The sequence below is a fragment of the Cajanus cajan genome, chromosome 10, assembly GCF_000230855.2.
Source record: "Cajanus cajan strain Asha chromosome 10, NIPB_CcT2T_4, whole genome shotgun sequence".
Lineage (NCBI taxonomy): Eukaryota > Viridiplantae > Streptophyta > Magnoliopsida > Fabales > Fabaceae > Cajanus > Cajanus cajan.
In genome coordinates, this window is record NC_138526.1 from 46184484 (window position 1) to 46328662 (window position 144179).

Sequence of the window (144179 nt, forward strand, 5' to 3'; positions counted from 1 at the left end):
ATACAACATTTTTGAATTTTGTGTATACATCAATATGTGAGGGTTAACAGTACAATTGTTAGAACAAGAGTTGTTCCCTCCCAATCTCACCTTATATATACTATTGTAAGGAAAATAGACACTTTGTACTTCTACATATTTATTTTTGAAAATTTTTAAAGGAAGATGATTATAAAGTATGTTTGTTTTTAAAGATATACTACAAGAAATGTTATTATATTAATATATAAAAAATATTATTATAAGTACAAAATATATAAATATAAATTTATTTCATATATAATTAAAAAAAATTAGTGTTAATTAATGAAATTTAATAACATATATTGTGTGTCATTGTAGTATATACTTATATTTTTAACAATATATCAACATATATGTATCAATATTGTAGATAAAAATAATTTTTAATAACAAATATAATGTCATTAAAAATTGTGTGTCCTTGTATATATGAATTTTTTTTTGTAGTGATAAAAATTTCTAATTAAAAAATAAAAATCAAGAAGGTTATTACTCCCATATCCTATTTATAATAAGTATATATTATTTTTTAAATCAAGGTGGGATCTTCGCTAAAACTTAAAGAGATACAACATATTTTCAAAATTCAATGATGATATTTCAAAATCATTTTAAGTTGATTATACAGTTGAAAAATTTTAGGTATTATTGGATAAATAATAAATTTTTTAAAAATAGTTTGCCTGAAACAAAGATAATAATTGTCTTTATTTGTACTTGTAGGTAAAAGACACTACTTGTCTTTCTTTAAATACATATATGTCAGTGAAGGAAGTAGACAGTTATTGAGAGACTTAAAAAATAAATAAAATACTTTTTAACCTTAGTTAATTATTATTATGCAATTTTTTAAAAGGGTTAAAAAAATTTTAAAAAAAATAATGTCTGAATATATGCTATATATATTCCTAATGTCTATAATTTTTTTCTTCAAGAAATTCTTTTAATAAAAAAATCTTTTTTAAATAAAAGAAGTAACATTCTTCTTAATAACTAAATATTAAATAAGAAACTATATTGATTTTATGGTGTTATCCATCTCTATATCACCTACTAGTTCTACTTTAAACAAAGATTGAGTTTGAATTTTCACTATATATGTTTCCATGTTATATATTAAAAAAAAATTTGTCACTTATAATAATTCTATCGACTCGAATAAAACTGCTTTTAATTAACGATAGTGCTCAATAGAAGAAAAAAAAATCCATAGGGTTCCTTTTTTGCTGCACATATCTTTTTCATACATTTCATTCCTTTGTCTATGTCCTGATACCCCTTGAAATCCCCAACCGTTAAGCATCAAGATTGGACTCACATTAGGTTGAGTATTGAGATATCTGTGTTGAATATTGTGCCATAACGTAATTAATTACCGACTTTGACAACCATAATTTGTTGACGAGGGTGGATGAGCTGAAAGCATCATATTCCCATTTCAGAGTTAGGAAACAATTAATGCATATGCTCTAACAAGTAATTAATGATGTCATTCGATCTTTCCTTTAAAATGAATGTGTCTATAAATAGATACATGGTTAAGGCCATAGAGGGGCATTACAAATTAAGCCAACAGAATTGTGCATGTCAGTTGGTTCACTTAGAAATCTTCGTAATCTATCTCCAAATATTGGCAATGGAATTGGGAAGCATATTACACTTCCTCCAAGATAAAACCATTTTAGTCACTGGTTCCACTGGCTTCCTCGCTAAAAGTCTCTCTCTTCCTTACTTTAACTGATATATACTAAGCTATATATATATATATATATATATATATATATATATATATATATATTATAGTTACGATGTGTTAATTTCTTTGTATGATTGCAGTTTTTGTGGAGAAAATATTGAGGGCTCAACCAAATGTCAAGAAACTTTATCTTCTTTTGAGAGCCAAAGATACTGAATCTGCTACTCAACGCTTACACACTGAGGTGAATGTACATTACAACTTTCTATAACATTTATCAAGTTATAAAAAATTTAAAATATATCATATCAGAACCTCTCCAATATGTTTAATGTAAAATTAAAGATTCACATGAGTTTCAACTCTCAAGTACCACAGATATGAATAATAAATGTGTTTGTACTCAGTTGACGAGTCAACACAAATAAGTTATTTTGTTATTAAACCTGATATTCACTTTTGAAGTGAATACTAAATATCATTTCCATGTTCCCCTCTCACAAACCTGATATTATTTTTCGCGGCTTTTTGAAGGAACCAGCCAAGGGTGAGTGAGACCTCAAGAAAAAATTGAAATAAATTTTTTTTTATATTTTGAATGAGAAAGTCATATATTTAATATATTACTAATATATGTGGCTTAATTGGTTTGTTGAAACTAAGAGAAAATAATTTTTTATTAATTAGTAAACCTGTAGCTTGAATTTTAGTAGTCTTAATCGCATATATCCTACTTTTTGAACAATTAGTATGTGTCTGGTATATAAACTTGATGCACACTATTGAATTTTCATTTGTACGTAGATCATAGAGAAGGACTTATTTAGATTGCTGAAGGAAAAACTTGGTACAAGATTCGATTTCTTTGTATCAGAAAAGTTGACTTTGGTGCCTGGAGACATTTCTGAAGAGGACCTGAATTTGAAAGACTCCATTCTAGGGGAAGAGATTTGCAGTCAAACAGATGTTATAGTTAATTTAGCTGCAACAACAAACTTTGTTGAAAGGTATATTCAAGGTGATATAATTTTAAAATTATATATATGTGTGTCTGTGTTCACATTTATAAATAATCATTTATTTCTCTCTAGCTAAAATGAAATTATATTTTTTCGGTTCTTCTTATGCCTATAAAATGCAGATACGATGTTGCATTGGGTATAAATACATTAGGAGTTAAGCATGTGTTGAACTTCGCCAAAAAATGCGTTAAACTAAAGGTGCTTGTCCACGTATCAACAGGTAAGTATATATATGTGCATGCCCATGATAATTAATATTACAGTAACCGATTCAAATCTCCCATTCGATCTTCAGATGTTTCTGTCATCAAAATAAAACTTTCAGTATTCTAATGCATATAGATGCATTTTTTTTTCCTCAAGGTTGTTCTATCAAGTTATATTAGGATCACGTGTACTATATCTTATACTTTTGATGAAAATAATGCTTACGAAATATACACTTATACAGGAAATCATTTTCTCCTTGATGTAGATTAATTGTAGCATCAATTTTGTGCCGACCTTGTTGACCAAGCTTGTGTTTAATTACGATTGAAACTATGCTGGATATTAATATTGTTAAAAAACCAGAACACAAAAACTAGAACAAAAAAACTGGAACAGAGAAGTAAAGTTTCTGTTTTTGGTGTTTCAAAGAAAGGAAGAAAAGTGGTCACAACATTTCATTACTCTTTTTACTCTACTTTCGAAAGTTACATTACACCAATATATGTCAAGGGGGCTTCTGATATGCAGTACATACGCTGCAGTAAATCTCCACAAAATAAGGACAAACACTCCTATTTACCTAAACATTTGACCAAGCAACAAAAAAATCCCTTGAAATAAGGATTAACACTTATCTACACCTAACCACCTCAGTAGCAACTAAGATAGAAATAAAACACATAAATATTTAATATTTTCTTAAAGTATCTAGAAAAATCTCAACTTCTAACAAATATATATAAACTCTAGTCTAGACATCCGCACTTATATGGTGAGACTATAATATGGCCACTATGTCCATGGAAAATCTTAAGTAAAATTTCTGATAATTTCTTTATTGTTATATTATAAACAGTGCACTGTATTATATATCTATATTATGTCACAGTACTCCTGATGAAAATAATGCTGATAAATATACAGAAAACCATTTCAATTCTATCCTTGATGTAGTTTATAGCGTCAAAGTTGGTGCCCACCTTGTTGGCATAGCTAGCTAGTGATCAATTACAATTGAGTGGAAACGATGCTATGTTAGTATCATAAATACACACACTTACATATCGTGAGAGATATAGCCATGTCCATGGAATATCTTGAATAAAATTTCTGATAAATTCTTTATTGCCATGACATGCAGCTTATGTATGTGGAGAGAGAGGAGGATTCATACTAGAGGATCCATATCACTATGGTGTGTCACTGAATGGAGTGCCAGGACTAGACATTGATATGGAAAAGAAAAGGGTGGATGAGAAATTGAATGAGCTTAGAGAAGACGGAGCCACAGAACATGATATTGGATTGGCCATGAAGGACTTGGGTAGTAAAAGGTATTTGTTCTGATTATCCTTTTGTATTATCCTTTTCAAGAATTGCCAAAACTTGAATACGTGTTTGGTCGTTTTTCTTGACTACTTAATAGAGCAAAGATGTATGGATGGCCAAACACATACGTTTTCACAAAGGCAATGGGAGAAATGGTAGTAGGAACCTCAAAGGGAAACATTAATGTTGTAATTGTACGTCCCACAATCATCACTAGCACTTACAAAGAACCTTTCCCTGGTTGGATCGAAGGTTTAAGGTAAATCATCAAATCTTATTCTGTCTCTTAGTTTGCTTTCCAAGAAATTATGTGATATTCAATAATGGAAACACATTACCCATATTTTTCTAATCTGATCGTGAGTTTTTTATACAGAACCATAGACAGCATAATAGTTGCTTATGGTAAAGGAAAATTAACCTCTTTCCTTGTGGATCTCAAGGCAATTTTTGATGTGGTAAGTCATAAAAAACTAACCCTTTTGTTTTCTTTTAATTGAGCATTTCCTCCTCATTCTTTTCGAAAAGTGAATACATATATATGTTAATGCTGATGAATTTGAAACAGATACCAGCTGACATGGTAGTGAATGCAATGATAGTGGCAATGGTAGCTCATGCAAAAGAACCTAGTCTTAGTGATATCATATATCATGTGGGTTCCTCTACTGTAAATTCAGTTAGGTACCTTAATCTTCGAGACTATAGCTTAAAATATTTCACAGAAAAACCTTGGATAAACAAGGATGGAAAGCCCGTGAAGGTTGGCAAAGTTACCATACTGAGCAACATGGCTAGCTTCCGCAGATATATGTACATTCGTTACCTGCTTCCCTTAAAGGTTACTTCAGATACTTAATTTCTATAATTCACATACCTTCTAAGTTCTAATTTTCATGCAATCACAAATCATGTGGATATTTCATGAGCTTAACAATTTTTGAACTCACCAATCTGCTTAATATTGTTTGCGTTTAATAGGGACTAGAGGTGGTGAATGCGGCTTCATGCCATTATTTTGAGGAAATGTGTGTTGACTTCAATAGGAAGATACGTACTGTGATGCGATTGGTTGAAATTTACAAGCCTTACTTGTTCTTCAATGGACTGTAAGTTAATTATTATATATAGCAGCAAATAAGTAAGATATTGTTTAATTACTAATATTCATTAGCTGAGAGTGCTTGTTTTGGACAGATTTGATAATAGGAATTCAGAAAAGTTATTATCGTTGGCAAGAAAAGGTGGGGCAGAGACGGAAATCTTTTACTTTGACCCCAAAATAATTGATTGGGAGGATTATTTCATGAATGTGCATATTCCTGGTATCATCAAGTATGCCGTCAAGTGATACGTAATTACGTGGTCTTATGAAGCTTGAATTTGTTGCATGTACGTGTATTTGTTATAAATTATTGAATTTCACCTCGTAGCTCTAAGTGTTTGATTTGTGGAGTGAATATTTTGTATTTTGTATTTTTATGTGCACTTTCGCCAATTTGAAGAAAAATTCAAACTCAAATTATATCTTGTTCTTCAGGATTGGTTGTATTCTCCGCTGAGGTGATTCAATTTTTTCATAAAATTAAAATTAAATACAAGCTAATCTAGCGTTGCTGTTGATATTTACCGGTCTGAATTCAAAAGAATAAAAACCATGAATAGTTACTCTTTTGCACTTGATTTCATTGTGCCATTTGGGTCTGCCCAAGAATTATGTCAAGTTATCGTTCTATCTCAGCCACTCGGGCATGAACATATGGAGACACTCAACGAGGTTAAATACTTAAATAGGCTGGTTTCTTTCTGTTTCGCTTTTCGATATCATAATCATAATAAAAATAATAATAATATGAGAGCATGTTACACAATAGCTCTAAGAGCTGTAGTAGAGTTGCTTATAAGTAACTTCCTACCACATCAGCCTCATTTTTTCTTTTTTTTTTAAGAATTAGTGTTTATATAAGCAATTTTGATAAATTTTAAGCAACTCACTTGTTCTTTTTCAGGCTGATGTGATAAGTGGGGTTACTTGTAAGCAACTCATTAGAAATGCTCTCAGGGTACTGATTAAGTTTTTCTGATTAAGTTTTTCTGTAAACAATAGGCAAAAAAAAAAAAATTACAACTAATTTAAATCCTTATACATCTCTCCCAACTCCATTGCTGATTAGCAAAGAGTATCCTAAATAAAGATTGCTATAATTAACATTCTAAAAATATCCCAAAATAAATGATGTTTTTAATTTTTAATATAATATTAATTGCTTATATTTCATATTTACTTTTTTATAAATTATTTAATCACTACAACTCAAATTAATACGTATATTAAACAAGTATTTTTAATCTATGTGTAAAAATTCTAAATTGTTATCATTGTAAAATAAATAAAGTATTTTTTTTATTCATATACATAATTCATAAAATATCTTAAAATTGAGTTAAGTTGAATCCAACAAATACTTCATAAACTTTTTTCTAGAACCCCTGAATAATTACCTTTTTTTTAACCTGAATAATTACTTAATTAGCTTTCGCTGATAATTTTTTAATGACAAAATTTCACGTCAATAAAATATAATCAAATAATTATAGAGTGCAATAAAATTAAGGATGCATAAATAATAATACATGAAAAAGCTATTTATTAAATATAAATTAAGGAAGCATTTTTTATATAAGTAATTAAGGAGGCATTTAGAACATCCAGAACGCTTATTTAAACGTAAAAAGGTTTCCTATGACGCCTATAAACCGTTTATAACTCATTTAAGTAAACTTATTAGTAAAGTTTATTAAAATACATTGCATAATTTATTGTATACTATAATGATTTTCATAATCAAATTTATAATATAATTTTTCATATTATAAAAACTTTTTAAATAAACACATAATTCAACTGTTTACCTCGAGGTAACCTTAATGGTATGTTTGGATGAAGAATTTTACAAATTCAAGGAATTTTAAATTTTTAGTATTTGAATTACTTTGATTTCAATTTCTATCATTCTTAAAATATTTTGTTTGGATGAGTCAATTCAAATTTCTTAAATTTTAAATTATTAGGTTGAATATGATAATTTGATTCTATCATAATAAAATTGATTTTAAAGATATATTCATATGTTGAGATTTTAAAATTAAATTTTATAAAATAAATATTAATCTATTTTTAAATTTTTAAAAATTTTAAAAATTAATATTAGATAATATTTAATAACTTTAAAAATATTTTTGAATATCTAATAATTAAAAGAATGAAGAGATAAGATAAAATATATAGGTGAAATAAAAAAACAAATATGAGGAATTTCAAATTCTTCCATTTTTGGGAGAATTTAAAATTCTACTATTTGAAAGAATTTCACAAATACTTAGATTTCAAATTCTTTGTAAATTCCTCATCCAAACAAAACATTTCACCTCAAGAAATTTAAAATTCTTCAAATAAATAAATTACCCTATATAAATTCATCATCCAAACACATCATAACCATTCAAAGGTAAGAATCACTTCCTTTATCTAAGAAATGACATTTCTAGTTTGTAGAGTCCAATCAATGATTCAAGAAATTTATACAATATCATGTAGGTTGTGACCGTCCTTATCCATGATATTGCTATTTATTGAAATAATTTTCTTGAAATATAAGAATCCCTTGGGTGGGTAGAAGGGGGGAGGGGACTAATTTTTGAACGTTTAGCTTTTTATAAAGTAACAAAACTATATAATTGGACTAGATGATGGTTTTTTAGTTATTCATTGAACAGGTTATGTATGTCATCAGCCACTAAAAACCATGACTGACCCCACAAAACCTCTTACATAATTACAACAATGAGATAAAACAGTATAATTTGGGTATATTGGGAGGGGTTACAATATAACATTTAAATAGGCTGAAAATCATTTGTAGAAGCTCAATAACTACTGCGGAAAAGGTTGCTGTTGTTCATCTTGCCACCAGTAACCCCAAAGCAGTCAAAGGACAAGCTTAACAAAGGGCAAGCCCACGGAAAGATTTATCATGAAGGAGGAGACGTCTCTTTTCTTTTACCAGTGACGGAAGTTGCATTGTTTTCATTGACTTGGGAATCCAAGCTACTAACACCATTAGAATCAGTAATAACAGCCTCATGACCACTTGGCCGGGTAATGCAGAGCCAACATCTCGTAGATTCACCGCTAATGCCTGGTACTAAAGGTACATGCCAATAACCTTTTTCCGATTCCTGAAACACAAATTTTCAGTTCGTACAAGAACAGAATTTAGAAACAGTTGTCAAGAAACAAAGTAGTTCTGAATTTGACAATTGAAACGTATAGCATACAAACATTTAGTATGCTAAAGTATTTACGATTTTCATGGTAGGAAACACACATTAGATGCCTAAGCATGTATAATGCTAATGCTCTTTCCAACTTGCCTGGTTGTACTCAACAATCTTTAGATATCCACCTTTTATTTCTAAATATATACATTTACCAATTTCTAAATTAATTTTGTGATGTGAAACTAATTAAGAGGAAAGAAGCCAAGAACAGCAATTCATCGAAAAGAGGTTGAAAGCCCGTGCTTGGGTATTTTGAGATTCCTATAGGTTTGGAAAGACATCATCACAATCACATTCCCACACGCATTGGTCGCTTGAGTTGAAGAAAGGGCATCCAAGGTATCTATGATTAATCCATACCCTAGTAAACAAACTGTAGGTATCTTGCTCAGATATCAGACCTAACACCAAACATTTGCAAGTACATTCCACTGTTACCACTCTGGTTATCAACAACAAATACAATGAAAACATACCATACCTAAGAAATGAAAAATCTAAAATGCAAACATAAAATATATATTTAAGCATTACTATTTTCACAAAAATGCCATTTCAGACTAATTAAGAAAAACTCATCTGTCTCTGCACTAAGTCTAGGAAACATTAAATATATTTTTAATCCCTGAACTTTTGTCAATTTTTGCTTTGAGTCCCTAAACAATTTATTTGGTTTTAGTCTCTAAAATTTTTCCCCATGAACAAGAATCTAAATGCTAGAGACCAAAATGTTAATGAGAGGAAAAGTTTAAAAACTAAGTGAAAATCGGCAAAAGGTTAGGAACTAAAACTAATAAAAGAAGTTGTTAAGAGACTAAAAGTGAAAATCGATAAATGTTCAAGAATAAAAACATATTTAATCCTTCTAGGAAATAAACACAACAGTCATCACGTAAAAACCTCAGCCTGATGCCTGAAAGACAGACTGAAATTTGTGCATAAACTTGCATGAACATTAGAGGTGGAAAACTTTAAGAATATACTCGGGCATCATGTTATCAAATCAAATGACAATACATATCCCCTGTTAATAACCAGAATATGGAAGATGAACCTAGAGGAAAGATGGTATAGACCAATTGTCTCTCATGTGCCAAATGGACCGAGATATGCACTGACAGGAATGACAAAGAAAATTGTTGAGGTGGTGGTAGGGCATAGTGGGAGTTAGTTACAAGGGTGTGCAACAAAACTGAACCATACCAACTAGATTATAAATACTGAACAGTTTTCAGAAGAAAAAAGAATTGAACCAAATCACTTTGTAAAAACAGTTCAGTTAACTGAACCACTTTTATAAAGTGATTCAGTTCAGTTTTTTAAATGAAACATAAGTATAAAGAGGATAACTGAACCAATCCATTTTATAGATAAAATCGAACCGTTCCACTTTACAAAAAAAAAATTGGTTTGGTCAGTTTCTTGAAAAATCCAAACTGGAAACAGCACTAGTTACAGAGTAGCATCCAGAAGGCATAGAGGAATGAAAATGATCAGGTCAGTTAGAGGAGAGAATGATTATTCTCTTGTTCAGCTGTAGGCTGAGGGTATAGGTGTATTCTGTAGGAGCTTTGCTCTGGAAAAATATAGGTGTACTTGTGTTTTTCATTCTTTCTTCTGTGATCCCTTTATGTTTTGAAGCTTACGCTAAATACAACAGAATCTGTTTTTGCTCTTCAATATTAGTTTTCCCAACTTCCTATTGTCTCCCTTTTCAGTCAAATACAAAAAGAACAAAAATACAAAGCTGTCACATGGAACAGAACACATTCCCAGCAGGAACAGTAGAATGGTCACTCCAAGCAAATGTCATGGATCATAATACATACAAAACATTACCTGGATAACCAAGGAGTAAGATGGTGGCATCTGAAGTTTTAGGTTTCCTTTAACGAAAGTGTAGTGAACCTGTAGATAAAGAGGAAAAAAGTTAACTTGTTACAAAAACAAGGGCATGCCACCAATATAGTATACACAGTTAAATCATGAATGTTCCATCAAGAAATGCAGAAAACAACATCATGGATGCATTAGGAGGGGTCAAGTCTCTTGGAATGCATAGAATACACAATGCATGATGGATAAAAGAATATTATTCATGTTTTTGAGGCAAACTACTTCAAGAAATGTGTTATCTGCGTTCGACACAGGCATTTTGGGATTGGTAAAATTGATCATGTTTTTGCACTAGTTGCTCCTATGTTCATTCACGGTTTTGCATACATCTTCGTAGTTTTGTTTTTCATGTACAAATGAAAATGGGCAAATGCTTTTGTCGCGGCACACCTTGTGCCTGCTTGACTTTATTAATAAAAGCTTCTTTGCTATTCAAAAATAAAGGAAGGTTCAATCAAGACAAAACAACTACACCTGCATCCAACCACCCCCCCCCCCTCCCAAAAAAAAATATCCAACAGAAATAAGTACAGTGAAATTTAATGAGCAGACACAGTCATGAAATCAGAATAAAAAACTCCTGAACTGACTTAGATTAACCAATTTCATAAATAACATAGATGCGTAAAAATGTCCAAACAGAACATGCAGAATAGTCTAATTAATTTAAAAGCTTTAAATCAAAGGAGAAAGATTCCCCATAGAAGACTCATTTTAAATTGTGAACAGGCAACAACTCAATCACAATGCTAGACTAGTGTAAGTAATCCCAGATAAATAAATAACATACCTGATGTCTTTCTTTCCACTGGTTAAAAAAGTTGCTTCCTATGAGTTCAAATATGTGATCTCGCATTTCATCATTTGTCACAAGCAAACACCTAAGCTTTACTGCAGCAAAGAGCCAATACCTGAAAAATGATGACTAGATTAACAATTTGAACATTAAAAAGATACAACTAGATACATTTTAGTCCTTAAAAAATGATTAGCTTTCCCTGAGTCTTTCTCTGTTATTCTAGATTTCTAGCCTGAGTTCACTTGAATCCTACTATTAGCTTCAGCTGTCTAATGTAGAAAATGCTACATATTATATAGATGACTCCACTAACTTGTTCCAACAGAGAAAATGTTCTATTGTCGGAGCATTTCAATGAGTAACATGTCTCTGTGTGAAATTGTACCCCTTTATACTAAGGTAAACCCATCTTTTTGCCATTATTCCCTCACGATTCATAATCAAAGGAATGGTTTTATCTTGTTATTGTTAACTTTTATCTTACAAGATTTTATGATGAGATATATAATCATTGTTATCTAGTAACTGAAATAATAACAAACTAGTATTTTAGCCTATGCATTTCACAGACTAAATGTTTATTATACATAAATAATTTATAATAAAATGTATATCATACATACAAATAAATACTATATTTTTTTATGCTAAATAAATATTATATTTGAATATATACATCATATATAAAAGTGTATAAATAGATATTTTTAAACATATTAAATTATATTTTAGATTTAAGATAAATAATTTATAATGCAGTACAAGGTTATTTTGATTATTGATAATTATTGATAATTTATTTTAAAAATATCAAAATTTAATTCATAAATAAAAAAAATTAGATAAGTTAAAGGAATCCCTAGAAACGTTCATGCACAAGATAAGTCATTCGTGTTTAATATATAAGAGTTGATAAAAAAAATATATAGATCAAATGTTAAAAATTTTGTGGCCATTTATAACCTAAATCGTCAACCAACCAACTACACCTACCAGATCAATCAACCACAACTCTGATCAGAGACTTAGGATAGTACATAGACATCTAGCCTAAGGCCAGAAAGGCAACAGGGCTAGACTAAAATTATATCTTTAACCCAACTTGGTCGATGACCCAAGAGGGTAAAAAACTCAAGTTCTAAAACTGCATGATTTAATTTAGAGTTGTAGACCTACATTGAAACAATTGCATGCACTCACAATAAAATACCAGATAATTTAATCCCAAATGAAAAAAGGGCTCAAAAGAGACTAAATTATTTTAAGAGAACCAAATAATAAATTACCATTTTTGCATGTACAGTAAAGAAACAGTCGAACAGTTCAAGAAACATATTGTCCTAAGATGAAATTGAAAAATGAAAGCAAATGCAATGCTAAATACATTTATTTGGAAATTCACCAATCATCATTGGATCCATTTGGAGTTGTATACAGTACACCATTATTCATCCACTCCTCCACCAGTCTTCTGCTGGAAGGATTTTCCATCAGCCCTCTTAGACGCTTGTTGTGCAACACAACAAGCGGCCATTTCTTCCCACTCCGATTGTAGAGTTCTTTTACAACATCATCAAGCTGCACTATTACAAAAAATCAACAATAAAAACACAATTAGCTGTATTAGCAATAAAGCTTACTTATCATAGAAGAGCAAACACTCGCATAACTTGTTTGGAATGTAAAGTTAAAAGGATTCTATAACTTAGGCATACAACCTGAGAAATGCTAAATCCACCATCAGCAAAATTTTGTTGGTAAAGCCCAACATTTGCTCCATCCACTATAGCTTCATAAGAGGCATGATTTTCAAGCCAAGCCTATAAAGATCCAAGAAAAACATCAAAACCAAGCGAATAAAACTAGACTGATAATAAGAGTAAATAGCATATGCAACAATAGTGTAAAGTTCTTACATAATTATTTCTTCACAAATTATCATGTATGATAAGTTTGTTGACTTTAACAATAACTAGCTTAAAAACCATACCTACAAATATCATGCAATACGGTGACTTCTGATTGATTGATTTTCTGGTAGTGCATAAAAATTAAACTCTACTAATAACATATCATCATTCACCACAGTTAAATTGTGTTGGAATGCATCGAGTGGAGAGATCAACCACACCTGAAATTCACTAAAATTAGCCTTGACCTCTCGTTCCATGGCCAAGCCAGCAAGAGAGCCAGCAAACTTCTCGGTCTCAGCGTCATCGATGTCAACACAAACCAACCGCTCCCCGCAACAACAACTTCCATCATCATCAACACTCGTTCTACTCACAACCCAATCCCCTTTCCCAACCCATCCCAAACCATGCCAGCCTCCCCCATTCCGCAAAACCCCCTCTCTAACCCTCCCCAAGTCCAAACCCACCTCACCAACCTCAGAGGCAGCACTGCCACGAAACCACTCCTCAATAACCGCCGCAGTGGACTCACTCACACACCTCACAGAGCTTCTAATCTTGTGCAAATACTCATACACCTTATCCGCTCTACCACACAACACGCTCACCTTCAAAAGCGCGGCGAGTTCCGCCTCCTCTAGGTTCACTCCAGCGCCATTCATGTGCTCCTCCACCTCGTAGGCCTTATCCGCGTTAAGCATTTCGCAGAAACCAAACAACGCGGGGTCGTAGGTTCGGAGCCTCGGCAATGCGTTGTTGTACTGGCTAATGCTCTTGACCAACTCGAAGGCGCGGTCGGAGTCGCCGCTGGCCGCGGCGAGGCGCGCGACGGCGGTGACGGTGGCCTCGTTCGGGGCGACGCCGAGGGAGGACATGTGGCGGAAGGCGCGGAAGCCGAAGTCGAGCGCGGTGGGCCTGAGGGCGGCGTCGGCGACGGAGTTGGAGCAGAGGTAGAGGAGTGCGTTGAAGTGGTGCTGGTTGAGGCGCGTGTTGCTGGAAACGGCGTCGTCGTAGAGGGATATAGCGCCGCGCAAGTCCTTCGCCTTGGAACACGAGTTGAGCTCGTACTGGAACTTGGCCTCCGGGTTCTGGTTCGCCTTCTTCCTCTTCTTGTTCGGGTTTGGGTGCTCCATTGAAGCGTGAGATTCAGAAGCTCGTGTTCGGATTTACGAGGTGCAGGGTTTAGTTTTTCAAAACCCTAGATGGCGCTTCTTTTCTGCGGTGGTTCGTTTTCGTTCCAAATCGATGGCAGTTACTTACTCAGTTACTCGCTTGCTTTTAGTTCGATTGGGCCACAACGGTATTTGGCCCAAATTTCTGACATGGGTTTTAGATTTGGTGAATCGGGTCTACCAGGCCAATGTGTAAAAGTGGGTCGAACGAAATTCTTATGATATGCACATTTGTTGGCCCAGTCAGATCCGTTAGAAATTTAGGAGCCTAAATTTATATAAACTTTATATAAAATAAATAGACTTAATTACACTTTTGGTCCTCCTAATTTAGTGTAGGAGTAATTTTGGTCCTCATAATTTGAATTGCTTAATTTTGGTCTATAAATTTAAATAATAGACAATTTTAGTCTCACAAATAATTTATCATCCAAAAATTAACAGACATTAATGATGTGAATTTTTAAATTTTTTTTTTTTGTCTTGGATCTGAACATGGTGTAAAACTGGATCTAAAACGGCCCGTTCTCCTTGCAGTACTTGCAGAACGGCCCGTTCTCATTTTAGAACGGGCCGTTCCAGATGCAAAAATATACACATGATGAATGGATCAAAACGAGTCGTTCTGCTTGGACGTTCCAGTTTCAAAATTAACAGACTGTGCGTGCAAGCAAAACGGTCCATTCTGTTGGAGAATGGCCCGTTCTGCTTGGGAAACGGTTCGTTCCAGTTACAACATTAACACACAACCTGAACTACAAACAGAAAAGAAATTAAATAATATATAATTAATGTTTATTTAGCATAAAATCCATATCATTAACGTCTGTTAAATTTTGGATGGTAAATTGTTTGTAGGACTAAAATAAATTTTAGATGGTAAATTTTATAATTGATAATTTATAAGTCATCAAATTAATGGAATTCAACGTTACATTTTATTGGAACTAGTATTTTAGCATGTGAAATGCAATGTTAAATATTTATTATATATAATTAAATTTTATAATAACTTATATGTATAAATAAATTTATCGTGTCTTTGAGAGTTTCTTTGTTCCTTATACATGTTATAGAGAGGTCATTACTATTGTTTATTTTGAGGGTTTTATTTTTTTTTAGCTAGAAGAACTTTATCTTCTCGATATCAGAGAGATTAGATGATTTCACAATTTACTGGTTCACAATATTGTTTCAAAACACCATTGCAATCTTTAATTCTTTTTTATTTTTATCATATCAACAATTGAATCAATGAAAGCATTGTTTCATAAATTTTTTGGCTGAATTGTGGTTAAACTATGGTCAAATCCATAGTAATTAAATTTTTATTTTAATGTTATAAAATAATTTCAGTAATAAAATAATACATGATTATAAGAAGCCAATGTACAAATAATTATAGAATAATGCAAATAATTATATATTCTATTAAATAATTGAAAAAACAATGTATACATATGTGTAATTCTTAAAGATGGTGTTTTTATTTATCTTAAAAACATTTTTGAGCAATACAAAATAAAAATAAAAAGGAACACTTAAAAAAAACATTGATTTAAACAATTTTTTTACATTGTTTTTGGATTAGTTTTGAAATAATTTGATTTTTTTTAATTGATGAAACAATCACTTGATTCATTTTTGATTAAATTAGTCGGTCTTGACTTTAAACAATAATAATTTTTATTATTTTTTTAATGGAATATTTTGTAATAAAAATAAGCATTTTCTTCTTTTTAAATAATAAATTTCATTATACTTATTACTTTTCATTTTAATTCTGAATTTTAATTTCACACAATACATTAAGTAATTGTATTTCATTATTTGAATGACTCACAATCATTTATACCTTAATTTTTTTAGCATCTCTCATAAAGACAGAAATAAATGATAATTCAAAATAAACAATAAATTAAATTAAAAAAATTAATTTAACAAATGAGGAATAATTTATTTGAAGAAAACTCCTACAAAAGGAAATTGTCTAATTAATATAAGAGGATTATAATGAATATAATTTTTTGAGGTGATCATTAACTTTTTTCCACCAGTGCATAAAAGAATGACAATAATATGTACAAACTTAAAAGTATAGTCTACCAGTATTGACATATAAGTGTGTGAATCTACTTTTAAATTTAGGAAAAATTACAATTAAAAAATAAAAAATAAAATAAATAAAAAATAAAATAAATAAATAATTGAATGTAAAATCAGTCACGGTACAAGTCACGTTGATTTTAAGATAACTGACGTACTACAGATAATTTCTATCTGTACTTATTTACCTCAGTCATTTGACAGTTGTACTTTTTGTCTGTATGTGTTTGTGCTTTAAATGTGAAGTTAAAAAAGTAAAACCTTTTCTTGTAATATAAAAATCCCTTCTAACCAAAGCCACGATCTTCATTACCGATTTGCTTCTCAAGAGAAAATTTATAATTTTCGTAAAAAAAAACATGACTCTACAGATTCTCAAAGGACTCTTGCAAGGATACATGAAATCATTGTTTGATGAGGTAGGAAAATTTCTGTTCCAAGTGATTTAATTTGTATGTCTTTGATTATTTGTTACGGATCTATTTAGGATTATCATTTCTTCTTCCTTATTTTTCTTGTATGAGAAATTGAGAATAACCTTAAAATGCCCTAGTCGATTGATTTACTTAATGCTTGTCTTACTCAGCCGGGTCGGTTGTTTAGAAGTGTAATCGCTCACAATCTATGTTTTAAGAGGGTCCAATTTAAAAAATAATATAATAGTGTTCTAATTTTATATTATATTAAAAATAAATAAAAATTATTTTTTATATGATTATAAAATCTTGTTATTTTTTATGTATTACATTCATAAAATGATAAAATATATTTTTAGTTCTTATAAAACTTTTCAAAATTTGATTTTAGTTTCTAAAAAATATTGTCATGTTTTGATCTTTCTATTTTGCAGATGCTTTTGATTTTTAAAATCATTTATATAGCGTTATATAATAGATATTTTTACTATAAAAATAAATTAAATAATAAATGTAGTATTCTTTTTAAAATTTGTTAACGCTGCTTTTTAATAAAATATGTTATTTTTAATTAAAGTTTTTTCATGCATCATTTGAAATCTAAACTTTTTTTTAAAAATTAATTAGGTTCTTAAATTAAAAAAAAATTACAATTGAATCTTTCAACTTTTTGTAAATTGATACATAAGGTTGCAATTTTATTTACTAAATATGACATAATATTTTTTATATGGTACATACACAATCATATCATATTATTATCCTATGATTCCTCATTCATATGTAACATGTTTTATGTTCTTAAAAATTATTATAATCTACTTAATCATAAAAATTATGAATAATAAATAAATTTACAAATAAAGATTAAAACCTAATATACTTGAATGATGACAAAAAAATAGTAATGTAATATGATTATCCAAACATGATGATATAAATAATATTCAATCAAATTTCATGATTAATAAATGAATATCTAATCTCAAAGACTAAATTATAAAAATATAAAATAAAAAAATTCAATTATAGTTTAGAGACTTAATTAAAATAAAAAAAAATCACACTAAATAATATATTAAAGTTTAATGAAATCATTCATATATATATATATATATATATATATTATGTTATATAATATAAAAGTTCATATTTATCATGGTGATGAAATGTTATGATCGGCATTGGTCTCAGTATTTCAAATTAAAAAAAAAAATTTATCGAAGAAACAATCATCAATATCTGGTGCAAATATTCTAGATATTTAACTATGATTTTCATTTGAGTTGTACATTAATATAGTGTTGCTGTGGTATATTCTTCTGATTTTAGAGAAATACTGTTAAGATGTTTAATCGTGCTTTATCCTATTATTCATTGTAGGGGGTAGTGAGTGATCAATTTAATGTGATTATGTCTTTGAAACGCATCGGGGAAACAGATCGTGCTGTGCAAATGATAGAAACATATTTTGCAGATGTGGAAAAGATCTTGTTTGAGCTTTCTCGTCACGTGTAATGTTGTCTTTCATGGTTTTCTATTTTCAAACTAATTGTTTATCTACTTTTTCTTACTATTATTTCTATATCTACAGTGATAATCCAACGGTTGACTTTAGTAAGTTGGCATCCCTTGCTCGAGAAATAGAGGATAAGAGTGCAAGGTAATTTGAAATGCTCATTTATTACCATGATGGATCTTAAACAATAATTCTTACTCATACTTTATTCATTTTGATACTTCTGTTATTTCTTTTTTTACCTTGCACAAAGCAATAATGCAACAAGTAAATTAGCCAATAAAGGAAGAAAATGTATTGATAAAACACAATACTTCTTTACCTTTGTTTTCTCTTTCATGTTTTTTTCCTTTTTATATGACATCATGATATTGTAAAAAAAAATTTGACCTACAGGTAATGTTGTTAACCAATGGTTTATGAAACTTGGAGTGATATATTAAATTATTATGCAAAATGGACATTGTTTTAGTGCCTCGCATGTATAGTTCACTTGGTTAAAACATTTGCTTGAAAAGTTATATATTGGTATGAGATCTGAGTAGGGATCCTCTTTTCCTTCTTGAGTCCCGTATATGGGAGGGGGATTCCTTTGGCACCATTCTAACAGGGGCATCCCTTAAGCCCTAACATGTTTAGTAGGGAAAAATAATAGGGAGAGAGAGAACACTCCTATCCAACAAATCAACCATTATTCTTCTAATGTTCTTACCCCTTTGATATTTTGTATTATTGGTCATCCCTCTATGTTGCTTCCCTGTCTCACTTTGTGTTTGCTTGGACAAAAATCATGTGATTTGTTTATATTATATTGTTTAATATGTTCATCATTGGTTGCATGATGAATATGCATGGTGTTGTAGTCATATTTAACACTGTAGACTAGTTGGTAAACATTTTTTTACACTATCATTTTAATAAACACATGATAATATCCATCACATGTTCTCGTAGACACGAGGTAATATAAAACTAATTCATTATATTTTTCAGTAATGAAAAATACAATTTTAGTGCAATGGAAATTAAAAGAGTATCTTATTATATATTTTGTGACTACTATTTTTTAAAAACCTGTTAGGTTTATTTTAAATGTTACTTGATGTAGATATTAAAAAGAAATATGTTTATCATTTTCTTTCTCTTGAATTTAATAATTATGTAAAATAATTACTTGTCATGTTCAAAATAACTAATTGAGTTGTTGTGTATTTAATTAGTTTAACATAAGAAATGATTCATTTTATTGATTATAGAATGATTTGTGTAATCTTTAAAACTTGATACTCCTTATAAGGCTTTGATAATTATAGCTTGCATGTGTTTTTCATTTAGTCTCAGTTCACGTTAAATACTACATCTTTTAATTTAGTTGTTACAATGACACTAATTTTATTGTTAAAAACTTATTATGATAATTATCTTGCATTATTTTCTATTAATTATCCATGACTTCTCTTTGGTCTTGATAACATTAAAAACATTTTCTTGACCTATGAACACTTGTATAGTTTATATCTATGATATGGATATTTATTCCATTTAATTATCCATGACTTTCCCTTTGGTCTTAATAACATTAAAAGCATTTTCTTGACCTAAGAAACCATTTGTATAGTTTAGTCTAAAACGATCTATTTGATTATGTCATTTCTTGTGTACAGTGCATGAATGAATAGGCACATAATCATTATAGTTTCAATTTTTATTTAGTTTATTTGCTCAATTTTAAACCCTTATAAAGTCAACAGACAAAAACTTAAAGACATATAATGAATGCATCATTTCAAAACATAAACCATTTGCACTAGATACATGACATTGTGTTGGGGGAAAATGTGTTTTTATCCTTGTACATATTTAGTCCAATATGATCAAGATTTCCATGTTTTTCATATGGATAAAATTGGTCTTTAAATTTAAATATATGTGAATTTACTTCTTCATTTTTAAGAAACTATCATGTTTTTTTTTAAGTTAGGACATATTAAATCAACATATTTTCAGAGGTATGATAACAAAATACATTAATATGGAAGTAGAGGACCTTGAAACATGTTTGCTCAAAAAATATAGTCATTAAAAACACATTTTTCCAAATTTTACCATGCATGTTAAATGAGTATTTTTAAGTGTTGAGGACAAACTCTCATAAAAGTTAAGCTCTTAGTTAGGTGTGTTTTCATGAATGGCTAACCCTCTTAACTAAGATTCATTTGGACTAATTAGATTTTATCTTAATTATCATAGACTTAACAAAGATAAATCTTTAAACTATTTGGTTATGAAAGCTTTAATATCATGTAAATGATGGATAATCATTAAAGTTAAAGCTAATAAATGAAGGATTGTGGATAAACTTTATATGTTATCTAACACACCCCTTTGGTTTGAGTCTTAAAATGTGAATTATATGATTAACTCATTTCTACAAAATTAGTTTGTAAGTTGAAAATTCTCTCCTTTTATACTCTTTAATTATTTTATATATGATTGATGTGGAATTTTTTCTTGTAAATATTTTACGTCCAATAGTATTAGATTTGTATATGAATAAATGAGGGGTGACTCATTTTAATGAACCAGGATAGGTAAGATTTGAGTTTTTTTCATTATATCTCCTTATATGCAACACTATTTAGTTTAATATGTGATTAAATGATGTATGACCTATTTTAATGATATAGGATAAGATAAATTATTATGTAATCATGAATCATATGATTTTTAACAAGTCTCTACATGACATGTAATCAAATATAATTATCAGCTTCTCATAAATTAAAAATTTTAAATACATGTCATGTAGTAGTTAGTTAGGATTATGGATACTTGATGGTCCTATACTACTTAATAATTTTTCTTAGGATAGACAAGACTTTAATTTTTTTTTCAATATATAAGCATAGAAAATGAAGACTTATTTTAGCATGTGTTGAAATTCAACTTTATTTAAGATATAGATTGTAACTATCCAACTTTTAACCTCTAAATCATAAAGCCTCTAATAATATTACGTCCAATGATCACAATACAAAAACGTAGAATGTAATGTGAAGACTCGTGAAATATTTTTATTTGTAGTGGGAATCTTAAATCTTGAATTTGCTTTATTTATGTACATATAAACATGCTTTAATATTCATACTCAATATGATGCAATACTTGAAAGCAACATAGATCTATGTTTTTAGGTATATATAAAGATGTTTGTAGTAGCATCTTAACTTTAAGATGAAATGCTTTGTAACTTTTATTGTTTATTTTCTTTAGAAAAAAATGTTTGTATTATAATGAAATGCTCTAACGATAACTCGAGAAGTGTCTGTGATGTCAAAGTTATATATAATATTACTTGTTTTTTATTATAGGGAGGAAAAGAAGTTTGATATTGCATCTCTTTAGCAATTGAAGTTATATTGATATTTGTAATTGATGTTAATTTGCAGCATTGGTGCAGAGCATATGAGACTTGCATGCCCTGATATCATTAAAGCCTGTGACGAAAAAAACCATCAAAGGTAAAGTTTGTTTTCATTATCCACTATATGATCTTTTATCTCCGTACAATATATTTTTGTTATCTACTACAGCATTTTTTTATAGAAGAAAACTTAATAGAACCTGAGATACAAATAAAGAAAAAATCTATATTTACTTCATGTCTCTTTCACACACACTAACACTGTTCAGAAAGAGGTAAGTAGATGAAAAGGGAAACGAAGTATGAATAATTGAAAAGAAGTTAAAAATAGATTATGTGTTTGAAATGAGAGAAGTTGGTATAATTTTGGGTGATACATACTCACTCAGTCACTGTCGAAAACTTTTCCTCTTATATGATGGAAAGTGCACGAAATTGACGGGATAATTTTTATTATAAAAAAATTATTTTTAAATAAAGTTATTTATAAAAAAATAAACATTTTTTTTATCAAACAACATTTTTTTTTCCATTCTATTCCTTATCTATTTTCCTATACTTCTGACATTTTTTTTCTTCTTTTTTTTCCTCTTTACTAAATGTGTATTTGGTTTACATGGAAGCTATCAGTTATAACTTTTACGTTTTAAACATGTTTTTTATTTTGAATCACGTTTTAGACGTGTAACTAAACATGCACTAAATACAATGTACTTTTTATATTAATAACATATATATTAATTGTTGTCTTATGTTTTATATAATTTGAAACTAATTTTTATTTGTGGATTTTGTTGTTCAGTTTTTCTCGATCTCTGCCTTGGTTAAAAAATGAGTTTAGTAATACCAGGAACAAGTTAGCTGCCTTTGTTCAGGTATATTACCTTATTTTATTTTTCTCTGATAAAGACATGTATCATTCTGTTTCGGAAAGAAGATAGTTGCATGAACTCTTAATTTTTAAATTCCTTCTAAAGTACACTTGGATAATGACTAAATGAAAGAAACAACAAAGAACATGATAATTTGTTTTTTGTTACTTGAATTTCCAAGACTCGTATTGTACAATAACATGTTTGATTACTCTAATTTATTAACAGATGGAGCGAAGGATTATTAGAATTGAGAGTTCTCAATCATCAGCCTCTAGTTCTCAGGCATCAACCTCTGGTTCCCAGTCACCAAAATAGAGTTTATATAATTTTATTCTCAATTTTCTTTCAGTTGGATGAGATTAATTATATACTTTTGAAAGTTATGTTGTTTCAAACTTTCGAGTAGTTGTTGAATCATGTGTCTCTCTTTACCTAGCTATAGATCGAATACTTTCTTGAAAAATGTGATTGTTTTGCTTGCCTATGTTGGTTTCTCCTCTTTTTATTGTTTTGTATTTTTGGTTTTTTTTCAATTTGATAACAATTCTCTCATAACTTTCTATTAATAATTCACTTGCAATTTGTCATCATCATTTTCTTTAACTATTTGAAAAAAGGAAAAAAAGTTATTTATCTTCGACAAATAAATTCTAAAAAATATTTATAATTTCTAAAGTAAATTCATGATATCATATCCTTTTGCTAATGGATAAACAGATGAAAATAACTTTCGTACGTAGAAAAGAATAATGGTTCATGGAGAATGTACTCTTTGGGCTTTAGCAAACAAAATTGGGCCCATGGGTTTTGACACAGGGGCAGTATCGTCATTTCAGAAAACTGAAAAATGAACGAAGCCATAGTGAATGGTTGATTCCACTTCCTTATCCTCTTCTTCGCGCCTTCTGTCTCAAAATCAATCCACTAGAAATGGCAGCTATTGTTGGCCACCGCGTGTTCTCCACCGCCACGCGCTTCAACTCCACTGGGAGAGAGCCGCGGTGGCGAGGGAGCGGCGCAACCTCGGTACGGTGCGCGGACGTGAGCACGGCGACGAGTGAGAATCGGCGAGTGACGGTGAGTAACAGGAACGATTCGCTAGAGATATGCCGAGTGCTGAACGGAATGTGGCAGACGAGCGGCGGATGGGGCCGAATCGACCGAGACGACGCCGTTGAGGCTATGCTCCGCTACGCCGACGCCGGCTTATCCACCTTCGACATGGCCGATCACTGTAAATTCTCTCTCTAGTCGCATTTCATTGTGTGATGATGACGTGGACTCTTCCGATTGGCTGTTATTCCTTCCTGCCCTTTTAAGAATTGGATGAATTTAGTGGCTTTCTTTTTCTTTTTTATTTTCAAACATGCACTGCTATATTCGAAATACACATTTCCCTGTGTATAAGCAAGTAAATGATATAAAATTAATAATAAAAACAGTAAGCGATATTAAAAGCATTAAATATATTTAGATATACATTGGAAAATTCTTTTTATTTTCAACAGTTAATTATCAAATTAAATGACTTTTGAAAATATTAATTTTTTATTTGAAATAATTCTTTTTATTAATTTTCCTAATAGTAGTAGTTTATAAAATATTAAATAAAAAGCAAACATTTAATATTTTTAAAATATAATTTGTTTATTAAGTAAAAGGATTGTTTAATATTTGATTTAGAATAATTTTAATAATTAATTCGCATTTAATATTTATTTATTTATTTTGCAATTGTTATTTATTTGTAAAATTGGAAAATTATTAATTATTTTCTAATAAAAATAATTATTAATTTTTTTTTATAATAATATATAGAAAATATATTAATTATTTCTTAAATTAGTATCTTAAGAATATTAAATAAAATCATTTTATGATTTTTATTAAAAATATTGAAAATAAGTCTTTATATAATTTTAATTAGTATTTTAACTTTTACAATACTCAATATATGTTTTTTTTTATGCTTAAATATGTTTTTAATCTTGTGAAAAAAACAAATTTTGATTTTGATTACACACATTTTTTTCTTTATTTTTCATTCATCATTCTAAATTTTAGAATTAAGACTAAAATTAAAATGTATTTGATTTATAAAGATTAAAAATACTAATTTTTAAATTTAAAATAAAAAATATAATTTTTTAAGTAAAATTAAAATCAAAACGGTTGGTATCATTAACATAGTTATAAATAAAGAAAATTGTGACTCATTAAACTTTTTTTATATAACTAAAATTTATTCTCATTCGCTGTATATGGTCAAAGTATACATATTAATTTATTTAGAATTAAAAATTTGTCATTAATGGATTGGATTATGATAGCTTAAAATCAGTAAATAACAACAATACTAAAAATGAAATTAAAGAAAATGCATTCACATAAAATAAAAATGATAAAAACGTATGGTGGAGAGAAACTGGATGCTGATATAAAAGATAAAGCACTGAGGACGCTGCGCTGTGAGACCGTGTCCCTATTTTTTCTTACTTGTTAGAGCGACACATAAATTTGCTGAAAGGAGCTGCCTCTGTTTTTTGTGTACCTGCTAAAGCTATTATAGGCACTTGAGCAATTCGGAAATGTCAGAGTTATTGCGTCATTCTCTAAGCAAATTCACTTTCGGTCCCAATGGAACACCAACTAGGAGACGAATAGGAACACCAAAATATAAGCACCTGAGGCCATTTCAATGTGTGCTAACACAGGATAACAGAAGCATTGTTGTGAAGAATGGCAATGATTCATTGGATATATGCCGGGTTGTGAATGGAATGTGGCAGACGAGTGGTGGGTGGGGCAAAATTGATAGGGATGATGCTGTTGATTTTATGCTCAAATATGCTGATGCTGGACTCACCACTTTTGATATGGCTGATATATGTATGCAACTTAGCTACTTTACTCTTCTAGTTGCTTTCTGTTTGAACTCATTTAGACATCTACCCCTTTCTTAGTAAGGAAATCCTTCACTACTCATAGTGCACCCTTATTCGTTAGAGGAATAGAGGAGAGAGTGATATTTGACTTGTCATGTTCAAATTTGAGTGTTTGATGTGATTATTGGATGCGGATTCTTCTCAACATGTGCTGCTTTTTACAAGTCTACACAAATGATTATGATTTTTGAGAATTGTTTTCTCATTGTTGTGTTCTTTGGGTTTGCAGATGGGCCCGCTGAAGACCTGTATGGGATTTTCATTAATCGAGTTCGTCGTGAGCGTCCTCCTGAATTACTGGAAAAGGTCAGAGGGTGAGTTGATTATTTGACTACATATTCTTTTCTTAATTATTTTTTCTACTTGAAAACTACTTTAGATGGGTATTTGTCTAATATCCATCCTACCATATACTTCTATATTGTTCGTAAAAATATAAAGTAGAAAGTATTTTCTTATCCATTGTATCATTTGGTGCAGTCTCACTAAATGGGTGCCTCCGCCAGTTAAGATGACTAGCAGCTATGTAAGAGACAGCATTAATGTTTCAAGGAAGAGAATGGATGTTGAATCCTTGGACATGCTTCAGTTCCATTGGTATTTAATCCCTCTGTATTGTGATTATTTGATCTTCTAACTATCACAGTTCAAGCAGCGCAATTTTAGTCCAAATTTTACAATTCTTGAATTTTTTTATGTAGAATTATAATTTATAACCAAATCACATTATCCATGACATAAAAACTCATCCATTTTTCTTCTAGGTCTATTACTGAAATATTGAAATGAGTATTTGGTTCCCATTATCTACCTAAACTACTACTGAAGATTATTCGAATTCTCTTAAGTTTAGGATTCTTGTGACAATTTACCTCTATTTCCAATGGATTTAGGTGGGATTATTCAAATCCAGGCTACCTGGATGCGCTAAAACACCTTACAGACTTGAAAGAAGAAGGTTAGTTTTGTTTCTGATTAACAGTTACAAATTCAATTTTTTTGCTTTGGTCATACTACATTAGTTAGCTCTGTACAGGTAAAATCAAGACTGTGGCTCTGACTAATTTTGATACGGAGAGATTACAAATTATTCTTGAAAATGAGATTCCCGTTGTGAGTAATCAGGTAATCCAAATGCTTTACTGTCTCTTTTCTCACTTCTTTTAATAATTGCTGATAGTTTGTGATTCTCATTGACGTCTTCAATGTCAGGTGCAACATTCACTTGTTGATATGCGTCCGCAACAGAGAATGGCAGAGCTTTGTCAGCTTACAGGAGTCAAACTTATAACGTCTCTCAGATAATTTTTTTTATATTTTATTTCAGCCAAATATGAGATGAAGCTTTAGTAAAAGAAAACTATAATTTCTTCCACTTAGTAGATCAGTTTGTGATGCAGGTATGGAACGGTAATGGGTGGTCTATTGTCGGAGAAGTTCCTTGACACCAACATAGCTATTCCTTTTGCTGGTCCTGCAATAAACACCCCCTCCCTCCAAAAGTACAAAAGGGTACGATTTCATGACCACCATTAGTTACTTAAAAAACATTTTGGTATCTTCATAAGTTTTTGTCCCTTCTAAATTCAATGTTGTAAAAGTATAAGAAGGACCGTAAAAGGGGAAGTTGTCAATGATAAATAACTATGAGTCACTAGGCTATATAACAATTCAAGTTGTGATTGAAGCTTTCCCTGCATGAGAACATCAGGAGAGTGGGTTTTGGATTTTTTTCCCTTGTGTTTTCACGTGTTTTCCTTTACTTTGATTCTGGTGGCAGATGGTAGATGCTTGGGGAGGATGGAGTTTGTTCCAGGGACTGCTTCGGACTCTTAAACAAGTAGCTTCGAAACATGGCGTTTCGATCGCAACTGTTGCTGTGAAGTATATACTAGATCAGGTGAATTTGATTTATTCTCTCTCCAGGAATTTGCTGTTCTTATTAATTTTAAATCGCATCTCATGTTACATTGGACGAACCCTGGTATTCATTTTGGTTCTTGTCAAACATGCAGCCTGCGGTAGCAGGATCAATGGTTGGTGTCAGACTTGGCTTGGCAGAACATATTCAAGACACCAATGCTATCTTTTCACTTGTTCTTGATGAAGATGATGTGAACAGCATAAGAGAAGCCACAGCGAAAGGAAAGGATCTGCTTAAAGTAATTGGTGATTGTGGAGATGAGTACAGGCGTGCGTGAGTCATGTTGGCTTATCCACCTGGTGAAATGCTATGCTTTAGTTTTTACATAGGACACAGGATGTAAAAAGAATTTGTATGTAATACTTTTATGGATTACTCTGCACTGGTCAAAAGATAAAATAAATGAAAAGAGGAAGTAATTTATTATATCATGAGTATATCTGTGAGCTTTATGCGAACTTTCCTCACGTATTGGCCACCTCAAAGTATATAAACTTTGGTGGATCACTGAATAAGAATTAAGCTTCGCTCTGTTTAAACTATTATGCGAATAAGGTAAGCACTGAGATCGCCAACTATGATTTGGGTCTTGAATACCGACCGTATTTTTTATGTACCACATCAATTTATATGCAATGCTTTAATGGTGAATCTCGCTTGTATGGGGTTTTAGGGTTTGAATAAATTCTTCGTTCACAAAAAAATAAAATAAAATGAAATCCACTAAAACAGAGTTAACCTGCAAACCATTCATTTATCTTGTATTGGAATTGTTCTTAACCCTTAAATGAGATGATAATCTAGAAATTTAAAATAATAAAATAAGATCTGTTAATTTGAGAAAATGATTTCTGCTTTTAGCTCTTTTATACAGTTTTAATTGTAATAATACTTCACCGTTTTCATTTTATTTTTATTTTTAATGATTTGTATGAGAAAAATTTAAAATAATAATTTCATATGCACTCTTTTATTTTATTTTATTTTCAAGTTTTAAAATATATTAAATTTCTTTTTAAGAAAAATACACACACTCACACAGATTAAGTTGAATTGGGTAGGTTATTAAAATAGGTAAAACCCGACCCGCTTAATCCCTTACATAAATAACACTGAGAGAGAGTAGGGAGAAGTGCAACTAATAACAGAGGAAGTGGTGCTTCTTTCCAAAATCGAGTATCGACCACTTCTGATTCCGGGTACGTACTCGCATTTCACTTCCTTACCCTTTATCTCTTCCCGTTTCTTTCTTCTATTTGTCTCTACATTCGTTTGTTAAAACCAAAACCTTCGAATTCTTATTTTGCTTCCCTATATCTCCTTAACTCTAATTGTTTTACCATCGACCAGTTGCTTTCTAACTCGGTGTAGTGTTCGCCTCAGCTGTGATCTGTGTTAAGACTCTAGTTACTTTCTCACTCACTTAACTCTTTCAATCATTTTTACAAACACGTTAGGAGCACATATAGTTGCTTAGGTCTAGTGCTTTAATTTAACTCGGTATTCACAGAGGCAATTTCTAGGTCATTTGCTACCTGCAACGTTATGATTTACAAAAGGAGATGATTTTTCCCCCTTTTTTTGGGTTATTCTTTTTAATCACATTATTTGATTGTTTATTTTCTTTACTCGCCGTTTATTCCTCCATTCATTTCCCCTGGAGCCATACAAAAATGCCACTGATATTATTGTAACGATGCATATAAATTAAACTCCAAAAAGATATATGCACTTCGGAAAGAAAACAGCTGCAAAGGCAATAGGAAAATCCTTGTACTTGTAGTTTTACACGTTATTTTTATTATTTTAATTTTAAGTACTGACAGTGGAAAGGGTTTTGTTACTGTTAATGAATTAGAATTCGTGCTAGGAATAACTTTTAAAATAGTTTGAGTAAAAGTCGACAGATGTAATATACATGATAATTTTTTGCATATACTATTTACTCTACTTTTATAGGGTCGGTGAGGGATGGCATCAACCGGTCCCTTGTACTGGTTCAGTGGTACAACCTTAGCTCATCACTGGCGTGGCCAACCATACCAATTATAATGTATTTATAGGAGAAGAAAATAAGAAGGAAAAAAAAAAAAAAAAAAGCTTCACCATTAGTTAAAATCAGCTTTTCCAAAAGTTAAAAATTAGTTTATGAAAAAATAAATTGAGACAACTTCTACAAGTTTTAACTTTTGGAGAAGTTTATTTCATTTTCTTCTTTTCATATAAGTGTTTATGGAAACATTTATCCAAATAGACCTGTCATATTATAATTCTCACTTTATTTTGTTTCAGCAATTGTATCCTGTGAGCTGCTCTAAAAAGAATAAGAACATACTAGACCAGCATTGTCGTGTTTTTTGCAGAAGATTACCAGGAAGCAATCATGGATGGTATGTCATCTCAGCCACACTCATACTATTTACTTTATTGTCACTTACCTTAAAATAAAAATGGAAATGTTCAAATGTGTGGAAGAGGAAAAATGATGGCAAATTTGTGTGTGGGTTTCAGTTGATTCGCAGCCAGTGATGGATGAAACAATTCTGGTTGGTGATGATTTAATGACGGGGCCTCCATCACCTGTAGTACCATCAGAAATAGCCTCCCATGTACTCCAAGGTGTTGATTTGTGTGATGGAATTCTCAGGAATCTCTTCCTCTGTAAGTTTCCTTTTTATTAACCTGATGTAATTGTTCTTTTTTTATTAATTCCTTTGATTGCATAAAATTAGAGACCAATTCATACGTGGTACATGTATCACAGAGAAGAAAGAGCGCCTAGGAACCCTATTGGTGAGTGTGCATAAAAATATAAGAAAATAAATATGCATAGGAAAGAGAATAAGAATATTTGTTTATATACTTGTTTTTTGTTAGTTTTATTGTGTGAAAATATTATTTTTAAATTTTAATAATTGAAAATGTATCATAAGATTCACCATTTTAAAAATAAGGCCTCAGAATTATTTTTATTTTCATTTGTTAGCTGTGAGTAGATGCAATGGTATGGATTAAGCAGTTGTTTTGCTTTGTTGTTTTTGTAATTAGAATTAAGTAGGAACATCAGGTCATGAAATTTTTTATGACGTCACATGTAAAAGAAGTGAATAACCACGCTGGTCTTCATAATCAACACCTTGTGGGTATGAACAGACAGGAGAATTTAAAGGATTAACTTCAACAAGGTTCAATCTACTGATAATGACAAATGATTATATTTGTTGTTCGTTTTAATGTTTTAATATTAGATGTCTGTTGCAACATTGTTGTATCTGAATATCTTATAAGCTTATTTAAAATCTTGTAGGCTTGCAAATCAATGACATCGAACCATTTTGTCAGGATGAAATTGCTTTATATAAACAATGTGCTGAAAGAAGGGTGAGACTGTTGTTTTCACACGTCTGTTACAGATTTGGTTATTTGTTCTTTCTTCCTCCATCTCATCCATTTTCCTATTACAATTCATATCTTACCTTCTTTGAATGATCTTTACGTATGTGTAATATTTACTCATTGTTATTGTTGGAAATAAAGATTTAGGAAATGCAATTCAATTTGTTAGATCAAACATCAACTTTGATATTTCATTTTTTGAAAAAAAAAATAACTGCAGGATAAGGAGATACGAAAGCGGCTTCAAGATAGTGAATTCAAATTGGGTTCATCAATGCCTCTGGATGAAGCCAAGGGGAGGGCCTCTCAGCTCGAGGCAGAAGTTACATCGCTGGAGAGGTATATTCAAATAGTCATAAGGTGGTCCATGTTGCATAAAGCAAGCTGATAATAGATCCTTGAAGAATAGTCAATCCACAAAATTTCTGGAGGGTGCCTTCTGTAGACATGATTATCTTTTTTGACTAAACATTTCTTTCTTTTATTTTGAGGAAACTTCAGTAGCATCTTGCTCTTTCAAAATGTGATGATAGAGAAGAATATTTGTTCCTACTATTTTCCATTCGGGATTCAAATGAATATTTTTAAAAAATCAAAATTCAGGACTAAAGTTTTATAAATGCCCTTGGATTGTCTTACAGTTTTCGATATTTCTACTGGCTGACATTATTTTTCTGTGTCACTTTGGCATTCACACACTTTGACAATATCTCTGTGTCTTCAATATCATGTGACACTTGGGTGAGTGAATCTGATGTTATAATTTTCAACCTCTGGACTTCTTATACACCTTCATTTCAAATGTGTAGGCACCTAATTCTTGCTAGTGGAATTGAGGGCATTGAAGGTTTCCGTCAAAGATGGAGCTTGCATGGCCGCCTCACTGATTCCAAGTAAGGTTTATCATCCATAATTGTGTTTTTGTGGAGCGTGACTTGATTTGCAATATTTTTGTGTATCTCATGCTATTCGTGAAAATCTTTGTCATATAATACATTAGTCGTCAATCACATGGACTGGTTTTATTGACTATCTTGTGTGTCTGGTCCATAGGTCCTGGAATTTCAGTTTCTAAATCTCTTTATACTAATTATTGCTATCAACGAGTATCAAGCATTATTATTGAATTATTGAATGGTTTGGACTTGCCCTTACCATAGCTATCCATGTGAACTATAGACAATAGTCTGATTTGATGTGTATACAGTTTACCTGTTTCACGTGGTGTCAGTTTCTATTAATGCCCTTCGTTTTCGACAATTAAATGTTTTATTTTAATTTGGTTTATTGCCGGTACTATGTAACTATTCTTTCCTATTTTTATTTACTTCGTGTAGTTATACTTTGTTAATGTAAATTTAATGCAGAAATAGGTTGCAGTTCTTAAAGCAAGGCATAGATAGCAGGAAAAAGTGATGATTCCATTAGGGAATCAGCTACCAAAATTTGACTCTTGAGGTGAAGTTGAATCAGCATTAGGGTCGAACCATATTATGTCTGTCCTCCCAGTTTTTTTTTTATTTTTTATCCAATGTTCAAAATCATAAAAAAGTTGCAGGTTGTAACTAGTAAACTGCATTTGAAGATAGAGAGCATCAGAGATCAAATATTGGATGTTGTAGTTGTTGCGATTGCTATTTATCTCGGAATTGGTTTTACAGCAATGCTACCTTGGGAAAAGACCCAAAAAACTTGTCAAAAGCTATTTATCCGAGAATTGGTATATACCATTATAATTTATATTTTATAAAATTGTTTCAAAGGATCCAAAGCATTTCTTTATCTAGTATTCAAAATGAAAAATCAACATAAGAGTTTCATCTATAATCTATAAATGTATATAATTATTTCAAACCACTAAATGTTGTTAAACTTTCTTTATCTTTTATTTTACTCCATTATGTTTATCTTTTTTTAAAATAAATTTATAAAGACGTAAAGTATTTATTTTCCTATAGTATAATATAAAATAAACTATATATTTTTTTTTAAAAAAAGATCAAATATTGCACAAAGCTAACTATTAAGAGAAAGAATGCTATCCAGAGGGTATTAGATTTTTGTTAGCATTTCCCTTATCAAGATTTTTTTTTTCAAGTTGGAGAATGTTTTTAATTAATAGGGAGTTGGTCTGGTTAGTGTTGGAATGATGGAAATAGTCAAGTAACTTAAAAGTTTAGTTTGTCAATCAATTTAACTCCCATACAATTATTTAAGCTTGTGTAATGTATGGGTACGCTAATTTTTTTTATATATACAATTAAGATTTATACCAAATTATATATATATATAAATACTATATCTTAATATATAAATTATATTAAAAATTTATATACATAAATATTTTTAATTTTGCAACCAGAACGGCCCGTTCCGGTTTCAGAACGGGCCGTTCTGGGTCCAGGTGTTTTCAAAAAAAATTCTCATCCACGTGGATGCCACGTATGCATTTATGTGGCGTCCACGTGGTCAAAAGTTAACACCGTTAAAGCAATTTAGACGGAAAGTCCCACATTGAAACCAATTAATTAATTTAGGACTAAATTGAAACTAATTAATTAATTTGGGACCAAATTGAGACAAAAAATTAATGAGGGACTAAATTGAAATAAAAAAATATTATAAGGGACCAAAATAGGGTTTTAACCATTATTTAAGCTTGTGTAATGTATGAATTTTTTTTATATACAATTAAGATTTATACCAAATTATATATATATATAAATACTATATCTTAATATATAAATTATATTAAAAATTTATATACATAAATATTTTTAATTATATAAATTATATTTTAGACTTATGATAAATAATTTGTATTATAATAAAAAATTAATTTTTTTATTGATAATTTATTTTAAAATATTAAATATTAATTTATAAATAATTATAATAAATAAAAATTAAATAAAATAAGAAGTTAATTTTTTTTTACAAATCTTCTCATTATAGAAAAGTTCATAAAAAATACTTTCATAAAGGTTCATATTTAATATATAGGAATATTAATAAGTAACTTTACATTACATAAATATTTTCTGGGAATATTTTGTATGCACATATCAAAATGTACAAGTAGTTTAAAATATAATTTTCATATATGGAAATAGAGATGCATTTGGATGCTTCCTCCAAATGTAACTCTATTGATTTTTTTTTCATTTTTTATTTGGTGATAATAACACGAACTTTAGTTTATTTTCCTTTTATTTTTATTTTAACAATTTCAATGAGAGAGTTTTCATAGTGGATTTTCTAACATGTTCAGAGTCTTAAAAAGACAAGTCAAGCCTTGAAATAGTTTATTTATTTTTGGATATAATGCCTTAAAATAGCTTGTATATAGTAAATAGTTTAAGTCGTGTTTTGTCCATTGTTGGGCTCAACCTCTGGCAATTCTATATTTAATTTCTTTTGGAGAAAAACCTTTCAAGAAATCCCTCGGAAAAAGAAATAAAATTATTTTGAATAGAAATTGAGCGAGCCCTTGAATTTGCCCTTTACCTTAAGTCCTTGAATGAATTTTGTATTTTTTTTTTAATTTTTTGTATTTTTTTAGTTGTAAATTATAATAGCAAAAAGAATACGCAAAATCGCTCAATACGATAGTTTCTCTATAAAAAAAACAACACAAATTACGTTGTGCGGAATGTACTTTTAAAAAAAAAAAAAAAATCCATTGCATTTTTTGTCCAACGTATCTTTGTCAATTCATAAATTTGTTTTGTTAAAATAAAGACATTTTTTCTCCTAATTTTAAATTATAAAATTTTAGTTCTACCATCACCAATTTTATCAATTTTCAATAATGATTAGAAAATACAAACAATACTTATAATATTATATAGTATTATGTAAGTTATTTCCATTAAATGACTCCTAAAACATCTCTTACTTGCAGGGACAGAAATAGGTGTAGTTGCCCTTCCTAAAAACTGAAAGATTGCTAGCATCCCACACTTTAAAGATAAAATTCACTCCTTTTAATATTTAAATTTAAATGACCAAGTTCTCTTGTTGGTAGCTTGTAGAATATCTCACCAATTGGATAGCTTGTATATCTCACCGATTGGAGGGATGAGAGCATTTTAAAGAATTAACCCTTATATAATAAATACAAATCTTTATGAGAATATTGTTAAGATTTTTTTTTAGATAAAAAGGATTTTTAGGCATAATCTTATTTAATTTAATTTTGTTATCATAATTATTTATGAATTTTAAAAAATAAAATATCAATAAATAAAAATACTATTATGTTATAATATAAATTATTTATTATAAATTTAAAATATAATTTATATTTTTAAATATCTATTTATACAAATTTTAAATATAATTTATGTATTTAAATATAATATTTATTTATATAATTTATTATAAATTTTAGTTATATAATAAATTTAGCTTATAAATTATATAGGCTAAAATATTACTTCCTCTTAATTTCTTATCTTTTTAATATATTACTTTATTTTATTTAAAAATATTTTATTTTTTTTAAATGGAAATAATTAAAATAAAATTCTATTGCAATATAAAAATTTTCTCATAAATATAAAATAATATTTGTACATTATAATTTTTAATATTATAAAATTTAATTATAATATAAGCCATATATTTAAAAGCATTTACATATTATAATTTTTAATCTCTATATAAATTAACATAAATATTTTGAAAAAGTGTGATTTGATGAACTACTATTCAATGATAATATTTTTAATAGAGTATTTTTAGGATTTTTCTTTTCATTCGTTTATCTCTTTCAGTGATTTTTTATTTTTTATTTTAAATTAAAAGTTTAAATTATAAAAATTATCAGTAATTAAAAATAATTTAAATATTTATTTATTATTAATTTATAGTTATATAAAATAAAAATTATTAATCCCATGTATATCACATATTCTACAATACTAGTAGTAATATTGTAATTGTAATATGAAAATGTATGATCTGATTAGTAGGGAGGGGCAATACTGGAAATATAAAATGATGAAACCCCAATACCTACAAACCCTACTTATATATTCTCACAATCTGCCACACTTCTGCGCCTCTCGCTCTGCACAAACCCTAACCCCAAAGCCGGAACCCTAATCGCAGCAATCTAGCGAGTGAGTTTTCCTTCTCTTGCAACCAATTTCGTTTATTTGCACGATTTGTGTTACTAACAATTGTTTGTTCTCTGATTTTGGATTCAGATATGAAGGTTGTCGCCGCTTACTTGCTGGCAGTATTGGGAGGGAACCAATCCCCTTCTTCCAAAGATATCAAACACATCCTTAGCTCAGGTCCTTCCTTACTCCTAATTTCTCTTTTCTCCCTTTTTATTTTATATCCCATACGTTATTATTATTATTATTATTTTTTAGCGTTTTTTTTGTTTTATGTGTTGATGGTTGAATCCTGTGCAATGTTGTAGTTTTCACTTTTCCACACTAGATTTCGGGACTGGGTTCGTATTAGCGCATTTTTTTTTCGTTCAATTCTAGAATGTGGGGTAAAAGTTTTAATTTTTATATTTAATATGGCTAGGAATTTGTTGGACCGATAGTTAGAAAATCGAAACCATACTATGACAAAAAGAGATGTAGTTTGTTAGTTGGTTATCTATTTAGTTTTGAAAAAATTGATCCTACATTTTCAGTTTCAATGTTACTGTTGAATGGGGCTAGGATGCGTTTGTAACCTGCCAGCTACGCATTGTTTTTCTGCTTGATCTGTCTCTGTTGCTTACCTATCTACTCATGTTTAGAGTTGTGGTTGTTGATATATGTATTTATTTAGAAAAATTAATTTAGGAGTATGTCTTTTTGTTAGTTGAGTTTATGGAATCCATGATGAAGTGACCAAAACTTTGAATTTTGTATTGTTTGGAGTGAGTAAAACTTTGAATTTTAAATTATTTGCAGTGATTGTTTTTGTTTGTGAAGTGAGTAAAACTTTGAATTGTTTGGAGTGATTGTTTTTGTTTGTGATCTATAGTTGGTGCTGAGGCTGAGGATGAGTTGATCGAGTTGCTCTTGACTGAAGTCAAGGGCAAAGACTTCAACGAGCTACTTGCTAGCGGAAGGGAAAAGTTGTCTGCGGTGCCTTCTGGTGGTGCTGCTGTTGCTGTCGCTGCCGCACCTGGTGCTGCCGCTGGTGGTGCTGCACCTGCTGCTGAAGCAAAGGAGGAGAAGAAAGAAGAGGAGAAGGAGGAGTCTGATGATGTAAGTTTCAATATTGTGGCACTGATTGTTATAGTTTAGTTGATTTGTGATTCTCAGCTGATGATTTTGTATGTCTTCTTTGTTCTGCAGGACATGGGTTTCGGTTTGTTCGACTAAAAGGTCTGAAGTTATGTGTCTTACTTTTGCAGTTCCCTTTAGTTTTTTAGCCCAATTCACAAGGTTTTGTTACTTGAGTTACATATTGTTTTAGGTTTTATGGGTTTTGCCTCGTCATTTGAGACAATGTAATGGCATTAAACTGTTTGATATAATTTAGTAATGTTTGAATTTAATTTGTTTGGTCTCTTGGCCATTATTTTCTGTTTGATTCAGTAATTTTTCATTAAAAAATAAAATATTTCGTTTATTTTGATAAAAAAAAACTGTTAAAAAGTCTAAGTGCACTTAAAATATTTTAAAAAAAGCAGAATTTTATTAAAATTCTGTTTAGTATTTTCAGTAGCTTCGAAAAAAACAAATAATAAAAGCATTTTGATAAAATCTCTAAAATTAAATCGCTGTATACATTAAAATCAATTTTTTATAAGCTTGAATGGAAGTCCCGTTAATTATATTTCATAGCTACCATGGTAGGAGTCATTTTCTTATCCGCTGCCCCCTTTTTTTTTATATACACAATTTAATCATTTAAAGTCTCTTGCGCTCTGGTGAAAGGGGGATGATGGAAGAAGTATTATCCTCTGGTGAACTGAAAATTTGTTTTTATTTAATATTTATGTTGCGTGGTTTTTAACATGCTAAATATAGGGCGGCTGTTTAAAATTACCTTCGTTTTGATCCTCTCAACGTGCGTTTAACTAATCCAAAATCGCGAATGGGAAAATATTCGGAAATCTGTTATTACCTGAAAAAATAACTATAAAATGATTTCTTATTCTTATTATAATAATGTAAAAGGATTTGATAGAGAAAAATCTTCCCTTTTTAGAACAACGAAAAAAAGAGAGTAAAAGTGTCTAGTTGGAACTGGAAACGTAAAATGTGATTGAATGAATTACTTAGTTACTTGTGAGATTGAGATAGACGAAGGGGTTGTGATTCTTGGACTAAGAAAAAAATTCTAGAAACAAAACGTGACTTAAGAAATGTGTGAATTATCCACGTTCAACTTAGATCTGATGCTTACAAAAATACACCTAAAAGAATTGGACGAAGAGACTTGTAAAGTAAAATTCTTATGCTGATTTGTTCTATTACCATGGATCATCGTCACTATTATCACTATTATAGTTATCTTATTTAATATAATTGTCATCAAATATCAATTTATCATTATCATTATTTTAACTATCATTTTCAATGAATTAATCAATAATTATTATTATTGGTGTCCTCTTCACTATAATTAGTTATTATTATTGTTATTATTATTATCATTATTACCATAACTATTAATTACATTCACCATTAATACTCTTAATATATTGGTCACCATTTTCATGCATTTCATTTACAACCTATTTTTTTTATGAGGGAGATAGAGAAGAAATAAGGGGGTAAATGAAGAAAAAGGCGAAGAGAAATAATTTTGTTGATTTAGTAGCAAAGAATTGTCAGTGAGAAATAAAAAGGTGCAAGTCCCATATCTTTTTTATTTTCACGCTGATATAAAAAAAATATCAAGAAAAACTATACGCTGATTGCATATATTTGTGATTTTTTACGGGCAGTTTCAAAACTGTCAAAATAACATTAATTGAGTTTTTTTTATATAAATATTTCTGATTGTCAAAAATGGTTACAATCATATTTTCTTAAAATTTTTTAAACATATATTAACAGTTTCAAACCTCCAAAAAATATTATTTGAATAAAAAAAATCTTATTTGTATACACAAATTCAATTTTAAAACTTTTATTTGAATAGTAATAATTCAAAATTTTTATTTGAATAATTTTTTTCTTATTAGAATAAAAAATATTATTAGATTACAAAACTTTTTTATATTATATCGAAAAATGCTTATGCACTTTATACTTATTTATGTTGATTTAGTTTTTAACCTAAAAAAATTACTCTAGAATTATTTACTTACTTTTAATTAGTTATTTATTTTATTTTAAAATATTATTTATTTAATTGTATAATTTTCTATTTAATTGATTAAAATAAAAATAGTTAATAAAAAATTATTTTAAAAAATATTTATTTTTAATTTCATTCCTTTTAACTCTACAACGAATGAAAACAGACCATTAAAACCGCAAATAGCAAGCCTTGTCTAAACACTTACTATAGGTTTTAGATACGTAAGACGTGTATAAAAAACTTTGCCTTGACAAATTTAATGAAACACTTATGCCTATATAGAGGGGGCGGGGTAATACGTATAGGTTGCAGCAATTAGAAATCCACTTCTCAGCAAAATAATTTATACCACATTTAAACATAGCAATAACAAGGAATATATATCGTATCGTACATCAGGTATAGTATCAAAAAAAAGTACACGTTAAGAAGTGATATTGCCTAACTGCATTCCTTTGGCATGCAAAGCGCATCACACTGGCAAAGCAGAACACAGAAGACAGCCTCAAGTTAAAGCTTTAGCCGTAAGTCAGAGGAAACCAGTGAAGCAAGTGTGTTAATGAAATACAATGGCCATATAATTGCCTCACTTGATAAGAAACCTGTGGAGCTAAAGGAAGAAACTTGAAATTATGCCGTTAAAATTTCTTCAGCACCAGAATAGATGACTGACACCATCAGTCATACAAGGAAAGGACCTTCAAGACTTTGGTACAGTAACATTTAGAATTTTAACATCTTGATATGGCTTATCTGTCTTGTCTGTCTTCACTTTTTCTATAGCCTACCAACATCAAAATTTTCAATTGGTTAGTCTTCTCAAATAGACATTTTGTCAAAAGAAACATAATACATTTTAGAGGAAACCTTAAAAAGAGAGAAATTCATCGAAAGATACATACATATATATATATATATATATATATGTATGTATGTATGTATATACCATAAGGAAATTGAGAAGGAATTGTTTGAAAAAGATGGTTGATCAGGTGATATGAATGAGCAAAGAAGTACTAAATGGTTAAGCAAGAGTAGAAAAGCCAATTTACCTGTACAACATCCATTCCCTTCGCAACTCTACCAAATACAGTGTGCTTGTTGTCCAACCATGGAGTAGCCACTGTAGTGATAAAGAACTGAGAACCATTTGTATTTGGGCCCGCATTTGCCATTGATACTGTGAAAGGCCTATCGTGCCTCAAACTGCAAGATCAAAAAGATTTGCTAAGTTCCATCTGAGGCAAAAACCATACCAGGATGTTTCCCGGTACTATTAGCATATTCCCCCAAATAATCACTAGCCTGAAGTCTGAAATCATGATATTTCTTGAATATGATAAGATAGAACGTTTATAAACAAGCTTCATTACCTTTTATGAAATTCATCCTCAAATTCCCTCCCCCAAATAGACTGCCCACCTGTACCATCTCCTAAAGGATCTCCTGTTTGTATCATGAAGCCTTTGATGACCCTGTGAAAAATAAGATTGTCATAATAGCCATTTCGGCAGTGAGTTGTGAAATTCTCCACAGTTTTTGGACATTCCTCTGGGTATAATTTCATGTGTATATCACCCATGGTGGTGTGTAGAATCTGCAAAAGAGAAATTGGAATTATAAAGCTATTTTTTGGGGAACGGAGAGGTATCCATATGATTTAAAAATAAAAATACATAAGAAAACCAACCCACAGTTTCATATGTAAAGAACAAGAGGAAACATCTTTCCTCTCTTCTACTGGATAATTAATTAAATAGAATAGTACAGAGGTGAAAAAAATATAGTTACTAATTTATGACATAGGTTATTTCTAAACAACTTTTAATGTGTATGACACGTAAATTAGAGTGAAAGCATCAATGAATTTATTTGCCAGTCATAACAATCTACTTTAAAGGCGAATAAACTCACCACATTGTCAGGAAGTGATGTTGTAACTGACTTTCCAATATCAGAAACTGCTAAAAGTTCATCAGCCGGTGGCTTTTCATTGAACACATCTCTTCCCTTAGTTGCATCTTCAGGCTCCTCTGGCTCTCTTCGACTAATACATGACAAACTCCAATACTTAGATACAAGTTGCATTATATTTGCATGTCATACAATTAACTATTAATGACAACATGCATTAAGCAAGATGAACCTCAATGCACCGAGGGAAATCTCTATTGGACAAAATCCCCATATATGATATCATCATATAACAAAACTACATAACTTTGGAATCCAATGCAGAGGTAAAATGGTCAGTACACTTTATTACATACCTGAATAAATATATTCTGTGCTTTTTGAAAGCACAACACAGGAGAGTGGGATCTGTTAAAGGGTCCTTGCTCTCATTAGCATTTGCAGCTGCCGTAGGAATCTTTCTTACTTTTTTGCTACTTCGATCACCTTGATATAAAGCTATTCTCAAGAACCTATCATTATTCTCCACCTTTCCAAGTATTCGAGCAACTTTATTGGTGTGCAAATTAACAATCTATAAGCATACAGAAGATGTAAAACACATGAGGGAATGGAACTTCCTCTAGTTGGTTGCATTAGTAACAATGAAGTATATGTATGGAGAGGAAGGAAACAGAAGGAATTGAAATAATTTTAACCCTTCAGTGAGAAAAAAAAAATCTTACTTTAATCCCAAGCAAGGTTGCATATATAAGAAAATTGGAACTTTCATCAAAAACTGCATTTGGAAGTGGTGCACTTTCTGTCTTTTCTATTTCCTTCTCAACAGCCATTCTTCGACCAAAATCAATGGCTTCCAACCGATATAATGGAGCATCACTTCTTTGGAGGTCTTGAGCAACCTATCAATAAATCAATTCATTTACCACCAAATGTCCAAAAAGCAACGAGAAACGGTGAAATTCTGCTAAAACTGTTACCTCCAGGGATTCGTCATAAACTCGCCTTAGTTTACCTGTTCTGAACCAAAATACACGTATCCTACGGTCAGGTGATGTAATGCAAAATTGTTTACCGTCTGGACTGACCTAAAAAAGACACAACTCAGTTAATAAATACCATGAAAGTCAAACACCAGATATCTAGCTTTCATAAACCATCTAAATAACATAAATAACATAATATTGAATTATCAACAATATTAACTGAAGTATGTTCATAGAACTGAAGTACCTCAATACCCGATACAGAAGTCTTGCATTTTGCAATTTCAAAGAGGTTAGTATCACTTTTCAGTTTAAAATTGACCCTACAAGCACCCAAGGAAAGGATTAAAATGTTTTCACAACTGCAGATTAAATCATCCAAAACACATGCAATCAAGAATTTCCAGAGCTGTCATAAACAATCAAAAAATTACCAAAACAGTCACAAATTCACAATATACGACAACCACAAATTTGTTCAAATATGTGGCACTTCATGGCATAGCTGATTACAGATTTACACTACCAGTTCATTTTGTACAGGCTATATTTATTAGCAACTTATTGGTGACCCAACTCAAAAGACTTAGATCAGTAACCAAAAGGTCATTGGTGGCAGCAAGGAGGCTATAACACAAAAATAGGCAGAAGTTTGGGGAAAAATATGCCACTTCTGAATAGAACAGAAAATATGTTTAGTCTGGCAGGATTTTAGTGAAATATCCTGTAATGGAACAATTGGAATCAACATGTAATTACCATAATTAAACATGTGAATTCACTTCAAATTGACCTGATCTACATCTATATCCATGGTTGAAGTCAATAGCACTTAAATATTAATAATTTATACGAAATAATCCTGATCATATTATTAGTACTGCACAGTATTTATATTCATTCGATGAGAATGAATTAAAATGCAAAATGGGGCTTCAGAATTTGCAGGTTTTAAATTATCTTAATTTATTCAACACAACAATAAAAGAGTGAAGCATCAACAAATGGTATTGCCAGCCATCAGTAATTGAACCATGATGAGTCATTTATAATTATATTTTATACAAAATGGAGGGAGGCAGAGCTATAATAAGACAAACATAAGTACGTACTCATCCTCTGGGAACTGAAGTGTATCAGGGCTCCAGTATTCAATTATCCCTTTTGCATCTGCCGAAAGTACAGAATCACATATAGAATTGTACTTCATAACTTTAATAGGACCCATATGTATCTGAACAAAGGAGCAAGGAATGGTAAAATTGTTCAATTAAATTCTGAAAAATATCACCCAAACAAAGAGGCTTGTGCATTTTGAAAGATAGTTATATAAAAATTAATTTAGAATTGGAACCTCTTTGGAGATGATAGGATCATTTGTACCAGCTCGTGCATCATATATGTGCACAAAAGACGAGTTCCTATCACTAATGGCAAGCTTAGCTTTGACATCCCCTTGTTTGTAAACCCATTCAATAGCACCGGGGGTATATGGCAAGCGAATCATGACCATCATGTCAAAGTTGACTACGTCATATATTTTCACAGAGCGATCATTTGATATTGTACAGCAAAGCAGACCATCAATACTAACCTGCATAACTGAAATAAGTCACGGTTGATGACAAGTAGTATAACAAGAATATTTTAAAAACATAAATACATAAATCACCACGAGAATAAGATATCACTGGAATAAACTTTCAATGCCTAGTAAATCAGATATACAGCTTAATAACATAATATATCAGAGAATTGAAGCAAGAATCAATAAAATAAGATTTATAGCAAAAGGGTCATGTCAGGCTAACAAACTTACAGCTAGGCCTTCAATTGGACCAAGATGTGATCTAAAGTGTTTGGCAAATTCAATACCAACAGGCCTTTTCTTCCAAAACTTCAAATGCCCTGAAACAATAGTAAGGCAGCCACAAAGAGATTAGCCATAATGTCATTCCAACCATAATACTATTTTAAAGAATCAGAAAACTTAATTAAGATCATATGATGCCATATAACGTGTTAATTATGTTAACTCTTCGTTGTTATATACCATGGAATGTTTTATAAACAAAATAACAAACCTAGACAAAAGCTTATAGAGGTAGAGAACAACTAATAGGACCACTCCATTCAAATCTCAGCGGACTACTCACAAATTTTAGTCAATATCAAAGTGTGTGAAAGCAACAGAAATGACAATGAGAACATGGTATACCATCGGCACTTCCAGTGATGAAAAATTCCGCAGGTGAAACAGCGACATGCGTAACCACATCTCGGTGCATATAACTTTTCTCGTACCTGCATCAACAGCAACAATAAGAAAGTGCCGAAATCCATAACACTCATCTTGAAAATTTCTCAATTGGTAGAGAGAAAACCCTAATTTGAAAAGTAAGGTGCAAATGGAAAAGAAGTTGAGCGCACATGTTGGCGGAGGGCAAAGCGTCGAGGTAGGCCTGCTCGAACTGAAGGGGTCGCTTGGGCCGAGCCCGTGGGGCCGGGCCCGGGCCTATCAACTGTTCCTCCTCGCTCGCGTTGGCGCCATTCTCGTGTTCCTCCATCTTCGACGCTTCGACGCTAATGTGGTGTCTTCCTCAAAACAGAAGCTTGTTCTGAACACTGGAGAGTGCGTCAAAACTCAAAAGTACTGTCACTGAAACTAAACCCTAAAACGGTACGTCGTTTCCTAATGTAAAATTCTAAACTGCAAACGCAAAATGGATGTTGTTGGGTTGGGCCTTACAACTTCTTAGTCGCTAGCCCAATCCAAATAATCTAATGGAGCTACCTATTTTTATTATAGTTTTATTAATTTCTATTATGTATGGACAGAATTTGTACTTGGGTAATTGATATTATAGTTTTTATATAATAAAAATAAGTTATTTACTATATTTAAAATTTAAAGTGTATTACAGAAATTTAATAAAATTTTACTATTAAATAAAAGTTGCTAACATTTTCTTTGATATTATAATATGAATAATATTATAACTTTTTATTAATATTTTATAAAAGTAATATGAAATTAAAAAAAATAATAATTATATTTAATATCTTGAAAATATAAAATAAAAATCCAAAACTGTTTTTTTTTCTTTAGTAAGTAAAAAAAATAGTTTATAATTAATCTCTTTCTTTAATATGAAGGAAATTTAGGGTTTATTAACTTGATTAGACTTTACCTATTTCTCAAGTTTAAAGTTAAAGGTTTATTTTATAAAAGGACTCTTATATTGACGAAGAAATTTATATATTATTTAAACATTTAAATCATTTTGTGAGATTGTTTTATTGATAGTTAGAAAGATAGGTAGTAGTCAGATTTTTATTTATGAAATACCCATAAAAGAATGTTAGGAAGATGGGTCCATATAGAAGTGAAAAAACGAGAAGTCCAGAAGAATCCAGGAAGCAAAAGTGGCGTGCAATGATGGGAATATGCGAATATATATTGTAACAACCGTGTGAAACTAAAACTTGTCTATCTTCATCAATCAACAACCTAGAGCCATTTCCTCTGTAACACCTCTTGTTTTGCCTTAGTTAAAAGTAAGCATATCCTTCTTTTTTTAATAATTTAACTTCATTTTTACTTTCAGTCATTTTGTTGTTTTGCTTATCTGGATTGCTTGTTAATTTGCTCCTCGTCGTAGTGTGTTTCGATGGATCCAATGTTTTTTCAATCTGTGTCAGAACATACATGTTGCGGGCGACAAATAAATTTTGAAATTTTATCTGCTTTATTTGAAGTAACTTAATGCCCTGAGAACTAAAAGTTACAAGTAATGAAAGTATTATGGCATTTGTATAGAACAGAGCAGCCAAATAGATACTTCTTGTATTTGCCGGAAAAAAAAAAACATAGTTACTTGTATTCCGAGACAGTCGTGTGTGAACCATAGTTGTCTGCAACTTGATTCATTTGTTGCTAGATGAACTTTGTTCATGTCAGTTACTAAAGTTTTTTTTTTTTTAAATATGAGGGACCAAATTGATAGGTCGTGGTGATTTTATGGACTAAAATTATGATTTAATTGTCGATAATACACTCTTGTGGGTGAGAAATACGTAATTAGAGTGTATTACTGTAATAAAAGCATTCCTTTGAAGCTAGGCAAACAAGGTTTACCCTTAACGAAACATCCTATTGAGGGTTAATTCAAGCTGCAAGAGAGGTCTTCAGTGGTGTTTGTCAATTAGTTTGTTACATTTATGTGCAAGAGTGTTATTTATGCTAGATTTGTTTCATTTATATTTTAAGTTTTTGCTTTGGGACGACAAAATTAGTGAGTTGAATGACATATGTTGCTCGTCATCACCCACAACTAACGCCTTTAGATGATAAAAGTATAGTTGATGTTTAGTAGAATGGTGCTGCATTTATTTTTAATCGTATGATTTTCCATCTTTAATATTTCTCCTTTGGTTGTCAATGTCATGCTTGATTTTTTTTTTTGGTTCGTCCCCTGGAGTATCCACCGCCAATAGGTGTGACTAATCTCCTCGCTATATTGGAGGCACCTCAAAGAGTGGGATAGCTGGTCTCAAGATTTAATGCGGCTGCATACACAAGGCAGGATTCGAACCCCTGACCTTGCTTTTTTCTCCTTGTATATATAATATGTAGTATTAATTAAAATCAAATTAAGTTAGTAAATAGGTGGTAGATGGTCCAATCAAACTCATATTATACTATTTTTAAAAGAAAAAAAATGTCAAAATTTTGATATGAAAGATGAAAGATTAAATAATTATTTAATTATTTATTTAGAGAGTTTAAAAATGAAAAAAAATTATACAATATTTTCAAAATTATGAAATCTAGTGCATAGCAATTGTAATATTAATATATATAAAAATGTGAAATTATATATTTAATATTACATGTTTGTGTATAAGTATTTTTTTCACTGTCTAAACTTTCTGATCTATGACCGGGTAGAATGTTGTTTGTTTCTGATACATATCATCATATTTTCCCCTTCTTTGTAATAGTGAAAACATTTATGAGATAATATTTAAGTGAAGCAACGAGTAGTTGCTACATTATGCAGGATGTCGGAACCACCGTTTAGACCACGAGAGAAACTTATTGAGAAGCAAAAGTATTTCCAGAATATCCATAAGCACACATACTTAAAAGGACCATATGACAAGATTACATCTGTTGCAATACCACTTGCACTAGCAGCATCTTCGTTGTATCTGATTGTAAGTTTACTTATCATAATGCTGTCACAAATTTTCATATGATCTATAGTTCTATACTGACTTTATTAGATTCAATATATATCACCCAGTCTTTTTTTATTGTGGTGCTATATATTTTTAACATTGTTTTATACATTTTGTTCAGGGAAGAGGGATCTACAATATGTCACATGGAATAGGGAAGAAAGAATGACTTGCAACTTTTTCTCTGCTTGTATGTTTTGTGCCTTAATAAATTTTCTTAGTTTTGAGACTTTGTTCACCAAATCACTGAATTGAAGTTCAAAACTGGGTTTTATGTGTTCTTTAGATTGTTTATGCCTTTTCAACCTGTGTAATCAGTATCATCCAGCGATCAAAATAGTTGCTTTTTTAAAAAATGATAAAAATTACACGGCACAACTACACAAGACTCAAAACATGTTGTTTTGGATATTTAGGAAGTTAATAAATCAAAGTATCTAATTGATTTGTAAATGAATTATTTTTATAGGATATCTTTAATTTAAAATTAATTTTTAAATTATATATAAATTAATATTTACTGTCTTTTCTATTTATTTATATAAATAAAAATAAAGATAACTTTAACTAAGATGAAACTTAAACATAGGTAATTATAATTATTTAATACTTCAAAAACCACTAAATCAAATTGTTATATAAAATTAACTTAAACAATGTATTTAACATATTTTTAACTTAAAATTATATATTTGATTATATATTAATTTATGTTGTTTATCCAATTTATAGTTTGTTTTTTTGTTAGTATTATATTGACTATAATTTTTTTAAAACTTCTCAATATAAATTTTATTGAAATTTATAAATATGTGATATTTATAATATGAATAATTTTCAAAGGATTGATAAAAGTTAGATTATACACTTCAATTAATAAGCTATCAATTTGACCATTGACCTATTAATTTAGTACCTTGATCAATTTGATGGTTGGTCCGATTTTTAAAACATTGTATTAAAAAAAGAATAGTAAAAATAAAAAATAAAATATGATAGAGATGTCAAAAGAAATGGTAGCACACGAGCATAATATTTTTATTGTTCTTCATTTGTTGTGTTTCCTTCATAATTTGAAGATGATTGTAACTTTATTGAATTTTTATGTTTAAGATTTAATTTTATTATATAGTCACTAAAAATTAAGATTTTCACATTGTATATGTGTAAAATAAAATTTAGCTTAAATAAAAGTTTTGTCCCTTTAAAATAAAATTACTTTAATTTTAAAATTTTTTCTCAAAATAACTATCAAGCAGGGCCAACCTAAGTCTCTTCATCTCAAATGGAATAGTTCTAAGTCTTTTTTGTTTTTGTTTTGCATTAGTATTCTAAGGTCTTGTCTTAGATTAATCTAGCTCAAATGAAAGATAAATAATGTCTCATCAATGATTGTTTCTGCGAAGGATTGAACTCAGACACTATTCGAGCAATTCAATTTTAGATTTAGTACATTAATTACTTGTATCTAACTCCTTGATTATTCTATTTCTCTTTTAATTGTTTGTATAAATATAATTTCTCAAATAAAAATTGTATTACCGTTTAACTTTTTATGGGTTGAATGCCTAATGATGTCCAATTGCATCATGTCTTATTCACATACCACATGCAACACGCGACATTGAATAACTCTTTTTTTTAGGTTTGAATCAAATTTTGAGATTGTATCAAAATAATAATCAATACAAGATAAACTACAGTCTTTATACTATCTAAATCCAAATTTTTCATTGAAATTAGACTATCCTATCTCATATATATATATATATATATATATATATATATATATATATATATAATTTGAAAAGATTTTGTAAAAGATTATTTTTTGTAATCAACTTAATTTTTGTACTTGGAATAGTTTGTTATTTCTTGACTAAGGACTCATATCATACACAAAATCTAATAATTGATTATCATAATTAAGTACTAAAATACGTTATCCAATAACAAAACAAAATTCTCACAAAATATGGTCATTCTAAAGGTCTAATAAAACATATTAGTTAAGTATAAAGTCTCCATCCCAAGATGAAGACATGTAGAATATACGTTTGAATGCTCTAACTTTAGATAAATAACTAAGTTATCTCTAGTGTGTTTTTCAAACCAGAACATTTTGGTGTTCACCATGAGACTCGATGAAATTTGTCGAGGCCACACAAATATTTTGCTCTTTTTTAATAATTTTTAAAAAAATTATTATATGCATTGTTAACTAATAATAAATTTACTTAACATTTATGTGATTCTTACTCCATTTTAAATTATGTCAAATAAAATTAAACTAATATAATTCTATAATTGATATTTTATATTAAAAAATTTGTTTTTATTTTTTTTACAAATATTTAATTAATTGGTTTAATTGCACTTTTTGTCCTCCTAATTTAGTGTAGCAGTAATTTTGATCCTCATAATTTGAATTGTTTAATTTTGGTCCATAAATTTAAATAATGGACAATTTTAGTCCCACAAACAATTTACCATCCAAAATTTAACAAACGTTAATGATGTGAATTTTATGCTAAATAAACATTAATTATATATCATTTAAATTCTTACATGTCAAATTATTTAATATTGAAATTTTAAAAATTTTAAATTCAAATCATTGAAAACAAAATGAAAAGGGTATTGATATCAATCGCAGTGAGAATTTTTCACTAAAATAGAATTTTTTTTAAAAAAATTTACCAAAAAAGAACCTGTTAAATTTTTATTTTTTATTTTTGGATTTTAGATCTGAGCATGGTGTAAAACTGGATCCAGAATGACCCGTTCTCCTTACAGCACTTGCAGAACGACCCGTTCTCCTTTTAGAATGGGTCGTTCCAGATGCAAACATACACACATGATGAATGGATCAAAATGGGCCTTGGACGTTCAAAATTAACAGACAACGCGTGCAAGCAGAACGGCTCATTCTGCTTGGAGAATGGGTCGTTCCAGTTGCAACATTAACACACAACCTAAACTACAAACAGAAAAGAAAAGAAAATTTAAACACTACTCAGAATTCGGTTCCCCGGAAACCGAATTATGAGCAAAACAAAAAACAAAAAAAAATTGAAGTTCAAAATTCGGTTCCCCGGGAACCGAATTCTAAGTGTGAACAGTAAAAGGTGTTACTTCTATAAATAAATTGGAACAGGTGCTGTTTTGGCGAATTTTTTTTTAAAAATTTATTTCAATAAAAAATTCTCGCAGTGATTGTTGGAAAGAGATGATACTGGTAGCGATCATGGTGGAGGTGCTGGAGGAGTACACGGCGTTACTGGCGAGGGTGTTGGTGAAGAAACAAACGGAAGGGTACGGAGGATGAGAAAACGAATTTGAATTTAAAATTTTTAAAATTTGAATATTAAATAATTTGACATGTAAGAAATTAAATAATATATAATTAATGTTTATTTAGCATAAAATTCATATCATTAACGTCTGTTAAATTTTGGATGGTAAATTGTCTGTGGGACTAAAATTGCCCATTATTTGAATTTATGGACCAAAATTAAGCAATTCAAATTATAAGGACTAAAATTGCTCCTACACTAAATTAGGAGGACCAAAAGTGTAATTAAGCCTAATTAATTTTTAGGCAAGTATTGGTATACTCAATACCAAATAAAGACGGGGATGGATATACAAATTCCATATTCGTTGGTACGGGGATGGGGACAGGGACATGTATAGTGAAACCTGTATCCATCCTATTATATTGTCATCCTTAAATCCAACTATCGTGCATTGGTTCAAAAGACGTGTAAGTCAAAAATAATCCAACCATCGTGCATTATCTTGGAAGATGTGTAAGTTGAAAGCAACTCAACTATCACTCACAAAATTGTCTCAGAAAAATTATGTAAGTTAGAAACAACTCAATCATCATGTATCGATTCAGAAGACGTGTGATTCAAAAACAATTAAACCATCACGCATAAAGTTGACTTGAAATCCTAGTTAAAACTAGGCTCGTACTTAATATTTCAAAGCTTGGAAACTTTCTACTATGTGTTCACCTTAGTGGACTGTCTCAACATGTAACTAAAACGTGTTATCTAAAATACTATTTGACTTAATCTCTACACACTTCATGCTATATAGGTTGATAGGCAAGTGAAAATCCTCGCCTATAACTAAGATGTGTTATTAGATGAGCTTTTATAGAAAATTATTTTCTGTAACTAACTTAATTTTTTACTTACAATAGCTCATCATTTTCCCGACTAAGGACTTAAACTGCGCACAAAATCTAATCCCTAATGACTATAATTGAGTACCAAAATATGTTACCCAATAACAAAATAAATTTTTCAAAAAATCTCGTAATTCTAAGAGCCTAAAAAGACATAATAGCTGAGTATAAAATCTCCTTCCTGAGATAAAGATAAACAAAATACATTTTTGAATGTTTTAACTTTGAACAAATGATTAAGTTATATCTAGTGCATTTTCTATACCAAAAAACATATATTTTAATTTTTATTCAATAATGTATAATTTTTTAAGAAGAAATGTATAATTTTAATTAAGTATATCTTGTATGATTTAAAAAATAAGTATTCGTATTATTTTAATTAAAGAATTGATTGATAAAATGAAAAAAAATTGATTTAAATTTTGTCTAATAACAATTATTGGAAAACACAAATGTATGTCCTTGTTTTTGTGATCATTTGACCCGAGAGTCTCATCCACATTTTGAGATTATGATCTCTCTCTTTTTGATAGAGAGGAAAGAAATAGAAGATAAATAAAGTAAAAAATAATAAAAAGTGAAAAAAAATAAATGAAAAATAAAATAAAATTTGATTATTTGGTTAAATAAAAATGTGTGAAAAATAAAACATATATTCAAGAGAGGATAATAAAATAAATAAATAAACAAGTGAAACCCACCAAGGACGGACCCATGTAGAAGAGAGTGGGGGCATGTGCCCCCACTACCATTTGACACACACATATTTATTTTTATATATAAAATAATATATTTTTAAAAATAAAATTTATATTATAACAAAATAAATATATATATTTAAATCATCATATGTATAAAATTTAAATTTAAATTTTTTTTCATTTATTTGATATTTATCAAACTTTCAAAGGAGATTATTTTTTATATGTGATAAAGAAACTTCTTAATAACGAATTATTTTTTTTTAAAAAGTTTAATTTTTAATAAAATAAAATTTGTAGCATATATATTTACCTTTTATACTTTTTATTTATGTATATATTGATTACAAAAATCAAAATAGTAAAGATCGTAAGATTGTATATTTTGATTAAAAAAAATCAAAATGAGAAAGATTTTTTGAAGATTTATATTCTATTTAGAATTTTTATTATAAAATATGTTTTGAAATAAATTATCATCTAAAATATTATATTAAATATTAAAAATATGTTTATATTATAAATAAATTAAACTTAATTTTTATACAATTTAGCATATTTTTTTTTATGTTTTTATTAATATTAAATTATTATAAAATATATTTTTAGGATTGTCGTTCTAATCAAACATTTTAAAAAATGTCTATAATAGATAAATAAGTCATATTTATGACATGTATTTAAAAAAAATTAAATTCAAACCTACTAAATTATAATATAACATGGTCTGATCTAACTTATTTTTATCATTAATCGCAAGCATAAATATAAAAGCTTGTAAAAAATAATTATGATATATATTTATACTTTTAAAAATTACATGTAAAAATTTTAGTACTATAAATATATAAATAATTATTGTCTTCACTATTTAAAATTTCTGGATCCGTCACTGAAACCCACTATCTTTTAATTTCTTCTTTCTCTATTTTTTCTTAATCAAACAATCTCTTTTATTTTTACTCTCTTATTTTTATTTTTTCCATTCTATTTTTTCTCTACCACACCAGGGTTCGTGAAATAGACATTTGCATAAAATAAAAATGTGAGTCTCTGAAAGAAAAAAAGATTGTCACCGTTTACGGCTCGAATACGTAATGGCACTATGGCAACCCGAATTTTATTGTGCTTTTTGTTTTCCACGTGGTCCCGTGTACAGAGTTATTATTATTATTATTATTATTATTATTATTATTATTATTATTATTATTATTATTATTATTTCTAAAAGGAGTTATTTTAAGCACCACAACTAAGAAGTAAATTCCCCAAAAAAAAATAAGAAGTAAATAAAAAATACATTTTTTCTTAAAAGATACAGCAGAAATGTATTAATAATGTTAAATATTAAATATTTTAATAAAAATATATTATTAGTTATTAGTATCTATTGTTAAGATAATAATTAGTAAAAGAGCAGTGCTTTATCTTCGAAAAAACGTCTGAATCACGTTTTGAAAAGTTAAAATATTATTATTTTATAATAAATTTATTATAAAATAAATATTTAATTTAATATTTTATAATTTAAATTAATATTTTATTTTTTCGGAATGATTTTCGAAATCCTTTTCGGAGGATCTATCATTTTTCTTAGTAAAATCGTTTTAAAAAAAGTCCACGTTGAATGAAGAAGCAGTAGTCAAAAGCATACACACGTATGACGTAACTGGACACAATGCAAGTTTGAAGCTCTGTTTTTGGATTCAAAAACATAAAAGTTAAAAGCAAACGTGGACTTAATTTAAAGAGGATTGCTACACGTTCCAAAAAATAAAACGAATCCTCGTCCGAAATTTTAATAAATTTATATTTTTTAATAAATTTATTATAAAATAATTATTTAATTTAATATTTTATAATTTAAATTATTTTTTTATACATTCGGAATATATTTCGGAGGTTGCGTTCGGAGGAAAAAGAAATTTTTCTAATTTAAATGATCAAAAATCTCAAAAGGTCAAAAGCGCACGTGGATTAGAAACTCAAAACCACACGTGGAGCTATGCAATGCAGCTGGGATTACAAAATAGATTCCGACCCTATAAACACATGTAAAAACACCTGCAGACAGGATGAGTATAAATTTGCAAAATTTAATAAATATGGCGGCAGATATGAACAAGTATTATGATATCTGTCCTACAGTTATATATATAATATGATTATTTAATAATAATTTATTTATTTATTTATATAAATATATTAATTAGTATAATAATATTGTTATTATTTTATATAAAAATATAAGTTCAAGTTGTTAGAATTTTTTTTTCTAAATTTTATGTAACTCATCTTCAATTGAAATTAATAATATCAAAAAATTATTATTTATTATTTGAAGAGTATCAAACTAAAGTTAAGAAAATAGTGAATTTTTAACTTCACGAGTAAATGTTAATGAGTCAAACTTGAATAATCTAAATATTATGAATTTTCTTAGTGATTATGACTCATTTGTGAATGATACAATTGAAATTCAAACAAAACTAAAATAGAGTTCTACTTGAAAGAAAAAGTTTTGCTTATGGGTGTTACTTTTGACATTCTTTGATGGTGGAAAACAAATGAGATCAAGTATTCAATTTTGTAAAAAATTGTTAAGAATGTTCACAGTCCCAATTTCAATCATAATTTCAAAATCTGCATTTAGCACATGAAGTAGATTCCTTGAGTCCTCGTCGTTCTAAGCTCCATGGATTTTTTTTAGAGACACTTATGTATATATGCACAAAGTTGATTGAAACAAAGCCAACAAGTAATAAATAATTAAACTTTGTTTATTTAATAAAAGTTATTTCATTTTTTATTGTTTATTTTGATTATTAATTTAAATTATCTAATCATTCATTTTCTTGTCATATAATTTCTATTAGTATTACTAGACCAAAACAATATATAAATTTGGTGAAGTTGATTCCGATGATGAGGTCAAATGTCTATATATATATTTTTTGAAATTTATATTATATAATTTAATCTATAAGTTTAATCTAACTAATTTCTGTATTTTTTTTACAAATTTTGGAGAATATTGTTAACGTATGATTATGATGTTGGAAGTTCAATTACAACTTTTATTATGTTGATTTTTTAAAATTTATTTACAAGAATTAAATATTTTGTAATCTTTCTTTATAAGAATTGTTATGTTAGATTTTTGTAAATTATAATGTTAAAGACTTCACAAATTAATATTATGTTTACTTGTTAAAATGTTATCTTTTTATTGATTCATTTACTTTATATATAACTAAAATGCAGGTTGCATGTGCAAGTATGGGTGCATAAGTATCCGTGGGGGTATGGGGATAAAGATTAAAATTATTACTTACGCTGGTATGGAACTAGGTACAAGTATTATTTTTAAATGCAAATATAAAAACAAATATTATAGGACCCTGCCCAAACCCTACCCATTAACATCCTTACAATGCATTGACCTCGCCATTGTTGAGTCATGGGTCCGTACGAACCCCATATTGCACATCACTTTTAATATATATTAGTAGTAAAGAAAAGAGTTTGTGCCTTTTTTTTAACGAATAAAATGAGATAATAGAATAAATAGTTATATATGGTTATTATGAAAGATGAAAATATTTTTTTTTTTAATGTTTGAGGATATAATGGTCTACTAAAAAGTAAAGACGAAATACTTTTACATATTTATATCCACTTATTCAAATAGTAAGTTTACCTTTTCTTACTTCACTTGATAATTAATACTCTACATATAATTTAAACCGTTAAATTAAAAGTTCTTAATGCAAAAATAAGTTTACAAATTTTTAAAATCTTTGAAAACTATTTAATACTCTATTTCATTAATTCAAATCAACATATAAAATGTTTTTATGATTATTTATCAATTTTAATTATAGAAACAAAGTATCAAATAATTATTATTATTTTTTAACTTTATAGAGTTGATATATGCATTAAAGACTTTTAATTTAATTTTTTATTGTTTAAATTTGATGTAAAACATGAGTTATTGAGTAGACTAAAATTAGGCAAAGTTACTCTTGAAGTAAGTAAATCATTCCTTACAAAAAGTTTCACAACTTCAAACAAATTAAGATTCACAAATTGATTGAGATTCTAGTAGAGTAAAAAAGGTTATAATTAAGAAAATAAAGATATAATCAAAAGAATTAGAGATAAAGAGAAAAAAGAAAATTCCAAGGTGATCCTTATTTATTAAGGATGATAAATCTTTAGACTAAGAGAAATAAAAATATAACATATTATATATCACATTTTCCTCTTTACTTTTAACATTATTGATTTATTTTGCTAAAATTATGGGTAAATTTTCTCAAAACTTGTAGATAGATTTTTTTTTAAAAAAAGTTACCTGTCAATTGATTAATTTTTTGCAATTAATTTATTTATTTTATATAATTGAATTATGTAATTTTTAATAGGGTCCTGAATGATTGTCAACTTTGACTATTTTTAGAATTGTCATTAAATAAAATGTTAAAATTAATCTTAGAATAGTGAAATTGAGTCAAACTTAACCTTACAAAATTGGTTTATAAGGTGAGGATTACTTTTTCATTTATATATTAATTATTTAATTGTTTTATTTATAGTTGATGTGAGATTTGAATTTTTCTTAATATACTCTCTCACGTCTAATACTATTGGGCTTGATACATAGATAAACGGTGGTGTGACCCTTTTTAATGATCTTGGCCCTTTTTAATGATCTTGAAGAATTCTAATACTATCTTAGAATAATGATTTTGAGTCTAATTAAACCTTACAAAAATTGACTTTTAAAGTGTGAATCGTTCTTCACTTATATATTTTTTAATTATCTTATTTATTGTTGATGTTTTAATTATCTTATTTATTGTTGATGTGAGACTTAAATTTTTTTTCTTCGATAATTAATGTCACTAACACTCCTAAAAAAATTACTTATATCATATAACGATAGATGTTATAAAAGTATTATATATATTGATTCTTGACCGATGTATAAAGACACTTATTTTTTTACATTGGTAGATTTTACATCAATTTTGTAATTGATATATAATGTATTTTTAACTTATATAAAAAATATAATAATAAAAGTTGTTTGAAAAGAGTGGATGAAGTGATCAACGACAAAGAAACGATTCGGTAAAGTAAATATAAGGGACAAATATGTAAAATAATACTATTTAAATAAAATTAAATAAAAATATAAAAAAAATTACAAAGAACAAAACTAAGCTCTTCAATAATATATATTATAATAAATCTAATGATTCTTAAAAAAGAGAAATTAGACCTAACTTAATTTAACAAACTTAGCTTATAAATTAAGAATTGTTATATAATTATTTGTCAATATAAAATTATTATTAACACATTTTATATTGACAATCGAACATAAAATCAATAAAATTAAATATCCGTGAGCAATCCAACAATAATAAGTCAAACAATTGTCATAAAATTCATAGCATCTTAGAATGTTATTGTGTCCTTAGTAGCCCCACTCACGGTACATTGTTTATATTTTTTTGTTGTATTGTCAACGTCGTTGACTCAAAAGCATCCGTTGGTGATGGGTGTACGACCATCATGTCATCAAATTGAGCTTTTATTCTATTTACGCCATGAATCGATCTCCGCGCAAGAAACATGTGTACGCACAACACTCTCACCATCTCCGGTGGAGTTGCTTATCATTATCACATCAGTTCTGGTCCATTTTATGAGTTGTTTAAATTTTAGAAAAATTAATTGTAGAAATAATTTTGTTAAAATTTAAGTAACCTATAAAGTAGACTATAACTGATGTGGCAATAATGTGATATAAGGGATTATTTGTAAGTAATCTCCACTAAAGATGCTCTAAAGATTTGATTAAAATTATGTTCAATATATTTTTAATTTTATTTTCATTTTATGAATAATCATTTAATACATCAAGCAGTAGTGAAAAAGAAGAAGAAGACGACACACATAAATTTACAAACAACCTTAATCAATGTCATCAATTGCTCTAGTCTTATATGACCAATTAGGCTATGGACCCCCCTTTCAAGATATACGTACATTGCACTTGTTATCACTCATCTTGTGCCCACGATCGAGTTATTGCTTGCTATGTTGGTGGTGCCTACAAAATTAAATGTGTAATATAAGCATTTTAAAAAATTCAAATCTCATATTAATTAAAGATAAAACAAACAAAATTTATAAACAAAGGATAACTTTCGACTTAATTATCAGTCATGAATTATTTTAAAATTTATTGTAAAATTGGACATAATTTGTCAAAATAAACTTGGATGCAACATTCATTCACGAGCATGCAAGATTGGAACCTAATTGGTGAATTTGACCCGTTGACAGCTCATAAATGATTTTTTTAGACAAATCAAAATGAATAAAAATAATAATTCATTAATTTACTTGATTCTTGCAAAATTCACCTAAAAACTCATCAAACTTATTTAAAACAAAAAAAAATGACGTATTAACAATTTTTAAATAATAAATATTCAATTCATCCATAAAAGTAATATTTTAAAAATTAAATAATTTTTTATTTTTGAAATATTTTATTTATATTTCTTTTCTTTATAAGTCATTACATTAATTTTTATATAATTTTTAAAATTTATAAGACTTTTTTTAAAATTAAAATAATTTTTTAAAATTTTAATCCAATAAATATCGCATATTATAATTTAATAAATTTTAAAAAAATATTGAATAAATCATTAACCATTCATGAAAGTAAATAAATATATTTATTTGTGAATAAATCGAACAAATGATAGATAAATCATTCATTTGCCACCCCTACCTAATGAACCCTATCGGAGGGTTCTTCACGTTTATATTTTGCTTTTCAGGTCAACGGTATATTCATGGAAGGTAAAAATTGTTTCTATTGTCGACCATTCCATTCATCATTTTAATGTGGCCCTGTTTCTCTATTTTCTGCCATCTTAATTTAAGTCCACGCGTGATTGCAAACATTTCTGGAAAAGGAATTAACATGAAAATACGTACATGGTTCTTTTATGGCTCATACATTCATTGAATTCATATACCCATAAGTTAAAAAGTTGTTCATGGATCATCTTTTCAGGTACATTATTCATTTATTAATATCATGACCCATCAACAACTATTTAAAGTTTAAACTATAAGTATGACTTTAACGAATATATGAACTATAAGCGATATTATGTTACCAATCAAATCAAAATAATTAGTTTCGATATAACTTTTAAGAAATAAACTTATCATAATTAGCAATTTGTAAATAGATTATAATGTACAAAAATTACACCGTAAATTAATATATGTACTTTTTTTTTCTTCTCTCTTTTTTGTTCGTTATATGTACTTTTCTCTCTACACACAATGAGTTTCAATTTTGACTTCGTAATTCCTAATAAATTTTAACAATAAATATTAATATATTAAAATGAGTACTGTCATGCTGCCATTTATACCAAGCCTCTATTATCTACAATAGGAACATGCGTACCTAAAAGAAAATTGTTTCTTACATTGAGATATAAAGAGTAACACCATAAATAATATATATATATATATATATAATTATTTAATATATAATTATATACAATTTTAATGTTAATTTTAAACAATATATATTGTATGTCATTATAATTTATATTTATATTTTTTTAAAAAATATCAACATATATTATCTTGTTTTTCATGTTTTATTAATCATTATACCTTTTATTTTTAAAAAATTAAAAAAATAATATATATTTATTTTATCAAATTCAAGATTTTAAACTAATAAATTAATTATAACACTAATTAAATTATTATATTTTTATTATTTAATTTTTATTTTTATTTTATTTTTAGTTGAAACACGAAGTATCTCGACTCATTAATATTTATAGTATAAGTGAAAACAATTTATTAATATTAAGTATTATCTCAAAAGGTTGCAATGGAATAGTCTTTTGGTGCAATGATCTTCCTCGGCCAAATCACTGAATTTCTTGATGGGACTTGATGTTACTCTTCTGATGGGGAGACAGAGAGACGTGTGTTTCTGATTTGGCATATTGGGAACCATGACCATCTTTATGATTTTAAACCTATTAGGGTTCCCATTAACCCCTAACGGACCAAATTTGGTTTCCACTTATATGGACCCATATCAGTTTTTCCTGTTGGCAGTCTAAAGGCTCACTAAAATTAGATCACTTTTATTGAGCCCAACTAAATGTAAATAACTAATATAAATACTACAAATAATATATGCAGCTCACAATAATTATTAGAAATAAAATTTCTAACAATCTCCCACTTGGGCTTTATATTCATTTAAGTATTTATATCACAAAAATCTTTAGGCGCGCAACTGTATGTTATTTACTTTTAGACTCCCCTTAAACAATCTGGTCCATCTCATACAACAACAGGGAACCACTACAGCTTTCATCACTATCTAATGTGACTAAACCATAATGATCACCACAATTGTATGCACTCAATGACATAGATCAAATATGGATAAGTGGCATAGAAATTACATGCAACGTGATCTTAGTCATGTCTATTTCCAACTGGTCTAAACTTTATTCTTTATAGAGATCCATTCAAAATGCAACATATATATATTTGCACAAAAACAAGTTCAGAATAAAATTATGAACATCAACTTTATTTCTGTAGAAAATCCAAATAATACAAATATCTGGAAAAAATAAAAATAAAGAAGACACAACATAAATGAGACTCCCACTAAACTAAGGTACTATAAGGAATTACACCCATATGAGCAGTGTGCTCATGAAAGACTTTAGGCACCAAACCCTTAGTAAGTGTATCAGCTAGCATAAAATTAGTCCCTATATGTTTTATAGAAATTTGCTTATTCTGAACTCTTTCCTTAACAACCATAAACTTTATATCAATGAATTTTGACTTGGTTGTACTCCTATTATTATTGGAATAAAGAACTGTAGAGTTATTATCACAATAGATTTTCAATGGTCTTTCAATGTCATTAATCACACGTAAATTAGTGATAAAATTTCGCAGCCATATCCCATGGTTGGATGCCTCAAAAAAAGCAATGAACTCCGCAACCATGGTTGATGAAGCTATAATAGTCTGTTTAACAGACTTCCAAGAGATAGCTCCTCCAGCCAACATAAAGATGTATCCAGATGTGGAGCGTTTACTGTCTTGACATCCGGCAAAATCAGAGTTTGAGTATCCAATGATCTCTAAATTGTTAGACTTCTGATAAGTGAGCATATATCCTTTTGTTCTCTTCAAATAGCGCATTACACGCTTTACTGCTTTCCAATGCTGCATCCCAGGATTACTTAAGTATCTGCCCAAAACTCCCACTATAAATGCAATATCAGGACGAGTACAAACTTGAGCATACATTAGACTTCCCACAGCTGAAGCATAGGGAATCTTTTGCATCTCATTTCTTTCAAGGTCATTATTAGGGCACTGTTTGAGGCTAAATTTGTCTCCCTTGGCTATAGGGGTATCTCCTGGTTTACTATCTTTCATGTCGAATCTGTCTAAAACTTTATCGATATAATTCTCTTGGGATAACCTTATGATACCATGAGAACGATCTCTTAGTATCTTAATACCTAATACAAAAGAGGCTTCACCAAGATCTTTCATTTCAAAATTCTTTGTTAAAAATCTCTTGGTTTCGTGCAATAAGCCTATATCGCTCCTGCCAAACAGTATATCATCGACATATAGCACCAAGAATATATATTTACTCCCACTAAACTTATGATAAACACAATCATCAACTATATTTGCCTCAAAACCATATGAGGTAATAACTTGATGGAACTTGTGATGCCATTGACGGGAAGCTTGTTTAAGACCATAAATGGATTTCTTTAGTTTGCATACCATGGACTTTGAGTCACCAGACACAAAATTTTCTGGTTGCATCATATAAATTGTTTCTTTAATGTCACCATTTAGAAACCCAGTTTTAACATCCATCTGATGGAGCTCTAAATCATAATGAGCTACGAGTGCCATTATTATTCTAAAAGAATCCTTTGAAGAAACCGGAGAAAAGGTTTCTTTGTAATCAATGCCTTCCTTTTGAGTGAAACCTTTAGCAACTAAACGAGCCTTATATCTCTCGATATTACCTTTTGAATCCCTTTTGGTTTTAAATATCCATTTACAACCAATAGGTTTCACACCTTTAGGTAATTCAACGAGATCCCAAACATCGTTGTCTTGCATAGATTTCATCTCATCCTTCATGGCATCAATCCACTTTTGAGAGCTAGAACTTTGCATAGCTTGACAGAAGTTGATTGGATCATCCTGTGTTAAACCAATGCCATCCTCATGTTCTTGAAGAAACACAATGTAATCATCTAGAATTGTACTTTTCCTTTCTCTAGTGGATCTCTTTAATGGCACTTCTTGAGATTGTTGAACTTGCTCTATAGGTATTTGAGGGAGAACCTCAATATTGTCTTGTGTAGGGACAATGTCAGGAATAACTCCATGATTGTCACCTATTACTGAGGTAGGTACTGGAATAGTAATAGGCACGAGGACTTGATCACTGTCAATGAAAGGTTTTTCCTCAAAGACAACATTTCTTATGTTCTCTTCCTTCCCAAACTCAACATCCTCAAGGAATCTCGCATTCCCCATCTCAAAGAATGATCTAGTAGTGGGATTGTAAAATTTATAGCCCCGAGAGCGTTCAGGATAACCAACAAAATAACAGCTAACAGTCCTTGACTCCAGCTTGCTTTCATGCGGCCTATAAGGACGCGCTTCAGCCGGACAACCCCAAATGTGTAAATGTTTTAGACTTGGCCTTTTACCCGTCCATAGCTCATAAGGAGTTTTGTTAATTGCTATACTTGGTACCCTATTTAGGATGTAGACTGCAGTCTTAAGCGCTTCTCCCCACAATGACTCTAGTAAGGAAGAATGACTAATTATACTTCTCACCATATCCTTAAGAGTCTTGTTTCTACATTCTGCAACACCGTTCATGTTTGGTTTTCCAGGCATAGTATACTGAGGAACGATGCCACATTCCCTTAGGAAAAGCGCAAAAGGTCCTGGACGTTGTTCACCTGATCCATCATATCTACCGTAATATTCACCACCACAATCAAATTTGACGGCCTTAATTTTCTTTCCAAGTTGAAGCTCAACTTCAGCTTTAAAAGATTTGAAAACATCTAGGGATTGGGACTTCTCATGAATTAAAAATAGGTAGTCATACCTTGAATAATCATCTATGAACGTAATGAAATATTGTTGTCCATTCCAAGATGTCGTAGGGAATGGTCCACAAATATCTGTGTGAATTAATTCCAAAACGCCCTTAACCCTTTCGGCACCTAATTTTCTAGAATTTGTTTGTTTACCCTTAATACATTCAACGCAAACCTCAAAGTCTGACAAGTTAAAGGGTTCAAGAATCTCATTTGACACAAGCCTTTGAATTCTTTATTTAGAGATATGGCCTAAACGCTTATGCCATAATGATGGAATCATGCTTTGGAGTGCAAGAGGTGACATACTCAAAGAACCAAGAGGAGTTGGCTAGACATGAAGGTTTGGGCCAGTCAGGGCCCAATGGGCCTGATGGGCCTGGGAAGGCCCAAGTTGAACTTTTCATGGGCCATATTTTGTTATAGCTATTTTCATATGTTTTGTATACATCATGTTAGTATAGGTATCATATATTTTGGTCTTGTATTTTGGACCACAGAGAGTAGCATTTTAGGTTTTAGGCTTGTTGGGCCTAGTTTTGGGCTTCATGGGCCTTTGGGCTTTTGGTACCCAATATTGGGCTCATTTTCATTCTTGTAATTTTTCCTTTCCATTGTATTTGTTTGACCATTGTATTTAGGTCATTAGATTAGGAATATACAAGAATTACTTAAATAGGTAAAATAGGTTAAACTAGGTTTAATTTGGAAGTCATTTAAGTTACATTTGAGTCACATGTTTAGCACCATGGGTGGCTGAACATGTGCCACTCAAATTAACCCTAAATAACTCTCAAATCAAACCTAAATGCATCTAGGCACCTAAATTTTCGGACTAGCACATGGGAGCCAAAATTTGAATTCAAATTTCAAGTTTGAATTCAAATTTTGGGCGCCACATGTAGCCTTGGATTTAGGCGCCCAAAGTTGCACACTTGGAACCCTACTTAAGTGATTCTTCCACTCTTTGTATTCACTTTTGAGAATAATGAAATTTGAGAGCTTATTCAGCCAAATTTCGTTCAAGAGTCACCATGAGAGAAAGCTTCACCTTAGGAACCCTTCTAGGATTTCCTCCTCTTTGAAGTGAGCTTTCCCTTGCACCTTAAGCTTGGATGCTTCCATCCAAGGCTTAAGCCTTCTTCCTATCCGAGAATCTCCTCCATATAGTGTTCATCACGTTGGTTTCTATTTCCTTGAAGAAGATCCGGTCATAAGGAGAGCTAAGGAGAAGAACATTCATCACTCCTCCTTACCATCTCCATCACATAAGGTGGCTGAGTTCTCATTTATTTTACGCTTCGTACCACGAGAATCAATGTTAAAATTTTCTTTATTGGAACTAACTACATCTAGTAAGTACAAATTATCAATTAAAGAACCAGAACCAACAACATTTGAATTTTGATAGAGGCTAAATTTATTATTTTCAAATGAACAAGAAAAACCAAATTTGTCCAAACTAGAAATAGAAATTAAATTCCGCCTAAAAGACGGTACAACAAAAGTCTCAAATAAATCCAAATGAAATCCAGTTTTTAACTGTAATCTAAATGTTCCAATAGCCTCCACTGTAACCTTGTTGCCATCACCCACATATATAAATCTTTCATTATGACTTGGAGGTCGGCTCCAAAGGCAACCCTGCATGGATACACTAATGTGAGTAGTAGCACCAGAATCTACCCACCAAGTATCACGTGGTACAAAAGCTAAATTAACTTCAGAACAAACAAAAGAGAGAAAATTACCTTTCTTTACACGCCAAGAGGCGTACTTGGGACATTCTTTCTTCATGTGCCCAGGCTTCTTGCAGAAGAAGCAAGTAGGTGTGTTCTCATCCTTTTTGACTTTCTTTAGTTGAGAAGTCCTTTCTACAACATCCTTATTATTCTTTCTCTTCCTATTCTGAGAGCTTGACGCTAAATGAGCATTTTCAGTCTTTTCTCTTTGCTGCCTTTCCTCCTCTTGCACACAGTGAGAAATCAATTCATTCAAGGTCCATTTATCTTTCTGAGTATTATAACTCACCTTGAATTGTCCAAAGTGTGTAGGAAGAGAAATCAAAACTAGATGCACGAGCAAGTCATCAGACAACTCTAACTTTAGTGCTTTTAGTTTTGACGCGAGATTAGACATTTCCATAATGTACTCCCTTATGTTTCCTTTACTTTTGTATCTCATAGAGATAAGTTTAGCAAGCAAACTGCTTGCATCAACTTTCTCATTACTGGTGAAATACTGCTCAACGGCATCAAGGAAACCTTTAGCATTGTGGCTCTCAGAAATAGAGCCCCGAAAAACTTCTGGAACAGATTGCTTCATGATCATCAAACACATTCGGTTTGAGCGTTCCCACTTTTCAACCTTATCCTCATCCAGGTTTTCCAAATTTGGAGTGGGTTTCTCAGCCCGAAGTGCAAGATCAAGATCCATGCAGCCAAGAATTATCTCAACTGCTTCCTTCCAGGCCTTAAAGTTTGTCCCATTAAGCATAGGTATACAATTAATTTGAACAGATAAGTTAACAACACTAGCAACAACAACTGTAATAGAACATAAAAAAAATTTAATTTAATTACATGCTCACAGTAAAATAAAATAGACAAAACATGCAGATTATTTACATAATAGACCCATTACAAGATACCGAGAACAACATTAATTCTTTGTCTTTGGACATACAAATCAACTTGTTAGTGGTACTCTCAATGCAACGATCAAATATTGATAATTAATTCTATCAAATAATAGCCTTTCTTTGGACCAACTATTATTCACATGATTGTAACTTTATAATTGTCACATATTTATCATCACAGGCATGTTATTATTTGGCTAAATTGTGTCTTCCTTTGGAATGAACACAAATCGCATAAATAATTTCATACTAACATCTATTGTAATTTTTAATCAAATTAATTTCTATAATAGGGATTGCTTTGGCAATATATTACATCAATTTATTTAATTAAAAATTACCAGACAAATTAATTAATAAAGAGGGTCTATAATCTGCCAACATTCGCACTCAAATTTGATATATAAAAAAATATCAATTTAAATTTGAACATAATATCAATCAAATTTCAAGAAAATAATTCTTACGCGAATGCCATTAAAAAAAATCGATAATGTGAAATTCAATATATTAATCATATAATTTTCCCAAATATCATTTAATATAACAACAATGATTTTGACAAAAACAAAATAAAATCCCACTTCTGGTGGTACTCAAAGGATCAAACATAATATTATTTTCCCACTTCCAGTGAGAAAAATATTCTTTTATTTCATTGTTGCACAATTAAGTCACTTTGGTGAGAAAATATTTCTTTATTGCATTGTTGCACAATTAACTCACTTCTGGTGAGAAAATATTCCTTTATTACATTGTTGCACAATTATCTCACTTCTGGTGAGAAAATTAAAAATTCAAAAAAGTTCTACATTTGACAATGTGTTCAGGATCATTGCAAAATTGTTACATATACAAATTTATAACATTCACAGGAAATTATACAATTTCACAAAAATTCTCTTTAATAAAAATTCAATTTTTAATTGATCTCTTTATCCGTATAATCAATTAAACCAAATTGAAGCAAAAAAAATGACAACGCATTCAAATACACGTATTATCAATGAAGAGAGAAAAAAAATTGTAACAATACGCTTTAGAACCCCATAACCTAATAACAACGACGGCTCTGATACCACTTGTTGGGATAAATGTCTTAAGCCAAATAGAAATTTTCCATTAATCAATATTAAGAACCGTTGTCTCAGATTACAGAGTTAATGTTAATAATACGTACCTGTATCCATTGACGTTGATCAAAAGGTTGCAGCGGAATAGTCTTTTGGTGCAATGATCTTCCTCAGCCAAATCACTGAATTCCTTGATGGGACTTGATGTTACTCTTCTGATGGGGAGACAAAGAGACGTGTGTTTCTGATTTGGCATATTGGGGACCATGACCATCTTTATAATTTTAAACTTATTAGGGTTCAATTAACCCCTAACGGGCCAAATCTGGTTTCCATTTATATGGGCTCATATCAATTTTTCCTGTTGGGAGTCTAAAGGCTCACTAAAATTAGATCACTTTTATTGAGCTCAACTAAATGTAAATAACTAATATAAATACTACAAATAATATATGCAGCCTACAATAATTATTAGAAATAAAATTTCTAACACAATTAATATATAATTATGTAAAAAAAAAAAATCTTTCTAAATTTCGCATCACAATCTACGAGAAGATGATTAAATTTGATTCCATTAACGTGTGGCACGTGTTTGTTCTCGAACTGTGTCTCTTTCTCCAAATTAACGTTCTTTCCTGTTTCCACCTCTACCACATACATCTTAGCCTGCAAACTTGAAGGTCAACGACTGGTACTCTTATATATATAGTTTCATGCATGAATCACTACCAACACCAACACCAACACCTTCCTTCTCAAAAAATACAACACTATATTTTATTCTTCATCAATCAAAGCATGGACAAAGTTGAGAGAGATTCTCATTCTCATTCTCATTATTATTGTTACTATTATTCCTCTTCACCATCATCCACTTCTTCCCCTCAAAGCCAACAACTCTCACCGAATTCTCCATCAGCTATTCATTCATCATCACACCATGCACAAGCACAAGCAACAACGTCGTCAGTGATGAGTTCTCACAAGAGGAAAGCGGGGAGAAAGAAGTTTCGAGAGACACGTCACCCTGTGTATCGAGGGATTCGTCAAAGAAACGGTAACAAGTGGGTGTGTGAAGTTCGTGAACCCAACAAGAAGTCAAGGATATGGCTTGGGACATACCCTACGCCAGAACTTGCTGCTAGGGCACATGACGTGGCTGTCCTAGCACTTAAGGGCACCTCGGCCATATTCAACTTCCCTGACTCAGTTTCTCTTCTTCCAGTTGCAAAGTCTTCTTCTGCTGAAGATATAAGATTGGCTGCATCAAAAGTTTCAAAGGTTTTTGCTCCTTCTTCCTTGTGCAGTTCATCATCTTCGAGGGTTGAGAGTCTTGAGACTACTAAGCCTTGTTTGGTTGATGAAATTGTTAAGAGTAGGAATGATAATGATGAGTCTAATGAATCCGCGTTTTTTGATGAAGAGGCAGTGTATAACATGCCGAGTTTGTTGGATAGTATGGCAGAGGGTCTTCTCATTACACCACCGTCTATGATGAGAGGATTTGATTGGGACCAGGTTGATTGTGAAACCGATCTCACTCTCTGGACAGATTAATAATATATTATATGGAATATATGGCATTTTTGTATCGTCATATATTCAAAGACTTGATTGTTTACACGGGTAGGTTTTTTTTATCCGTAAGATCAACAATGGTGGTAATAAATTTTGAAGTTAAGATCCTATATATACTAGCATTAAAGTAAATGTACTAAATTTCATTAGAACTCAACAGTTAAGTGTATTTAAGGGTAGGTTATGTTATAATTAAGTTGTATTGGATCTACTCACTTCTATGAAAAAGAAGAAATTAAAGAAACATTGTGATTTGTTTAACCTTTTTTAATCTATAATAAGAAAGATTATACTCAAATCAACAAAGATCAAACTTAAACACATTATACCTCATCCCAACGATTGTGATTTGTTTAATCTAGACTGTTATAACTATTAATCGAAAACTGTAGCATAAACAACTCATTTATTTTTTTTTATCAATGAGAATCGAACAAAGTACAAATTAAGGAGATTTAAAACATTCAAGTACATATTTCAATTAATTGAGTTGGACTCTTTCAATAATTAAGTGGTTAACAATTCATTTAGATTAAATTTTATAATCATTATCCTAAATATCAGTTTAGAGTCAACGTAGTAACAATGAGTTGGGACAATATTTGTAAAGTTTGAACTTTATTCTTGTCTATGTAATTTATAATGATTTACAAAAGTCTCTATTTTTTATGAAAGATTAATTTTTATATTTCTTACTTACTCGGATGTTGGTTCATAATGGACCAAATTTCAAATACTAAAAACATAGAAATCAATGATAAAGATTTATGGAAAACCAGAACTCAAAAAAATAAAAAATATATGAACCAAAATCTTATTTAATATAAACTAATACGCATTCCATCCCATTTTATTAATCACTTTTGAAATTTTTTCTGTCTCAATTTATTTTTTATTTTAAAATATCAAAAATGTATTAATTACACTTGAGAAAAAATTGTTTTAAAAAACATAAGGTGTATAAGACTAAAAGTAAAGCAAAATAGAAGGGGGTTATTTACATTAAATTTTTTTTTACTGAAAGTAAGAGATCCATAATTGAAACTAGCTAGTAAAGTATCCTCTTATATATTTTGCTTCATTTTTAGCCTTACATACCTTATTTATTTTATAATTTTTTTTTCTATAGTGTATTTTTCGTTTCTTACAGTATTTCTGTTTATTGATGTTTTATGTGTTGAGCATTAAGGGGTTACTACAGATACACACATGTCTCCACATTAGTGAGATATTGTCCGTTTTGGGCTCAAGCCCTCACGGCCCACAGGTTTGCTTTTGGACATCACCCAAAATGTCTCTCAACCAATGGAGACAACTGTGTGTATATAAATACATGTCCATCTTCTTATTTGAATGATGTAGGACTTTGCTTGCATCCCAACATTATGTTTTAACCTGCAGGATATATATATATATATAAGTATTTTTATTATTTACCAAAAATTGTTGTAAAAATAAAGAAAATTTTAGTCATATTATATATTATTTTATCTTGAAAATTGGTGTAGTTATAATTAACTTTAATGTTATAATTAACTTTAATGTTATATCTATATATACTTCGATTCTTTTTATGAGGCTTGAATTTGAATTGTTTGATCATTTTTATAAGAACTATTCTAAAATGTTTTTATATTAATTATTTTTTAATAAAAAATATCTTTAACTAATACATTCCTCTTGATTTAATAAGTAGTCAGTAGTGTAATATGCACATTAATACTAGGAGTAGTTTAAAAAAATATAAGTTTATGTCAAGTTTAAAATTATTAAATCAATTAACTAATTTTTTTTAATCATAGTAAATTAAGTAATTGAATTTTATATATAAAAGACTATAAATAGTAATGATTTTAATTGATCAATCGCGTGAAAAAGTTATATATGCTTTTATTCATTAGGTAATTCTTCACAAATTTAATCACGATGGAAGTACTGTAAACGTAGTATACATGAGAAAAACATGGGAAGAAATAATGCAAACACATAATTGAATTGAAATAAAGAAAGAGGTAGTTAATTTTGCATATTTTAGTGAAGTATTTCTTCTTTTGTAATCCAAAATGACAAGTCAACGATTAGGTCTTTGATGATATGACACATTGGGAACACACGTGTCCCATTGCAGCTAGCAGAATCGGTGGGGTAGTTGACTTTTTAATATGGTCAACATATTTTTTTCTATGAGTAAGATCATGGTCAGCATATACTTTACCAGACTACAATTTTATTAGTCATTATTGAAATTATGTAAGCAGTAGCACTAACTACTTTTTACTATTCTTATAATCATTTTACTTTAATATTTAATTTGATAAAAGTCTTATTATTAGGTTAAATTAACATTGTCATTTTTTTAATCCATAATTTTCATTTTTTATTTTAAAATAAAAATATTTAATCTCATTAATTTTAAGAGTAAGAAATTATATATATATATATATATATTTTATCAAATTGGTATCTATTAATCATTACATTTTAATATTTTAATATTTAATCTCATTACTTAAATTATTTTTAGGTGTGCAATTTTTTTTTGGTACACGTTAGGTGTTTTTAATATATTATCATTTAAAAATTTATAAAAATGTAGTTTACATGTAACTTTGAATTCAAATAAAAAAGCTATTGAAATGAATATAGATATTTATTATAACTATAATATAGGGGATTGAATTATTTACTGTAGATGATTTTTATCTAATTTTATCTTAATAATTATTTTTTTATAAATTACATTTTTTTAAATTTCATTTTATAATTGTCTACAGTTTTAATACTCATTCATTATTATATATTTTTTATTATATAATTTTTTTAAAAGTAATTCACGAAGGTATAAATTTTTTTTTATATGCTAGTATATCTCATAAAAACTATATGATCTATAAAGTACATTTTGAGAAAAATTATAGTACGTATAATATCTTACATCTAATTAAAGACTATTTTTTTTATAGATTTGGTTTTTTTTTTTGTATACATCAAATTACTTTCTTTTTCTTTTATTCGAGACTTATTTCAACAAATTTTAAAATATAAAAAACACTTTGGAGCATTTTTATTTGAACTTCAGTAAATAAGAATTTTAGAAGAGAATGACTCAATTGAAAGAAACATTGTTAAATTTATATTAGTAATCATGACTTTTCCCCTTGAATTGAAGATAATAAAATAAATATTAAAAAACAAATTAATTTCTTATTATAAATATTAAATTTATTGAATTTTTTTTATTTTTATTTGTGTGTAATGTTTATAAAATGTTATCAATATTACTTGTAATTATTTTAAAAATTAAATTTTCTAGATTTAATTTGAGATTAACTATATTACAAAATAGTGATTGAAGGGATTTTTTTTTATTGAGATGTTGAAAATTTTAACTTATTAAATTTTAATTAGCAATTTTATTGTTCAAATAATTAAAAGAATAAAATGAAATTCGACTAATTATATTACAGTAAAACTAAAGCAAAAAATTCGGCTAGGGTCTAACAATTTCAAAACACGACTCTGCTGAGGTATTCGTAATGTAATTTGGTTCTATTTTCGGGCGAAGACATTTGAATCATTTTTGGGCTGCAAAACAAATTCTTTATGGTCCCCAAGTTATTATAGAGTCCTCATGTTTTTCCGGGATATTACAAGAATTTTTGTACAATTCCTTAGTAATGTCAAATAATATATATAAGTACTCTTTCACTATCTCAGGTTCATTATTTTTTTTTCTCTCAACTTCCCTGATAAATCAGATCTTGCATGTTTGATATTAAAAGTCTGTTTAAATACAAATTTAAAATATTTTAAAGAATTTTTCTATTACAAATAGAGTTTTTTTAATAAAAAAATTCTCTAAAACACTTTTCATCTTATATTAATAGACTCTGGGTCATCTCTTGCATGTTTTTCGCCTAAATAGTTCTAGATTGGTTTTATTGTTTTAAGAGTCGTGATTGAAAATTGTTTTAGAAACAACAAATGTAATAAACAAGCCTTTTCCTTCTTTTTTTTTTTTTTTTTTTTTTCTTTTTCTGTCCTTATGTTTTTTCATTTGGGCCATGATAAGATTTTGTTTTTTATTTTTTTTTAGTAGAAGAACATCTTAACCCTCTTTTACAAATTTAAATAAATCTAGAGTCTCCAAGGGAAATTTCATTTTCACTGCCCAATCGTCATCGTTTTCTATTTCAAAAAAATAAAAATAAAAAAACATGTGAAAAACTTGCCTAAACATCAATAGCACAACTTCAGTAGAAGACAACTCTAGACTTAAAAAAAAAAGTGTTGATAGATAGGCAAAAATAACTAATAGATATGTGCCCAAAGTTCGATATTTAAAAAAAAAATGAAATTGAAAATAATTTTTTACATATTTATGAAAACGAAAAAGAAATTTAACCCGTAACAATATAATGTCATGCCAGCTGAACGTTCAAATCTGAGATGAAAAATGAACTAGGCCTGGTAAAAATATTTGTGGCCTTATGCCAAACTAAAACCTAAAACCTTAAACATGCAGTAAAATTTGTTGAAGTAGATATATAGTAATAACATGTCCATCCAAGCTAGTCCAATAATTTACGTAGGCGATGATGCACATGGTAACGACATGGAGAAAAGTCCAAGCTCTGCACATAGCACAAAAGGAACAGCTACTGAAATGAAGAAAAGTTGTTGCATAGACAATCATAATGTTTTGTGATTCAAAATGAGGCCAATTATCACTCAAATTTCGTCTAGAATGATGACACTAAGGACCCCACCTCATGTGCTACGACAATGGCACGAGACAATTTTTACCGTGATATGAATAGAAGTTGTGCATTGGTGGGTCTAAAGGTGAAAGTATCAGTACCTTTCCTAAGATTGAGCTGTGGATGTTGTCTCCTACTACTTTTTGTTTATTCATTTCAGCCAATATATCGGTGAAAGGAATCATGGGGTTCTGACAATGAACAGATCAAGACCGTGAGATTTGATGTGCAAATTAAGCATATATATTGGGTTTGCTAGTGACAAGTTTTGTTCAAGGGAAAGATAGTTAGCCATGGGGGAATTCAAACACTTTGTAATTGTTAAGTTCAAGGAAGGTGTGGCGGTTGAAGAGCTCACAAAAGGGATGGAGAAGTTCGTTTCAGAGATTGATGCTGTCAAGTCCTTTGAATGGTATGTCTTCCACTTTGTTACATTAGTTTGGAAAAGAATATTATGAACGTACAACTGTTTAGAGGGACTTTAGTTTATGGGAATTTCAAGTAATAATATCTGTTTAAAGAATTGATATCTTTAGATAAATATTTTTTTATTTCCATTTTTTTTATTATAAATAATATGAATCCTCTATTGAAAATAATCTTATTCAAGTTGGATAAAATTACTATTGATGACAAAAGAAATTCTCCAAACATCTAACATATTTAGTATTTGAACATGAAAGATCATTGGTTAAACTGAAAAAACTTCATTATTTAACACAATTACATATTTAGTATTTGAATATGAAAGATCATTAGTTAAACTGAAAAAACTTTGTACTGGTGTATATTTTTCTATGCAGATAAACTTACAAAACAAATTTCTTACATGTACTAAATGGATATGAATTTTGGCCAACCATATCACACCATATTGATTGTTGTAGGGGACTTTAAATTAACAAAAATAATTAAGCATAAACACAAATAGTTAAAGATTTTATAATTTTTTTAGTTCATTTTGGGGGATCATTTGGAGTTTCCATTTATTGTATTTAGCTTGAATACTGATGTACTTTACCAATAGTTTCTTATGATATGCTTGCATTTATGTTGAACAGGGGACAGGACATTGAAAGCCTAGATGTGTTGAGACAAGGTTTCACTCATGCCTTCTTGATGACATTCGACAAGAAAGAAGACTTCGTTGCATTTCAGAGCCACCCCAATCATGTCGAGTTCTCCACAAAATTTTCAGCAGCTATAGAGAATATAGTGCTGCTGGATTTCCCATCTACTCTTGTCAAGGCCCCAGCATGATCCTAAACATTTTCATCAATAAAGATTCCCTATTTAAATCTATTTAGTGTTTGTTGGTGCTTATGTCCTCTATTTTTAGTTTTGTTATGAGTTGTTACTGGCTTACTGCCACTCTCGTGCAATTTGATTTTGTAGTATGAGTTATGAATTATAATGATGAACTCTTTTTGCCTTCTTATTGATTGATACTTCTAGGAGTCGGTATTTGATGAAAATATCATTACTCGCTTTGAAATCCTTATAAAGAAGCCAGATCCTAATTAGATTGATGAAGTGAGTGATTATGAGTGACAACAAACTACTGTGGCCAATGTCATCATTCACTTTGGGAGAATAGCATCACTAAAAGGTTAAATATAAAAGCAACTTTTACATGGCAGAGCCAGAGAATGAGAATCAATGGTGCGGAACATGCATACCATAGCTTGATGATAAACAATACTTAATGAAGGATGGTTTCATATTGTATTCCATGTCAAAAAGACATGGCAAATCTAAAAAATAAAAGTTGATAGATTCCCGCAAAAGCAACATGACCTCTTTCTAGCTATTAACATGGGGCCAACTTGAAACTTGATTTCAAAGCAGAAGATTCTCAATATCCAATTTTATGCCTTGCTATCTAATGTCATCCTCAGAGATAAAACTAAAACCCCACACAACTCAGAATGTGATAATTAAAGCATCGTTAGCTGCATTCAAAGAGAAAAGCTATGAACATGAAGCCATTCAAGAAACTCCAACTTCATTATTATTTGCTCATTTTCCATATTACACTATGTACTCCTATAGAACAACATAATCATTCAAACTACTGTGGTGATAGTGATATTAAAACTCAAACATCTTTCTTGAGTCCAAACTCTTCTATTACATCTCTATTAATTAACATCACCCTATGCAGATCCAAAAAACTCTACTTGAGAACATCTCTTGGCCTTTTCCAAGTTTCTTCACTTGCTATAATTCTAGATTACTAACTATATCTCACCCTTGTTCTTCTTCTCTCCATTATATTTCTCCTCTAGCTGTTACTTCTGGTTTTCCTTCTCTTCCAGAAGCTAACTCACTCCTTCTTTACAACTGCACAAGCAGAAGAGACTCCATTCCATCATTTTTGGGAATTTGCAAAGGCTTACATAAATGTGGAGCTGCTGGTTCAACCTCTTATAGGATTCAAGAGCAAGAGAAAAATCCATATTCATGTTTAGTTATTGAAGATCTGCAAGAGGTTGACAAGGGCTTTCGTCCTCAACATTTGAATTGCTCTCATTACAGATTGGTGCATAGAAGTTCCTCAAAAGTTGAAGGTTATGAGTTGGGAATATGGGTGTCCTTTGATGTGCCAAATCATGTAGAAGATCTTTGTAAAGAGTGTGAAAAGCCTAATGGCAATTGTGGTGTTGGGTTGAAGTGTTTGTGCCATGCAAAAGAGTGCAGTGAGTGCCTAGATCTCTGACATGCACAAATAATTTGTTTGGATATAAATTTAAAATAGCTTTTGAGAGTTTTTTTACTTAAAGAGTTTATTCTAGTAGGAAAGTTCTTAAAAACACTTCTTTGTAGCCAAACAGGCTCAAAGTCTTTTAATTTTACTTCCTTTTGTTTAATTTATTTTGATTCCATGCAAATGGTTTGGCGACTCTGATGATGTTTTTGCAGAAGACAAGATCATCTCAGAAAGTGGGTCCATGAAATATGTTGGTATATATTTCATGTTATTTTCTCTTTCCTTTCCTTCACTGGTGCATTAGCCTTCTTCATGGATGTCTAAGTAGCCTTTTAGAGATTGATTTCTTAGGATAGAATATTTTGTTTATTTTTCATTTGCTATGTATGATTATATGTTATAATGGTCGAATCTCATATGTTAGAATGTAACTGGCACAACTATTATTTTGGTAAACTAAGACAAATTTTTTTTTCATACATATGGATCAAAGATCAAATTTCTAATCACATGCTTAAAGAGCAAAATTATTTATTAATTATGTCACATTTTATTGGCACAACTTTGATATCAATAAATATCAATCACTCAACCAAAGAAATCAAATTGATCTTCAAGTAAGTCAACTCTAAATTTGATAAAATAATTGCTTAATTTTTTTTTAATCATAGAAGAAGGTTTATTATAATGTGGCTGTTGAATACATAGGCAAAGTAGTAATGACATTTCAAATTGTTGCCAGAACAGAAGCAGATTAATGTGCAGATGATTCTTATTCTTTACTTATTTATCACAGGGCAGTCTAGGCAATTATCCAAGACACTTATTGGATCATTGGCACCCTCAAAGAAATTAATGCGACAAATACTAAATGGAGGATATTGATAAAGAAAGTGTAAAATATGAAGCATATATGATGTATCTGTCTGAAGGATTCCGAATCAAGTAGACTGAGATTTCATGAGCAATAGAAGCCAAATCCTTGACAATCTAGATGAACTCCCTATAAGAATATATGAATCGAACGATAAAGCCATAATACAAATTGAAAACTAGTGGTTTTATTACACTGTCAGTAAGCTAAATTGTACTATAAGAGAAATAAGCCTTTAATAGAAAAAGTAATTCATTAGAAAATCTGTATCTCTTGAGGCGTTAGGATACAGATTTGAGGCTTTCTTCGTAGTTAATTGGTCAACTTGGTCAAACAAGTAACCAACTAACAAACAAATCAATTCAACAAAAAAAAAAAAAAATCAACAAAAATGATTACTTAAACAAATTCACAATTGTTTGGGCTTTTTCATGGGGTTTTCTTTAGTTATATATGCATTAATCTATCTTATGTGGGCCAAGCATTGATTTGGACACACTAGTACTATCGCGTTCCTTCCACCTGCCAAAACAACCTTGTACAGCACTTGGTATCAACAAAAAAATAAATTCGATTAGCATCTATGTTTGACCATTGGTCTCGATATGGTAAGAGAATATTCATATCCAACTTGATGCCACATAGCATCATCATATACAAGTGCATCGGCATATAATTCCGTATTTTGTGGGAGAAAAATTCTTTACATAGAAGAGTGATTGATTGTCGTTTTTATTATTTTTATAATAATAAATTTAGGTCTAAACCAACTCTAAAAAATTAACTTGGAAAATAATTATGATATTATCTTAGAATAGTAAATTTGAGTCTAATTAAACTTTACAAAATTAGCTTGGAAGATAAAATTGCTCTGCACTTATATATTATTTAATTGTCTAATATCTGATTTAAGTTTTTTTAATAATTACGAAAGATGGACTCATCAACTCGATAAAATCTGGTTTGAAAAGGTCAGTTAGTAATTAACCTAGGAAGACAGACAACTTCCTAGTTTCGAAACTTGAAAATCAGTGAGATCATGTTGATAAATGACCTTAGAGAGTACATGACATTTCATTTCAATCTCGAACGCTAATAATTGACCTACTACGGATAAACGACCCTACAGTATATATCATAATTGAGAACCTTGAATTATTGGAAACTAAACTTTGGTAGATCCATATAGTTAGCATCCTATTCCTATGTGTTCGACGGTTTATACGGTGGAAAATGATGTCTTTTTAATATTTAGTTTAATAAATTAATATTTGAATCCCATTAAGTCGTCATATTTTTCATGCAGGTCCAAGTAAGGCATGTGCATTATGCAGTCAAAATGATGCTCACCACCAAACGCTTGTTCCCCATAAGTGCAAACTGCAAATGAGATTGATAAAAGTTGCCACACTGCACGATCCACGATGATTAATTAGTGAAAAAAAAAAGAGTAAAAAACATTACCCTCTAATAACGTTTCAAACAGCTTTCCATGCTGTTCACTGTATAATTATCTACAGTCACTAGTGTTTAATTAGCTTACTCAAGCTACCACTTTACAAATTCAAAACACGTTTGTATTATTATATATGAAATGTTTGATATAGATGCATTGTAGAGTGAAAGGAAACTACATTTGCATGCGAGAGAGAAAGCATTCACATCATCACAGACCCTCCAAAGTCAGAAACATATAACGAATCTGTTCAGAAGTCGATGACTAAGGGGAAGACCGGACCAACTGGCATGAGAATAATTTTTCATAGATGCTATATTTTTTCTATAACTATTTATAGAAACACTAAGATTAATCAAACAAATTTTAGTTATTTTTAAAAATCATAATTTTTAAGGTTTATAATCCTTAAGAATCATGATTATTCTTGAATATGAAAAAACTTATTTCATTTTCTAATAATGTAAAATAGTTTTATATTATTATTTAATTATATTTTTATAAGATTATAATTATAATTTAATCATTAAATTAGTATTTAAATCATTTTAGTTAATTTTTTTTTTAAAAAATTAGTACACGTTTATTTAACAGATAAATCTAAAAACTTAAAATAGTATATTAAATTAAGGTTTAATATAACATCATTTTAGGCTCATGAACATTTTATGATTTTTCAATTAGGTCTCTCTAAACTAAGAAAATTTATAATTAAGTCAATATTCATTTTTTTATATTTTGTATTTTAGTCCCTAAAGTTACAAAATTTTTTACAATTCATGAAATTTCACTTAATATTATTGATAGATATAAATCATGTCATAGAAAAATAATTTAATATGATTGTCTAGATATGTAGATACTATAAATATTTTGTAAAACTTCATAGATTGTAAATGAATTTTTAATTCTAGGGACTAAATTACAAAATTATAGAAATATGAAAGATCTAATTATAAATTCTTTTAACTTAAGGGCTTAATTAAAAATTGGTTAAAAACCTATTTTGGTCCCTTATAATATTTTTTTTGTTTTAATTTAGTCCCACTTTAATTTTTGGTTTCAATTTGGTCTTTAATAATTTAAATTAGTACAATCTCGGACTTCTGTCCAAATTATTTAAACGAAGTTAACTGTTAGTCACGTGGATGCCACGTAGATGCATAGGTGGATGTCAAATTTCTTTAATCTACTTGGAACCAGAACGACCGTTCTGAAACAAGAACGGCCCGTTCTGGTTGCACATGTTGTGTGTTAATTTTGCATCCGGAACGGGCTGTTCCAGATGCAAAATTAACACACCACGAGTGCAGCAGAACGGTCCGTTCTGGTTTTAGAACGAGCCATTCTGGATTCAGAACGGGCCATTCCAGAACGTCAACAACATACGTACGTTCAACAAAATGTCGCAATGTGGTTCAAAAATTGAAAATAAAAATTCATAACATAACATAAATTCAAAGACAAAAATATGGTTCAGAGACTGAAAACAAAAATTCATAACATAACATATACTAAGAAAGTTCAAAGAAATTACTGAAAAGGGAAATCATCTGGATAACGCTGAAAGTGCCAATAATACATCTTATCCACCATATAACACTAAATGGCTGTCAAGATATCAACATTATCTACCTGTACATGTGGTTGTGTGGTGAAATATTGGTCCTGTGTGTCCTCTTCCTCTTCTTTAGGTTGTACCCCCTCAAAAACAAGTTGTTGTTGTTGGGGTATATCGGTCAATGACTTCAAGGGAAAACACCATGTTGTTTCATCCTTGACTGTATAGTGTCGATTTCGTAGTAAATAGTTCACTCCAGTTTGACTAATAATGAAATAAAACATGTCACCATTGTCCTTAGTGATACACTGCATTATCCTTAATGATACACTGTATAGCCCAAATGTTTGGTAATTGAAGTTATCAATCCTCATTGACAATATTATCGAATCCAATGTTTGAAATGCTTTGTACCTTGAGTCTTTTTCCTTGCACGATTCACAACCGTGATTTAGAATCACGGGCGTGAACTATAATCATCGACCATTTGTGTTTGACATTCTGAAACCAGAACAGTCCATTCTGAAACCAGAATGACCCGTTCTGGTTCAAGATGCATTAAATAAATTTGACAATCACCTATGCATCTACGTGGCATCCACGTGACCAACAGTTAACTTCGTTTAAATAATTTGGACGGAAGTCCGACATTGTACTAATTTAAATTATTATGGACCAAATTGAAACCAAAAATTAAAGTGGGACTAAATTGAAACAAAAAAATATTATAAGGGACCAAATTAGGTTTTTAACCTTAAAATTTTTTTAAAAATTAAGAGTAAATGATATATTTAACCTAGAGCTATCAAAGTGGGCTTAGCCCAATGAGCCAACCACTAGTACAAAAATCACTTTTAAAATTGGGGTTTTAAAATCGGCTCATTAAGAACCGATTTTAAAAATGTCAACGCCTATATTTATTCTTTTTCCCTCCCTCTATTTTCTTTAATCCTTTCCTCCATTTTTTTCTTTACTCTCTCTCGCACTCACATTTAAAGTTCCTAGCTTTTCATTTTCTTTGTAAGACTATATCAAGGTAATATTCTAATTTTTTTCTCATGTCTTGCATTTCCGTAAATTTCGAATCTGAAACGGCCTGTTCTGCAGTCAGAATGGCCCGTTCTGGTTGCAATACGGGCCGTTCCATACTACAATTTTCGGCCTTTTGAGGAAACTGGAACGACCTGTGCCAATTTAAAAGTCTAACTTTTAAAATCGGTTTATGCATGACCGATGTTAAAAGTTTTATACTTTTAACATCGGTTAATGACCGATGTTAAAAGTTCCATTTTTTGAAATTGGCTCTTTTAAAATCGGTTAGAGAACCGATTTTAAAAGTAAAAAATGACCGATTTTAAAAGTATTTTTTCCACTAGTGAACCCGGCCCACCACAGGTTCATGCCGGATTGGGTTGAAAAAAAAATTAAAAATTTCAATACGGGTCAATTTTGAACTCGGCTCACTAACAACACGGCTCACCACGGGTTCAACCCGTGGTGAGCCGGACTGACCCACCAACCCGTGATTAATTTTTTTTAAAAAATATAATAATTATTGGGCCATGGTGCAACCTAACATGAGACAATAATGATTTAATGTTGGACTGTGATTTGTAATTTTTATGATTTTGGATTATATTCGAAGTTTAAGATGATTTTGGATTATATTTATCTATTTTAGATTATTTAGATTTGATTTGATTGTATTTAAAATTATCATTTAATTTTAAATAGCATCATTTATGGATATCTTAATTAAGAATCTCAAATTTTTAAAATAGGTTTAAATTTTTTGAGCTTTAGTTGTATATTAAGAAAAAAAGATGAAAAAATAATTTTTTTTAAGGTGAGTCAATCCATTTAACCTACCAACCCGTGGTGGACCGGGCCGGGCTAGGCTGGATGACCCATTTTGACAGCTCTAATTTAACCTAAAATTTAAAATAGAGAAATTATATCAACGCTCTACTTGCTGTTTTGATTTCGTGTGATTAATTTTACGCAATTTTTTTACTACTTTTATAGTTTACGGCATCTCTTACAGAGAACATAATATAATAATATTTTAAATAATTATGAAATTAATATAATATTTAAAGAATGTCTATTATGTTTTTATAGTAAATAATTAAGAAGAGTAAATACACAAGTATATGTTTAAGAAGCTAATACAATGTTTAGTAAATAATTATGTTTCAAATAATTTTATTTTTGACAGAAATTATATTTCGAATAATTAAGAAATTGCTTCTGCCAATACCTTCATAAAAAAAATAATTAAGAAGTCACTCATTGCAATATTTGATGCAACGATGGAATAAAAAGTTTAAAAAGTGTATGACTCCTTGGCTATTACAACTTAGAAATCAGGATAAAAATTTCGAGTTAGGATCAATAAATATAATAAGCATAACCTAAGTTGTTTTGCTTAGAATCAACTATTATAAACGCAAATCAAAAATGATTAAAAATCAATCAAAATACTCTTCCATTTGTGGTCACTCGTCAATATTCAGAAAACGTGAATCATAAATGCATATCACCTTTCCAATATTTCACTATCAATTCCATCATTCTACCTTAAAAGTCTTCAACGAATAATTATCCTCCCTCAAGCCACGCGAGGTGGCGCCGTAATTTTATATAATTTTTTTAATTTTTATTTTATTTTATATAATCTCATATACTTTACTTTATATATCTATAATTTAAAATATAGTTTTTAAAATTTTTATATATTTTTTCATATAATTTTAATCTTATAGTTTAAGATAATTTTTTTAGTCTTTTTATTCATAATTTTTTTAATTATTTTAGCTTTTGTCGATAATTTTTTTGTAACATTTTTTTATGTTAATATGATAGAAATATTAATTTAATTTTGTATGTTTGATATAAAATTTATTTTTTTTAAATTATTCTAAAAAAATTATATCTCTTAATGTTTCATATTTTTTTTATCTTTGTTTGTGATATTCATTATCAAGGCACTTTTTTTTACAAGATTAAAGATTTTTATTGTGTTAATATAAAATAGACAATGTTACAAAAATAATAATTAGAATTAAAAATATAAAAAATTGATAATATAAAGATTAAAAAATTTATCTTAAATTATAAAAATTAAAAAAATAAATATAAAAACTAAAAAAAAATATTTTAACCTATAAGAATAAGAAGTAAAGTAAGTAAACTATAGAGATTAAAAAAAATATTTTAACATGGTTTTTATATAAAAATTGAACTAAAATTTTATAATTATACATATATACTAAAAGAACTGTTTTTAAGCTTCACGAGATGCATATATATCTTACATAAACGACAAGGAAAATATAAGTTTAATTCCACATTTTAATATATTTATTATAGTTAATTAATGCGTAATTTTGATCTTTAATAAATTTTGAAGTAATTTTGATTCTTTAATTTTTAAAAATATAAATTAAATAGACTAATAATTGATATTATTTTAATTTAACCAATCTTATATTAAATATAAATCTAAGATGTACTTCTCTTGTGTGAAAATAAAATAAACTCTATGTTATATGTAGTGTGAAAACCAAATATAAACTCATGTACATTCTGAATGCCACAATCAAATCATTGTACGATACAATGTCTTCACCCCTCTTTAAATACCCCTCCAATTCCCAAATTCCATACTACATATGTCCTATATTCCCATTACCAAATTATTCATAACTCTCACTTTCCGTTCTCAATTACTAAACTTCTCTCATTACCTCCACAATGAATTTCGAGATCGAATCACCATTTTCTTTTCAATCTTCCTCTCTCATATGTACACCACCTAAAAACCCTAACCTAGTTTCAGAAACATCACAATTTGTCTCACACAAAAGGAAAGGGGGAAGAAAGAAGTTCAAGGAGACTCGACACCCTATTTATAGGGGTGTCCGACAAAGGAAGGGAAAATGGGTGTGTGAACTTAGGGAACCAAAGAAGACATCAAGGATTTGGTTAGGGACATACCCTACACCCGAAATGGCAGCTAGGGCACACGATGTGGGTGCCCTAGTAATTAGGGGCACCTCAGCCATATTAAACTTTCCAAATTCACTTTCTTTTCTTCCAATTGTTAACTCATCTTCTTCACATAAAGATATTCGAGCAGCTGCAGCAGAAGCTGCTGAGAGTTTTAGACCTATAACCTCTTTTAACCAAAAGATCGGTCGCAAAACTAAATGTAAGAGATTTACAAAGGTTTCATCAATAGAAGAGAAAAAGAAGAAAACAGTGTTGGAGTCTTCATTGAAGAGCATGCATAGTTTGGATCGTGAAAAATGTGATGCTATCAATAGTGGCACAGAGAAAAGCATTGAGGATTTGTCTTCAACTCATGTGTTCTTTGATGAAGAGGCTTTCTTTAACATGCCAAGTCTCTTGGATAGAATGGCAGAGAGTTTGGGTGTTTTTCCACTACCATATCAGGATTATTTGGATGATTATGCTTATTGCATGGACTTTAATTTATGGACGGATTAACCATCAACCTTCAAGTTCAACCATGGAAGAAATGTATGTGTTTAACGTTGAGACAGACTTTGCTTTGTTCATGATTTATTATTAATTGGCCATTTACGTACTCATATAAATGCAATAAAATTTAATCACACTTTGCGCCTTTGCTTTGCTTTGTGTAAATGTAAGTGGGGTGGATAAGGAGATATATGGATGGCCATTTTTATTTTAATTTTCACTAGTTTAGGGTTTTTTTGTGTGAAAATTTACTGAAATTTTACATAAAATTACAACGTAACAGAAGCATTAAAGAAGTCATGTTACAATACACAAATTCCCATTCACTAAAAAAACACGACTTCACCTTAAAAATAATTATGTTTTTGTAACACGACTTCACTAATTTCTAATTTTTTTTAAAAAGTTGCCCATTTTAATTTTTTTTTATCCATTTTGGTGAAAAAGAAAACGGAGATGGATTGACCTTATAAATTTGCAAATTAATTTCAATATACATACCATTATCGGTCCTTTTCACATGTGAAATTAACTAAATAAAAGTTGGTAACTAAAAAGAAAAAAACTAACAAAAAAAAAAAGAAACGCGGCATCAAAATCTTTTATTATATATATATATATATATATATATATATATATATTTTGACAATATTATAATTCAACACTACTAGAATTTTTCTTATTACATACGATTTTTTATGCGAATTTTGCAGAAAAATTTGTAAGAAACGTTATTCTTACAAATTTTTCTGTGAAATTTTTTCTTCAAGTAATACTTTTGTAGATAATATGTTTTCATGAATTTTAAAATTCACAAAAATTTTCTTATGACATTTCTTGTGAAAAAAATTCGCAGGAAAATTTCCTGCGAATTTTTTTTGCAAGAAATTTTATACAAAATTTTCTTAACAAAAAATTAAAGAAATTATTGTAAAACATTTATTGCAAATTTAAAATTCAGAGGTAATTTTTGTGTAAATTCTATTAATAATTCTTCAACTTTCAAATGTTCACAATGAATTTATTTTAATTCCATGCCTCTAACATGTAATGCATAACTTTTTAAACTCTTAGATTGTAGATTATAAATATAACATTTAACCATAAAAAATTAACTTGTAAGGTAAATGTTGCCCCCAGCTTATATTCTCTTTAATTGCTTTATTTCTAATTGATGTGAAATTTGATATTTTTTTTAAATATTAATTAGATCATTTCTTTAGAAAGAGAACTAATTTATTATATTGAACTACAAAATTTTATTATTATAAATTATTTTAAATCTTAAAATATTTAATATTCTAAAAATAATAATTTTATTTTAAAAACTATAATTAAATTAAAACTCATCATCATTAATTTATACATTTAATTAAAATAAATATTTAATGTATTAATATTTTTAATTAAAATTAATTTTTATGAAATATTTATAAATAATTTAGTAAAATAATATTTTATTAAGTAAATAATTTTAATTTTAAAATTTTATAAATTATCATTAAATTAAAACTCATTATCATTAATTTATCATATTTATAAAATTTTATATATTTAATTTAATTTAAATAAAAAATAATTATAATGATATATTTATAAGTAATTTAGTAAAATAAAATTTTTTAATTAAAATATTTTAATTATTAAACTTATAAATTTAAAAATTTTCTTTAAATTTTTCCTGTAAATTAAAATTGGCAAGAAAAGTTACCTACGAAATTTTTCTGTCATTTAGTAAACATTACTTGCAAATTTAATTTTACAAGAAAATTCGTAAAAACACAAAATAAAATTTTTACAACCTTTTCTACAAATTGTTACTATGAATTTTTTTTTATGATGATTAAAATTACAGCAAAATTTGCCAAAAAAAAATGTAGATTATTTTTCATAAAAAAATTTATAAAAAATTCCTATAAATTATTTTTTACAAATTAATTTACAAAAAAATTATGAAATTATTATTGCAAGAAAATTCATAAAAAAAAAAGAAGATATGCAAATATTTTTTTTAGAAAAATTCACAAGAAAATAAGGTAGTGCAAATTTAGTACTATGTACATAATATTCATTACTTATTTACTATATGATTAAATGAATTACACATTACCCATTTACTCAATAAAATGAGATCCGAAGTAATTTTTCAACATCCTACCATAAATGGAAAGGTAGTTAACTAATAAGAGACGAAATAAAGCTGGTTAAGAATTCAATGTATGAGTTTGAGTTTTCACATGATGATTTGAACATGGACTTGATGAAGATAATACGTATTGTATATATAAGAAAGCTATTTCATATTCAATGCATTAACATTTTAGTTTAATAATACACGTCACTCTACTTTCAATCTCCCCCTTGTCAATATAGAGCTGAACCATACATCATTTTTTTTGTGTGTGTGCGTGAACAAAAAGATGGAGTTATCTATTGTATAACTTTTTTTTTTTTTTTTTTAACTATGAGACAGATAAAAAGTTAAAAGAGATAATGTGTGACACAAGATGTACCATATGAAGTAAGATAACGTAAAAAAAAATCTTTGGAGAAGCTATGGATTGAAAAAATTTCACATGAAATTGCTGTAGGCTGATTTGGCTGGTCTTGTTGATTGTTTTGTAAAGTGATTCCCTTCTATGACATGTATTTGTTAAAGGGAATCACTTTTGTTGAGGGGATTCATTTGTGCCTTGTGTGCTGTTTGTTTTTCCGTGCCTAACTTTGTTACTCTGCGTACTGTTAGTACACTTGTTTAATAAATCTCCACTTAATTTGTCTATAAAAATAATTAAATTATATGTTCAATTTTAACTGTGTGTGAGAGTGAGATTAGTCTAATCCAATAAGCTAAGTGATAACCGTGACAATTAATGTAACAAATATATAAGTATTTAGATACTCTTTTAGACTTTTACATAGACTTGTAATCCATAAACATTACTTGTAAGTTGTAATCCATATTTATGATGAATAAAGTTTTACTTTATATATCCTAACTATAAATATAAGTTTATTAGAAAGGTAACTAACTTTGGTTAGACAATTTTAAAGTGATAATTAATGTGACGCACTAAAAAAAATGCAAAATAACAACAACCAAAATTAACGACTGAAGGAGTTTCTCTACTTCCTATGGTGCTAATCATACAGTCATGATTTTGTATATTCATGATCACCAATGATACTCACTGTCATCATATTTTTGTTGAAAATAATTTGCTAAGGCAGTCATTTTCCATATTTTGTTAGTGTTGTGATCATAATTAGTGCTATAAATGTAATATTATTTTTTCTTCTAAAATTTAATATATTAAATAATATACAAATATGACCAATAAAGGGCTTGAATATGAATGCTACCTCTAATCATTTGGAGCATAAAAGTTCATTATTGAGTAGTTTTACTCTAGCTTAAATCCTGTGCAAATTGGATTCTCTTGCCTTTTTAAAAAAATAATAATAATTAATGATTGTTCTCCCATCTTATATTTTGATCAGTGTTCTCTTGCTTATCTAAACACTAAAGAAAATTCTTTTTATAAACTAAATCAATTTCTTGCGAGTCATATGGTTTTGTCTGGTAGAGAGTATAGCATTGTGCTTTGTCTCAATAATAATAATAATAAAGTATGCTAACTTGAAATTATTTTTCCCACACAACAATGTTATTTTTAATACCGCTTGCATTCTATGGATTTATTATGCAGATTTATGCAAACTTAAATCCTGAGCATATATTGATCAATTAATTAAAAAAATCCTCTAAAAACTAGTTTTAAATTAATCAACTGATAATTAATTATAGAATTAATTGTATGAACATGGCATTAGTGTCTTGGTGTGGTGTAAAGGATAAATCACGTGTGGCATTAGTGACTTGTGTACAACGTTGGCTTAGGACTATTTTACTAGAGAAATGGTTTAACCTTCCTTTGTAGGAGGGCGATTGCTTCATGTATTTAGTTATACTTATGTGTGTGATGATATTTATTGGAAATATTTTTTCTGTGAAAGATGTTCGGTAAATATTTATCATTTTTAAAATATTTTAAATTTTTTTTTCATTAAAAAAACATTAAGAAAAGCTACAATGAGAATTTACATTTTTTTAAAAAAGGTATAATGAAAGAAAGTGGAATGTTATGTTAGAGAATGACTTCTATTATTGCCATATAAATGCAACAAGGAAAATGCTAATCAGTAACCTAAAGATACTGATCCTAAAGATATTGGTTAAAGAATTAAAAGTGAAAAACATGTATTGAAAATTATATTCATTAGTGTAACTTCTTCATCGTAATTTTTAATAATAAAAAAATTACTTGTTAATTTCTTAACTTATGCTCTTATGTCACTGGTTAACAGACCCATATAACATTGTCACATGAGAATAGAAGAGAGAAAAAATACGTAATATAAATATCATTGAATAAATCACGTCTAAGAATATTATTTTATAACTTGTACGGAAGACGGAAATGTTACATTCACAAATTCATAATCCGGATAATAATTTTGCAACACTTAATCAAACAAATCTAGACATGATAATGTAACTTTATGTGAATAAAAGATATTCAACTATCTATTTTTTTCAACTTTCTAATAAATATAGAAATAAATATTGTTCACACATTTATATTTCTGAGAATAGAAGATGACGTAAACAAAGATTCCTGAACTCATTTCCCTTTGAAAGAGCTAAAATTGGTGAGGGACCTAGGATCCAATTTTTGATGATTCTACTACTGTACATGTCAAAAATGTTGTGTTGTGCCTTGTGGGAAAGATGTATACTCTAGTTATTGTCGACTTCTCCTTTTGTTCTGTTTACATTTTTTTATTTGTTTTTATATTGTTATTTTTATTTTTTTTTACCTTTTCATATTTCTCTTTTTCTTTATTTTTATATATAGATAAATTTGGGTGTCCATCACATCATATATAGAAATGAGTTCAGATTTAAAATTTAGAGTTCGTGTCCTACTATTGATCGAGTGAATTCATACTAGTTCGAAAAGGTCCGATATGAAGGCAACTAATAAACCAAAACACTCAAAATCTAAAGCCAGGCCCAATACTTTCTAAAGTTTCGTTTATGGGCCTTCACGTAGGAGAAGTGAGAACAACATTGGTAGGTAAGGCTTCGTTTGGAGCATATTTTCACGTGGTACGGCTACCTAATAGTCAACACTTGAACCCCCATTTCTCTGAGGAAGAAATAAAAGCCCAAATCACTACAATTCACTTCGACACAAAATTAAACTTTAATTCAATTTTTTTTCTTTGTTTTTTCTCCATCCAAACAAACAGGACAAAAATTTAAGGAAAATTTTCAAAATATAAATTTCACTGAGGTAACATTTGCAAGTTAATCATAAGAATATACCCATTTGATTTGCAAGTTTTGTACTTCAATTAAATTATTGGTAACTGAAATCCTTTACCCAAAAGTTCTTACAAGATCTTACATACTTCTCCACGTGAAGGTGCGCAAGGAATTCGGGAAGGTTTCCACAATACTTTATCAAATTTAACAATCATTCACCATTCAAATGCCCAAAACATTTTAGGTTAGATATGCTTCAAGTGAACTAATGAAACAATTAAAGCACCATTGTATCAACTATAATTTCTGAAATTTTTGTACTGGTTTTTCTTTATTTTGATAATTATATTATTGATACATAGTATCATCAATTTTATTAATAACTAATTTTTGTTATAAAAAAAATCTAACCGGTTAGCTTGCTTAAGATGAGCGAGTTATACCAATTTAATACTATAAGTTGAGGCCTAAAAATAGGTTACCCCTATACGATTGATTGATTGCTGAACCGATGGAGGGTATCATTCGTGCTAGCCCAAAAGGGAGAACATGCTGTTAGGTAGAAATAATTGCATACTCGGTCAAAGAATATATATTGAAGGATGATACCCTAAACTGTAGGTAGATTCTTAACATATACTTGCAGTACTGAGAACAAAAGGTGAAAGACAAAGTACCAAAACAATAGGATCATTATTTCTGCCTAACAATTCTATTGAATTTCTATCTTTTTACCATTGAACAGAAAGTAGTGGCAATAATAATTGATTTTGCGTGTGGACTAGAGGAATGAAGGGACCAAGGAATCACGAACACATGTCATGGATTTTAAGGGCATTGGAACAAACCATCATGTAATGAATGGTTCCACCATGCCACCAGGGACAATAACATTATTTAAAATGTTCAAGTTTGGTGCTAATGATTCATTGATTCTGATCTGAAGTGACCCAACTAGTTCATGCCTAAGTGCTTAAATTGCTTTGAGAAGCAAATGGAAATAAACCATACCTTGTCGAGTACTTGTTTTGTTTCCACAGTGGATGGTTATCTTTCTCAAGACCCTTTTAAGCAACGTTACAGTGAACAGCTACAAACAAAATTGTAAAGGACAAGGTAGAATAATGTGGTCAAGATATTGCTCAATTCATTTGCAAGATTCTCGACTTTATTCTCTCCTGTAAAGGCTAAAAGCAACTCAATTATGCGAACCAAGATCTCATTTTCCCTTTTAGCAAATCTTCACTGATATACATGTCTTAATCCCAAAACTCTTTTCTTGATTCTCTTTCTTGAAAAGAATAAAAATAAATAAATCTAACTCATCTGTACTGTTTTTTTTTTCACTAGTGTTTGGTAATTGGTAGAAATCCAGTACTAGCGAACAGTCAAAGATCAGTACCATTCAGGTCCCGAGGAAAAACATAAAGAAACTAAGATCACATGCTCAACCAGTGAACCAACTATTCTGATATCACTCAAATTTCTGCAACTCAAAATTTATTTTTCATTCATTTTCCTATGGTAAAAAACAATTAGTGTGTATCCTTTCAAGAAGAAAGGGGAAAGAGAAAAAACAAAGAGTTAAAGCAAGAATCAAATATACAATACACACAAAAAAAAAATGTTAAGAAAATTAAGATGAACAAGTTCCCTTATCTTAAGAAGGGATTTCAAGTTTGAGTTCCAGTATACAGCTGTGTTAAATAGTCAGATGACACATCTCAGAGTAGTCTTACTTGGCTCTAGCAGGATTGAGGATCTGATGACTAAGTTCCCTTATGAACTCTTACAGGAATAGATCAACCAGGAGAAGTCAACTTTATCTTTATCTTCTTTCTGAGTAGTCTTAATTACTCCTCGAACAGGATTGTTTGATGCAAAGGATGTGACGAAGAAGATTTAGTTATGAACTCTTACAAGCATAGATCAACAAGGAGAATTCAACTCTATCTTTATCTTTCTGCACCGTCTTCTCCTCCAACCACAATCTGCTATCCAAGCCACTCCTAGTCCTGAACATGAACACAGCATAGCCAGAAGAATCAGGATTGAAAAACCAGTTATGAACATCCCAAAGCAAATCCACCAGCAACCCATCAACAAAAATGGTTTGATTCCCCCTAAAGTTCCACTGCAGCCTCTTCACACGAATCACCGTCTTCTTATCAATGCAAACAGACAAAACAGGAGCCTTCAGCCCCTCACTCTCCCCACTGCATCTGATCAAAATGTCATGCCAAGTGCCACTGTCACAAAACTGAGCCTTCGTGGCGTAAACCGCGTTACCAGAACAATGCTCACGCCGTGACAAAAGTGTCACATTATTCACAAGTGTTCTTTCTTTGAACTTGTTGTTTTCTTGACCCAGAATAAGGCCTAGTTCTGCATCAACAAGAATTGCCACGTAAAACCCTTCAACAGGTTCGGGTCCAGTGTTGTACTTGGCCTTTGTAAGGTCCCAAAAGACTTCAACCTTCGAGTCTCCCAATTCCACCACCTTGCTTCCCTTCTTCTTGCGGAAGAACCTTGAACTGGTGTTGAGTCTGAAAGAGGGTGCCACGTGGCCGTCGTCTCCGAAGGTTATGGTGAGGCCTTGATAGGAGTGTGTTTTGCACCACGTGACTGTGATGAGAAGCTGCTTTTGGTTGGAGAGGGTTGTTTTGTAGACCGAAGAAACTGTGTTTTGAGTTGAAGGTGGTGTTGTTGCACTATGAGGTATGCAAGCGTTGTTTGAGTAGCTAGAACATGAGGAGTGTGACACACTCACTGCGTTTTCGTTGAAACATGATATTATGTCTGTCATGTTTTTCATTTTGCATATAGATATGAGAAACTAGAGGTTGAGATCTGAAGTGTGATGGTTTTGTGAAGGAAGGTGAATGCAAGGAGAGAGAGAAGGAAAGAGAGTGTTGTTTCCCAAGAAGACCATTACCAACATTTAATTTTCATTAACATGGTCACATTCATATCCTCTCTCTCACAGTACCTTATAATAAGGATGTATTAATTAACAGAAGGAAAAGAATAGAAGAATGATGCGCAAACCTAGGTGGTGTGCCCTTTTAATATGTTTCGCCGGTTAATAACTCAGTACCATTTTAACATTATAATTTGGGAGTTGGAAAAGGAAGATAAAAAGGCTTACCCAAAAGTGTATCCTTCTTCTGTGCCCTCTATTTCTTTTCAGTTTTCAGTACTTTCTGTGACATGATATGTTATGCTTTAATTTAATTTTGTAGCTCAGTAGTTCGAGGGACAAATATATTGTTAAATATAATATGTATATAGTAAGAACAGGTGAATCAAATCATATATATCATTCTAGTTTAATTGGTAGTTTTAAATTTGAATCATTATGTTAAATATTTAGAAAGAGAGTTGTGTAACTCTATATCTATATAATTTAATCTAACAACATATATATTTACATTAAAATGTGCGTTTTTATTAAAATAGTATGTAAGTTGATTATAGGTATGTGAAAAAATGCTTTATTTCTTTGTCAAATATGGGTATGGCTTAGCTAAAGCATCTTGAAAATGGTTGAAGTATTTCAGTTACAGGTAAGCTAAAATTTCCAAGGGCAGATCAACAGGAATCAAAACCCCCAATATTTGGTGGAGATTTTGGATTTTTGACATTGTCTGAGGCAAAAAAATAAATTTGTGGGATAGTAGATTTGTGGTTTTTTTTACCCTTTTTTTTTCTCTGGGTCCAATTTCCCCTATTTTTTGTGTAATAACCAGAAACATGAAAATGGCAGTGGGGAAACACTGAATAAATGTTGGCCCACAAAATAAATTAGGCCTGTAGACCCCCCCCCCCCCCCCCCCCCCCCCCCCAACTCCTACTCCCTATACTAGCTAGCTGGACAAAGGAATTTCCCTGATTTTTCCCATCTATTTATCTCTCAAAGATAATATTTTTTTTTTATCCAAAATCCAGAATAAAATATTTAATATAACTGGAATGAAGTGGGACTACTATTTTAATTAGTGATGCTCTACTTGTTACATCCTTTAATTCCAAAATATCAAGTAGTTGCAGTTGGGAAAGAAAGGGCAATTGAATATGAATCATTAGAGTCAATGATTATTAAATAATAATTCTACATCATCTTTTTTGTGTGTGATTCTAAATCATCTTATAATTCTTTCTTAATAATATTCCTAATTCTTAAATGAATAAAATAAAGTATTGGAGATTTGTTATGTTTTTTAAATGTTGAATATATTTATTATAAGAAAATGGTTAAGATTATAATTTAAACGTTGGTCAACAGATCCAATTTCCATATATCTTCTCCCCCTGACCTCCCTTTCTTTCATTGCTATTTGCTCCCACCAAATTTGAATCGTGAATTTGTGAAACCTGGGCTCTACAGGCACATAAGCTTTACATACAATTGAGAAATAAAATAAATTAATTTTAATCATACAATTAATTATAAATGGTCAAAATTTGACATTCTCATCTTATCACATTAAATAGAAAAACGCCGGGTGTTTACAAATCAGAACAACTTGGGATGATCTCAATTGAAAAAGCCACAAACAATTTTCAAAGCCGAGAAGTGAAAGAACATATAAATGTGTATTTGATATTTCACTCGTAACGTTAATGAAAAAACATCAAAGTTAATATAAGGCAGTCTCTTATGTTGGGATTAAGTTTTAGTGGCATAATGTATACAAAAATGATTCATGGACCCATATGTTAATCTATATCTAGGAAAAAACAAAAGAACAAGATATTCAACTGAAAAAATGCAAATGTAAAAAGGATAAAGATAGAGTCTAATTTTAGTACACAATTACCGTAATTAAAAAAAAAATACACACTCAACTAACAAAACATCACGACACATGAATTGAGTGTATATGTTATGAAATATATATTTTTCTAGTACATGTAATTACTAAGTTTGTTACTTTAGTGGTTTTAAGGTTTGTTTTTGAGACATTTGGTATTGTTAACATTAAAATAATAATTCATCAACAGAAGTCATATTTTATAAGAATAAATTAATTATTAATTATTAACTTTAGAACATTATGTAAATAATATTTATGGATAAAAATAAAATATAAAAATGCAATGAAACAAGAATGAAAATAAGTGTGCTTAGATTAACTTTCAATTATACTAAAATCAAATAGAAAATTACGGTGAGGGCTAAAGTTATTTGTTAAACTTTTTCAATTTTTTACAATGAGTTTAGAGATTAAAATTGATTTTACAAACTATCTAAACACACTATAAATATGAATTGGAAATCAGCATACACAACACACAACATACAACAAGGCAAGAGGGACATCATTACTCTCTCCACTGAGGTACAAGTGTTGTGTTTATGAACCCCACCAAGTCTGGTCCTGGAGCATGCCAAGTAAAGATCAACACTATGAGTTAACCCTCATTATGAATCAAAAATTATGTATAACCGGGTCACTTATTACATATATGATATATCACTTTATTTTCTTCTCTTTTTTCACCCACCTCAAATAGAATATTTTAGAATGGACAAATATCATAACTCTAAGTAATATGAAACCTAAAATTTTAAGTAGTATACTGTTAGGTACAGCTGCGTACAGCTGCCACCACCTTTCGGTGGTTTTCTAATTTTATATTAGAAGCGGGTCCCACATAATAATAAAATAATATTAAAAGTTTAGGAGAAATTACGAAAATGCCATTGGGACTTTCCTATAAATAGGGAAGCTGAAAATCATAATTTTCATCCCAAATCTTCTTCTCTTCTCTCTTCCTCTCTTATACACCTTGAGATCTGTTCTCGGTAGTAGTAGTCTCCTAATAGAAAGGAGTAAGTTATAGAGAGAGAAGTGTTGTAATTTCCTCCCTTTCAGTAAATAATATTTTTACTGTGGTTATTTTCTCCCTTGTCTCTTTTTTACTCATCTCTTGTTTTAGCTGTGAGTAACTATTAAGCCTACTCTGGACCTAACAGTGGTATCAGAGCCACTAGGTTGTTTATTATTCCGCTGTGGTGTACATTGGTATAGTGTCGGAGAAAATTTCTTAGTATGCTCTGTGGCTGCAGTATTGTCTGATCAGTCACATCAGAAAAGAATTATTCTTGTTACTGGATTTTATCATTGTTCCAGTAGGCGGTACTATTCTAGTGGAAGTTACTTAAGTCGGTTTAATAGAAGAAATTATGGCAGCAAAGTTTGAGATAGAGAAGTTCAACGGGAACAATTTTTCCCTGTGGAAATTGAAGATAAGAGCAATTTTGAGAAAAGACAACTGTCTTAAAGCAATTGAAGGCAGGCCATCAGATATTACTGATGAAAAGTGGAGAGAAATGGATGACAATGCTGTTGCCAATTTGCACTTAGCAATGGCTGATTCAGTTTTGTCGAGCATAGCAGAGAAGACAACTGCAAAGGAGATTTGGGACACGCTCGTAAAATTATACGAGGTCAAGTCACTTCACACCAGAATATTCTTAAAGAGGAAACTCTACACTCTTCGAATGAGTGAGTCCACAGCAGTGACGGACCACATCAACAATCTGAATACGCTATTTGCTCAACTTTCAACAGCTGATTTCAACATAGTGGAAAATGAACGTGCGGAGCTTCTACTTCAGAGTTTACCAGATTCATATGATCAACTCATCATCAACATAACAAACAATAATGTTGTTGGTCGTCTATCCTTTGAGGATATTGCCGGAGCTATTCTTGAAGAAGAGTCCAGGCGAAAGAATAAGGAAGACAGACTGGAAAGTTCAAAGCAAGCAGAAGCTTTGACGATGATGAGAGGAAGATCAATGGAACGTGGCTCCAGTGGGAGTCAAAATCATGGTAGATCAAAATCTCGAGGAAGGAAGAACCTCAAATGCTATAATTGTGGCATGAGAGGGCACATGAAGAAAGATTGTTGGCACAAGAAGAGTGGAGGAGGGAAGAATTTTGAAGCGTCAACCTCTCAAGGTTGTGTTGCTAGTACCCAAGAAGATGGAGAAATCTTGTACAGTGAAGCAATAAGTTCCAGAGGCGAAAAACAACTCCATGAATGTTGGATATTGGATTCAGGTGCAACCTGGCACATGACTCCAAATAGAGATTGGTTTTGCACTTATGAATCAATCTCAGGAGGATCCGTATTTATGGGAAATGATCATGCTTTGGAAATTGCTGGAGTTGGTACTATCAAATTAAAAATGTATGATGGTACTGTTCGTACAATTCAAGGGGTACGACATGTGAAGGGCTTGAAAAAGAATCTATTGTCCATTGGGCAACTAGATGATCTCAAGTGCAAGATCCACGTTGAAGGTGGAATCTTGAAGGTAGTTAAAGGCAATTTGGTGGTGATGAAAGCTGAGAAGATCACATCAAATCTATACTTGCTCTTGGGAGAAACGTTGCAAGAAGCAGATGCATCAGTTGCAGCAATAAGTCAAGAAGAGGCAACGATGATGTGGCATCGTAGACTAGGACATATGTCAGAGCGAGGCCTGAAAATTCTTGCGGAACGTAATCTCTTGTCAGGGCTTAAAATGGTAACCTTACCATTTTGTGAGCACTGTGTGACAAGCAAGCAACATAGATTACAATTTGTCAAAGTAACTACAAGGAGCAAACACATACTTGACTTGATCCATTCTGATGTCTGGGAATCACCAGAAATTTCCATGGGAGGAGCAAAATATTTTGTATCATTTATTGATGATTATTCCCGGAGATTGTGGGTGTACCCAATCAAGAAGAAGTCAGATGTGTTCCCAGTATTCAAGGAATTTAAAGCACAAGTAGAACTTGATACTGGAAAAAGGATTAAGTGCTTAAGGACAGACAATGGAGGAGAATATATAGATGGTGATTTTCTGGCATTCTGCAAGCAAGAGGGTATCAAGAGGCAATTTACAGTTGCTCATACACCTCAGCAGAATGGGGTAGCAGAGCGGATGAATCGAACTCTTCTAGAAAGGACAAGAGCTATGTTGAGAACTGCAGGATTAGCCAAGTCTTTCTGGGCAGAAGCAGTCAAAACTGCTTGTTATTTGATCAATCGCTCACCATCAACAGCAATTGGTTTGAAGACACCAATGGAGATGTGGAATGGAAAACCATCAAATTATTCTTCATTACATGTGTTTGGATGTCCGGTGTACGTGATGTACAACTCCCAAGAAAGAACAAAGCTGGACCCAAAATCCAGGAAATGTATATTCTTGGGTTATGCTGACAATGTTAAGGGGTATCGCTTGTGGGATCCCACTGCCCGCAAGGTTGTTGTCAGCAGGGATGTAGTCTTTGCAGAAACTGAACTGCAAAAGGAGCAGGAGAATGACAGCACTATCAAAGACACTAGTATAGTGGAGATAGGAGGAAAGTCTAAAAAGGATGACACCTCTGAAGCAGAACAAGAGCATGAGGAACAAGAACCAGATGAAGCCAATGATGAAGAAGTTCAACAAATAAGACGTGAGAGAAGGAGACCATCTTGGCATTCAGACTATGTTATGGCAAGTCATGATGCGTACTGTCTCTTAACTGAAGAAGGAGAACCATCAACCTTTCAAGAGGCGTTGAGGAGTTCTGATGTTTCTCAGTGGATGGCAGCAATGCATGAAGAAATAGAGGCCTTACATAGAAATAAAACATGGGAACTTGTTGATCTTCCAAAAGGTCGAAAAGCCATTGGTTGCAAATGGGTCTATAAGATCAAACGTGATGGCAATGATCAAGTGGAGAGATATCGTGCAAGATTGGTGGTTAAGGGATATGCTCAGAAAGCGGGCATTGATTTTAACGAGATATTCTCGCCAGTTGTCCGATTAACCACAATCAGAGTTGTTCTGGCTATGTGTGCTGCATTTAATTTACATCTTGAGCAACTTGATGTAAAGACTGCTTTTCTTCATGGGGAACTCCAAGAAGAAATATATATGCTCCAACCAGAAGGCTTTAAAGAACAAGGAAAAGAAAACTTGGTTTGTAGGTTGACCAAATCTCTGTACGGTTTAAAGCAGGCGCCAAGGTGTTGGTATAAGAGATTTGATTCCTTCATTATTAGCCTTGGTTACAACAGACTGAGTTCAGACCATTGTACGTACTACAATAGGTTTGATGACAATGATTTCATCATCTTGCTGCTGTATGTGGATGACATGTTGGTGGTAGGCCCCAACAAAGATCAGATCCAAGAATTAAAGGCACAATTGGCTAGGGAGTTTGATATGAAGGACTTGGGACCAGCAAACAAGATTTTAGGGATGCAAATTCACCGAGACGGAAAAAACAGGAGGATTTGGCTTTCTCAGAAGAATTATTTATTGAAAGTCTTGCAGCGCTTCAACATGCAAGACTGTAAGCCAATTTCTACCCCACTTTCTGTCAATTACAAATTATCCTCAAGTATGAGTCCTAGCAATGAAGCAGAGAGGATGGAAATGTCTCGAGTGCCGTATGCATCAGCGGTGGGAAGCCTTATGTATGCCATGATTTGTACGAGACCAGACATTGCACAAGCAGTGGGAGCGGTCAGTAGGTTTATGGCAGATCCTGGTAGAGAGCATTGGAGTATTGTAAAGAGGATCCTTAGATATATCAAAGGAACCTCAGATGTTGCATTATGTTTTGAAGGATCGGAGTTTTTTGTCAAAGGCTATGTTGATTCAGATTTTGCAGGAGATCTGGATAAAAGAAAATCTACTACTGGTTATGTGTTTACACTTGCTGGAGGAGCAGTGAGCTGGTTGTCTAAGTTACAGACTGTTGTAGCTCTATCTACTACAGAAGCTGAATACATGGCAGCTACGCAAGCATGCAAGGAAGCAATCTGGATTCAAAGGTTACTGGAAGAACTCGGGCACAAGCAGGAGAAAATTACTGTGTATTGTGACAGTCAGAGTGCCTTGCACATTGCAAGGAATCCAGCCTTTCATTCCAGGACAAAACACATAGGAATTCAATATCACTTTGTTCGTGAAGTAGTAGAAGAAGGAAAAGTGGATATGCAGAAGATCCATACAAAAGACAACATAGCAGACGTAATGACAAAGCCTGTCAACACTGACAAGTTTACATGGTGTCGATCCTTATTTGGCCTATTGAAGACATAAGCAACATGAAGTATCAATGGTGTGAAGATATGATTAACTTAATCATAATCTTCAAGTGGGAGAAATGTTAGGTACAGCTGCGTACAGCTGCCACCACCTTTCGGTGGTTTTCTAATTTTATATTAGAAGCGGGTCCCACATAATAATAAAATAATATTAAAAGTTTAGGAGAAATTACGAAAATGCCATTGGGACTTTCCTATAAATAGGGAAGCTGAAAATCATAATTTTCATCCCAAATCTTCTTCTCTTCTCTCTTCCTCTCTTATACACCTTGAGATCTGTTCTCGGTAGTAGTAGTCTCCTAATAGAAAGGAGTAAGTTATAGAGAGAGAAGTGTTGTAATTTCCTCCCTTTCAGTAAATAATATTTTTACTGTGGTTATTTTCTCCCTTGTCTCTTTTTTACTCATCTCTTGTTTTAGCTGTGAGTAACTATTAAGCCTACTCTGGACCTAACATATACATACACCGTATCCGATTTAGATAGATCCTACGTACTTTTGGTAAGTTTATACTATTACTATGATAAGAATATATCATTCACGTACTTCTTTTTCTCCCCATCCTCGTGAATTAAATTGAATTGTAATGATTTTGAAGACGAGTTGGATCCCACTGTTTCCCTCTTTCTTTTTTTATTTATTTTTTATTTTTTCATGCTAATTTAACAAGTTGAACCAAGATTCCAAAGTGCGAGGGTGACAATTCAAAAGGGATAAAGAATGAATCCAATTGAAAATAAAATTCTCGTGTCTTGGCCTTACGTAACACCAAAAAATTCTCTTCAGCAAAAAGTCCAAAGAGGGCATCTTTAATTTTACGGGGAAGATTTGCATCCTTCCATTTAAATTTTAAACTTCTCTAGATGTATACATGCACGAGTAATTCTTATACACGAAATTTAACTTATGGACAAAAATAAGTAATTTTGTATAATTAACTATGTTATTAGAATAAAATATCCATTAATTTTATTAATAATGAATTTTTACATGATAATATGACTAATCACTTTTATTAAAATATTAACAATTTTTTTTATCTACAATACTCAAATATGAAATCTTGTTTAAGAAAATTGAAATCAGTTTCACTTACACCAACAAAAATATATATTTTTAAACATGACACACGATATTACAAGATTTTTATTATTGATTGAGCAATTAAGCCAGCCGGCCAAGAATTGGCTTTTTTCTTGTCTATTCTTTATCAATATTGAATGTGAAATCAAAAGTTCATAGAAAGAAAACAATGTTAAACTTATTCCAAAAGCAACATTAAATACTACATCTGTATGTTAATTAACAAGTTGCGACTGATCGATGAGAATGATGAAGAGAAACTATCATAGTCAATTCTTTCTTTGAGTGAATACAAGCTGCAAAACGAATGACAGCGTGGCCCCTTTGTTTTTAGGTGTGGAGTTTTTATTATCTTAATGTAGAACAGTTTTTCAACCCAAAAAAAATAGTTAGAATTTTTTTTTGTCAAATTCTCTTGAGGGATATTTTATTTAAAAACCTAAAGCATCAATCTTCTTACAACCATTAAAGTACATGTACAAAATCCCATTTTCCATGTTGTTTGTCCTAAGTTCTGGTTAATCTCATGTATTTAAAAATGTATATTTCCTTGATGAAAATAATGGGGTGTTTACATACTAGAGAAAAATAAATACCAAACAAAAAAGAAAAAGAAAAAGCAAGAGATCTTAAAAATAATGTAATGAAAAATAGAGAAAATGTTTTAAAACAGTGTAAAAACAATCTATATGTATCTAATTGATTTTTTTTGTTTAAAAGGTATATAATTAGAGATGAAGAGTATAAATATAAGGGAGTATTTAAAAAGAAATTTGTCTCCCATTCTTAGATAATAAGTTATGAGCGAACTCAATTCTACAAAATAAATTTATAAAATAAGAGTTATTTTTTACTCAATTTTATATATTTTTTATTTATTTTGTCTCTAGTCAATATAATATTTCAATTTTTTTCAATACATTTCATAAAATTCAATACTATTATATTGATATGTGAATAAATAGTACATAACATTTTTTAATGATTTAAGATAAACGAGACTTTGATTTTTTTCTAATACACTTTACACCAAATATTATTAAACTTAGTATATGGATAAATTATAGATAATCATTTTTAATGATATAGAATATGCGATATTTGAATTTTTTTCAATATCTACTTCATTTTTTTAATCATATTATTAATAAGAAGTATTTATCAATTTTATTAATGAGTAATTTTTTCAACAAAATTTGAATAGCTTACTAAAAAAATCGAATAAAATTTAACTCAAATGAGTCGAATTATGCCGTCTAAGTCACTACTAGAAAAATGTCATTTTCTTGCAAATTTTCCTGTAAAAATATATTCGCAAAATTTTTTTGCAAATTTTCCTATAGAAAAATATTCGCAGATATTTCTTACAAATTTTGCTACAATTTTAATGATCATAGAAATTTTTTTCCATGGTAAAAATTTGTAGAAAATATTGTAAGAATTTTATTTTGTTTCTTGCAGATTTTCTTCCAAAAATAAATTTGCAAGTAATGTTTACTAAATGGTAGAAAAATTTTGCAGGTAACTTTTCCTGCGAATTTTCCTGCAAATTTTAATCCACAGGAAAAATAAAAAAAATTAAAATTTATAAGTTTAATATTTTAAAAAAATTTCAAGTCCCACGTCGATTGAAAATAAAACAATTAAAGAGTATATAAGTTGGGGCAACACTTACCTTACAAGTTAATTTATATGGTTGAGTGTTAGGCTTATAATCTTATATCTTAGAATTTAAAAGATTATGTATCACATGTTGGAGGCATGGAAACAAATGCTTCGAATGAATTCATTCTGAACAATTGAAAGTTCAAGAATTATTGATAGAATTTATAGTAATTTCTTTAATTTTTTTGTAAAAAATATTCCGCATAATTTTTTTTACAGGAAACTTTCCTGCAATCTTTTTTTGCGGAAAATTTTCCTGCAAATTTTTTTCGCAAGAAATTTTGTAAGAAAATTTCCTGCAAATTTTAAAATTTATAAAAATATATTATTCACGAAAGTATTACCTGCAAATAAAATTTTGTAAAAAATTTATAGAAATAATATTTTGTGCGAATATTTCATAAAAATTTGTAAGAAAAATTAGATGTAATGAGAGAAATTAGTAGTGAGTCTCTGACTTAGGTTGGCATCGGCAGTTGGGGGTCTTAAAAGAACTTGTGCTCTTTCCATGTGAGCCCAAGCTCATGTGCCAGTGGCCATAATTGCAAGTACAAGAATCATTCATAACTATAAAAATGAAAATTAATCCTAATAGTAATAAAATTAAAAGTACACACACTTGTCCCAAAATCTACAACAATCTGCCTTATAAAAAATGATTAGAGCAAAAAGCTGTTTGGTTGACTGTACTATAGTATAATGCTCTGAATAAGATGCAATTTTGGGGTCTGTGTTTAACGCTATGGTTGTTGAAGTATACTAAACAATCTTTCATTATTAATGTTACATCACGTGGACTTTATGGAGGACAAATTTATAGGAACTTCATATTCAATGCCCATGGCTGTTACTGCAACTGTAAGGGCCACAATCTTTTGCAGGGGAGGTTTCACCAAACAACACACTTTAATGCCCACCATGTTTGCTTACAAAACCACATTGAATAAACATTCTTTGTAACCATGACTTTTATTTTTCATTAGAATTTCCAACTATCCTTGCAGTTTTAGATTTTTTTAGTCAATTATAGGACTAATTTTATAGCGTAACCATACTTAAATATCATTTTTTTCATTTAAGAAAGTGTTTCATATAAATCAAACTCAAATCTTCTCTTACAATATTAAAAAATGTTATCAAAAGATATCCTACTACTATTAAAATCATATTTTCATAGGTATAACTACTTAAGGAGATCTTTGATGTTAGAAGTGAAATTTCTCCAATAAGACTATGTTAATCCTCATTTCAACAAATAAAACTTTGGTACAAATTGTACATTAATAAACTTTGATTAACCACTAAGTAAATAATTATATTTTATTATTTGAGGATCTCTAATTTATTAATGACTTCATGCTCAATAATTTTGGAATGTCATCCTCTACCTATTATTCTTACTCATAAAAAAAATGTTATTGAATATTAAATAATATTTATATATAGATCTAATTGGATAAACTACTTCATAAGTATTTTTAAGAAGAAAAAAAAGTTGAAAGAAATTAATATGTATAAATTTCGTATATTAATTTTTTCAAAGTATATTTTCATTATGTATATTTTAGTATAAAACTTTCTCTAAAAAGACCCGGAGGTTATCATAGTTCAAAACATTCAACGAGTGTTAAAATTGATCTCCTCTTATTCCTAAGACGATATTATGGATGTGAATCCCTTGTTTCTCATGATAAATCATATTGTATTATTATTGTCATTAATAGGTCAGTAAATCCTAACATTTATGATCGTTATTGTATTTATTCTGTAAATCATAGCACTTTGTCTTAGTTACTAGTTGGAATGGTTTGAAAATTGACCGAGTCTTATTATTTTAATTTATAATAAATTTATTTTATCTTTTCTCCTTATTTATTTTTTCTAGAAATATTTTGTGAAAAAACTATTCAAACAAATCAGACCAAATGTATTATCCGCAACTTTAAGGCACAAGAAACAGAACTTTTTCCACTTCTGGCAATAATACAAAGCGTTTTCTTCAAACAAAAAACATGACTAGCTTGAGATATACGTTTGTCAGAAGCATAATTCCAACATGGTTTGGGTACTCACCATGATTTATGATGGTGGAACAAGAATTAAAGTAAATAAAGGAAAATCAAACTAATAAAATAAATTAAACAGTTAGGTTTAGTTTTTGCCCCTTAATTAGATCATTAATTTTCTTTATTTGCATTTGCTAATTCATCTTATATATTAAGAGTGTATTTGAATATAAGTTAGAAATATTTTTGAAGTTTGTTTTAATTAAAAATAAGTAATATTTTTTGTTGAGAAATTATTAAAAACACTTATGAAATTATATAATCAGACTTTAAATATTTTTATACACTACTTGTACTTGATGATCATAACAAAATATCAGTATGAATTAAGTAATTCTCACTGTAGGTATCATCTTACAGCTAATTATGAAATAAATAATTAAGAATTTGTTTAGATACAAGCAAGAAAACTTTTTAAAGTTTCTCCACTAAAAATAAAAATTATTTTTAAGTAGAGAAATTCTTAAAAATATTTTCAAATTTTTATCTAAACAGACTCTAACAATTTTGGTTGCCATTCTTTTGCTGCAATAATCAGACATTGGAACTCAGATGAAATAAAATTGATGATATAAAGAAGATCATAGACAAAGGGACCTAAATTCTCGACCAAATTTTCTATTATTTTTTCCTCAGTTCATAATTTCCTAGGCTGGATCTGTATAATTAGTAATCAAGACTAAAACGACATCTGATCTCCTTAAGCATGTGCAATTTTAGTCTTCCAAGCTAATCTCCTCAAAAGATGGTAAAAAAATGCAACGCACGATCTAAATAATAAATGTCTTGTTGAGAAAGACAATTTAAAAACTTTGTTAGGATTTTGTTGTTTCTTTGAAGTTTGGCAAATAGTCCTTTTTCTTGTTAACTGATAGTTACATTTATTTTAATTCATGAAAATGACACTTAAAAATTCCAATGTGTTCTTCAACCCTCAAAATATTCCGTCATGAATCATGATAAAAGAAAATGTTTAAATTACACGTCATAATGTCGGCAACAAATAACAATCAACATCAGCAACCAAGATTAATTGCACCATTGAATTTAATGTGAGAACTCTAAATAGAATAGCAAATCCATTACTTTAAGTTATAAAAAAAAACAGCACAAGAGCAGTTCAACCCAACAAAGGAAAAATTAAAACATGAGAGAAAAGATTTGGTAGAAGAGTAGTCCATAGGTTTAATTGATTAAAATTATAATGAAATTGAATTACGATCAAGGATTCAGAGTGTTAAGCAATTTTGACTTTAATTTCCCGTACAGTTTTACCTATAAACCCAAAAAAAAAAAAAAAAAAAAAACAGCTTGTACTACTAAAAAAACTGACTGACCACATTTTGTTACAACCTAGTATGCATTTGAAAAGTCAATATTGCTTTTAAGAGTAAAATTCGTTTTGATTTAAAACAACGATTTCCTTCCCCCAGTAATTTTGATGTCTTCCACGACTTTTCTTAAAGAAGCTATTAGACTAGAAAGAAGTCAACAGGACAGTTTAGGAAAGAAATAAATACTAAACTAAATTGAGACGCGTTAAATCCATCCATCGAAAAATAATAATAATAGGACAAACCTTAGGTAATAATTGTGAGATAAGCACAAAAATAATCCATTCATTGGTTATGAGATTACTAATTTTGCGATAAGAACAAAATTTTAGGATTTTAATGAAAATAATTGAGTTTTGAGTGTGAAACCTATAAAACTTTTAAAATTGAAAGTGACTTTAGAGATCATCAAAATTCAAAAAACAATCGATTATTCTATATTTACTTTTAAAATATCATTTGTAGATACAAATTAATTCTCTAATATCAAATCTTTCAACCGCTCTCACACTTGAAAAACCTTTGTTTTACTTCTTCTAATACTTCCATATAGAACACTTCAATTTAAACCAGTCATACTACAGGAGCAGAAGGATAATAATTAAATAGACGTGTTAGTGCAAAATACTATATATGTTTATTTTCGCTGTAATTTTACTACTTTCATATGCAATTCTCAAATGATTCGCTCCACTACCTCTTCTTCAAATGGGCCGAGCCCAGGTAACACTAAAGGTGAACCCCAAAATTAACATATGGATTGAAATTGCTAGCAGCCTGGGTTAAAAGATGCTATTTTTATCCATCATTGCAAAGGATTGAAATTACAAGTTATGTTTCCTATCCTTCTAAATGAAAAATAGGCATTACAAGAAATATATCTTCTAATTACTTCATTAATGTATGAATTATTTTTAAATAAGAATAATAAGAAATGAAACAAACAAATTAAGCAATTTAATTCATATTGCTTTCATTATGGTAAACATAGTATACAAGATAATATATTTCTACATTATTACCATTTACTATATTTCATCAGTACCTAGAACAAAAGTGCTTCTCCATAAAATGTTTAAATATATTTTTTTTCACTATTCATTTGCTTCAATACACTAATAGAATTGTTTCACAATCACATATACTAGTTATATACAACAATGAAAAAGAGGCAGAGAAGAAACAACTAAAACTTCTAGGCTTTAGTGCGTATTTAATTCAACTTATTTTAAAGAAAAACTAACTCATTTTTACCAACTTTTCACAGAATTATTGAAAAACATACTATAGTAACAAACATGCTATTCTTACTTGACGATGACACATTCGTCATACTGCAATAGTAGGACAAGCCCACACCATTACCAATTCCAACCCAAAGATTGTATATAGCAGCTTTCTGATTTCCTTTATAATAGTTAACTATCACAGAGAAACATCGTTTGAGGGACAAACACACCAAATGTTCCCCAAAATTTTTGTTCGAAAATCACATCATTCACATTAATGATCACAAGAAAAATGGTAAACTGGGCCTTCCGGGCAACTAATCTAACCACAAATATTAAAACGGTAAAAATCAAGTGCAACATCGATAGAATCACTCTTCCATGGCATGATTCTCCTCTGATTGCTTTTGGGAAACCTTGACTTTGATCTTTGGCAAAGTGAGAGATGGATCCTGTTGAAGCACGGAAGGAGCTTTGACCAAACTGATGCTCTGCTCCAACTCCTTCACTGCCTCCCTCTGCAGCTTCTCCTTTTTGCCTTTCATCCTATTCAAGTTTTTACAAAAGGTCAGCAAAAAAGCCAAAAGAAAACAACTTGTAAAGCTTTCAAATGTACATATATATATATATATAAGGATCCAAAGAGGACCTATTCTTATGGTGTCTCTCCTCCCTGGTGACTCTGATCTTATCAATCTTAGGAATGGCCTTGAGGACATTCTCCGCAAGATTCCTGTCATATCTTTCAGGCCTGTTTCGCTTTCTCTCAAACTCAAAGGTCGAATCCTAAAACAAAAAATAATAGCTCTAAAATTAGCCCAAACCAAGGCAATTAAAATAAGCAGGAATCTAATAGACTAGGACCCAAATAACTACCTGTGTCATATCCTTTCCATGCACTCGTCGATATGCCTTGGTCCATTTTACCTTACGAGGATTTCTCTTCATTTTAAAGTTCTTGTGGCATTTGGATCTACAAAACCGAAAAATCTGCAAAACGAAAGAAAAAAGAGTCATCAGCAATCTGCACCACTAATGCCATCGGAAAGGAGCTCCACTTTCATAAAACAGTTAATCTCGTCTGATCCAACAAGAACAATCAATTACATAACAAGTAATTCAGAAGTAGCATTTACAGAAATGGACCTGGGGAAGGTAGGAGTAACTTTATTTATTTCATATCTATATCTTAATAAACGAGAAAATCCATTAACTTAGTGTTTAGTTGAAGATAAACGGAGATAACAAAAGGGATTTTTATAAACTTTTATTGTTTGGTTTAATTTTTAGCACGAGAGGGGGAAGGAGACCAAAATTCCTCCTCATCCAATTTTTCCTTCCCTACAATATAGGGGTGATTTTGGACATATTATAAACATTTTGAATATAATAATGTCTCAGATATCCTCATTGTTCTAAAAATCAAAACTTTAAGAGCATAAAAATAAATTAATTTTTAAAGTCCAGCCTCTTCTGTCGTGAACCAAATAAAAAAAAAACTACTACTTCCCTCTATTAAAATCCCTCTTCTTAACAAAATAGAATGACTAATAAAAATCCTTCCCCATTCTTCCCCTCCCCTCCTTCGAACCAAAACAAACCCTAAGAAGAAATAAAGATTATTAGTCCAAAATCCAAAGAGTCATGAAAGAGTGACGTGCATTTTACCTTTGCATCATTACGAACAAACTGGATTCCATGTCCAGGGTATACGGTCGACGAGCAAAACCAGCATTTCTCCAATCTCATTGCACCTCAGATTAGTGCAGCACCTCACTACCAGAGAAAAAAAAAAGAAAAAAAAAAGTTAAAAAACAAACAATAAGGCACAAAATATTATCGCACAAAATCCCAAGAGATACATATTGTTAGCTCCTACATGTATCGTCGAACTATCGCAAGCAGAAACCTCATCAATTAAATAACCTAATGAATCAATAAAATATCAAAAACAGCAACAGACTCAACACGTATTCAATCACTACCATATGCAATAACAAACTATTAACAAGTGAAGAAATAGCATCCAATAGGACCAATCCCCTGAACTGCCAACAAAACACTACTGCTTCGAAGAACTTTAAAAAAGCACAGAAAATTTACAACAATAAAGGACGCATCCCTATTCTCCTACTTAGCATCATCCCAACCGCGATTACAACATTTGAAAACGTAAACAAACAATGATTATAGCATCTAAGGAAATCAGCATAAAATTGTTCAAAATGTTGACCTAAACTATAATATCGACACAATTGGGATTGAAATGTCAAAGTTCGGAAGGCATAAAATTGCACTTACATGATTGCTGCTATGGCTGTCCACGCCACACCTTTGGCTTGCGACTCGCGGTGGCTGTGGATTCGGAAGACAAAAACTGAAAAGCCCTAATTCTAAAACCCTTTTTATTTGTTTTTATTTATTTAACGGGTTAACCCGTTTTATCTCGTATGACCCAACCCAGAACCCGTTTCTGACACCGGCCATTCCCAAGCCCAATGTAGGGTCTTTCTAGTTGCTAATTGCACCCTCTTTTTACTAAGTACATTCCCTTTTTTCTGTTTTTAAAAAATATTACTAAATATATTTTTTTAACCCTAGCTTTTCCACCTATCATGTTTGTTAATTTTTTAATCATATTTCTATAGTTTTTTTTTAATTATTTTTAAAGTTAATCATCTATACATTATTAGTGTAAAAAAATTTTATACGACAATTAATCAGATCTTTTAATAGTATTTTTTTATTTTAATTTGATTAAATAAGTAAATAACATGACATTATTAAAAGATCTAATTAGTTATCAGTGTAAAAAAAAATTTACACTAACAATATATAACAGTATATAAACGATAAACTCAAATTTTTAAACCTTAATATTTTTCTTTCCGATAACACATCGAATCATTTTCATTGCAATAGAGTAGTGATTACTCGAGTAACACAATAAAAATATAAAAAAAAAATGGATAGAATTCACAATTAAAGATCTAACCAAAGAACAGCCACTCCATTTGCTTATCTTCTAATGAATTGCCCCTTGAAAATCAGCCAAGTATCTCCTTAGTATTTTTAAACCCTCATCTTCGTGAAAGTTGTGTTTTCTTACTGATAAATTAACCTGATAGTAATATACGAATCATATAAAATAATTTTATACTATTAAGCAATAAGATATATTATCCTTGTTATAATTTTTTTACTTATAATAAAAGTTAACAATTTACTTATAAATAATAGCTTGTAATATTGTAATATGATAGGTAAAACTATTTTTCAACGTAGTTCTATCTCCCATTTTCTCTTTTTTTTTTTTTTTTTTTTTTTTTGTAACATTGCATTTCAAGGTGTTTCCGACGTGAACTTCATTTATTTTACCTCCTGGCACTAGAAGATTTTCATACGTGGTAAAAATAAGAACAACCAGTAAATTAAATAAACGGACAATGCTGACGAAACAAAGCTATTAACACATTTGTATATATTAGAATTACGAGCATACAATTTTAAGTGACAGATACTTTTGCATTTCAATATTAAGTTGTTAAAGTTACTTAACAAGGCTTATTAAGGAGAAAACAAAAATTTGTCAAAATATAAAAGGAGATGCAATATTGAAAACACATAAGAGATCAACTGTAATTTACTCAAAGAAGAATACCCGAAAAGTTTATAATTTTTATTAAAATACTAAGAATGTTCTTAAGACATCGTTTGAGAGATAAATTTATTTTTAAGAAACTTATATAAATTTGTTATCAATTCATTCATAACATAATTTTTCTTATATCTCAACATAATTTTAAATAAAATATTTAATATATTAAATTTCTTATTAGGATTCATTTAGTGAATAAAATAAGATAAGATAATTATATTATCCATTAATAATTTGTTATTTATAGGTTAATAAGTGATATTTAACTCTCGAGTTTATTTGTTTAAACTTAAAAATAGTATTTTTAAAGAAATGTTTTTCAAAAAAAATAATTTTAAAAAAATAGATAGAAATTATTTCTTAAAAAAGTAGAAAGTTGTTTTTTTTAAAAAAAATTACAAAAAAGTAAAATAAAATAAACTTATTTTATTAAAAATGTTCTATACAAAAATTTAAACAATCAAATCTCTATCTTATTTTATAGGTCTGATGTATTTCTGATTTTGATAAAGAAATTAAATTAGGGAATAACATGATAAAACAATTGTAGGATACATAACTACAGTTCTGAAATTACTTATTAGTAGAATAATTTTTTTCTCAAATAGTTTTTTTTAAAAAAAATTACAAAAAAATATTTATTACACATTAGTTACCCAAATAGACTTGTTTAATATTCACTCATATATTAAAAAGTTGTAATAAAAATTATGCTTTGCTCTAATCTTACATACATAAATAAGTGACTCGTCACGGTTTATATTTAAAAATAAAAATACATAGAATGATTTGGTTGAAATAAAATAGATGAGAAATAGAAAAGTTAGAGTGAAAATAAGTTAAGAAATTTAATTAATAAAAAATAAGAAAGTGAAAAAATAAAAGATAGTAAATTTTACCTCCTTTTATTTTTTATATATATCTTATTTTTATTTATTTTTCACATTTTTTCTTTAATCAAATAATTATATTTTGATTTTATTTAATTTAATTTTTCTCTATTCTGTTTCTCATATATTTAATTTTTTCTTTAGCGAGTACAAGTTAAGTGTAATTGGTAGTATTTTTTAAATTAAAATGAAAATTTTATATTAATATGATACATTTATATTTAATATATGTTTGATTAATATATATGAAAGAAATTGCATGTAAATTTGATTAAAAGAAATTGAAGCGTGTGAAGTGTCCCCGAACGAAGCGAATAGTCGTAGTTGGAAAGTGCAAAACCGGTCTTGCTGCTGCGCACATCTTATCATCTGTTGTCAATTGTCATGCATGCACACGGCTCCATACACTATTTCCTGTCACGCGTATTGCAGGAACCCTTGTCACTTCTCTTACACAACGCATAACACAGGTTTCTTCTTCTTCTTCTTCTTTCAACTCCAAATGAATTCTCCAAAGCTCACCTCAAAGCTCTTCATCTTCTCTCTCCTTCTCTCCTTCTTCTTCATCATTCTTGCAATACACAAACAACGCCAACTCAACCAACTCAACTCAAGGCTTTCACTCTTAGGTTACCTCATTTCCTTACCATATATACATATTTTATATATCATTTCCTTTACTCACTCTAACTGTTCCTTTCACTTTTCTTTACACCACATTTTATATATGGACTTTCGAGTTACAATGAATGATTTCATACAAAGTGATTGTGTACTTGTGGCTCTCTGTGTGCCGTGAAAATGTTTTTGAGGATATTGAACTTTCAATGTAGAAACTGTGGGACACGTATCTTTAATGCAACTTGAGTTAATTGAAACTCAAATAACACTGTAAGCTAATGAAGGACAACATATATAGATGATAATATGCTTCTTAATAATTTCTCTATTTGTTCATTCTTCTGTCTTTCCTTTTCCCTTTTTGCTAATATCTGTTAATTAACTATTTGTTTTACACTATAAAAGAATCCAGCGTCGAGGAGATGGATCATGAACTGCGAGGTAAGGAGATTTTGGAAAAAGAAATTACATCTCTAAAGGATAAGATTGACTCCATTCAAGTAAGCTTTCTATATTTTTCATTATAGTAGTTCAATTTTTCTTTCAATATTCTTTAATCATCTTGCATTATGTAATTACAGGACTTTTCTGATGCAAAACGGTCTCACATTGAAGAACAGGTATGCTGAAATCTTTGTTTAGAAGTAGTCAAGAGTAATCTATTGAATAATGGGAAAGGAAAGAGTGTGTATGTGTAATTTGAATAACACTTAGCTTCTTTATAAGCCAGATACAGAAACTGTATATTATGATTTGATGACTGAAACAATACACAATAAAAAGTTTCTCGTGTCTGTTTGTTTATGTGTAGGAGCTGGAATCCATTGTGAAGAATCAATGCTCGAATTTCACATGTCATGTTAAGCCCCTCTTTGATTTTCTAACTGATATAACTATCGGGGCCTATAATTTGTCCAAGAACACTTTCATATCGCTTCTTGTCAAATTCCTCAGGTCAGCAATACCATTCTTGCAGGTAAAGATGAACCTATGTTATGTGCCTTTTGTTTTTAATTACTATTATTATATTATAATATGTTGGTAATTAATTTCGTTGATATATGCATCCATGATGTTGGGCAGAAATTATACATGACTGGCATGCCGTATTTCGATCAAATTGCATCAGTGACAAAGATTTACCTTGTAAGCCTATGGAATCTATTGAAGAAAATAAGTATGTTCTTATTTACTATACTTATGGATCGGCTGAATGGTTTTATCCTCTGGTGTTTGGAGTTGGAAGCAGCTGATTAGCATGTTTGTATTTCATGACACTGAATCGTTAAAGTTGTGATAGGAAATCCGTTAGAATGATGTTGAACTGAATTTTTGCACTCTTCCATGCACAAATGGAAAAACAATGAATTACGGTTAGATTAAGGCCTACTTTGCTTTTTTTATTTTCTACCTAGCAAAAAAAGGCACTCTCTGCCTTGTTATTGTTTTGGGATGGACACGGTTATATTAATATTTAGGATGAGAAAATTACGAAATGCTTATGATGAAAAATAATAATTTTTGTTTAAATTGATAAAATAAAATTATTGAATTATCTTTTAGTTAAAAAAAAAAGAATTTAGTATTTATTATAATAAATAGAGGATAAAAATGTCTTAAAGATTGTGTATGCAAAAATGATGAAATGCATATATATATATATATATAAGAAATGTATTTTTTTATTTAATAAAATATCTAAGAATTATAAATGTTTGATAGATTAATTAGTGTTGTGATTAGTTTTTAAATTTTAAGGTTTTATGTTTTAAAGAGTAATTAATTTTTAATACAATTTTATATTATTTAAAAAATAAAAAGGTAAAATCGATTTAAAACATGGCAAAAAAAAAATTCAGTGAGTGTGGTTTGTCGACTATATAGAGGAAATACTAGATCACATTTCGTTTAAATCGCTTAGTACATTTGTAGAATAATTATTTTTTGGGTATAAGGGCTAAGCCTTAACTAAACTCAATTATGAGATGTTGTTAGGAGAAAAAAAGTATTTATTTATAACTATTAAAATTAATTTGTATTTGTTGTAGCTTTACACTATATCAATATTTTCATTGTCATGGGCAAGACCAATCAAGGGCGTGAAAATGATTAATTATTCATATTTTCTGTTTTAAAAAACTAATATATTAGTTCTTGCAATGTGCAGGATAATTTATTTTTTTTTATAACTAATAATAATGTCGTTAAAAATACAGTTAAAAAATCACTTTTTAAAAATGTTCTTGTTAAATATAAATATTTTAATTTATATATAAAGAGAATTAAAAGAAAGTTATTAGCTACTCTATGAGTAATAATATGATTTATATTATCTAAAAAAATATATTCCTCTTACGTCGTCTGTTGAGCTGGTAAATAATTATATAATTATGTTATTACTACCAAACACAAAAGGAATACTTTCTTTTTCGAAAAAAAGAAAAGGGATAATTTTGTTCTGTCTTAGTTTTGGAAATCTGATGAGGACAATGAAATTCAAAGTGAATGGTTTTCTGCCAAATTCTTTAATGAAATCAAGTAACTGATTTTTGTAATGGTACGAAGTCACACCTTGGTGGTTACCTTAATAATATTCAATATAACCACATATCAACAAAAACAAAAACCAAGTCGAAACACTAATTTAAGGTTAGCCTAGTGGTTAAATAGGAAGAAGTTGTAGTAGTTAGAAATATGAGGACCTAAGTTCAATCTTTACTGATCATCTTTGTAATCTTTCCTATATTTTAAAAAAAAAAAGTATTCAAATTTGTAAATAAAATAACTTATTATATTTGAAACAACAAAAAATGAGTTGGCAGGAAGAGATTTTAATGTTAGAAGAAATAAAAGCTTGTATTGCAAGTAATGGGTTGGGTCGCTTTCAACTTGAAAGGGGTAGTTGGCGTTTGGGCATTATACAACCATGCTCTTCCAAAATTAGCAGTTGCTTTCTTCCTCATTTTCCATTTTCCATTTTCTTCTTATTTTTAATCATAACCTTCTCAACTCAGCCCCACCTTCACTTCATTCTCCAAACTTACAAATATACTATCGCTAATATTTTGGATAGTCTTTTTAGTATTTTAATTTTTAAGTTAATATTATATTATTATCCTATGTTTTAAAGTTTAATAATTACTAAAGATTTTAGCATAAGTACCTCTCCTTGACTAAAACTCCAAGTTATATCTTTAGTTGTGACATGAATATGTGATTGAGAATACCTGTTTATTCATATAAGAACCAATTAGATCAAAAAAGTTATACTTTTTTTTTATTAAACTAAGAAAATATTACCCGATTTCACTTGTCATATTAGTAGTGTTAAGTTTATTGATAAGTCTAGCCTTTTTAAGTCCTAGTTTCCAAAATTCACAATTTTAAGAGGTGAGATTGATTTGCAAAACAAAGAATAAAATTATTATGGCCTATGTCCATCCTACAAATAAACTTCTTGGTAAATAGGTCCAATGAAAATATAGAAATTTTAAATATATATATATAATATAAAAAATTAAAATTGTAGGGATTTTTTTGCTTTCTTTTTTAGTTATAGAAACATGAAAAAAATATATATATATATAAATACATTTGTAACAAAATTAAATTTCTTAAATAAAAGATCAAAGTCTTCAAATCTCAATATTTTTTGTAGGTACATAAAAAGCTTAAATTAGAATAAGCAAAGAGATGTAACTAGAGAAAAATTATTAGGGAGACAAAATTTTTGCATAAACAAAAGTAAAAATGACAAATTTTCAATAATTATTTAAATATGTTATATATTCTATGAATACATTTCATGAAAAATATACATGTAAATGATATTTAATTACGTTTTTATTTTTCAAGTATTATAATTATGTAATTTTAGTTTTCAAGGTTCTATTTGAGCAATTTTAGTCACTTAAGTATTACAATTATATAATTTTGATCTCCAAATTTTAATTAAGTAATTTTAATTCCTCAAGTATCGCAACTATACGATTTTAGTTTCTTCCATAAAAATCTAATAATTTTAAAATAATATTATATATATTATTTTAAATTATACAAACTTTTACCTATTTAAATTATATATGTTATTGCTATCATAATTTATTGTCTGAGATGCTACTGTCATTGAGTTCGCTACTTGGTTTTGAAAGTTACTAATGTCTAGTAACAATTGACTAAGCACTTGATTGTATTCATTGGATAGATGGTATTTTTGCTAGTTTCATATATCTATTCCTAAGATTTTGAAGTTAGTTTTTTTGTATGATGGGTTAAAATATCTCTTGTACTCCTTTTTAATATATATTTTCTTTGTTTACTAAAAAAAATTTACATATGTTATAATTAAATTTTCATTCATGTATCAAAAGATATAGGTTTAATATTATTAAATAAATAAAAATTATATATATATATATATATATATTAATTAATATACTTTTACAAAAATATGAATATATTAGAAGAAAATTAATTAGAAATATTGATGATCATGTCACCATGTTAATGTTACATCAACAAAAATTATTAAACTTTTAATGGAAGGGATAAAATAAAACAACATAAATGCAATACTTGATGTACTAAAGCTGCTTAATTAAAAATTGAAGAACAAAGACTAAAATCACATAATTATAATATTTAAAAAACTAAAATAGTTCAATTAAATTTTGAAGACTAAAATCACACGATTACGATATTTTAAAAAACTTTTTTTTATTGTATACAAGCATTTAATCTTGGCAATATGGTATTTTTAAAAAAAGTTAAAGGATTAAAATTAACTTTATAATAATAAAAAGAACCAAATTAACTTGAACTTAATTTTTTATTCAACATTTTTCATATTTTTTTTTACAATTGCATGTAAATTAATTTAATTTCATTACACAGTATCTCACAATTTTTAGTTTTTCTTTTTATAAATTGTGTTGTCATAGAGGGGAGGAGATAAATTTTGTTTGTAAATATATACAATAAGTAGTTAAAATATTTACAATGGGGTTGCTTATAAATAATCCCTGTTGGAGATACTCTTATAGATTAGTGAGGGGATAACAGTCCGGTAAACGTGTACCTGATTTCGTTATCAAGAATAAAATACAACTTCATATAAAATTTGAGCCAACTAGTAACTTTTTTAAAACTTTTTAATAAAATTATAAATCATTTATATTATCTTTAATGTAAGTACGTAGTAAAAAATATAAAGTATAAGAAAAGTTGAATTCAATTCTAGGGTCTTAACTATGATATTTACAATATCTATATTATTTTTTTACTAGTTGAAGATTATATAATTTTTTTTTTCATTTTCACATACATAATTAAGAATCTAACCATAATCTACGCATTCCAAGAATTTGGTTAATAAACCTGTTTTATGGATATAATATTAGTTCATCAAAAATATCTTTAATAAGATTTTAAAGATTAATATATAAATTTATTATACATAATAATAAAATGTAAGAAAATTTTATATGGCAATTCATAACGTACATTGTTTATTTAAATACTTAATTTCATATTAAGAAAAATAATCACCGCCATTTATAATTTTTTTCCACACCTCAATTCCCCGTAACTAGGTTACTAAATAGAACATTAGCTAATCAGATACCTTTTACTTTATTTTGTTGAGTTTTAGTTTAAATATAATAGGGGGAAGGGGATGCCACACTAGTCTTTTTTTCTCTTCTCTTTAAATAGAGATAGGTTATTTTATTTTACTTTTATGTATGAAATTTAAATTTAAATATATTTTAATCTTTTATTATTAGAGAAAATGTTACTTATATTAACACATAAAAAATATTATTATAAATATAATATAGTAAGCATAAATCTATTTGATATATATTCATATAATTTTAATATTAATTTTGATGAGATGCAATAATATATTTTACGTGATACTATAATTTATACGTACACTATTTAATTATATCAAATAGGTCATTCGTCCGCCGTAAACTAATAAGTTTGAGACCCTTTGATACTTTCGATAATCGATAAGTTCCCATGAACATGTTCTTACTCCCCTTGACATCCTTGCTAGTCAAAGAGATTATGTGAACAAATTGGATCAATTCATTTGACACCCATGGTAGTCAAAGAGATCACATGAACAAATTTGACCCTCCTCGACTCACTTGATGATTGAGGGACGTGACAAGTTTTTCAAGTTAGATCACCTCATTTGATCACTAAATTCAAACAATATCTTTTAGTAACTGATAGAGTCGAACGGGATATAAAACTTATAACTTAAATTACAATAAGAAAGGTGATTAGGGATTAATTATTGGTACAAAATCAAATATTGATGTATTATCTAATTAGTAATCTTAAGTTATGAACCATTGAGATTTGAGTTCATTATGATTAGTATAAATAATTCATATATCGAAATAAAATCATTGTCCATTATGCACATTTAATATACTAAGAGATTAACTTACTTCAGTTACTTGAATGTTAGACTTGATATGGATAGGTAAGGAAGTTCAGACTTTGAATATATAAGCTAGACATGTTCTAGAAAATTAAAGCATAAGTTTGACTTATTGTCTATCACAAACTTTTTTATAAATCTGTCCTCACTTTTTTTAAGTATGACATAACCTATTAACTTATTTAAAAATCTATTTAAATTTTAATGTTAATTAGACCAATAAACTTAAATTTTAAAAATTAACAAAAATCTTTTTAAAATATAGTTTAATTAATATTATTAAAATTTAAATCTTAAAAGAAATATAAGAGAAAAATTGAATCATTTTCTATTGAATGAACAATTCATGTATAATCATGTATGTTGATGTACACGATCATGCACAGGTTATAAACTTATAAACCTATAATGAAAAAATAATTGTATAAAAAAATATTTTAAATATTGATAGTTTATTTTTGTTTTATAAATTTATTTGTTTATTTATATTTTTTTAATATATATATATATTATTATATTATTATATTATATAAATAAATAGGTTAATCTATCAGGCCTAACATGTTTTTCTATAATTCAAAGTCTAGTTTTTTTTATATATAAATAGATTTTTTAAAAGTCTAAATTTGGCTTTTTTATTAATAGGTCAAATCATACTAGACTTTAAAGAGGTGAGACTATACACTCCCTGTTTAAGTCCTAACATATTCTCATCCCTATAAATAGATAATATCAGATCGAAAGTGAAAAGGAGTGAAGACATTAGTTAGAGAGAGAAAGAAAAATATCTTGTTATAAATATATTAACAATATACTAACATATATGTTATATATAATATATGTAAAAATATTTTTTAGTGACAAATATTATATCACTACAGTGTGTATCATTAATTACATGACAATTTCTTATAATGTAATAAGAATTTAATTCAATAAGATGTTAATGTAAATAATTTATATTATTAACTAATTAAAAATAATTTAAATATGATTTATGAAATAATTATTATAAACTTTAATCATATTTTTTTTATCTGTAAAAATTATAAGAATGATAACATAATTTGAATTAAGACTTTCTACCATATCACAAATTTTGTTCACCAGGCTCACCCTTATTATATATAGATAAATATTAAATGATAAAATAAAGTTATATTTTAATTAAATTCTAGTAAATATAATTTTTTGACATTATTTTTTGTTTTTGTCCCCCTTCATTTCTACTCTATAGTCATTAGCAGACTTTGGCACTTAGCAATATATAGTCAATATTCGATATGAACACATTGTAAATGCAATATAGCTACTTCCAATCAAATGTCACACTGACGGGTTAGTAAGATTAGAAACAAGTTGAGGGAACAACAAATTGAAGATAGTGACTATAAGAGGAATGAGACAATGAACATGGAAATGGAATAGGTCAACTTGTTTAAAAAAAAAAAAAAAGCTTTATAATTTAGTTTAGGTTAAAATGTTTTTAAATTTTACTTACTTTATTTTTTTTATATTTAAAAAAGAAACATTTTAATATTTATATTATCTTTTAATTATTTGTAGTCTTTATAATTTAAAAAATATTTATTTTTTATTTTTATACTTATAATTTTTTAATTTATTTAGTTTCTATTATTATTTTTTTAATATTGTCTATTTTATATTTTATATTAACAAAATAGAGATTTTCAATTGACTGGAATAAAAAATAAGTATCTCAACAATATACAAACGATATCTAATTTATAATATATTTAATAAAATAAATTTGATATAAAATATATAAAATTAAATTTCTATCGAATTCAAAAGAGACAATATTATAAAAAAGAAATAATATATAAGATAATATGAATTAAATCATATATAAAAAATAAATAATTATTCTAAATTAGATTTTATAAATATTAAAAAAGTAGTATAATTAAATAGAAACCTAATAATTTATCCAGATGTGCATAAGTTTACAATAAGAAAAGTTTAGATATGATAATGAAATGGGGAACCCCACACGAAACAATTTTGACACCTCCTAAACAACTGAGCCTCAATTTGGGATTCTCATGTTTGTTAACGTTACGAGCCATCAACTTGCATACGTTTTCGAAACTCACTTATGCGTTACAGATTTATCGGAATGAACATCACAACATTTCCAACACAACACATGCACTTGGCCTTTAACTCCATACGTTACGAACAACCTTATGATCATGTTCGAGGCACACATTGATTTGACAGGAAACAAACTCAAACTCTACCCCCATTTTACTCTCCTTTCCTTCTTCAGTTCTGAAATTTCACGTGCATAAATGGGAGTTACTACTTGAGTAACCAGTTCCAAGAAAACCACCTACAAATGCATGTTTAGAAAAAATTTAATAATTTTTCGTTACGAAGTCATCATTAAATTGGAACAAATTTTTCATGAAAATTGTGGTTGATGGCCCCACTCGAAGAGCACTACTTTGTTCACGTTGCATGAAAGCTGGTGGAATTGGCTACTAGTCTTTTTCCTAGCTGGCATTTTGTTTGAACTTTCAAGCCACCTCACTTCTCATCCACATTCAACCAAGAATTAAAACTACCCATAATTTGGATTGGACCCCACCACATTATTTAAACCCCATTAAACGTTAAGAAACAAAAATTCTATATATGAAAATTAAATTAAAGCAACAGTTACTGAAAAACAAAGGACTAATTCTAGTTTCATAACAAAATCCAGCTGTCATTGGTCGATATGGCATTATTATTTACGAAGTGTTTTACATCTTACCATATGTATTAATTAAGTCCACAAAATTTTCATATCATAATAGAATTAAGAGTGATATGAAGTTGGGGGTGTACTAAATTTTGTCTACTTTAATTATTGAATTTCAAGTTTTACCTTAGCCTATACGGATAATATTTTTAAGGTTTGATGAGATTTTTGTCGCTTTAATTTAACTAAAAACTTATTTTGTAATAAATTATTGAAGTAAGTAAAATTAGTTACAATCTAATCCATGTATTTAAATAGGTTAATTTTTAAGGTTTAATTTTTTTTTTTTTAAATTTAATCTGAAAACTTATTTAAAACTATTTAAAAACTTACTTTTTGATATACAATTATTTAATTAAATGTTTAGCTAGTCTTTCCCTTATTTATTTGATATATGTTAATTTTTAAGCATTACAAAGTGGTATGATTTAGAATATGTTTGGAAAATTCTTGAAGCACTTTGAACACTAATGACTCACAAGAGTATAATTGATATTTAACATGTCTCCGAAAGCGAAAAACACTAAAAACCAAACACACTTATAATATTCGCGGTCAAAATGTGTAAGACTTAAAGCTATTATTATGAGACTGAAAAGTGAATTAAAGAACATGGCATAAATTAAACACTGATCGTAATATCAACATGATAGCTAGCTAGTATCGTTTTCAAGGCATCCAAAGTTCATCACTTTTTCATGTTTATATTGTTCAAAGCTTCAAAACAAACTTTTTGTCTTTTGTTGGCTTTATCAAACACAAAACCAGGTCGCACTTTCAAATACTTTCGTGAAGTTTCCATAATCCATAAAGTCGTTCAACCCATCTTTTCATCTTGGCATATTCTCTCTATTTCTTTTCAAAATTTCAAGAGGGTAAACCACAAATTTCTACATATTTTGTTTTTGGCTATCTTGAGTAGGGTCCTTCAATTTCATAAAACAAGTAACAATTCATTAAAATGTCATTATACAAACGACGTCAGTTTAACTAGTATTTACAGCAAAAATATGAAAATGATGAATGATAGCAGCAACTTAAAACACACATCTTTGTTTCTTAACACAGTCAAATATATATATTTTTAGCTGAATTAGTTGGCAATTCAATTGTTGAGCTGCATATATCATATGAAAATATTGACGAGGGAAAGTGACCAGTCATCTAATATCCGTGCCTAACAAAACATTTTTATTATTTATTTTCTCAAAATGAAAAATATATACAATATAATGTATCTCTTAAATAACATTGTAAGTGCATTAATAATACTTTTTTCCCCCACTTTTAATAACACTAATTAGCATTTATCTTAAAAAAATTTGTGGTGCTAGTGTTAAGAAGCAGACTCATTTAAGATGACACACATTATAAATGGAGAGGGAATGGCAGTATTTTATGAGTCCAAAAAATGAGGCAAAAATTGATCAAACATTATTAGAAATAAATGTAAAGGAATTTAAGTAGGACATTTGATGCGTAGTTCATTTATGATATGATCTAAAATTAAAAAGAAAAAATGATTTAAAAGAAGTGAGACATTAAAAAGGAATTGGATTGCTAGAAAATGGTGGTGGTAGGGAGTGACGTAAGCAGCAGCGGTTATTTGGGGAGAGAGGAAGACAAAATGAGAAAGAAAATAAAACAAAAGTAAATAAATAAATAGAATGAGAAATGAGAATGAGGCGGTTTAAGTTTAAGTTTTAGCTGCTACTAATTTTCTCTGTCATCGCCACTTCTCTTCTTACTTCACTGCACATTTTTCAATTTTCAGTTTCCATTTTCACTCACTTTCTCTCTCTTTCATGCCGGAGGTTTCTCTCTCTTCCGAGACCCAAATAAAAACCCTAAACCTTCGCAGAGGAACCGCACTCTTCAGATCTGCCACTTCGCTAACCACTATGACTTACTAGCCATGTCTGCTTCCGATCCCAAACCGCCACACCGTCCGGGGCCGGCGCCGGACGCCAAGCCAATGCCGCCTTCTTCCTGGGCCAAGAAAACGGGCTTCAGGCCCAAGTTCTCCGGCGAGGCCAATGCCAGCGACTCGGGCCAGATAGCTCTGCAGCCCAAGCCCAGGGAGCCGGACACTAATGTGGATCTCGAAGCGGGCCGGGCCCAGGCGAACGGCGTGGCCCACCGCGACAAGGCTCCGCCGCTTCCCCCTCCTTCCAAGGATCAGGTAGCGAAGAAGCGCAGGGACTCCGACGGAGTCCCCAAGAGTTCGGTTCTCAGCACCAATGGCCAGGCCACCGCGGAGCCACCGCGGCGCTCGGCGAGGCACGAGGAAGTGGTGGATGCGCCGCCGCTGAGTGTGGACGACGACGGTTTCGTTTCGAGGCATTCGCATATGAAGTACGAGCTCAGAGATTCACCTGGTTTAGGTAATAACAATAATAACAATAATAATAGTAATTGTAGCTTCTTTGAGGTTGAAAGTTTTGATATAGAATTTAATTTATGTGCTGATGATGTTAATGTGTTTTGTTTTAGTTCCCATTGGTGTGTATGGTATTCAGCATTACGTTTCGGTGTTGGGTTCGTTGATTCTGGTTCCGCTGGTTATAGTGCCGGCAATGGGAGGTTCTCATGTGAGTGGTTTCAAGTTTGGAATGAAGTAACTGAATTGGTTTTGGTAATTGAGTTGAATTTAATTATAATTATTATTATTATGTGGGTTGTGTTGGTGGGTGTAGGAGGATATTTCTGCGGTGGTGTCGACGGTGCTGTTTGTGTCGGGAGTGACTACACTGTTGCATACCAGTTTTGGGTCGAGGTTGCCTTTGATACAGGGGCCTTCCTTTGTTTATCTGGCTCCGGCCTTGGCGATCATCAACTCTCCCGAGTTTCAAGGGTTGAATGGAAATGTGTGTTTTTCTTCTCATTTCTCTATGTTTCTGATGATGATTCTGTTGTTTGTGAGATTTTTTTATGAGGTTTTTGATGAGCTGGTTGAAGATTAGATTATTTCAATAATCGATTATATGTATAATACATAGAATTGTTTTTGTTATGGTCAATTATAATCGGAATAAATTTTTGCTTGAGTAAGTTTGCTAAAATCGATTTGGAGATATTTAATTTCTTTTGAATAATGAATACAACAAATAAATCCACGTTTTTGTAGTAAATTAGCTTTAGGGAAAAAATTTATTGAAAAATAATCATAAGTTTTAAAGTTTCATATCCACGAAAATAACTTTTTTTTCGTTAAGAAATAAAAAAGCTGTTCATACAAATTTCAGCTTTTGTTTCAAACGTACAGTTATTTTATTTCTCTCTATAAAACAGCTGAAATTGTGGGAAATAATTTTTCCGAAAATGTTCTAAGACCGCTCATGAAATTTTGTGTTAATTTTCAGAAATTCAAACATATAATGAAGGAGCTGCAGGGGGCTATAATTATTGGATCAGCTTTTCAAACATTCCTGGGATATACTGGACTTATGTCACTGTTAGTAAGGTATGATTGTGGGATATTTTTATGCCTGTTTATTTTTCTGTTTTTTAGTACGTTATTCAATGTTTTATCACCAGCATTTATTTTTGTGCATTGAGGCAATTTGTAATGTAGTGCTAACGGCTAAAGTTTGAGAAAATAGAATATCTGTAGGAGATAATGCTGGGAAGAAGAATAATGAGAATAAAATTTTAGTTCTGCTTACGTGATTGTTCTTTAAAATATTGTATATGTTGGGGTTGTTTATTTGACCTTTCTAAAGGAAATTTTGTTTCTCTTTCAATATTAATTTATGGTAATTAATAGCTGTAATAATTGATTGATTTAATGTATGATTAACTTTATGCTACTCTCCGTATCAACATGTACCATTTTAGCAATTAACATTTGAATTTTTTTTCCAAAATAACTAATGTTCTTAATTTTGTTATGTAATATTAATATTAATGTTTTTCCTATTTTGTCCCCCATATAACTTACATCAATTCTAATTTGCAGTAGGTAAAACTAATGTATATATTGAGAGAGTAAAGCTATTTTTGTATAATTATATAAAAAAATGATATATTTATTCTTAATTTATGTGTGAGAACTTTAAACTGCATTCATTTTCGGACAGAGGGAGTACCATCTAGGAATTCAATTTTAAGAATCTTAAATATCGAGTATTATTAAATGCAAATGTGCTGTTTTAAATGGTTAAACATAATGTGTCCAAATATAATTTTTCCATGAAATCAGGGTTCCTTCCCACCTGTTATGTGTATAATTCCTCTTTATTTATTTTCAGTGTGCACAGCCAGTTCTGATGCCTCCTTCCATTAATTTTATTTTGTCTTTGTAGTGGGCAGTAATTTTGTCCTCCTTTTCTTTGACAATATAACAATAGTTGAAACACAGAATAAGGGTTTATATGGGTTATATCGAAAAATTGTGTAAAATTAATTGCATATGAAACTGGCTATCTGTAGGAGGTTTGTAGTCCACTCCACACAGACCTAAAAGTCTCTTCCTATCACTGTTAGTAGTCTTCCATCTCCCTCAGTAAAGTATTCAGAACACATTTGGATGCATCTAGATTGTTGTCGGGATTAGAACTGTTTGCATGTCATAGGTGTCAAACTGTCAGAGTTAGAACAAGTATTTGTGATGGAATAAGCTGTAATTTCCCTCTATTTTGGCAATTGTCTCGCGTTAGAATGCCAGATGATGAGATCATATCTTTTTTAACTTCAATGGGTGTGGATTACGGTATGATGATATTAACCTATCAATACCAGAGACCTATGCCCTTTACCTTTCCTCATGAATGATTAAATGACTATAGACAGTGTTTGAGTTGTCTGAAATAAAAATGTTGCGTGCCATCTGAATTTTCAGGTTGATCAATCCTGTGGTTGTATCCCCAACTATTGCTGCAGTTGGACTTTCATTTTACAGTTATGGTTTTCCGCTAGTTGGTACATGTCTCGAGATTGGTGCAGTGCAGATATTAGTGGTTATTGTTTTTTCTCTTGTAAGTTTGTTGACTTTCAGTTCCCTCCTTTTATGGATGAATCATTGCACTCTGCTAACATGCTTAATCTATTCTTTCTTGCTTTTTGCAGTATCTTCGTAAGATTTCTGTTCTTGGACATCGCATATTTCTAATATATGCAGTAAGTTTAATGTTACAATATCCTTCCGATTTACTAGTCAGAAGTGAACAAAAATATTTCTGTTAACTGTGATTTTTCTTTTCTTCACCTAACTCCAGGTTCCTTTGGGTCTGGCAATCACATGGGCAGCTGCTTTCTTGCTGACTGAAGCGGGGGTCTATAACTACAAAGGGTGTGACATAAATATACCCGCCTCAAATATGGTTTCTGAGCACTGCAGAAAGCATGTCTCAAGGATGAAGCATTGTCGAGTTGATACTTCTCATGCATTGAAATTATCCCCATGGTTTAGATTTCCTTATCCATTACAATGGGGTACTCCTGTCATCCAGTGGAAAATGGCTCTTGTGATGTGCGTGGTTTCCTTAATCTCATCTGTGGATTCGGTTAGCATTTTTTCCTTATTTTTCCAATTTTATTTCCTGGACTGTATTTATTTATCTTGACACTGAATCTATTGATGATTTAACTTCATTGTGTTCAGTCAGAAAAGATGATCATGTATTGGGTGTCTACTCTCTAGCTATCTTTTTAACGTGCTAGTAATATAATATACGTGAAAAACGGTTTCTTTCTTGTATGATACAAGCATTAACGGAAATTATGACTTGTACCTAACAAAACTATATATGTTTAATATATGATGGCTTGACTTGTATGCTGAAGTAAGAAACTTGAATATGATATTCACTATATTACCGTTGTCACTTGATTTTAATTGCAACCTTGAAATCAAAAGGTAAAAACTAGTGAATAGAATGTAGGTAGGCGTATAGTTTATGAAATGCAAAGAAAAATAATGGTTGCGATCTTGTTTTCACCTTATGACATTTATAATTTTTTTTTTTCTATTTTCATTGTTAGTAGTTACCATCTGTGATGGTATTAAAGTATGGTTTATACTTCAGTTTAGGAAATCAAAGCATTGATGGTACTGATTGTGTAATCACTAAAGTCAAAATTTGAAACTGCAAAAAGCTATTTTGTGATTTTATTTATTTTGAAGATATTATCTATTCTAGGTAAGTCAAAGAAAAACATGTATCTATGAGAGATTAACAATATAACATATCAAAATTGGAATCATATTTTCATGATTTTTTTTTCTTTCTATATGTCTTATTATATATCCACTTTATGTATTTGTTGATATTCTTTTATTTTAAATTTTGTAGGTTGGTTCATATCATGCATCTTCATTATTGGTAGCATCCAGACCTCCGACTCCCGGAATTCTTAGTCGAGGAATTGGTTTAGAAGGTATTTGTAGTGTCTTGGCTGGTCTCTGGGGAACTGGAACAGGGTCTACTACCTTAACTGAAAATGTTCATACAATTGCTGTCACCAAAATGGGAAGTCGCAGAGCAGTTCAATTGGGTGCCTGCTTTCTGATAGTGTTGTCTCTCGTGGGTAAGTGTCTGGTGTCCTTTTCTTGCATCTACTTTTATCAGTTTATCTTGTGATGAATAGGTTAGCCACTAAACAGATGTGCATTTATTACAATATGTTTTAGATGAAAAATCATGTGCAATGTATCCTGGTTTTTCCCTTCAAAAAGTTTAGAACAATTAGCAAAGCATATGATGCTTGTAAACCAATTTTTTTTCATTAATCTTGTTTGTGGCATCCAAGTGAATCCTTAGTTATAATTATTCAAAGTGATTTGCAATGAACTTTAAGGGTCGCAGTGACTTGTACTTATATCAGGATTTCTTATGTCTCTATTGCAATTACTGTAGAATTTTGTTATTACAAATTTAACATGTTTTATTTTACTTGTACTGGACAGGTAAGGTGGGAGGGTTTATTGCTTCAATTCCTGAAGTCATGGTTGCTGGTCTCCTATGCTTTATGTGGGCAATGCTTTCAGCACTGGGCTTGTCAAATCTACGCTATAGTGAGGCTGGAAGCTCTCGCAACATCATCATAATTGGGTTATCGTTGTTTTTCTCTCTTTCCATACCTGCCTACTTTCAACAATATGGTATCTCTCCAAATTCCAATTTGTCAGTGCCAAGTTATTTTCAACCCTACATTGTGGCTTCTCATGGGCCTTTCCGCACCAAATATGGAGGGGTATGCCTTCGTGTCATGTTCTTGTACTATTGTGAATCTTATGCTTGATTTTTTGATGGTGCCATTTTCTGCGATCAAAATCTGTTATTACTGTAGGACTTAGCAGAAATATTGGGGGGAAAAGCCCACTTTTGTCTGTTAGGTCATGTTATATCTATCTCCATTTTTTTGTAAATAAGTAGAAACTATCTTCATAGTCAATGGTGACATAGGTAGTTGCTTGCATACGTAAGTTTTAAGATCAATTTTCTACTACCAGTTTTCATTAAGATTTCTGCTTGCGTAAACAGCATCCTTTATAAAAGAATCCTGCATGTTATTTCATGGTTGCTAACTTGTAAATGCTGCAGTGATTGTCATTAACTACTTTATGACATGATAAATTCGTGATGCAGTGAACTAACTAATGAGTAATAATAAATATATACGGTATTGGAGAGTCCTTGTAACGTGGTTTCCTTTTTAACTTTTAGCACTTGAATGCTGGTTACTCCTTCCATTTTGAAGACAAATTTTAATACTGTTGGTTTACATGTCAGGTTTTTCTAAACATCACTTATGAATCCGTTTTCTTTTGCAGTTAAACTACTTCCTGAACACAATCTTTTCACTACACATGGTGATAGCATTTCTTGTGGCTGTGATCTTGGATAATACTGTGCCAGGCAGTAAGCAGGAACGTGGGGTATACGTTTGGTCCGAACCAGAGGTTGCTAGAAGCAAGCCTGCTGTTGCTAATGACTATGAGTTGCCCTTGAGAGTTGGTAGGCTTTTCAGATGGGTGAAGTGGGTTGGCTTGTGAATGAAAAAGGTTTTGTTGGCTGAACTGAACATCTTGGGCTCAATCATGGGTAGTTTAGTTGATCATGTTACAGAGTCAATTTGTGTACATTGGAGTTCCGGAGGGGTCTATTTGTGTTATAATTTATTAGATTAGCATGTATCTATCTAGTTTTGATTCATTCAAAATCTCCATATGGAGGCTTTTCTTCCTTGCTTTAAGCTGGCCTTTCACAAATCATCCTGGTTATGTATATATATAATATATAATTATATATACACATTATACCTGCTCAATCGGGACTCAAAAGTTTTTGTTAAATATATTTATATTTATTCCGATCTACCTACTATTTTTTGGCAAGTAGCTGTTGTATATTAGTTGCCAACCTGGAATCTAGTTTATTTTGATTCTTTTAATGAGTAATGACCATCAAAAGCTCAGAAAAAAAAACACTAATTTTATATAGGTCTAAATATGTTTTCAATCCCTTTGGTTGGAGATAAATTTGTTTTTAAACTCTCAAATTTAAAGTTAATTTTGTTAATTTGTAATTTTAAAAAAAATTGTTTTAATTTGTTTTAATCACTAGTATATTATTGGCAGAACAAATTGAATTTATTGTGTAACTTTTATTTGAATTTAATGTGTGTTTTTATTAATAATGATACTAATGAGTAATGACCTCTCAAGACTTTTATCAATGTCATTGTATTTATGAAGTGAAATCCTTGAAATTATGTTAGAACTTTTGTGCAACATAGGCTCATTTTCTGGAAGTAACAGCACGGTAGAATTAACAAACGGGATACTCAAGTCGCATTCTTAGCAATCCTTTTCAACCAATTACTATATCATAGAGAACCTGCTTCTACAACAGTTTTCTAAAAGCAGTGATCACAATTAATGTGTAGCATTGCCCGAAGAGAAAGCTCAAAGTGATATACCAAACCAATTATCCGATTTTCCATGGCATTGCAAGTTGCAACCAACTGACACCTTCATTCTGAAAAGAGGCATCAACATTTAAGAAGCAAGCTAAATACTTGAAGGGTTTTGACACCATATTCCTTTGGATGCCTGAGGAACACATTAGCTTCGTACTAAAGGCCTGAAAATGACCTTACTTTGCCACAGTAAAAAAGGTAAAATTATTAGGGTCTGTCACTTAATTGACTTTTTATTCACTCAGCTTTTCGTACGTGCATTATATAAATGTCGTAACGGATTGATTCCTACAAAATATGGGCATTAATATAAACACTGTACACACAATCAGAATTCAGAATATAAATACTACATTATCACGAAATTTATATTGTTTTAGTAAAATGATTAATTTACACCAACTTTTGGAGTGTATGAGCGGAGAAAAGAGAGATATAGAAAGTTTTTTGTTTTTTTTTGAAAAAAGAGGTAAAATTAGAACGAGAGAGTAAGTGGTTATATATTTATAATATAAAGTATTTGATGCGTATCAAATACAAGAGGCTCCTCTTTTAAATTGCTGAATTGATAGATTGAAACTAAAGATGCATCCAAAAGCTAGTCGTGCAGGCAAACCTTCATATAATATATGATATTCAAATATGTGTCGTATATGGGGGGAAACATTAACGTGTACTGTAAGTCGTAACAATGGAAGGATCAATGCAACAAAATGGGTGTGACGCCTTCAACTTAATTGGTTACAAGTTCATGCGTAGTGAAGATAATGGTGAATGGAACATTAGGATCATTTTGGGTAAACTTTGCTATTTAATATTATTAACAATCTGTGGTTCTAAAGGAGGAGACTTATGTTACGCTAGTGTTAATCAATGTAAAATTCTGATATACTATACATTTATTGCGATACATTTTTGCTAATGCTGTGTCGGTTGGGGAGAACAACACATTACCTCAATTATAGTGTTAAATGAGCTAAAGTGGCTGGTTGCATTCACGTTCATAAAGGTGGAGAACACCATGATTCATAGGAGGATTAAAATCATATGGCTTAAAGATACTAAATGGGTTGGTGAAAATAGTGGTAATTCAGATAGTATAGGATTTAAACTATGATACACGAGGAAAGTCAGAGAAAAGAGTGATAATGTGGTATGAGTGTAATTATGGAGAAGTTTTTTTTTTTTATATATTTTATTTTATATCAATATTTTAAAACTTTATTTTAGACTAATTTAATACAGTTAAGAGATAAGTAAAATTTGATAAAAAAATTATTTTCATTAAGAATCAAACTCGGACACTATTCGAATGATTCCACTTTAAATTTATGAATTTTTTTTTGAAAAAATGTATGATGTAAAAAATAACTAGAAACAATATTTTAATCTTAAAATTAATGGAAGTATTAGTGAAAGAAATAATTTGAGAAGATTTTGAGGGATTGATTCAAGGTATTCTTTATACATTAGTTCAAGGAAGTTTTTGGTTCAAATAATTAAATAAGAATTATGATATTTGGATTATTAACACTTGTTTCAAGAAGTGAAAATAATATCTAATCACTTATTAGAATGAAAGTTCTAGATCACATCGATGATTTTTCTTTTTTAAGATGATGATAAAAAAAAAAGTTTGAAAGGGTTGTGAGATGATTCTAGAAAAGGTTCTTGCAAACAAATGATTATGACTCTTAATGTTCGTTTCGACATGCACATAAATCCAACAAGTTACAAATCCAATGATCAAGTAGTGGTAACTTAAGGGAGATAAACATTTAGATTTTAACTAGAAATTATTGGAGGAAAATAATTGAGAATTACAAGGTAGTGCTAACATCGTTTGTTATAAAATGTTAAAGAAGATGAAGGAAGTTTTCTAAAATTTTCTTAGGCGACTCAAAAAGTTTTAGACCAAGACATAATAAATCTCTTTAAGAGAAGAAACAAATTATAAGTATTCAAAAATATATTTAATCTTTGATATTTTTATTGTTCATGAAGTTTTTTATATATAAAAATTTAAGTAAAGAAAATAAAGTTTTTTAAAATTAAAACTAAGAAGAAATTTATGGAAACAAATATTATATCGTTAAATAAATTGGTATTTCATGAATAACTAGGAAACAATAATATATTATGTTAAGGCATGATAGATACCACTAAAAAAAAAGTTTTATGTCGTTATGCAACTATATATTGTTATGTATGATAAATTGAATAATATTTAAAATAATTAACAGAAAAGACATACTCATTATAATTTTAATTAAAAGACAATGTAAATTTTTATAAAAGAAATTCAACTCATGACGTAATTGTAATTTTGATCTCTCATATAATTTAATTATTTTCATTCTTCAAATTATATTTGTACAAATTAAATTTTCTAGATTTGATTTTTATATTAATAATTTTCTTTTTGTTAAATAATCAACAAATTTTATTAATACGACATCAGAAGATGACATATGGACACATATATAGGTATAACTCAATTCTATTTTTAAATTTTTAAGTATCAATATAAAAAAAAGTAAAAATACAAATAAGTCGTATTAATATATATTGAACAACATATCAATCATCACTCGTCACCTAATTGAAATTGCTACGTGGTAGCCACACGTGTGTTCCACCTATGACTAATTAAAAATCCTTATATTTACACGTGCAAATTTCTACATTTAAATATATATTCAAATCAGTTTAAGTGCTTTTGTAATATATATGAACCTATCTTATTTCTTTGTTCTTTTGGTATGCCACTTTTCAATTAACAAAGAAAACGTCAATTTTTTTTTTCTAGAAAAAAAAAGTTGTCAAAATAAAATAAAATGACTTCCACATTTTTTGTTTGGTCATACGAGTTGAAAAATGAAATACGCACAAAATACACGCACGTACCTAACTAGTAGCTGTCAAATGTCAAGTTAAGGATTCAGTCTACATTTGCTGCAAATTATTTTTGCATTTTATTTTAAAAATACGTATTCTAATACAAAATATATTTAAAAAATAGAGCATTTTTTAATAATTTAAAAATATTCTGTCAAAATTATTTATATCTAACCTTGAAAAAAAACATATAAACCTTTATATTTACATATAGTTTAGAAAAATATATCATATGTTAAATTAAATTTATTTAACGAAGTGCCGAAATAGTTAAGATATAGTTGTTTTTCATAATAATTAAGATATAGTTGTTACTTGATATATATTTTATAAATATCACTGGTTGGGTCATGCATATATAAAGTTGGTAATATAAGATATATGCTTGAAATTAGAAAATTAGTTTTAGAAGAAAATAATGCGTATACCGGATAGCAAGTCATATTATGTACGTATAAAGGGCAAAACTATAACATATATTTTTTAATAAATCCACTTATTTATTATGTAAAAAGGAATTTTGAATATTTTTATATTTTCAAAACATTAATTATATTTAAGTTGTTATTTAATGTATTTGCAATAAATAAATAGCTTTGCTTTATAGCCTAAAGATGAGGGAAAGATTTGCTTAAGCAACATGTTGAAGGTTAGTTGAATTTGAGGGACTGACAATTAAAAAAACTTAAACTAATTAAGCAATATCTGTAAACTTTGATGGTTGCTACTTCTAAGTTTTCTCCTTACCTACTTTCTGCACTGTTTTGCACTCTAGTTCATTATTTTGAATAAATTAGATGAAAGATGTGAAAGAAAAGTAATTTACATTACTAACCATTCATATGTTACGTCATTTTCTATGTCTATCTTTATTTAATATATTTATTATCTTTGACACGTCTCTTAATTTCTATTTTAATCATGTTTTTAATATTTACAAAATGTAAACTTGAGACTTTATATTTAAAATATTTGAATTCAATTTATATCAACCACATTTTTATCCACCTGTCATTTGTATTCAACTAAGTGGTTAGAACTAAAATACAATTATAGAAAAAATTTATAAGAATCAGTTTTTCACATTTAAAATTGCTCATTTTTATTTTTAACTTTTTCCTATGCATCTAGTCTTTTAATTCTAATTCTCTTATATTTTTGTCTTGTTTTTGCATCCTCCTGGACTTCTGCTATTTTTATATTGTTTTTTCACTACCGTTGTTGAAGTTTGGAAGACTTAAATATGGATGGTTTTGTATTTTTTTTATAATTGAAAATATTGAAGGAAGCACTAATAATTGAGAGAAAATCTCGTTGAAAATATTAAAATAAAAAAGATATTTTGTTTTTGTAATTCACCGGAGACAATTATATTTAAATCAAGTATATGTTCACTCTATTTTACTCAAATTAATACTTTTTAGTGACTCAAAAAATTTGTTGGAAATTTTCTAGTGAGCTAATATTCATATTTCATCTCATTTTAAGTGAGATTTAGCTGTCGTTGGACTTGATTATTTAAGTAGAAAACTCCTTTCTAATTACATTTTATGCAATTCTTTTAGGATATTAATCTCTAGCATCTTGGTTACTTAGATGTCGTTACTAAAGTTAAGAAGTAGGGATGGCAAATATACCCGTACCCGCGAGTAATACCCGAACCCGTCCCGACTTTGACGGGGAATACCCGGTTTGACCGGGTACAGGTACGGGTACGGGTAAAACCCGATATATTAAATCGGGTACGGGTACGGGTACGGGTATGTACTTACCCGCCCCGTACCCGTACCCGTACCCGTACCCGTCCCCGTCCCCGTTTCCATTTTTAATTTAATACTCACTTTTAATTTAATTATATTAAAGAATTTTAATATTTTTTTATGTGTGATTATTTATTATAATATGAGATAGAAAAATAACCTAATTATAATTATAATATAATTAAAAATAATAATTTAAAAATATTATATTTTTAATATATAAAAAAAATTTGACAGGTACGGGTACGGGTATACCCGATACCCGACGGGGACGGGGATGGGGATGAAAATCACATACCCGACGGGTACAGGTACGGTGACGAGTATAGATTTGGCTCGCGGGGACGGGGACGGGGACGGGTATCATGAAACCCGTACCCGCCCCGCCCCGTTGCCATCCCTAGTAGGAAGCCTATTATTCTTATCATGGTATAACAATTTGGGTGTGAGCCTACCATAACATTAGTTAGTTTAACTAAATCACATATAGGATTAACCCACCAATTACTCTCTAAATACTACATCTTTTTAGTACTTAGCTAAGGATTTTAACCCTTATCCTTATACATATATGTCTCGACCTTGCTCACATACATATCAACATTGGTCACTTAGAGCCAATATGCCTTAGCCTGTCCCACATACCACATCAACTAAAGTCCTAGAGGAGACTCAACTATTCACTTTAAGGGTTAATTTCTCAATAAAGGTTTACCAACAAACTAGGTTCTGAAAGTACCACAACACCATATCCTTTCAATAAGATATACAACTTAAAAAAAAAAAAAGTTTCTCCTCTAGGCTTAAGTCGATCAACACAATACAACTTTAATGCCAAAGCGTTCTCAACATAGCTACTCAACTACACAACTTGCAACTCAATTGAACATTCAATCATATATAGCATAACTTATTCATTTTTCAACATATAATAGATCCAACTATCCTATACATGTAATAGCCCCCTTGTGCTTGACAATGTTATCGAGGTAGGGAACCCTTTATCTCGCCCACACCCAACTTAGATAAGATGCGCCCAATATGAAATAAGTAGGGTCCCTTGGACTTTTACGCATAGCATGACAAAGTCCCACACTCGACCTAAATCCAACCTAAGACGATTCTCTCTCTTCACGTTCGGTGTCACACCTTTGGCGCTCAACACCAATCCAAGTAAAGACAATTCTCTCACCCCATGTTTGTCGCCATTTCAACCTAAGACATTTCTCTCTCCTAATGCCCAACGCCACCAATCATGTAACTAGCGTGAATGAGACAAAATTCCTATGGTTGAAATCACACCCACTACCATAAAGGCCCATCCAACACGACAGTGATTTATGCACTTGCAGACTTGCGAATTTGGCTTAAACCACCTGAAAAATAGAAGAATCCAACATGCAACACAATAATACCTATCTATTCATCACATACAACTCATTTCTCATCAAAATAACAACATGCAACCATAAAGCACTCAGATTCACGAAATTCCTCTATTGGAAAACCAAAAATGTTATAGCTTGACAACCAACTCCAAATTTATGCAATTTAACAACACAATTACAAATCACTCATGCATAGCAACTCAACATTCAATAACAATTTCAGTTCTAACTTCTTTTACCTCTAAATCTCACAATCCGAGAGAGAAGAGGAAGAAGAAGATGAAGCTTTCTAGAAACTTTACACAACATCACACTCACTCTGATTTCTCAGTTTTGATGCTTCAGATTATTACTCTAAATCTCAATACTAAGCTCCTATAACTCTTAGGAATCTAGGGAGAAGAAGTTTAGAAAAATCATAACTCCTCTCACTATTATCTCTCTGAGTTTCTCAAAAAATTGAACTTATAAAACTCAATTCTTAAAATAAACCTAATATAGCATCCTCTCAGGATTAAACTAAACTTTTACTAAGAGAAATCCTTCTTAATTATGGAATTTCTCGACAATTCAACAACAAATTAACATAACATCAATTGTTATTAAAATCAACAGCACTTAATAAAAGTATACAATGTTACAAACTCCATTAATCCTATTATAACACGATGAATTTTCACTCTAATGATTTTTCAAACCTATTGTATTATCTTGAGTTTGCATCATCATGCAAACTCGATTATAAATAAGAAACATTCTGGGATGAGTTTTTTCATTAATGAATATGATTGGTGCCTTTTATACGGGCTAATTAGTAATTATTTAAATTAAGGAATCCTTTTCCATAAACCAATGATTCAAGAGTCATTAAAAAAATATATCAAAATATAATGATAAACTAGTCTAAAATTATAAATTTAAGATGTATGTATATAACTTGGCTTAAAATTGAAAGAATATATAAAGGTTAAAACCCTTATTTGGTCCCTTATAATATTTTTTTGTTTCAATTTAGTCCCACTTTAATTTTTGGTTTCAATTTGGTACCCAATAATTTAAATTATTGCAATTTGGGACTTCCGTCCAAATGATTTAAACGGAGTTAATTGTTGGCCAGGTGGATGCCAGGTGGATGCCACGTAGATGCATACATGGCTGCCAAATGTCATGAATACACATGGAACCAGAACGACCCGTTTTGAAACCAGAACGGCCTGTTTTGCTTGTACATGTTATGTGTTAATTTTGCAACTGGAACGGACCATTTCAAATGCAAATTTAACACACCATGAGTGCACCAGAATGGGCCGTTCTAAAACCAGAACGGCCCGTTCTGGTTTTAGAACGAACCGTTCTGGATTCAGAACGACCCATTCTAGAACGCCAACTTCGTTTTCCAAGATGTGATTCAAAAATTAAAAATAAAAATTCATAACATATCATAAATTCAAAGACAGAAACATGGTTCAGAAACTGAAAACAAAAATTCAGAACATAACATATACTAAAAAAGTTCAAAGAAATTACTGAGAAAGGAAATCACCTGGGTAACGCTGAAGGGAAACTCTAAACCATAAAAATTTAGGTTGTACCTCCTCAAGAACAAATTATTATTGTTGGGGTACATCATCAATGACTTCAATGGAAAACACCATTTCGTTTCATCCTTGACTGTAAGTGTCAATTTGGAAGTAAGTGGTTCACTGCAGTTTGACTAACAATGAAATAAAACCTGCTACCATTGTCCTTAGTGATACACTGCATCGTCCTTAGTATAGCCCAAATATTTAACAATTGAAGTTATCACAATATTACCAAATCTAGTGTTTGAAATGCTTTGTACCTTGGGTCTTTTTTCGTGCATGATTTACAACCGTGAACTATAATTATCGACCATTCTGGAACCAAAACGGGCCGTTCTGGTTATACTATGGGTGTGTTAATTTTGCCATAGTTTTAAAAACCGGACCGGTCATCAAACCGGTTAAGGTATTGGGTCAGTGGGTCAAAGGTTGAACCGGTGGGTTACTGGTTGAACCGCATGACTCGATTTTTATTTATTTTTATTAAAAAATATTCATATTAAATATATTTATACTTATAAATTTTAATAAATTCATATCTTATTTTAAATTTAAAATTTTCTATCTTATTTAAAATTATTTTTATTTTTATTTTGTAAAAAAATACATAAAAAAATTACATGTTAAACGGTATATTAATACAAATTAAAAATATAAATAATATGTACATATATAATATGTTTGCAATTAATATCACAAAATAATATATGTAATATTTACATAGATATTGAATTATTAAATATATAATTTAAAATTAATAATATACTATAAAAGTTATTTAAGTTGTATATATTGCAAACAAATATATTAGAACAAGTAGTCATTGTTATATTTAATAAGACTCCTTGCTTTTTCATTAAGAGATTCAATTTTCATTATTATTTTTGTGATTTATGGTCCCTTAAAAAATTTAAAAAAAAAAAAGAAAAAAAAAGTGGTTGAACCGGTTTGACCCACCGGTTCACCGGTTGAACCGGAAAATTGACCGATTCAATCCGGTTTGAAACGGGTCGACTGCATAACCGGTCCAACTTCATATTCGGACCGACTGGACCACCGGTTCCCGGTCCGACCGGCCGGGTCGGTTCGGGTTTTAAAACACTGAATTTTGCATTTGGAACGACCCGTTCCAGGTACAAAATTAAGACACCAACAGTGCCACCAGAACGGGTCGTTCTAGTTTCAGAACTGGTCGTTCTGGTTCTAGGTGTATTCAAGAAATTTGACATCATCTACGTGACATCCACCTGACATCCATGTGACCAACAGTTAACCTCGTTCAAATCATTTGGACTGAAGTCCCAAATTACAATAATTTAAATTATTAGGAACAAAATTGAAACAAAAAATTAAAGTGGAACTAAATTGAAAAAAGCTTTTATCAAGCACAAAATAAGGATTTTAACCATATAAAAATTAAAATATGGGTTTCATGGTGGAGGATACCAAAAGAAAAGTTGGAAGAGTGAAGCTATAAAACTACCAATACTTCCACAAGAGGTTGATGAATTGCTATTTGCTCTCGACAGTCCCGTTTTAGAAAGGAAAAAAAAATAGACGTAGAGAAATATTGTAAATACTAAATGGCTGACCAATCAAAAGGGTAAATATATCGTGATAAAATAAACAATGAAATGAAAAATAAAGAAAATTAACATAAAAAATATTACATTAATTGAATAAATAAAATAAAACTTGCTACGATCAAAGAGGGTGAACATCTTGTAGCACTTTCGATGGTCACAGATTAAGAGATTAGCTTTTTTTTGTTTTTTATACTATTGTATGTTATTCATGAGATGCGTTTCTCGCTTTCCCCTGCCATATTTTACGTCGTATAGCTTATATATTGTATACAAACACTAAATACTAACTGTGAAATATCTACAAATATTGCTTTTAGACATGTTTTATATACCAATTTGAAATTATGTTTAATAAAAAAATGCATATTTTTTTATTAAAAAAAAAAATTAGAAGTGTAATTTTTTTAATCAAACACATGTTTTATTTCCGACACGTGTCATTTTTTCGGGTGAACACGTATACCGGTTTACATTTATCTTTTATATTATTTTTGGTAAAAAAAATGTATTATAGAGAAGGATAATTGTTGTAAAATTTATGTTCACAGACTTTTGATACAAAAAAATATTTATTTTGAATAGAAAAAATTATGAAAGCAACAAAAGCGGCAGAAAACAACATAACCGTTAGGGCATTACCCCACCACAAGACAAGGTGTGTAAAATTAAAATGTGTTCATCAAAAGCAGCCACTGCCAGAACGCGTTTGGCGGATAGAATAATCATTTTTTTTAACAACTATGTTATTGAAACCAGAAAAAAAATGTTAAAAAAATTATTTGTTCTTACATGTATATCTTAAAAGTAAAAGAATCAAAGTAAGTTATTAATAATAAATTTTTAGGTAGTTGTAATTGTAAGTATAATTTATAAAAGTCAATAGAAAGTGAGTAATTTGAAATTTAAGTGCTGGTTATGAGAAAAAAATTATTCAAAAACATGTATTCACTTACTGGAATAACACTTTAATCATTTATTAATAATATAGATGGGATCCACAACATTATGAAAGGAGAGGTTGGGATTTTTTTAATAAATAAATTTAAATAATAATAAATCATAATTATTAAATACATTATGTTATTTATCTAACTTATAAAAAACACTAGTGAATTCGAGACATTTAGTGTTTATGTAGATCTAATCATGATTTCGTGAATGGTAAATAATTGTGGACTATAAATAATTATTCAATAATTATAAACAGTGAATATCAAAAAGTAGATAAAAATAAAAATATTTATTAAATTTGTGTAAAAATTTAATATAAAAAAGTCTTAAAAAGTTAAAACAAAAAAGTAGTTGAGGAGTTGAATATCTCCTTTATTTATTGATATAGATGTATTATCTAATTTATTTTTAATATCTTTTAATATATAATCATATATTTAGTATAAAAATATATTTAAATTTCTTTTAAAGGAATTAAGAGGGAGGGGGGGATTAAGGCTATTGCCTGTCCCTTTGGATTAGTCTCTAAATAAAATATTTATTAATTTTATTAATAATTAATTTTTGTTAAAAAATTTGCTTAATCATTTTTAGTAAAAAAATTTCTTTCAATCACTTTTTCTTTATTTGCAATACTTGAATTCAAGATTTTATTTAAAAGAATTAAGTCAATTTCTACCCAAACTACTAACTTCTTGATAATTATTTTTTAAAAGTTGATTGTTAAAAAGTAATTGTTTTTTTTTTCTTTTCAAAAAAGTAACATGTCTCTAGTAATCAATTCATTCAATTGTGCTTCGCTCATAATTAATTGTCACTGTTATAAAATGTTATCACTGCTGTAGATTTTCTGCACAGATAAGCAAATAATACAAAAAGGTGTGTAAATTAATTGTGTTCATAAGGAGAGTTCAGAAGCGAAGAGCATGAGTGCAAAGGTCAAGAATGATGTACCTTTATTTATCTTTCATGTGTTTAGGGTACAAGAGTACGAGCATCTTCATAAACACTTAAATTAGGAGAAAAAGAAAAGAAGAAAATTAAAATAAATTTCTCTTAAAATTTGTTTATAGATAAATTAGAAGAAAATCAAAATAATTTTCATTGTAAATTAAAATTAGTTTATAGATAAGTTGGAAAAAGGAACTTGAATAAGCTTATAAGAATGAATTTTACGAAGTAACTTACGTATAAATTAATTTTATGTTTACAAAAAAAAATTATCCCATTTTTATTTTTATTTTACTCCCTTAAAAATGTCTCTAAAAAAGTTTATTCAAACAGTTTATTATGACTTATTTCTATATATTGTGGCTACATTAGTAGAATGAAAATAAGTCTGAACTGACCTTCAAGAATAATATATGGTAGAAATTATATTGTGTTGATAATATTTGTGTAAAACATGTTCACATATTATGAAATAAACTTATTTTTGTATAAATAATACTTATCTATAAACTCTACAAAGAAGATAATTTTTTATTCTTTGATCGTTAATATATTAAGATTATATAATAACTAATCGAAAGAAAAGATAAATAGATGCATTTCCTATAACTGATAGGCCTGAGTATCGGTCGGCCACGGCCGATTTCGGACCAAAATTCTTAAAATTGTCCAAAATTGATTAAGAAAAATCAAGGGTCATCTCTGATCGACGAAGAACTCGGGTTTTGGTAAGTTCAATCTGTGCGAGTTACGGGTTCATCGGTTTAAGAAGTTTCCTATAGCGTCTCGTGCCGCCCTCCATTATCACTCTTTGCTGATCTCTATCACTGCTTTGTTGGAGGGAAATTGTTGAGTTTCATATCTTTGCATCACTACCCTCGTCAACCAGAGCAAGAAACAGAGAGTTTTTCGACGACAGTGTCATGGCATGGAAAGGTTGAAAAGAAAAGGATGTTTAGAGAGTGAAATAAAAAAAGAAGAACAAGAACAAGAAGAAGAAGAAAAAGAAAAAAAAAAGAAATAAGAGAAGATGGAACGAGGAAGACAGAAAAGATAAGCGATTGAATTCAAGTATATCGAATGAAAAAATTCTAACACCAAATTCGACTATTCAATCCATTTAAACCCAAAAATTACATCCGAAAAAATCTAAAATATCCGAGAATCAATCCACTTCATACAATCTAACCATCAGTCTCGTCAATTTCGGATCAGCGGAAATCTTTGCCCAACTAATACAAAAACTTTACTTTAAATATTTAAAAATGTCTATCGAATAGTAATATTTATACAATAATGTATAGCATTAATGTATTGGTGTCAGTGCCCCCTTGACTTGACTATGACTGACTCTTTGGTCAGATTCGATTTCATCATTTGGAAATTCATACATACATTTGACCAAATAGTATTTTTAATGGTGCATTATTTTTTAGTTTTATATCATCTCAAGTTAAAATTAATAACTAAGGTAATTACAAGTAGCAATAGATTAATATGTCTCCTTATTACCCTACCAATAACGAGTTGAGAAAGGCTAACCCATTCATGGAATGTGGGTTGAAAAATGTAAATTAAACGTGATAGCTGATGCTTGTAAAAAGAAAATCAAACTATAATATATTAAAAAGAATTTTTAATACATAAAATATATTTATATAAAAAATAGTCTTTTATTGTAAAATTGGTTATAGGAAGATTTCATGAAATAGTTTGTAATATTTGAATTAGAGTACCCCCTAACAACCATAACCGTGGCATGCTTTTATATTTATTTTTCTCTATTTACAATTCGCATAATACCAATAAGAAAAGATGGAAAGGGAAGAACTTAATTTTAAGAGCTATTTACATCCATAAACTTGACATACTCTTGCCTATTTAATTTCACATTTACGTTAATTTAAGTTCTAAAATCACTTTCATCATTTTTTGCGGAAGCTTTTTTACATGCAAAAATGTAACATCAAGCAATTGGCCATTTGATATCATATTTAGGTTTGAAAAATGATAGAACCTCCCTGTCGAAAATCATTCCAAATGATTAAAATAGTCTAAAATTCTATTTTGGTCCTTTATAATAATTATTTGTTTCAATTTAGTCCTATTTTTATTTTTTGTTTCAATTTGGTCCTAAATTAATTAATTGGTTTCAATTTGATCCCAAATAAATTAATTG

The 144179-nt window shown here is 29.6% G+C and overlaps 15 protein-coding genes across 26 annotated transcripts; 11 read left to right on the forward strand and 4 right to left on the reverse strand.

Annotated features, from left to right (window-relative positions):
* Positions 1–1450: 1450 nt before the first annotated feature.
* LOC109789527 (fatty acyl-CoA reductase 3-like) lies at positions 1451–6048 on the forward strand. Its single transcript, XM_020348505.3, has 10 exons — positions 1451–1739; positions 1861–1964; positions 2525–2727; positions 2862–2962; positions 4094–4286; positions 4379–4540; positions 4658–4739; positions 4850–5122; positions 5263–5390; positions 5479–6048. Exons 1-10 carry the CDS (start codon positions 1508–1510, stop codon positions 5630–5632), a joined length of 1632 nt encoding a protein of 543 aa, XP_020204094.2. The 5' UTR covers positions 1451–1507; the 3' UTR covers positions 5633–6048.
* A 1928-nt stretch (positions 6049–7976) lies between these two features.
* PRORP2 (proteinaceous RNase P 2) lies at positions 7977–14487 on the reverse strand. 2 transcript variants are annotated; one of them, XM_020348507.3, is made up of 6 exons: positions 13449–14485; positions 13036–13137; positions 12720–12895; positions 11309–11429; positions 10462–10530; positions 7977–8520 (listed from the first exon to the last, which is right to left on the reverse strand). In XM_020348507.3, exons 1-6 carry the CDS (start codon positions 14361–14363, stop codon positions 8314–8316), a joined length of 1590 nt encoding a protein of 529 aa, XP_020204096.1. In that variant the 5' UTR covers positions 14364–14485; the 3' UTR covers positions 7977–8313. The 2 variants fall into 2 exon arrangements, with proteins under 2 accessions (XP_020204096.1, XP_082921568.1); XM_083065442.1 differs by lacking the exon at positions 7977–8520 and adding an exon at positions 8544–9023 and having other exon boundaries at positions 13449–14487.
* Positions 14488–16263: 1776 nt separating this feature from the next.
* LOC109789520 (histidine-containing phosphotransfer protein 1-like) lies at positions 16264–23057 on the forward strand. The gene is made up of 6 exons (XM_020348490.3): positions 16264–16927; positions 18308–18438; positions 18519–18587; positions 21893–21964; positions 22670–22742; positions 22968–23057. The coding sequence occupies exons 1-6, from the start codon at positions 16868–16870 to the stop codon at positions 23055–23057; spliced, it is 495 nt and encodes a 164-aa protein (XP_020204079.1). The 5' UTR covers positions 16264–16867.
* Positions 23058–23613: 556 nt separating this feature from the next.
* On the forward strand, positions 23614–28037 carry LOC109789522 (NAD(P)-linked oxidoreductase superfamily protein). 2 transcript variants are annotated; one of them, XM_020348493.3, is made up of 9 exons: positions 23614–23976; positions 25917–26001; positions 26168–26284; positions 26581–26645; positions 26724–26812; positions 26900–26979; positions 27088–27199; positions 27468–27587; positions 27703–28037. In XM_020348493.3, exons 1-9 carry the CDS (start codon positions 23673–23675, stop codon positions 27886–27888), a joined length of 1158 nt encoding a protein of 385 aa, XP_020204082.1. In that variant the 5' UTR covers positions 23614–23672; the 3' UTR covers positions 27889–28037. The 2 variants fall into 2 exon arrangements, with proteins under 2 accessions (XP_020204082.1, XP_020204083.1); XM_020348494.3 differs by lacking the exon at positions 23614–23976 and adding an exon at positions 25208–25631.
* A 615-nt stretch (positions 28038–28652) lies between these two features.
* On the forward strand, positions 28653–32769 carry LOC109789523 (uncharacterized). 3 transcript variants are annotated; one of them, XM_020348495.3, is made up of 7 exons: positions 28653–28810; positions 29904–30001; positions 30123–30272; positions 30919–30992; positions 31228–31346; positions 31817–31900; positions 32375–32769. In XM_020348495.3, exons 2-7 carry the CDS (start codon positions 29995–29997, stop codon positions 32421–32423), a joined length of 483 nt encoding a protein of 160 aa, XP_020204084.1. In that variant the 5' UTR covers positions 28653–28810; positions 29904–29994; the 3' UTR covers positions 32424–32769. The 3 variants fall into 3 exon arrangements, with proteins under 3 accessions (XP_020204084.1, XP_082920718.1, XP_020204085.1); XM_083064592.1 differs by lacking the exon at positions 28653–28810 and adding an exon at positions 29571–29616; XM_020348496.3 differs by lacking the exon at positions 28653–28810 and adding an exon at positions 29641–29664.
* A 3210-nt stretch (positions 32770–35979) lies between these two features.
* Positions 35980–37524, forward strand: LOC109789525 (large ribosomal subunit protein P2B). The gene is made up of 4 exons (XM_020348503.3): positions 35980–36133; positions 36221–36310; positions 37005–37231; positions 37322–37524. The coding sequence occupies exons 2-4, from the start codon at positions 36223–36225 to the stop codon at positions 37346–37348; spliced, it is 342 nt and encodes a 113-aa protein (XP_020204092.1). The 5' UTR covers positions 35980–36133; positions 36221–36222; the 3' UTR covers positions 37349–37524.
* A 2084-nt stretch (positions 37525–39608) lies between these two features.
* On the reverse strand, positions 39609–44855 carry CYP71 (cyclophilin71). Of its 3 annotated transcripts, XM_083065012.1 has the most exons (13): positions 44612–44853; positions 44400–44485; positions 44001–44089; positions 43536–43775; positions 43294–43415; positions 42429–42504; positions 42176–42283; positions 41921–42097; positions 41552–41769; positions 41196–41328; positions 40655–40878; positions 40334–40487; positions 39609–40065 (listed from the first exon to the last, which is right to left on the reverse strand). In XM_083065012.1, exons 1-13 carry the CDS (start codon positions 44746–44748, stop codon positions 39982–39984), a joined length of 1848 nt encoding a protein of 615 aa, XP_082921138.1. In that variant the 5' UTR covers positions 44749–44853; the 3' UTR covers positions 39609–39981. The 3 variants fall into 3 exon arrangements, with proteins under 3 accessions (XP_082921138.1, XP_082921139.1, XP_082921140.1); XM_083065013.1 differs by lacking the exon at positions 40334–40487 and having other exon boundaries at positions 44612–44855; XM_083065014.1 differs by lacking the exons at positions 44400–44485; positions 44612–44853 and having other exon boundaries at positions 43536–43783.
* A 724-nt stretch (positions 44856–45579) lies between these two features.
* Positions 45580–47710, forward strand: LOC109789524 (uncharacterized). Of its 5 annotated transcripts, XM_083065015.1 has the most exons (4): positions 45599–45739; positions 46663–46763; positions 47245–47401; positions 47547–47710. In XM_083065015.1, the coding sequence occupies exons 3-4, from the start codon at positions 47246–47248 to the stop codon at positions 47592–47594; spliced, it is 204 nt and encodes a 67-aa protein (XP_082921141.1). In that variant the 5' UTR covers positions 45599–45739; positions 46663–46763; position 47245; the 3' UTR covers positions 47595–47710. The 5 variants fall into 5 exon arrangements, with proteins under 5 accessions (XP_020204087.1, XP_020204089.1, XP_082921141.1 ...); XM_020348498.3 differs by lacking the exon at positions 46663–46763 and having other exon boundaries at positions 45580–45739; XM_020348500.3 differs by lacking the exon at positions 46663–46763 and having other exon boundaries at positions 45597–45739; positions 47229–47401.
* A 20292-nt stretch (positions 47711–68002) lies between these two features.
* Positions 68003–69643, forward strand: LOC109793451 (dehydration-responsive element-binding protein 1B). The gene has a single exon (XM_020352922.2). It carries the CDS (start codon positions 68017–68019, stop codon positions 68854–68856), a length of 840 nt encoding a protein of 279 aa, XP_020208511.2. The 5' UTR covers positions 68003–68016; the 3' UTR covers positions 68857–69643.
* Positions 69644–73744: 4101 nt separating this feature from the next.
* LOC109793453 (Stress responsive A/B Barrel Domain-containing protein) lies at positions 73745–75075 on the forward strand. Its single transcript, XM_020352925.2, has 2 exons — positions 73745–74049; positions 74699–75075. The coding sequence occupies exons 1-2, from the start codon at positions 73931–73933 to the stop codon at positions 74895–74897; spliced, it is 318 nt and encodes a 105-aa protein (XP_020208514.1). The 5' UTR covers positions 73745–73930; the 3' UTR covers positions 74898–75075.
* Positions 75076–84249: 9174 nt separating this feature from the next.
* On the forward strand, positions 84250–84750 carry LOC109793450 (dehydration-responsive element-binding protein 1F). Its single transcript, XM_083064892.1, has one exon. It carries the CDS (start codon positions 84250–84252, stop codon positions 84748–84750), a length of 501 nt encoding a protein of 166 aa, XP_082921018.1.
* Positions 84751–91531: 6781 nt separating this feature from the next.
* On the reverse strand, positions 91532–93280 carry LOC109793452 (uncharacterized). The gene has a single exon (XM_020352923.3). It carries the CDS (start codon positions 92889–92891, stop codon positions 91983–91985), a length of 909 nt encoding a protein of 302 aa, XP_020208512.1. The 5' UTR covers positions 92892–93280; the 3' UTR covers positions 91532–91982.
* A 14438-nt stretch (positions 93281–107718) lies between these two features.
* On the reverse strand, positions 107719–109993 carry LOC109811620 (putative ribosome biogenesis protein RLP24). Its single transcript, XM_020375405.3, has 5 exons — positions 109867–109993; positions 109234–109341; positions 108442–108555; positions 108215–108351; positions 107719–108111 (listed from the first exon to the last, which is right to left on the reverse strand). Exons 2-5 carry the CDS (start codon positions 109312–109314, stop codon positions 107937–107939), a joined length of 507 nt encoding a protein of 168 aa, XP_020230994.1. The 5' UTR covers positions 109315–109341; positions 109867–109993; the 3' UTR covers positions 107719–107936.
* A 2167-nt stretch (positions 109994–112160) lies between these two features.
* Positions 112161–114212, forward strand: LOC109811591 (uncharacterized). Of its 2 annotated transcripts, none has more exons than XM_083065754.1 (5): positions 112161–112742; positions 113140–113234; positions 113316–113354; positions 113546–113688; positions 113818–114212. In XM_083065754.1, the coding sequence occupies exons 1-5, from the start codon at positions 112502–112504 to the stop codon at positions 113828–113830; spliced, it is 531 nt and encodes a 176-aa protein (XP_082921880.1). In that variant the 5' UTR covers positions 112161–112501; the 3' UTR covers positions 113831–114212. The 2 variants fall into 2 exon arrangements, with proteins under 2 accessions (XP_082921880.1, XP_020230963.3); XM_020375374.3 differs by having other exon boundaries at positions 112162–112742; positions 113546–113710.
* A 9424-nt stretch (positions 114213–123636) lies between these two features.
* On the forward strand, positions 123637–130281 carry LOC109811624 (nucleobase-ascorbate transporter 12). The gene is made up of 10 exons (XM_020375409.3): positions 123637–124345; positions 124455–124552; positions 124658–124828; positions 125324–125424; positions 126802–126937; positions 127029–127079; positions 127178–127465; positions 128255–128489; positions 128869–129155; positions 129736–130281. Exons 1-10 carry the CDS (start codon positions 123877–123879, stop codon positions 129955–129957), a joined length of 2058 nt encoding a protein of 685 aa, XP_020230998.2. The 5' UTR covers positions 123637–123876; the 3' UTR covers positions 129958–130281.
* Positions 130282–144179: the final 13898 nt, after the last annotated feature.

Excerpts from the sequence above, each read along its gene's own strand:
- LOC109789527 (XM_020348505.3), top strand. The coding sequence starts at position 1,508 with ATGATGTCATTCGATCTTTCCTTTAAAATGAATGTGTCTATAAATAGA. Across the intron at positions 4,287-4,378 it reads AAGGACTTGGGTAGTAAAAG|AGCAAAGATGTATGGATGGC; the intron begins GTATTTGTTCTG and ends ACTACTTAATAG. Across the intron at positions 5,123-5,262 it reads GTTACCTGCTTCCCTTAAAG|GGACTAGAGGTGGTGAATGC; the intron begins GTTACTTCAGAT and ends TGCGTTTAATAG.
- PRORP2 (XM_020348507.3), bottom strand. The coding sequence starts at position 14,363 with ATGGAGCACCCAAACCCGAACAAGAAGAGGAAGAAGGCGAACCAGAAC. Across the intron at positions 13,138-13,448 it reads CTAATTTTAGTGAATTTCAG|GCTTGGCTTGAAAATCATGC; the intron begins GTGTGGTTGATC and ends GGATCTTTATAG. Across the intron at positions 12,896-13,035 it reads GTGGATTTAGCATTTCTCAG|CTTGATGATGTTGTAAAAGA; the intron begins GTTGTATGCCTA and ends GTAATAGTGCAG.
- LOC109789520 (XM_020348490.3), top strand. The coding sequence starts at position 16,868 with ATGACTCTACAGATTCTCAAAGGACTCTTGCAAGGATACATGAAATCA. Across the intron at positions 18,439-18,518 it reads TTTGAGCTTTCTCGTCACGT|TGATAATCCAACGGTTGACT; the intron begins GTAATGTTGTCT and ends CTATATCTACAG. Across the intron at positions 21,965-22,669 it reads GACGAAAAAAACCATCAAAG|TTTTTCTCGATCTCTGCCTT; the intron begins GTAAAGTTTGTT and ends TTTGTTGTTCAG.
- LOC109789522 (XM_020348493.3), top strand. The coding sequence starts at position 23,673 with ATGGCAGCTATTGTTGGCCACCGCGTGTTCTCCACCGCCACGCGCTTC. Across the intron at positions 26,980-27,087 it reads ACAGGAGTCAAACTTATAAC|GTATGGAACGGTAATGGGTG; the intron begins GTCTCTCAGATA and ends TTTGTGATGCAG. Across the intron at positions 27,588-27,702 it reads TGAAGTATATACTAGATCAG|CCTGCGGTAGCAGGATCAAT; the intron begins GTGAATTTGATT and ends TCAAACATGCAG.
- LOC109789523 (XM_020348495.3), top strand. Across the intron at positions 30,273-30,918 it reads TCTCAGGAATCTCTTCCTCT|GCTTGCAAATCAATGACATC; the intron begins GTAAGTTTCCTT and ends AAAATCTTGTAG. Across the intron at positions 31,347-31,816 it reads GAAGTTACATCGCTGGAGAG|GCACCTAATTCTTGCTAGTG; the intron begins GTATATTCAAAT and ends TCAAATGTGTAG.
- LOC109789525 (XM_020348503.3), top strand. The coding sequence starts at position 36,223 with ATGAAGGTTGTCGCCGCTTACTTGCTGGCAGTATTGGGAGGGAACCAA. Across the intron at positions 36,311-37,004 it reads CAAACACATCCTTAGCTCAG|TTGGTGCTGAGGCTGAGGAT; the intron begins GTCCTTCCTTAC and ends TGTGATCTATAG. Across the intron at positions 37,232-37,321 it reads AGAAGGAGGAGTCTGATGAT|GACATGGGTTTCGGTTTGTT; the intron begins GTAAGTTTCAAT and ends TTTGTTCTGCAG.
- CYP71 (XM_083065012.1), bottom strand. The coding sequence starts at position 44,748 with ATGGAGGAACACGAGAATGGCGCCAACGCGAGCGAGGAGGAACAGTTG. Across the intron at positions 44,090-44,399 it reads CATCACTGGAAGTGCCGATG|GGCATTTGAAGTTTTGGAAG; the intron begins GTATACCATGTT and ends CTATTGTTTCAG. Across the intron at positions 43,776-44,000 it reads GTCCAATTGAAGGCCTAGCT|GTTAGTATTGATGGTCTGCT; the intron begins GTAAGTTTGTTA and ends TCAGTTATGCAG.
- LOC109789524 (XM_020348498.3), top strand. The coding sequence starts at position 47,246 with ATGTCGGAACCACCGTTTAGACCACGAGAGAAACTTATTGAGAAGCAA. Across the intron at positions 47,402-47,546 it reads CATCTTCGTTGTATCTGATT|GGAAGAGGGATCTACAATAT; the intron begins GTAAGTTTACTT and ends CATTTTGTTCAG.
- LOC109793451 (XM_020352922.2), top strand. The coding sequence starts at position 68,017 with ATGAATCACTACCAACACCAACACCAACACCTTCCTTCTCAAAAAATA.
- LOC109793453 (XM_020352925.2), top strand. The coding sequence starts at position 73,931 with ATGGGGGAATTCAAACACTTTGTAATTGTTAAGTTCAAGGAAGGTGTG. Across the intron at positions 74,050-74,698 it reads GCTGTCAAGTCCTTTGAATG|GGGACAGGACATTGAAAGCC; the intron begins GTATGTCTTCCA and ends TATGTTGAACAG.
- LOC109793450 (XM_083064892.1), top strand. The coding sequence starts at position 84,250 with ATGGCAGCTAGGGCACACGATGTGGGTGCCCTAGTAATTAGGGGCACC.
- LOC109793452 (XM_020352923.3), bottom strand. The coding sequence starts at position 92,891 with ATGAAAAACATGACAGACATAATATCATGTTTCAACGAAAACGCAGTG.
- LOC109811620 (XM_020375405.3), bottom strand. The coding sequence starts at position 109,314 with ATGAGATTGGAGAAATGCTGGTTTTGCTCGTCGACCGTATACCCTGGA. Across the intron at positions 108,556-109,233 it reads TTGTTCGTAATGATGCAAAG|ATTTTTCGGTTTTGTAGATC; the intron begins GTAAAATGCACG and ends TTCGTTTTGCAG. Across the intron at positions 108,352-108,441 it reads ATGGAAAGGATATGACACAG|GATTCGACCTTTGAGTTTGA; the intron begins GTAGTTATTTGG and ends TTTTTGTTTTAG.
- LOC109811591 (XM_020375374.3), top strand. The coding sequence starts at position 112,502 with ATGCACACGGCTCCATACACTATTTCCTGTCACGCGTATTGCAGGAAC. Across the intron at positions 112,743-113,139 it reads CTCAAGGCTTTCACTCTTAG|AATCCAGCGTCGAGGAGATG; the intron begins GTTACCTCATTT and ends ACACTATAAAAG. Across the intron at positions 113,355-113,545 it reads GGTCTCACATTGAAGAACAG|GAGCTGGAATCCATTGTGAA; the intron begins GTATGCTGAAAT and ends GTTTATGTGTAG.
- LOC109811624 (XM_020375409.3), top strand. The coding sequence starts at position 123,877 with ATGTCTGCTTCCGATCCCAAACCGCCACACCGTCCGGGGCCGGCGCCG. Across the intron at positions 125,425-126,801 it reads CTTATGTCACTGTTAGTAAG|GTTGATCAATCCTGTGGTTG; the intron begins GTATGATTGTGG and ends CTGAATTTTCAG. Across the intron at positions 128,490-128,868 it reads GATAGTGTTGTCTCTCGTGG|GTAAGGTGGGAGGGTTTATT; the intron begins GTAAGTGTCTGG and ends TGTACTGGACAG.